The 144,179-nt window shown below is 38.8% G+C and overlaps 1 pseudogene; it reads left to right on the top strand.

Annotated features, from left to right (window-relative positions):
* The first annotated feature begins 52,379 nt into the window (after positions 1-52,379).
* LOC132650913 (zinc finger protein 431-like) lies at positions 52,380-119,194 on the top strand (annotated as a pseudogene).
* Positions 119,195-144,179: the final 24,985 nt, after the last annotated feature.

The following is a 144,179-nucleotide window of genomic DNA, read 5'->3' as shown; positions in this document are numbered from 1 at the left end:
GATTGCTATTGTGAAAGTAGTTAGAACATTTGATTTCCTCTAGTAAGGTGAGCTGAAGCAGATACTGACATGAATTTTGTTGCCTGCTCACTTTCCCCAGTCAAGGTGGCTTTACTAGGCCACAGAGGAAGGGGGTCCAGACTGTCCTGATGAAATCTTATAGGGTAAAGTCAGATAGTAGTGGAAGAGAGCCTTTCCTATTAGTGGACTAGGGGATGAACACAATGGTGGAAAAGATGAAGGGAGGGTGGGACAGGGAGTAGATGGGGAAGGGGACTAAAATTGGGATACAAAATAAATAAACTGTAATATATAATAATAATAATAATGAAAAAAATCATCAAAAAGAACAGGTGATTTGAAAACTGCCATAGCTGTTTTCCACAAAGCTCACTTAAAATATTCAGTTTTAAAATATTCAGTGCATTTTTTTAAGAAGAAGAACTTATGATATCAGTTTCCAGTGTCTGACACTCAGAAGCCCATTGTCCTTTTACCTATCTTGACTCATTTGCAGCTACAATAATAAATATGTAAAAAAGTAAGTTTTTTACAGCCAAGTACAGATGATCATTTTCTACCTCACTCTTTCATATTAATAAGATTCTCAAGCCTTAATCTCACAATTTGTGTTTTGCTGCTAGTACACTATTGTACCAGCCATTCCACAATTATATTTTTCAGTAAAACACAATGTGGGGTCAGAAATACCAAAATAATCCAAGAAGTTGCAAAAGTCCATCAAAGCAAGATCTTTATTTGAATAAGGAGGGAGAAACTGATTAGTCGGGGACAATAGCACAGATGTGGGCACTGACTGATTCTCTGAACATTTGTCATAGTATAAATATTTAAGCAGATGACAAAATGTTTCTGTGTTCAGGCTGCTGGTGATTATTCAGGCCCTCATAACAGATTCAAGAGCTGAACTATGACCTAAAGTGAAATTGTATACCATTTTTTATAGGATGGAACCACAAGTCAATGGAGAGCAGAGCAGGTCTTAGCATTTTCTAATCATACTTAGACGGGATTTTTGCCAAGAAAGTAAGCACTGGTGACTCAGGCTTATCCAGGACACCTGGGTTCAGGGTTCTCAACTCAGCTTTTGCAGTCACATCTCCTTCTGGAATTCTGGCCCCCAAATCAGAATGTTACAGGAACAAAAGAGGGAGAAATCTGCTCATAGTCAATTGAAGTCATGACAAGAAACACATTTATGACTTTTGTGCCTCAGTTTAGATGATCAGCAACTTTGCTCATTACATTCCTTCCTGATTAACAGACAAACATGAAACACCTAAAGAAGCAGGATAGGAGAAGGTTCCTGGGCCTGTGTATATGAACTCAGTTTTGAACCTGGCAGCAGAAGTGCTGAGATGTCTGGACTCAGGCAAATGTCTCCTAACAACAACAAAATGATACTTCATCTCTGTACTTTTTCGAATTTGCTGTAATACTGTTTATCATAAATAATATTGATATAATTTTATGGTATTATTATATATTATTGTTATTATAATATAATATAATGCAAATCAAATTTATATATCTAAATTATGGAAAATCCATTCATGAAAACACTGCCATGAGTTTTTTTTAATTTCACTTTCATTCATTTTAATTTAATTAATTTATTTATTACAATTTATTCACTTTGTATCCCTTCTGCAGCTCCCTCCCTCATGTACTCCCAGTTCTATTCACCCTCTCACTTCTCTCCCTATGCCCTTTTCCTAGTCCCCTGATAGGGCAGGACCTCCTTGCCTTCTAGCTTATCCTAGCTTATCAGGTCTCATCAAGGCTGGCTGTATCATCTTCCTCTGTGGCCTGGCACATCCCCCAGGGTTAGGTGAACAAAGAGCTGACCACTGAGTTCATGTCAGAGACAGCCTCTGATCTCCTTACTTGGGAATCCACTTGGAAACTGAGCAGCCTGTGGGCTTCCTTTGAACAAGGGGTTTAGGTCCTCTCCTTGCATGATCCTTTGTTGGAGTATGGGTCTCTGCAGATGCCCACATGCCGAGGTGTTTTTGGCTCTGTTGGCCTCCTAGTTGAATTCCTGTGCCTTCCAGTCTATCTCCCTCTTCTTCCATAAGGATTCTAGCACTCTGCCCAAAGTTTGGCTATAAGTCTCAGTATCTCCATCCATACCCTAGTGGGTAGAGACTTTCAGATTCCCCATGTGGATGGCTCCTGTTCATTGTCTCCTACTACTTTGTATGTCTATCCTGTTTACCCTTCTGTATGAGGATTAAGCATCTCCCCTTGGATCCAACTTGTTATTTAGCTTCTTTAGGACTATGGATTTTAGTGTGTTTATCCTATATTATATGGATAATATATACTTTAAGTGAGTATATACCCTGTGGGTCTTTCTACTTCTGGGTTATCTCACTCAGGATGGTCTTTTTGGTTCCCACCACTTGCGTGTAATTTTCATAATTTCCTTGTTTTTAATTGCTGAGAAGTATTCCATTGTGCACATGTACCACACTTTCTGTATCCACTTCTTGGTTGAATGACAACTGGGTTGTTTCCAGATATTGGCTATTACAAATAAAGCTGCTATGAACATAGTTGAGCAAATGTCCTTATTGAATGGTGGGGCATATTTTGAGTATATACCTAGGAGTCATATACCTGGATGTGGAGGTAGCATTCTTTCTATTTTTTTTTTGAGAAAGACCAGATTTATTTCCAAAGGGCTTGTATAAGTTTATATTCCTACCACCAATGAAGGAGGTTACCCTTTCTCCACAACCTCTCCAGCATGCATAATCCCTTGAGTTTTTGATCTTAGCCTTTCTGATGGTTATATGGTGAAATCTCAGGGTTTTTTTAATGTACATTTCTCAAATGACTAATGGGCAAAAGTTGGGAATATCTCCACTGCTCATGGATAAATAAGATTAATATAGTAAAGTCCACATCCTAAGAAAGACAATCAACGTATGTAATGCAACCTCCTTGAAAATTTCAGACAATTCTTCCCAGATGCCAAAGGGACAATTTTCAGGTTCACATAAAAGCACAAACAAACCATGATAGCTAAAACAATTCTGAATAATAGCTGCTTGAGGGATCATGCATACAAAAATCAAATTCAACTATAAAATTATAGTAGTAAGTAAAAGCATGGTATTGGCAGAGTAACAAACCATTTAGCCAGTAATGAGATTGAAGATCCAGGCAGAATTCCACATATTTATGGAGGCATGATTTTTTAAATAAGAATTCCAGAAATAAACAATGGAAAAAGAAAGCATCTTCAGCACATTGTGATGGTCAAACTGGATGTAAGCATGTAAGACATTTAAGTAGATTCCTACCTATAACTCCACACAAAATTCACCAACAAAATAGATTAAAGAGCTCAGTAAAATCAAGAAACAGGGAATCTAATGGATGACAAAGTAAGGAATAGCCTTGAATTCACTTGCTGAGAGAAAAATGACTTACTAAATACAGTAGCATTTCTTCTGATATCGAGAGTTTGTTTTTTATGTTTTCGACTGTGTTGGTGAGGCTTATCACTTGAGATTTTGTTTGACCTCTTCAAATTTTTATTTCTAGGTTTATCTTACTTTTTAATTTTAATAATTCTTTTCCACTATGATGTCTTCAATCGTCTTCAGCATTTTATTTCACTGTTTCTTTGTTTTTTATGGTCTTCATTATGGTTTTATTCATATCATGGGTAATGTCCTTGAACATATTTATATTTCAAAGTCATTGTCTTGTTCTGTGGCTATAGAATTTCTCATGGTCTTCTCTAGTAGTGTTGATGTGATTTGGTGGACTAGTGTTTTCTTGGGTGATAATGATTTCGGTTTAACACTGGTGTCTAGGTAACTGGGTTTTGAAAGATTGTGACTCTAGCTCTTGCTGTCTGGACTCGTCTATTTTTATTTTAATTTCTTCATCTCTGTTTCCCTCTCTGCATCTTAAGAAAGTTGTTGGCTGTGTTTTGTCTTTTAGAGAATTTTTCTGAGGGCATGTCTTGATAAGTCATTAGTGATACTAGACAGAGGATGTTTTTAGGTGTTGTTGATTACACTAAAAATAATGATGGATAAAGATAGACATTACCTCAGAGTATAGGGCTGACATAGGTTTTCCAATCAAACAGACCCAAAAAGCAATATGGAGTAGCAAATTTCATATTTCATAAAATAGGTTTTCAACCAAAACTAATCAAAAGAGATGCGGAAGTACACTTATGCTCATCAAAGGAAAAATCCTCCACAATGGCCACTCAATTATGAACATCTATGACTCAAATGCAAGGGCAGCCTCATTCATAAAAGAAATATTACTAGAGCTTAAATCCCACATTGAATCCCACACATTAATAGTAGGATATTTCAACCCTCTTCCTCCAGAAATACAGATCATCAAGACAGAAACTAAATGGGGAAGTAAAGAAATTAATGCACAATTTGAATCAAATGGTCCTAATAGATATCTACAGAATATTTCTCAGCAATTCATGGAATTTTCTCCAAATTAGAGAAAATTCAGTCACAAAGCAAGCCTCAGCAGATAGAAAGAAATTGAAATAACCCTCTGAATCTTATCAGACCACCATGGATTAAAGCTGGACTTCAAAAAGAGAAACAACAGAAAGCCTAAAAATTCTTGGAAACTGAACTGCTCTACTTATCCACGACGGTCCTATAACCACTCCGAATATAGAAGGAGTCATCAAAAAATCTGCCAACCCACCGCCGAAAAAATACTGAGGTCTACAAGGTTTTAGAGCAGAATTCTACCAGACATTCAAAGAAGCGATAATATGGATACTGTTTAAACTGTTCCTAAATAGATGGAACATTGCCAAATTCATTCTATAGCACCACAGTCACCTTGATACCTAAACCACACAAAGACCCAACAAAGATAGAGAGTTTCAGACCAATTTAATGCATGAACGTTATTGCAAATATACTCAATAAAATATAAACTGAATCCAAGAATACATCATGTACATGATTGTAGTGATGCAGGGATGGTTCATCTTACAAAACTTCATTAATCTAATCCACCATATAAAGAAATTCAAAGGAAAAAAAATCATATGCTCATCTCATTAGATGCAAAATGCTTCAGGCAAAATCCAACATCCTATCATGATGAAAGTCTTAGAGAGATCAGGGACACAGTGTCTATATTTAAACTTAATAAAAGCTATATACAGTAAGCTGATTGCCAGCATCAAACTAAATGGACAAAAACTGAAAGCAATTACAATAAAATAAGGGACAAGAGAAGGGTGTTCACTCTCTAAATATCTCTTCAATGTTGTACTTGAAGTTCTAGCTAGGGCAATAAGACAACTAAGAGAGATCAAGGGCATAAAAATCAACAAGACCAAGTCAAAATATTGCTTTCTGCAGAAGAGTTAGTAGTTTGTGTATACAACCAAAAAAATTCCACAGAAGAACTCTGACAGCTGATACACAGCTTCAGCAAGGTAGCTCGATACAGGATTAATTTAAAAAAAATAGTAGCCCTCCTGAACACAAGTTAGAAATGAGCTGAGAAAGAAATCAGGAAAACTACACCATTCACAATAGCCACAAATACTATAAAGTCTCTTGGTATGACTCTAACCAAAAAAGTAAAAGACCTGTATGTAAAGAACTTTGTGTCTGAAGAAAGAATCAGAAGAAGATATCAGAAAAGGGACAGATCTCCCACGCTCCTGGATCTGTAGGATTAACTTAGTAAGAACAGCTATCTTACCAAAGGCAATCTAAAGATTGAATGCAATCACCATCAAAATACCAACACAGATCTTTACAGACCTTGAAAGAACAATTCTAAACTTCATATGGAAGAACAAAGAACCCAGAATAGCTTAAACAAGCTCATACAATAAAAGAACTTCTGGACTTATCTCCATCCCTGACTTCAAGCTATACTACAGAGCAATATTAATAAAAACTGCATAGTACTGGCATAGAGATAGACAGGTTGATCAATGGAATTGAATCAAAGACCCAGAAATAAACACACATACCTTTGGTGAATTAATTTTTGATGAAGAAGCCAAAACCACTCAATCGAAAAACACAGCATCTTCAACAAATGGTGCTGGTCTAACTGTATCTCTGTATGTACAAAAGTGCAAACAGATCATATTTATCTCCCTGCAAAAGACACAAACCCACGTGGATCAAAGATCTCAATATAACAGAAGATACACTAAACATATTAGAAGAGAAAATTGGGAAAAGCCTGAATTCATTGGCACAGGAGATAACTTTCTGAACAGAACATCAACTGCTCCAGCTCTACAATCAACAATTATAAAATGGAACCTCATGAAACATAAAACTTCTATAAGGAAATGACACTGTCAATAGAACTAAACAGAAACCTACACATTAAGAAAAAGTCTCATCAATCCTAGATCCGACAAAGTGCTACTATCCAAAATATGCAATAAACTCAAGAAATCAAACACCAATAAACAAAATGACCCAATTAAAAATGGGGCACAGAACTAAACAGACAGTTTTAAATCTTTGAATGGCTGAGAATCACTTAAGGATATACTCAACATCTCTTGTCATCAGGGAAATACAAATCAAAAGAACTGTGAGATACCATCTCACACCAGTCTGAATAGCTAAGATCAAAATCTCAGTTATAGCACATGTTGGTGAGGATGAGGACAAATGGGAGCACACCTTCATGGCTGGTGGGAGTGTAAACTTGTGTAACCACTTTGGAAATCAATCTGGTGCTTTCTCAGAAAATTAGGAATTACCTTACCTCAAGACCTCATTACTGGATATATACCAAAAAGAGGCTCCACCGTACAACAAGGACACCTACTTAACTCTGTTTTTAGTAGATTTTAGTGGTAGTCAAACACCTATTTGTACTTGAACTGAGTAATGGATACAGATATTGCGGCACATGTACACAATGGATTACAACTCAGCTGTTAAAAACAAAGGAATCATGAAATTTGCAGGCAAATGAATTAAACTGTAAAAGATCATCCTTAATGAACTATCCCAGACCCAGAAAGACATACATGATATGTACTCATTTATATGTGGAGTGCCATATAATACAGGATAAGCACACTATCAGGCACAGACTCAAAGAAGATAATCAACATAGAGGCTCCAAGGGTGGATGCATAAATCTCACTCAGGGGAAGAGACAGAATAGACAGAAGTAGTGGTGTCAGAGAGAGAGAAAGGGTGGGTAGGAGATGAAGAGAGTTAGGAGAATACAGATCAGCCAAGCAGAGAAAGAGGAAGAGAGGACAGAAGGCCTTTAGGGAAAAGAGAAATCGAGGGTGGGATATATCTTTGACAAGCTGGAGACCTAACTTAGGATAGGCTCCTGGGAGGTTATGAGAGAAATTCCAACAGAGACTGCTAATATCAGAGGCCATAGAGACTGAAGAGTGCACCCTCTAACTAGAGTAGTCTCCTAGGACAGGGAAGTGAACACCAACACTCCCTCAAAAAATTCAACCCCAAATTTACCCTGCCTTCAAGATGTGTATGTGAAAAGATAGAGCACTTAGAGCCAAGACTGAAAGAATAAACAACCAATGTGTGACCCAACCAAATACCCACATTATGGAAGAATGGCATCCTCTGTCACTAGAAATAATACTCCACTAAGGTTCCAGAAAGGAGCCTGTCAGAGATATTCTCTGAGAATCTTTACCCAGCAGCACCTCAAAATAGAACTTGAAATTCACAGCCATACATTTTGCCATGATAGGGAGTCTTATGGAAAGTGGGAGGAAAGAGAGAAGGACCTGGAAGTGACAGGACCTCCACATGAAGACCAATAGAGCCAACCAACCAGGTCACAGAGATGCTTGCTGAGACTTAAGGATCGTCCAAGGACTAGGTAAGGACTGGACATAGCCCCCTACTAAGATGCAGCCGATGGGCAGCTTAGGAATCATTTGAATCCTCTAATAAGGGAATTAGGGTCTGCATTGGACACTTACTCACTAGCTAGCTTTCTCATCTCTTTCCCATATTGGGACTTCCTTGACAGACCACAAGTGAAGATGACTTGCTATTTCCTGATGCAGCTTGATGATCTGGAGTGTATGTGAAAGGGAGTTTTCTTTTACAGAGGAACAGATAAGGGTAAGGTTTTGAGGAAGAGACAGAGGGAGGGTAAGACTGGGAGGGGAAGAGGGATAGGGCTACAACTATGATGTAAAGTGAATAAAAAATAAACTTAAAAACTGAAATAATATAGGAACAAGAGGAGAAATGGTAGATTATTGAATCTCATAGATATTTGGATATTGACACCAAAATTAAGCTTATAATTGCTTGCATTGGTATAGATCATTTGTATATTGATACAAAATTAAGGTTATGCTTTGGTTACAGCATACAAAGTAACAACTCTTTTTTAAAGTATTGTACCTGTGTAAACCTTGAAAATGCAATGTGAAGTTCTAGTCAGGTTGAACGCTACTGTCATAAACTCTTTAGGATATCCAAGAAATACAAACTAATAATCAAATTTGTTATTTTGTTAGGAACTAGTTTAGTTTCACACAGATGTTTGCTAACCAAATGAGTCAGTTCAGAGCTAGAAACAAGTAGTTCAAATATACTAGGTATAACTAGATTGTTTTCAGAAACCTCAGAAATCTGTAAAATTTAAAGATATTTTATTGAGTTGAAAAAATTTTGGCAATGAGACATGTCATCTCCTGGCAGCACACTTTCCACCTCAAAGAATATGATGGGCCTAAAAATTCTCCTTCAGGATATGGCTCCATATGTGGCAAGGTAGCCACTGGGCAAGGAATGCCTTTGTTTATAGTGCAAACTGAATGCTGGACAAACTGGATGTAGGAATGTCAACCACTTTGTAAGGACAAGGAGTTGTGAGTGTGCAAGGAGGTGTGATCATGAGCATGCAAGCAGGTGTAAGCATGCAAGGAGGTGTGATCATGCAAGAAGGTGTGAGCGTGCAAGGAGGTGTGAGCGTGCAAGAAGGTGTGAGTGTGCAAGGAGGTGTGAGTGGACAAGGAGGTGTGAGCACGACAGCAGGTGAGAGCATGAAAGCAGGTATGAGCCTGAGCATGCAAAGAGGTGTAAGCATGCAAGGAGGAGTGAACCTGCAAGGAGGTGTGAGCCTGCAAGCAGGTGTGATCATGAGCGAGCAAGGAGGTGTGAGCATGCAAGGAGGTGTTAGCATTCAAGGAGGTGTGATCATGCAAGGAGGTAAACATGTGAAAGGAGATCAAGCATTGTTAATTTTAAATGCCAGTGATATTGCCCAGTGATGGGCTAGAAGCCTCCTTAAATTTTTCATACAACTCATGTTATGAGGAATATGGACATCATAAGGGCAGCAAGCAGAGATATGATACATAAGAGCACAAAGTGCTCAGGAAAAACAGTTCTCGGGATTATGCTTCTCCAAGACAAATTCATCGTGAGTTTGCTAACAGGGGAGCCATATTCCATGAGTTCTACAGCTGTTTTGCTGTTGCTCCTGCATGGCTATTGACAGGGCCAGGTAGCCAAAATAGTTTGCCTATAGATGCGTAAGGGGGGATGCGGTTAGCTCAGGCCCTAAGAAGGAGAATTCAGGGTATTGCATGGGCTGTACTAGCCTGGAGGACTGGATAACATGGAAAGACTGAAGGATTGCTGGAAGAAAACGGCAGGTAGGTTTGATTTGATATGCTAACTACGAACCTCTGCCATTAGTTCCAGGTTCGAATCCTACTTCTATGGTAACATAAACTTCAGAGAGAGAAGTATGGTCTCCATTGGATAATGATTATCAAGTGAGCCCACAGGGAAGAAAGGTGGCAAAGACAAAGATTCCGTTTTTCTTTTCTTTCTATATATCTTCTTTCTTCTCTTTGAGGGAGGGCAAGTACCGAAACTAGACTCAAATTTTTGCTTTTTTGTTTTGTTTTTCTTACTATATTTTATTTTATTAATTGTTTTTATTTTTCACAATTTATTCATTATATATGCTGATTGAAGGTCACTCCCTCAACTCCTACTGGTCCCACCCTCTCTCCATCTTCCCCCATCCCCTTTCCCTAGACCACTCAAAAGGGGAGTTCCTCTCCTCTGCCATCTACCCATACATTATCAGAACAGTACACAGCTATTAAAAACAGAGAAATAAAATTTCTGCTCTTATTTCTTTTCCATGGGCCACTGTACTCATCTCAGAAGATTTCATAGCATGAAGCTTGCCTGCAACCTTACCATGAACTAAACACTAAGTATAACTCATTTTAAAGAGTCCCACCCCAAGACAATGTGTGATTGACCATTTCACATCCAGAAACATGTGAAATTTGAAATCCTATGAAGTGTGAAACATTTTATCACAGGCATTTCAGAGAATGTGATTTTCTTGCTTCCTAGAGGGCTGTTTCCCACCAGCCAAGGAAGGCATGAGGGGCAGAAGATGAAAACAGAAAACAGAGGCTTATATCCCTGGGGGAGTGCATGCAATGCTCCAGTATAGGTGTAGATAACTGTTTAATACTAGGCAATTCAAGGATGCTCGATTTGCATTAAACAGCACATTCCTAGTATATGAATAAGAAGAACAAGAACACAGAACCAAATTATCCTATATTTGAAGGGAGGGAAGAGTTATCAGGGATCTGTGTCAAAGGCCATCTATCAAATTTGATTGGTGGTGTCAATTGTCTAAAGACACTCTCTAGATGAAGTCAGGCAGAGAAAACTCACCCTTGACATGGTTACACATCTAGGCCAGAAGCAGGGTCATACATGGAAAAGAAAGCCTTCTCCCTCTTTTCTCAAAATTAAGTGTGGGTTGTGATGTTTTTCAGTAGTACCACTGGAACAATAGATATGTGAACACAAAGAAACTTCTACAGGCTACCACTGTTTTCATACTCTCAGAGAACTTCCTGGCTGGTGTTAGTTCACCATTCCCTACATATTCATCCACTGGACTGAACTTTTTTTGTCTAAAGTGAGGCAATTGAAAATATTAAATGTTGATAATCAGGATTATCAATAAGTCTTCCGTAAACACCTTATTATATAATACTGTTGCATGTAATTGATATTCACCATTCATTGTATTCTTGTTAAAAATAAGTTTATTTACTTTAAATTCCAATCGTGGTCCCCCTCCCTTCTCTCCCCCAGTACTACCCTCCATTCCTATTCCCCCTATTCCCTTTCCCCTTTAGAAAACGGAGGTCATTTCCATTGATCTAGTTTTACAGTTCTGTTGGATCTCAGTGGACCAAAGTACACAAAGGCCTTTCCACATTGCTTATACTCACAGAATTCCTCTCCAGTAAAGATACTTTTATGATAATGATGACTCTAGATTTGTGCAAGTCCTCAGCATTTAAACACATTCATAAATTTTTCCTCCATTATGAATCCTTTCATGATGATGAAGATTATACAAATGTGAAATAGTTTCACCATGTCAAAAAAACTCACAGGCTTTCTGTACATTAGGATTTTTTCATGAGCGTGGAGATTATTCTGAAGTCCAAAAGTTTTCACATTGGTTACAGTCAGACATCTTTCCAGTATGTGTTCCTTTATGTATTAGGAGATGTTATGTGCAAACGCTTTACCACATAGTTGAATTCATATGGTTTCCTTCCAGAATGTGTTGTTGTCTTAGGAGATGACCGTTACATGCAAAGGCTTTATCACACTAATTACCCTCACAAGGGTTTTCTCCACTGTGTGTTTTTTCATGTTTTCAGAGACTACTCTGTTGTGCAAGGGCTTTATCATGTTGAGTATATTTATAAGGTTTCTTTCCAGTATGTGTTCTTTTATGCCATATGAGATTACTGTTTTCTGCAAAGGCTTTACCACACTGGTTACATTCATAAGGTTTCTCTCCAGTGTGTGTTCTTTTATGGCTAATGAGATTACTGTTTCGTGCAAAGGCTTTACCACACTGGTTATATTCATAAGGTTTCTCTCCAGTGTGTGTTCTTCTATGGCTTTTGAGATGACTGTTTTCTGCAAAGGCTTTACCACACTGGTTACATTCATAAGGTGCAAAGGCTTTTCCACACTGGTTACATTTGTAAGGCTTCTCTCCTGTGTGTGTTCTTTTATGCCGTATGAGAACAGTGTTATAGGCGAAGGATTTACCACATAGAGTGCATTTGAAGGGTTTCTCTCCAGTATGACTGCTTTCATCCCTGCAAAGATAATTAGAACATATGAAAGATTTCCCAGAGTCATTTCAATACACTAATAAATATAATTATCTATATGAATTAATTTTATAATTCAGTCTAATGGTAAAAAAGAATAAAATTTTAAAGTTTTATCACTTTATTTACATTCATGGTATTCTTCATTATGGGTATTTTTGAATATCCCTGTGATAGTAAGAGCATTTGTTATGTGATTCAAATTTATAGCATAATTTTTCTATGAGAGCTTTACTCAAATATATGAAGAGTATTGTAAGAATTCAGAATTTTAGCACAGCAATCCCATTCAAAATTTTTTGTAGTATATGAATGACATTTCATTAACAAAGTGAGCCAGGACAAGCAGAAGAAGTTCCAAATTCCTAGTATTCATGGGTATTTTCAGCAGTATGAGTTTGCTGATGAATTTTCAGTGAAGTGGCAAAACCAATTAACAGTAACCATTTATCACATTCTGAAAATCTCAAAGTGGGTACTGCTACAAAATCAATTGTTCTTGGAGAAAGACAGGTACACTGCTTCCTTCAATATCCCTATGCTCATGTGTGAACATAGGGATATTAGAAACATTGTGACATATGATATACCAATTTAAATTACAAGAATAATAAAAGATCCCAACATTGAATTGACACAGTTTGATTTTGTTCATCATACACATGTCATATAGGGATTAAGGTTTCTCTACAACAATATTCTTGACTCTCATAAGCTGCTCTTTTCACTAAACTTTACAATGTTACTACATGAAAATGAGTAACACTAGTTGTACTATGAAATATTTGCTTATTAGAAGGTTTTGGACACATACTGGTCACTTACTCAATGTGTATACCTCTTGCAATATCTGAGTAGATAGAGTGAGACTAAACAGATTGGGAGTTCAACTCAGTAGCTGTAATATCCATAATATTCTAATGGTATTTTCTGATACAACATTATTTTATTTTTTTCTATTTTAGGGGAGTGCTTTGAAAACACAAATCAGATACCTGACATTGAAGTACATGGAATTGTGAGATTTTAATGATCATCAGTACACTTAACACAGTGCTGTTTTTACACTGTTGCTTTTCTTTAAAACTTCCAGGACACAGCCATGTGTGCTGGTATATGCATTTAATCCCAGCACTTGTGGACGCAAAAGCAGGCTGATCTGTGTGATTTTGAGGTCAGGCTGGTCTAACAAGCAAGTCTAAGAAAGTCACAGATACCCAGAAAAAAAAAACTATTTCAAAAACAGAAAATAAAAAGCAGCCAACAAACAAACAAACAAACAAAAAAACAGCAAACTTCCAGGACTCATTAAAATTTAAGATTCATATCTGTATCAACATGCACATAAAGTTACCTTTTATTACTTGTAAAAATTTGAAAATGGTCTTCAATATTGTGGTCATCCCAATTGTAGCCTAAAATATAGTACCACAAAATATATATTATTGGAAATATTATGTTATTATTAAGGCAAAACTTAAATCACTATCTTCTGTGACCCTTAGAACCATGCCTGATTTATTCACCTCATTCCTCCTCATTCAAAATTGGAATTACAGAAGAGGATCAATAAAAAGTAAGAGTTTTCTCTTTATTTTAAAAGTGAAAGAAAAATTGCAGTCTTACATATAGCAGTGAGGTTTTCACAGGTCTCTAACATCACATCTTTGTAGAGTTGCTTCTGGGAAGGTTCCAGCAAAGCCCACTCTTCTTGGCTGAATTTCACATGCACATCATCGAAGGTCACTGAATTCTAAAATATGCCATACATTTGTACAAAAGAAAGACTGGCAACAATATAAATTTATACTTCATTGGCAATATAATTATATAATTCTAGTGCTTCTTCCATTTATTTTCTGACACAGAAGTGATAGTGTTAGACAGTTGGGTGCTGTGCATCAGGTGAAGGATGGGAGAAGAAAAAGCCTAAAGGTTAGATTGTAAAGGAAATAAAAGGCTTGCTTTGAAAACCTGTGTTAAAGGTTTTGTATTAAATTGTAAGACATGAATATGAAGTAGCTATTAGTTGGGTTCTTGAGTGATCTATGAATTGTCTTCAGTTACTTGGGTGAGTAGGTCAGGACACTTTCATGAGACAGGTGGAAGGAAAAAACACAGTCATGATATTTTATCTAGCAACAAATGATATGTGGCTATCAGGTGACAGTGAACAGATGGGTGGTGTCAGTCAAAAGACAACATGGCACTGGATATCATGTTTTGACTAGGGATCAGAGATGTGGCATACCAGTATATGAAAATGGGGGCTCATATATTTGTGGAAGGGAAATTGTACTACAGTGAATAGATGGATAAAAATAATATGGGTGGCAAGCAAAAATAATCATAGCTGATAACATCATATTTCTGAGTTCCCAGACAAAAGAAAAGGCATAGAACACATGATTATTCTTTGTTCATTGTTTTGTATATTCTCCTTTCTAAATCATGTATAGTCTATAGTTTAAAAATAAAGATTAAAACTTTTCTATTAAAACATAGTGTGAATGATATCACTAAGTCATTTTAGAATAAAATTGAATAATGAAGTTTAAATATGTCATATCCGAACTTTTTTGAATAGGATATACCTTTTGAATAGTCATGGTAATTAATGTGGACAAAGACAGAGAGAAGAGAGCAAAATAGAAAGAGAGAGACAGAGACACACAGAGAAATTAAGAGATGAGCAGTACTAAGTACACATCAGAGAAATTTATGAACAGTTACTAAGTACAAAAATCATGGACAAGCTGGCTGTATTCTGTTATGCCTTGATTCCGTCACTCAGGAGGCAGAGACAGGTGTATCTTATTGAATTGGATGCCAGCATGATCTATGCAAAGAGTTCCAGGACAGGTAGACCTATATAGTAAGACAGAGCCTCCCCTAAAAGTCAATCAAACAAACATAAAAGATTGAAAGAACTCAGAGGTCTTTACTGAAGCTTCTACAAAAAGTTATACATTCACTCCAGTTGTGCATTCCTTTTCCAGAAATCTGCACTGCCCCAGCATAAACTGTAACTCTAATAACAACTTACTAAAAGGGAATGCATGTTTAAACAGCTAAAAATAGAAAAATGAAAATATTAGCAATGTCAATGCTAATCATAAATAAGCAACATAAGGTAGAAGAGATGGCTCAGCAGTGAGGAGCTCTTGCTACTCTTCCAAATAAGTGGGCTCAATTGTCATTGTTTACCTGTACCCCACTACTATCAGTTCATGAGTTCTGAACACATCTTCAGACTATACTGAAGATCAGGCACACAAGAGGTGCATATTCATGCATACAATCAAAATACTCATATTCAGTAAAAATTAAAAACAGATCCCAGCTGGAAGGGCTGAACACACACTGTGTCTGATCAGCAGGGTAACAGAGACTGCACAGTGACCAATAGTTGGAACTGTGGGCCTCCAAACACAACTGACTGTATTTACCAGGTGAGATGAACCCCAATGATGAGAAAAGCAATTGGGTTCAACCTCAGAGTACTCAGCTAATCCCGTGAAAATTTCCTGGGCTGTTTTAGCAGGAATAAGGTTTTCAAGCAAATAGACCCAAGAAACAAGCATGAGTAACCATTCTAATATTTAATAAAATAGACTTTCAACAACCATTAATTGAAAGAGATGAGGAAGAAGGTAATCCAAGATGGTGGCACCAGGATGAGACTGTCTGAGAAGCAGGGCAGCAATCTTAGTACGGTGCCTAAGAGAATGAACTCTGGACCCTAAAACAACAGTGATTGTGTTTCCCAGATCAGAGGAAACACCACAGTGTGGGAATCAGTCGGGTCTACTCTCAGGTCACCCAGCAAGAACCCGGGTCACACAGGCACTGGGTCACTAGACCAGAGCCACATGCCCGCATGTCCTGATCAACTTCCCAGGCTGAACTGTGCACCCTGGGGTACCAGAGACTGGGAGTCCCAGTCTTGAGAAAACCCCACAGGGAAGGAAGCAAGCGGGTCTGACCTCAGGTCAACCAGTCTATCCCTGGAAAAGGTCCTGTAGACTTGAGGGTGCACAGCAGCCAGCCCTGAGTAGGGCTCCAGCTGCCAGCTCTGTGCACCTGACCCTCTGTCACAAACAGAACTGTGTGCCCCAGGGCATTAGAGGCTGGGTTTCCCTGTCAGAAGAAAACCCCACAAAGAGGGAAACAGCAGGTCCCAGCTTAGAGCACTCAGATGACCCCCACCACTACTACCACCACCACACACAGGAATGTTCTCAAAAAAAGTTCTCAGGTTCCTTCCACTCACCCGCTTGGAGGAACAAATCACAAGCGAGTGCCTATGCACTCTACACACCCCCCAAACAGTACAGACTGGGACTTCCTGTAGGGAGAAAACCCAAAGGTGTGGGAAAATATCTGGCTCTACCTCAGGGCCAGAAACTTTTCTAGCTCCAGAAAAGTTTCTGGTTATCCACAGGCTCCAGACTCTAGTCTCCTGCTGCACACATGAAAGTTGTGCTCACCTGCCACTGATTACCACTTGGGTACTGGGGCAGAGAGCCCCAAACTCAGACCTCCAGAAGCCTGGGTTCCCTAAGATCAACCCCCAAATACTGCTCCAAGGGACAACGAGTTTTCCTTAACTAAACTGACCAAACCACAAGGCACCCAGGTTACAGCAGCAGCTCACTAAATTTACAGCAAGAAACCCACCAGGAGGGCCGCTGTCTCCAGGACTTCTCTGGATGAGAGGATAGTCCCCTTTACTAACAAAGGCCACAATTACTACTCAGGTCTGCATGCCTGAGATGAGCTGTGGCAATTCCTGAAAAACACCTGCCATTCAGTGATCATACCTAAAAAACGGAGGAGAGCGCCTTTGGGAAAAAAATCATCTTCCTGCCAAGGTGATTCAACCCACCACAGGATCCCAGGAAGTACCAGAAACTAACCCGCCACACCTAAGATAGCCTAATGGGTAGAGGCTAGCATAAAATCTCAACCAACAAAAGACAGAGCAATATGGCATCCCTAGAACAAGTTATCCAGGAGCAAGCAGCCCTGGATAACCCAGCGTAAATGAAATTCAGGAAGATGACCTTACATCTGTGCTTATGAACAGGATAATAGAGGAAACAAATAAACTTCGTAAAGACCTAGATGAAGATAAAGTCAAACAGAATATTGCCATCTGCAAAGAAATAGAAGAAGATAAATACAAAGAGATAGTGGCCATCCTTAAAGAAATACAGGAAGTTGCAGCCAAACAATTTGTGGCCTTTAGAGAGGAAATACTTAAATCACTGAAAGAAATTAAAGAAACAGAGGATTGTTCAAACAAACAGCTGAAGGGATTGAAGGAAAATAGTCAGAAAGGTGAAGGAAATCAATAAAATGGCTCAAGTTCTGATGATAGAATTGGAAAAATTAAAGAAAACACAAATGGAGGAGATTGTGGAGAGAAAGAACTTAGGGAAGAAAACAGGAACTACAGAGTTAAGGATAATGAGTAGACTATGAGAGGGAAGAAAGAATCTCAGGTGTGGAAGACACAATGGAAGAAATAGATGTAGCTATCAAAGAAAATGTTAAATCTAAAAAATTCCTGACATAGACCATCCAAGACAACATGAAAAGCAAAACCTAAAAATAATAGGAATAGTGGAAAAAGAAGATTCCCTCCTCCAATGCCCAGAAAATATTTTTAATAAAATCATTGAAGAAAATTTCCCCAACTTAAAAGAGCAGTCTATAAGAATATAAGAGGCCTACAGAACACCCAATAAATTAGACCAGAATAGAAAATCCTCCCACCACATAATAAACAGTAAGTATACAGAACAAAGAAAAAATACTAAAAGCTGCAAAGGAAAAAGGCCAAGTAACATATAATGGCAAACCCATTAGAATCACACCTGATTTATCAACAGAGACTATGAAAGCCAGAAGGGCCTGAACAGATATCATGCAGACCCTAAGAGAACACAGATGACCACCCAGGCTACTATACCCAGCAAAAGTCTGAGTCATCATAGATGGAGCAAACAAGATATTTAATGACAAAAACAAATTTAAACAATACCTACCCACAAATCCAGAGGTACAGAAGCTCCTAGAAGGAAAACTACAACCCAAGAAAGCTAACTACATTCAGGAAAACACAGGAAATAAATAATGTAACTCCAGCAAAACTAAAAGTAACCAAGCACACAAACACACTACCACAAGCAACATCAAAATAAAAGGATCTAACAGCCACTGGTCATTAATTTCCCTCAACATCAATGGACTTAACACTCCAATAAAGACACAGACTAACAGAATGGATATGTAAACAAGACCCAACAATCTGTTGCATACAAGAAACACATCTAAGTCACAAAGATAGACATTGCCTGAGAGTAAAGAGCTGGAAGGAGGGTCCAAGCAAATGGACCCAAGAAACATGCAGGAGTAGCCATTCTAATGTCTAGTAAAATAGACTTTAAGTATATGGAATCCATCAATGTAATCCACCATATAAACAAATTGAAAAAAAAAAAACAACAACAACAGAGGATCATTTTCTTAGATGGTGAAAAAATATTTGACAATATCCAACAGTTACTCTTGTTTAAAGTCTTGGAGAGACTGGGGACAAAGGCACATACCTAAAAATAGTAAAGACAGTGTAAAGAAACCCCATAGCTAACATCAAACTAAATGAAAAGAAAGTTAAATCAATTCCACTGAACAAGACACGGCTACACACTCTCTCTCAATCTCTTCAAAACAGTACTCAAAGTCCTATCTAGGACAATAAGACAACTAAAGGAGATCAGGGGGACACAAATTGTTAAGGAAGAAATCAAATATCACTATTCACAGATGATATGACAGTATACAAAAATGACCCCAAAAATTCTACTGTAGGGAACTCCTACAGTTGAAAAACACTTCAGCAAAGTGGCTGGATATAAAGTTAACTCAGAAAAAAATCAGTAGCACTCCTGTATACAAAAGACAAATGGACTGATAAAGAATTAGGAAAATAACACACTTCACAATAGCCAGGAAAAAAAATATATTTTGATGTTATCCTCAACAAGCCAGTGAAAAACCTATATGAAAAACAAAACAAAACAAAACAAAAAAAAAAACAACTTCAAGTCTGTGAAGAAAGAAACTGAAAAAGATACCAGAAGATAGAAATATCTCTCATGCTCATGGATTAGTAGGATCAACATAGTAAAAATTGCCATCCTATCAAAAACAATGTACAGATTCAATGATATTCCCATCAAAATATCAACACAATTCCTTAAGAAACTTGAAAAAACAATTCTCAGCTTCATATGGAAAAATAAACAAGCCAGAATAGCTAAAACAATCCTGTACAATAGGAGATCTTCAGTAGGTATAACCATCCCTGATCTCAAGCTCTATTATAAATAGTAATAGAAACTGCACAGTACTGGAATAAAAACAGAATGGTGGGTCAATGGAATTGAAGTGAAAACCCATAAATAAACCCATACACCTTTAGACACTTGATTTTTGACAAAGAAGCCAAAACCATGCAATGGAAAAAGGACAGCATCTTCAACAAATGGTGCTGGTCTAACTGGATGTCTACATCTGGAAAAGTGAAAATAGATCCATATTTATCACCCTGCACTAAACTGCAGTCCAAGTTGTTCGAAGACCTCAACATAAAACCAGATACACTAAATCTGTTAGAAGAAAAAGTGGGAAAGATCCTTGATGTCATTGGCATAGAAGGTAATTTCCTCAACAGAACACCAAGAACACTTGCTCTAAGATCAAGAATTAATGAATAGGATCTCGTGAAACAAAAAGCTTCTATGAAGCAAAGAACTCTGTTAATAGAACAAAATGACAGCCTACAGCCAGAAAAAAGATCTTCACCAACCCTACATACAACAGAGAGGGCTAATAAACAAGATATATAAAGAGTTCAAGAAATTAAACTCTAACAATCCAAATAATCCACTTTAAAACTGGGGTACAGAACTAAAGAGAGAATTCTCCACAGAGGAATATCAAATGGTGGACATTAAATGCTCAATATTTGTAGTCATAATGGAAATGCAAATGACATTCCATCTTAAACCCATCATGGCTAAGGTCAAAACCTGAAGTGACAGCAAGCTAGTGAGAATGTGGAGAAAGAGGAATACTCCTCCATTGCTGGTGGGAGTGCAAACTTATACAACCACTTTAGAAATCAATTGTCTGATGCTTTATCAGACAATTGGAAATAGTGTTACTTCAAGACCCAGCTCTACCATTCCTGGGCATATATCAAAAAGATGCTCCATCATTCAACAAAGATATTTGCTCAACTATGTTCATAGCATCTATATTCATAATAGCCAGAATAGGAAAACAAACTACATGTCTCTCAAATGAACCATTGTTTTACAGAAATTGTGGTACATTTACACAGTGGAATGCTACTCCACTTTTTTCTTAAAAAAGAAAAAAGGAAACCATGAAATTTTCAGGCAAGTGATGGAACTAGAAATGATCATCCTAAGTGAGTTATTCCAAAACCAGAAAGACATGCACAGTATACACTCATTTGTAAGTGGATAATGGCCATACTATAGGATAAACATACTACAATCTGCAGACCTAAAGGAGCTAAATAAAAAGGAGGACCCTATGGAGGATGGTCAATTCTTATTCAAATGGGCAAATAGAATCAACACCAGAAGTGACTGAGGAGAGGGAACAGGATGAGAGCCTAACAGACATATCCTCCAAAAGACTCTATCCAGCGGGGGTTCAAAGCAGATGCTAAGACTCACAGCCAAACTTTGGGTAGAGCACAAAGAATCATAGGAAAGAGTAGGGGATAGAAAGTAGAAAGACCCAGAGCTGGCAGAAACTCCATAAGAAGGGCAACAAGGACAACAAATCTGGGCCCATGGGACTTGCAGAGATTGATGCACCCACAAAAGACCATTCATGAAGAGGAACCAGACCCCTGCTCAGATGTAGCAAAATAACCTATGCTTACGTATACAAAATAAAACAAAAAAAATAAAAAAAAGACCCAAGATGCTACATTCCAGGCTCAGCAGCCATTGTTGATGTTGATGCCAGGCATGTTGGACCAAATTTAAGCCCAACACTAGACTGTGGAGTTTTATCTGTAAGTTCATAACCTTTTTGGTCTATATACAAACTTTCAGGACAGCCAAGGATACAAAGAAACTTTTTCTTCAGATTCAAAAACAGAAAAATGAACTTCTCTGGAAGTTTTTGATTCAATCAAATAAGTTTTGACCAAATTCACTATAGGCTTATTGTCATCCCATAAGGAAAATGTAGTCTAACTTCAATGATCCTAAAATTCTGTAATAGCTCATACACTGTTCAAATGTTCACAGTCTCTTCTGACACACAAGAGAATCTCTTGGGTGCCACATCTTGTAACATCACAAGCAATTTACATCATTCCAACATAGATGCACAGAATACCCCTTTCCCATTCTTGTAGAGAGGAATGTGTACATATTGAGGGAAGACTGGACCAAAGAAAGAAGATCATCAAGGAAAACAGCAAATCCTGATGCTGTTTCAAAAGTCTTAGATGGTCCTGTTTCTGAAACATCTCACACATCCCCAAGATTGCTTACTTCCACTCCCTATAGGCAGCACTATATGGTAGGTGTCTCCTAACTTAGGTATCTCAACAACTTGTAGTGTCAAGATGCAACTCAGGCTTCACCCTCACTACTTCATGCAATGAACCTTTATATTATCTTCACTGGGGATCTGACTCTGCCAAACACAGATGGCTGGCACTGTGCTGAACTGAAGCTACAAAGAAAGAATCTATTACTTTAAATTTTGCATTTTTCTTATTTTTAGAACCAGCACAACATGGGTGAGCCTGTCAAGTTAAGTTGGATTCTACATTGGGGTGGACAAATTGGGATGGACCGTGCCACACTTGGACCACTTTTGGAGCAGGTTTTATATGAAGTTCCTTTCTGGCACTAGGAATCACTTTGCCTACCACTTCCATTAACATAAGAATTAGCAGTGGGGAGCATTACTGTATGGACACCATCTCAGGCTTCAAATCCAGAGCTAGGATCTTCTCTTTGATGGTGATAATCTCCTTGAAAATTACTGTCTCTGTTTCAGCATGTGACTGCCATCTGAAACTACCCAGTGATGCTTTTCTCAACAAACAAAAAACTACCTTTATTTCTGCTCCACTTGTCTCTTTCTTTCACTGTGGTCCTGAATGTCTCACTAACAATAACCATTCAACAGATTTAGTATTCCAAGTAATAAATCCAACCCATTATTTTTTTAATTCTGCCTTACTCAGTTGCTCAGGGCATGGGCAGAATAAGTATGATTTTTCAGTCAAAATATCACACAAATGACCTCTAGCTTAATTTTCCATGGAGTCTATTGTCCACTGAAATCCTATGACCTGGACTTCTTCTATCTGCATTACTCTCAACACTCTGATCTACCAGGTCCTACCAGAACAGTTGATGAAGCTCTGTATACAAAAGCTTTCTAAAGCTTTTGCCATCTTAAATCCTGATGTTTTTCCATATTTCTTAAAAAGAGAACATTCCAAGATTCTGTGCAGCAGCTAAATCACTCTTTGCATGTATTTTTTTTTAATTTTTTGCTTTGTTGCTGTGACTAAATCCCCTAACCAAAAGCATCTCAGGTCATGAATGGGTTTACTTGATTAGTTTGGTACTGTCAGATCACAGTCCACCATTTTGGGAGCTTAGCATAGAAAGTCAAGCTTGAAGAAAATTAAGGCAAAAGCGATGGGCAAATGTTTCCTGGGTTGGTCTCTTCCTTGACCTCTGTCTCATGCTCAGGTAGTTGTTATGTGGCCCAGGCCCACTTACTTAGGGATATTGCATCTCTCAGTGGAAGAGCCTTCCTACATCAATCATCCATCAACACAATCTCTCACAGATAGAGCTTCTCTGATGAGGGCATGCCCTTAACTGAGGCTCTCTCCAATGCCTGTAGGCTTTGAAATGTTGGCAACTGAAGCAAATTAGGACACAAAGACAATATATGAGAAAGTTTTAAAAAACCCAAAACAATGTGTTAACTCTATCAATCACTTAAGTAGCAAAAACCGAGACATTGATTATTGCTACAACTTGAAAACACAGATATACAAAGAAACGAGGAGAGGCAAGCCTGTAGGATCAAGAAGAGAAAAGTAAAACTGTTTCTCTAAATCAAGTTTCCAAATAAACAAAAAATCAAGGAATTATAACATAATAAAATTTCAGAAGGCAAAAATATGTGGTCTATCACTTTCAAGAGAATATAGCTAGATTATAACTAATCAAATCATACAGTATACATAGCACCCTTGACAAAAGGAAACACAAAGATAGGCCTATAAATATAACACAGTCTTATAAGCAAATACAACAGGATTATAGTCAAAATCAAAATCAAAGAAGACACTGACCAGCACTCAACTTGAGCATTCTGATTATTTCCTTTGGCAACAATAAAAAGTGCATTGGAGGTAGAGGGATATTGCAATTGAAGAGATTCCATTAAAGCATACAAATGTTTCAACATTAAAAAATAATGTTGATAACTAAAATTATTTCATACGCTTATGAGAAAGAAAATTATATCTGTTAGGATCAGTTGGAAACCATATTGTTTTCTATGGCTGATGATTGGATATATGTCTGCACCAGTGTAAGAAAATATAAACTTTTAAAAACCAAGTTGAAGAAAGCAGACTTTTAAAGAAATAGTGTGTTTGTATTATACACTTAAACACCTCCTATTGCATTAATTGCTTAAATGACCAAAATAATCTTCATGCGGTTTGTTTTACGATCTCTTTCTTGTGTTTTCAGCTATGTTTGTATATTCAGGATATGCTTTGGTATGTGGTGTGAATGTATTCCATAAATCAATCCAGACAAAACAATCAAACTATTGGAGGAAATCAATAAATTCCTTAAATAAAGCCATGAAACAACAAAGTGAGATTTTGCTAGATTTGGGTAAAGTCTGACATCTCTGGATAGCCATTTATTTGCACTCCATGATGGTGAACTGTCACTTCTTAGTGAAGGGCCTAAAAATCTGCCTCCTGATCTCTATGACCCCAGGTCTTATAAAGAGCCTCACATAGCCCTCAGGGCATATTATTAGCCACACCCCTTCCTGTGAAGGAAACAGCTCCAACATGCATCTGGAAATTCATAGAAATGGATCACCCTAATGAGGATCTTAGTTTTGAGCAGTGACTTTCGACTGTACTCAGAGATTTCGGCCCACCACATATATAGGTACACATATACTTAGGTACTCTGTTCTCCTTCTTGCGATAGGACCATGCTACTGCATGGAAAATGAAGCATGGTAGAACTATATGTAAGCCAAGTATCCTTGACCCCATAGAGCCCAGCAAATCAGACATTCATCCTCAAAATCCTTCCCTCTTCCCAAGGTTTATAAATCCCTGACTTCAAATAAACATGCTGGGGTGCATGCATGCTGGCTGGTTGTATGCCACTTGACACCATCAGCCTTCCATCATGGCCCCTGAAAGTCATCATTTATCGCCCTCTAGGCCTGCTCTCTGGCCCACTGGGTCTGAGTCTCACCAGGCCTTTGTCTTGGTTGCAAGGAAACCAGGCATGGACTTCCACCTGTACCACTGAGGTGCTTAGCACAGCAGCTTAACCAAGAATGGTAACATTTTGGTATTGCCATTGGCTCTGGAACACCTGAATTTACACTGGTGATCTCATTCTAAAAGAGCTATCTAGCTGTAAGTGTCCATAGAAAATTCTTTCCAAACCGTAGCCTAGGTGTCACCCTAAAGTGTTCTAGCTGCCCCTGAGAGAAATGGAAGTGCCATTCTCTATGATCTCTATCTGGAAGCTGAGCTCCAGGCCCCTGCTAAATGGAGAACAACTGAATGAAACACATTTTGAAAATAGGGAAATAGAATCAATAAAGACCCAACAATCTGGCCATGGTGGTGTATGCCTGTAATCCCAGCACTTGGGAAGGCAGAGGCAGAGAGATCTCTGTGACTTTGAGGCTGGCCTGTTCTAAAAAGCAAGTACAGGACAGCAAATACTAGACAGAGAATCCCAGCCTCAAAAGAAAAAAAAGAGAAAGAATTTAATTTTTTTTTAAAGCAGAAAGTTAGGAAATCCTGGAAATGAAAATTTTAAATACTACACCAAGGAACTACAGAGGAAAAGTTCACACAAAAAAATAGAGATGAAGGAGAGAAATTTAGGCACTGAATACAAAATATAAGAAATGGAGGACAGTTGTGTTTGCACACTCCTTTAATACTGGCACTCAGGGAAGCAGAAGCAACTGGATTGTTGTGAAGCCAGCCTGGTATACACAGTGATTCCAGGACAACCGAGGGTATAAAAAGCAACTGTGTCTGAAAACCAAACCAAACCAAACAACAACGGAAAAGAACATAAAAAAAAGGAAAAGAAATGGATACATGTGTGAAAAACAATGTAAATCTAAAAATTCCCTTACCCAAAACATCCAGGAACTCTGGGACATTTTGAAAAGAGAAAACCTGCTAATAATCAGATTAGAGGAAGAAGAATGAGATCAAATAAGATATTTTCAACAAAATTATACAAGAAAAAAATTCTTAACCTAAAGAAGAAGATGTCTATGAAGGCACAAGAAGCATAAAAAATACCAAAGAGACTGGACCAGAAAGAGAGTCCTCTTACCACAGAATTATCAAAATACTAAACATGAAGAACAAAGAAAGACTAAGAAAGGCTGCAAATGAAAACAAACAAACAAACCAAACTAACCAACCAATCAGACAAACCAAAACAAACAAAAACCAACCAACAAACAAAAAAATGCAGATCTATTGGAATTGATCCTGTATTGTCAATAAAAATGATAGACGTTGAAGGGCTTAGACAGGGTGCTTCTGACTCGAAAAACCTACAGAAGCCAACACAAATTACTAACTATGCCCAGAAGCTTTCAATTAGCAAATGGAAAACATAAGATGTTCCATGAAAGGGTCAAATTTAAACAATATGTATCTATAAATATAGTTCCACACAAGGTGCTAAAACTACCACCACCACCAAAATACTAGGAATAACAATCACTGTTCATTGATATCTCTTAATAACATCAACTCAAATTCACCAATAAAACGCCACAGGCTCACAAAATTGGATGATAATACAAAATCTATCCTTCTTCTAATTGCAACAATCAGCTTCACATCAAGGATAGAAATTATCTCAAGGTAAAGGGTTGGAAAGAGGTATTTCAAATACATGTACTGAAGTATCAAGCTGGTATAACAATTTTAATGTCAAACAAAACAGACTTCAAACAAAATCTAATCCAAAGACGGCAAAGGACAATACATATTCAAAAAAATCATCCAGCAAGATGATAACATTTCAATACTTAACATTTAGGCCCCAAACATAACAACACCCAAGTTATAAAAGAAACACTTCTGCAGCCTGCATCACATCATAAACTGATAGAAGAAGATTTCAATATATCACTCTCACCATTGGACATGTCTTCCATCCCAAACTAAACAGAGAAATGCTCCATCTAACTAATATCCAAAACTAAATATACCCAAATTATATCTACAGAACTTTCCACCCAAACACAAAAGATTATTCTCTTTTTAGCAACTCATATACTGTTCTCCAAAATTGATGATGAACAGTAGAAGTCTCAAAAGAGAAAAGAAACTTAAAATAACCTCCTGCATCCTATCAGATCATTGTGGATTAAAGCAGCACATCATCCATAACAGAAACAATAGAAAGCTTACAAACCCATGGAAACTGAACAACTCTCTACTGAATAAAAAATGGGCCAAGAATGAAATAAAGAAATTAAAGACTTTCTAGAAGTTAATGAAATGAATAAACAACATATCAAACTCATAGTACACAATGGAAGTGTTGACCAGAAGACAGTTCATAGCACTAAATACATACAGAAAAAAAAATTCAGAGGGGTTTCTTACTAGCAACTTAACAGCACACCTAATATTCTAGAACAAAAATAAGTAAGCATAACCAAAAGGAGTAGACAGTGAGAAACAATTGAACTGCATCTTCACTGGTAGAACTGTAGGAAGATCAGTTTACAATGGATTGTACACAAGGCAAACCAATGTTTTTTCTAGAAATGGTCCAAAAAGAAGGCCTTAGCCTTCTGGAATATGCAGAAGGTCTGGCAAAGGCCATCTGTGAACTAATGAATGTGCAGATCAGCAAGATATAGGCAAGGTAACCTTTGTCATGGGGAAATGCCATAGGGGGGCCTCCCACAGGCCCCAGTATCAAATACAATTCAATCATGTCCTGTCAGCTTTAGAGAAACTCATCCACAAAACACTTAAAAGATTTAATGTCTGTTGCCAAAAGCAACATTTCTCTGTATGTAATCACACATATAAATGCTTCAGTAAATAAAACAAAAAATTCAGAAGAGATCACAAAACTAATACTCTGGCAAACTGCTGTAAATGATCCAAGACCAAAGCTGAAATTACAAATAAATGGCATTGAAATGGAAGGTTTAGTATAAACAGGAAAAATGTAATTATAATTTCACCAAACTCTTGAAATCTGATTGGCCTCTTCAAGAAGTAAACATTCTGCTTCTAGGGATTGGAACTTTATCTCAAATAAAAGAAAGTGTAAGATGGGTCAAGTGTATAAGGACAGACAGACAAACAGAAAAATTAAATCCATATATAGCTAATACATCAATGAATTTAAAAGGATGTAATATTTTGCAGCAATGGAAAACACAGATTAACATTCCTACAGTCTCAGAAACAAACCATAAAATATAGAACACTTCTGAGGAAAATGTTAAAAGGTATCATCAAGAACAGTCACAGAATGTTCAATATACTTAAGCAGGACACACAGTTTTGAAGAGACATTGGGTAAAAGAGAAAAAAAAACTGAATTAAATCAGCTTGTATATTTTAAAGATGTTCTGACCTCAGAATTGAAACCAGGATATGTGTTATACTGGGGAAGAGGTTTTGCATTTGTTTCAACAGGAAAAGAAATGTGATACCATCAAAACTGATTAGATCCTGAATAAGCAGAGGTAACTATTCATCAGACAGTTTAGTCATTCAGTCCAAACTAACTTATAAAGAGTAAAGTTTTCTTCTTAAATAAAAAGGATATTTTTGCTGTTTCATATGAGAAACAGGTAAGAGATTTAAAATGCTTTAAGTAAAATCAAAGGGTACAATCTTGTTGGAATAATTTGCAGTGAAGATAAAATATTTGAACAAAGTTGTGGTAGACCATGCCTTTAATCCTAGCAGAGACATACAGTTCTTTAATAATTAGTTGTTTTCTAAATTTAGGTATTACAATGAATGGGGTGTGGGTGTTTTATACACTTTATCCAGCATTTGGGAGGCATATGTCTTTTATATACTACCTGCAAGGCAGAGGCAGGTGCATAGAATTTACAGTGCTTTCATTTAAAAGCTACTTATAAAAGACAGGCTGAAATTCAAAGTGTCCTTTGTTTTCTAAAAATAAATACACTTGAAGGTATATTTAATTGTAAAGTTTCAAAATACTTCTAACTTTAATTGAGATTATATTTTTTTCCAAAAACCATTTTGCCCTATAAAAGATATAACCTAAATATATATATATATATATATATACAGATATAGATGATATAGATATAGATATAGATATAGATATAGATATAGATATAGATATAACCTAGATATATACCTGAAAAGGAAATATGCCATCCCAGAATTAGGATGGGGCAGGGTTTTTATTTTATCTTTCCAGGAAAATAAAAACATCCAACTCAGGCATATGGAGACCACTGGACAAATGAAAATTCTGAAGAAAAATGACAGCTCACCAAAAGAAAATATCCAAAAAAAGGAGTAAACTGGCCAAGTGGTATCACCCACCTTCATGTTGTCTCTTCTGCCTTCTACAGACATAAGTGCAAATGGTCTTTATGTACTTGGTAAAGGAGAATCCAAAAATCTCTATCTTATATCAGAAAGGCCACCTGGTAAGAAATAGAGTAAAACAGAAAAATAAGTGATGATTCTATTGCCACTAATCATATATTTTCTAGCATGATATGACTTCTATACTTACCACAAACTTCAATGATCAAGAATGTGTACAGTATTTGTGAAAAAATGAAGGGATAAGATAAAAAGCCAAAAACATAAGCCTAAAATATAGCCAAGTTTATATGAAAAGACCTAAGGAAACTCTAATAGAAAAAAATGTGCATTTGATTGTTTAATACAAATTAAATAAACACAAATTTCATGACTCACAGAAGACAAACTCAATATGTCACTTAAACTTGTATATTTATGACCCTGCAGCTACTACTAATCTCCTTTCCAGAGAGTCCTTTTGCTCTGGAAATCTCTTGGAAAATGGAGGTGATCATAAAGATGGGCTATGGCTTGCAGTCCCTCATGTCCTCTTGTGAGTTCAGGCACAGCCCAGCCCTTGCCAACACTCACACACAAAACAATGTTGGAGAATATTTTAATATTTGTTTCCTGCTGCATGGATTATGTCAAAAGATATCAAATCTGCCATATCCACTTACCTAAACCAGGCACACCTGACAAAATTCTGCATCTCAGAAAATCCTTTTGTGCCCTGGAACTGAATTTCCCTAAATCATGCTATTGTACCTGGTGGTAGTTGAAAGATTTAAAAAAAATGTCATCAAGTATTGCTGAATGATGACCTCTTCCACCTCTTTTCTACCAGTTTCAAAACTATTTGTGGAATTTGTTACACAAAACCGTGTATGGAATACAATTTCAGCATTTCTAGAAATGAGACCTTTAGTTTTCCAATGTATCTGCTGCACACTAAAAGCAAGGCCTGTGTGTGCACAGTAGATAGTGATATTATAAGCACCACAACTTTTTACTGCCCAGACTGTAGGATCCCCTTCTCCCTGGATAATCAATAGTGAGGAAAGGTCAGAGGCCAAGGGTTTCTGCCCAGGTCACCACATGGAGAACAACAGAACCACAGTCCATCTTGGTCAAAATAGGTCAGGCTGTGACAGCAGCAGACCTGCTCTGCCTAGCCTAGGAACCATTATGGCTCCACACACACCATGGCATGGCCTATGTTCCCACTCACAGCTCTCTACAGCCACATTAGAGGAAAATCCCAGAACAAACCTGTAAACTAATTCCCACTGGTGATTTTGACTGCTAGGCCTGCCCAGAGTCCCTCATTAGCTTGGACAACAGAGCTGAGTCTCAGGACATTAGTAGCTCCTCTACCACTGGATGAAAAGATCAAATGATGCAGATAGCTGAGACATTCTAGTTTTGCCTTAACCCATATAGGCACATAAAGCCCTCGTGTTGTCATAAAAGAATGAAAATCTCAATTGTTCTATTTTACCAATACAGATCCAGGAGCCAGATACTGGGGAGAAAACATGCTAGTTCAGAGAGGCAGAGAAAGCACCCATCTGATCCTGCTACTAACCTCACATCTAAGAGGAAAAAGCTCCAAAAGCTCACCAGTTCAGATGACAGCTCAGAGGGGCTAGGCCAAAGGAACCTAAGGCCAAAGGCTTTCTAGCTCAAAGCTCAAAAATCCCCAAAGCTACCAAGCTAAAACTCCTTCCACTTTTATACTCTGTCTTAAATACATTTCAGCTGAAAGTTCCACTTAATTTTTAATCCCTGTGAGCTCATTTCTTGCTTTGCCTCTTGACCTAGGGTTAACATTATTTTATATCATGTGCACAGAGAGCTTTTGAATTAAAGGTATGTTCCAGGGCTGATGGAACCATACTGCAATCACCTGTTTACAATAAATTGTAAGTTCTTGGAATTAAGGTTTGTGTTAGGGCTCAACCACACCAAACAAAGCACAGGTTTTCACAGTTCACAATCTGAGGGATCACACTGGGATCAAATATCCTGCAACATCCTCATCTTGGAAATGTTTTAAAATACAATCTTCCACTTTCCCAGGATACCTGCGCATCTTCAAAGATACAGGTCATTTGTGTTGCACATTCCATTACAGAATCAGTGTCCAGTGCAGTCATTTCTACCTCATAGTTGGGAAGTCCTTCAGCCAAACTTAGGTCAAACCCAAACAGTAACAACTATTAAAGAAACAATTGGCCATGAGTTTGAAAGCAAGGAGTAGTTAATAGGGGCTCAATGAAAATGAGAAATAAACCAAAAAGGATGTGGCTGTTCCTAGGTATGTTGGAGTAGAAAGTTTATTATAGATAGAAGAGAGAACATAGTCAGACACAGGGAAATCTGGGACAGTCTAGAGTTGACATGACCCTGAGCTATGTGAGACGAGAGGAGAGAGGGAAGTGGAGAGCCAAAACAAAGGGCCAGGAGGATAAATGATAAATGAAAAAGACTAGACCAGGCAACCAAAATGGTTAGAATACATAAGGAAGGACAGCTTGGAGGAGGCCAGCTCAACTCTTGGGCTAGAGATCTGTCTTTGACACCCATACCTTTTAACAGATAAGGACTGAGGGATGCTGGGAGAACCTAACAGCCACGTCTATTTGATTGTTAATTACCCACGATAACCATTCATCCCAGTATATGAGACATAAGAGTAGAGAGGAATGAGAAGATTGAAATGATTTCATTATAATTTCAAAACTTATTTTTAAAAGTTGAAAATGGCTTTATGGTCCAATATTCTTCAGGGAATTCAAGTATATATTAGAGCACACAAAGTATTACTCACACTGTTTCTCTCAGGTTGTGCATTTTCAAATGGAGGGAGGGAAAAGCATTCCTGTTAGGCACTACCACCCCACTTTGTCCAGATCTTCTGTGTGTTTGAACTAGTGTAAATGTAGAAATTTGCTTTCCAGAAACAAGTTCAGCAACTAATCAATATTCTTGATTCTCTTTGTGTATGACTCCCAGCCCTAAGTGTACACTTTTCACTTTTACTGACCATCTAAAATTGATTACCTGACTCATTGTCATCTTCTCTCCTCTCCCTCTCTTTCTGTGTTGTGAAAACACCAGCTTGAATGTAGGTCAGTGAACTCAATTCTTACACATGTCCCTCTTTATTTATAATCACTCACCTCCAAAAAACAAACAAACAAACAAACAAAACCCAGGGAGGTCAGTGGACACTCATTCGATGATCTCTTTGACTTCGCACTGACCAGTCAGGGCCCAACTGAAAATAGCAGGATTATGTTCTAGGCACTGGACAGTAGAGGTAGCATTCAGTGTTTTAAAAAAATGTAAACTACATAAGGTGTGAAAGACCGATCTACAGGAGATATTGCTTTAAACAAAAACAAAATCAAAGCACTAGAGAAAAAGGAATGAAATTCTTAATGACTGGATATTATCAGATAATATTAACTAATAAGAGACTAGAGCAGTGATGCATCAACAAAATTTAAAAATACCAACAACTGACTTATTTATTTATTTATTTATTTATTTATTTATTATGTATACAGTGTTCTGCATGCATGTACACTTGCATGCCAGAAGAAAGCACCAGATCTTATTTTAGATGTTATGAGCTACCATGTGGTTGGTGGGAATTGAACTCCTGACCTCTGGAAGAATATCCAGTGCTCTTAACCTCAGAGTTGAAAAAGAAAACACATAGGCATACTGACTTTGAAAAACACAGGCCATTCTCTTGTAGATGGAAAGCCATTAATAAGATACTGTTTGATGTTATCCCTGTGTACAATATTAGCAGCTGAGACTGTAATGTGACAGACACAGCTTTAGCCCATAGCCTGTGTCTCAAATTTGAACTGACAGAACTGTGTCAATGAGGATTGTATATATGGGCATAGGACAATCCCTTAATTTGAAATTCAATATTCACTGGATCAAGCTACCTGTCCCAAATTGTCCACCCACCAATCTGGTCTGTTTTCATTCCCACTCATGAATTGATAAATACACATTGGGAAATTACAAATTAAAAAACCTCACCCTGTTACATTTCTATATAATCCTGGTGAGCAAACATGTGTATCCCAGGATCCTAATCTCTAATGAGCCTGGTTAGAAACTACTTATCTGTGGAGTGTTTTACAGATAATCTTTCCTCAGCTAAATTCTAACTGGGACCACTAGTTTCTCAGCAATAGTAAATCCTTTACATCATCAGTTCTACTCTTCTATATCACAGCTTAATATTGGAGTGCTCTCTGACACAGGACATGCCATTTACAACCCCCACAAAATCCAAATGGATCTTTTAGAACTGAGAGAACCTACATGACACCCCCAAACATCTCCATAAACTAGGCCTAAAAAAGGTCACCTAAAGGTCACAGAATAGTGACTCTACCATAACGTCAGCAGGAACTAGGCCACGGGTCACCATTTCCCAAAACAAGGTCATTCATAAGATTCCCTACCCAAGGAACAGCTTGAGAATAACCACAAGGATGGGAAGGTATCTTATCTCAAAGTGGGGCATTTTTCCTGAGCAGCCCACCAACCTTGTAGTAGAACATTCCACGACACAGAAAATGCCTAACATTCCTGAGGCCTAGAGATAGCTTGCTCAATGTTAGTTATGTTAGCTAGCCAATCACTTTGTAAAAAGCCTGCCCTTGCTGAATGTCACCCAATCCTGTTAAACTGGAACTTCCTGGTCCTTCCTAAAATGCCAATCAAAACTCTGCCATGCAGCTGCTCAGGGCTCTCCTTTCTGATCCACTGTGTTCGTGATGATGGAAAGACCCAGCTTAAGCCCAAATAAAACTCTTTGTTCTTGCATATGTGGTACAGCTCCTGATGGTCTTTTGGAACCCTAAGACCTGGAAATAACATGTGGGGTCTCATATTGGATCCTCAAGGCTTCCAAGCACCCCTGGCACATGGAACTCAATGGCCAGTAAGTAAGCACTCTGTCTGTATCTGTTCTGTGTTTCTCTAGTTTCTTTGTTCGGGCCTTGAGGCAAAATGTGTAATCTATGTGGTCAGAAATGTTAGAGCTGATGTTCTGTACAGCTGTGGGCCAGAGGAAGCCTGGAAAGAAGGGGCACATCTGTAAAGGGAGTTAAGCACCGAGTTTTCTGTGATCTCTAGATCTCAGAGAGGATGAATGTGCCCCTATCTGTAAAGGGTGGTAGAGTGCCCAGTTTTCTGTGATCTCTGGATCTTTGGACAAGGACAATGCAGGTAGTTCCTGCATCAGGGATCTGCTGATATCTTACTTTCATTTTTTTTTCCACTGCAAGAGTGGTGGAATCTGCTGTCTGGCTCTGTGTATTTTTCTGCTGCATAAGCAATGGGATCTAGCAGTCTGTGTCTTGTTTAACTGTTTTGACTCTCACTGCCATTTTTTTTTTTGTCTCTGTGACTGACTCAGGACATGGGACAGAATCCTTCAATACCCCTAGATCTGATTCTTTCACATTTCAGGGAGGCTTGAGCCATGCTTCACAGGATCCAATGAGAGTGGCAAGGAGGTGCCAAAGGATGGATACAGTATGTGGAGCCCCAGGCTTGGAACCTCTGCCAATGTTCTCTGGCCTCTGGTCTGGCAGAGCTTAGCCACTACTCTGGTCTCAGGTCTGGCAGAGCTTGGCCACTGCTCTGGCCTTTGATCTGGCAAAGATTTGCTGCTGCTGTGGTCTCTGGTCTGGCAGAGTTTGGCTGGTGCTTTGGCCTTTGGTCTGGTAGAGATCAACAGATATGTTGCTGCTCCATTCACTGCTCTGGCTGAATGCAGGTCACCGTTCCAAACTCTGGTGGATCCTGATTTGGGGGTAGCCCACCAATAATGGAGCAAAATAGAGGGCCCATAGAGAGACAGGCCACTGTTTTGAGTTTTGGTATTTTCTTCTTCTTCCATTCTCTTTGTTTGCACTGTACTCAGTACATTTTTTTCTTGTGCTGTTCTTTTGTGGTTTTGTTTGCTTTTGATGGTCTCAGTGGGCCGGTGACCAAACAGCTATGCTCCATGGTGACTTTGTCTGCCCCATGCTCCCAGTGCTACAAGCTGGGGCACCTCTGGTCAGTAGTAGGATCACACATTTCCACATGGTTGGCTGCAAATGCTAAGTTGCAGAGGGGTCTGTGTACAGAAAATCTTGCTACGCTGGAACTCATTGCCTCCTGCTTCTTCTCTGAGGAAAGTTGATGACCTGAGATTAGCTCTGGCTTTTGACAATGATTGCCAAATATGCTATTAGCTGAAATGTATTGTGGTTATTACTATTATTATTTAGTTAGGGTCCTCTGTAACCCAGCCTGGCCTGAAACTAAAGAGCTATAAGATGACCATGAATTTCTGATCCTTCTGCTCTACCTATTATCAACTGAGCTACATCCATAATCCCTCAAACTTCTTTTTGAGCCATAGGTGACTTCAATTAGGAAGTAGACTGAACCCCAAAGGAGAAGTCTTGGCTCCACTGATCTCCTGGGTCTGTGCCAGTACATCAAGAATACCCATCTGAGCACCTTGGCACATGACTTAATAGCCTGAATGCACTTATGAGATTGTTGCTTGAGAACCAAGCCAACTCTTTTTTAGATGGTGTCTCAGCCTGGCAACTAGAAGAATTTTGTTAGAAAATCTTAGAAAGCACAGGTATGATTATGGATTCCATGGGTGGGGAACCTCTGTTAGTGTGCTCCCCAAAGTGCTAAAGGACATAAACCCGGGTAGGAGGGAGGGATAGATGAGGAATTCACCATGTCTGGGTGTCTACCCCTCCCCACCAGAAAAATCACCAGTTGAAGAAAAAAAATAGCTAGAATGCATTTTGTGTTCAAGGTCTAGAATGAGGCAGCAGGGGGCCTTTGGGCAATGCTTTCACAGAACTGCATCCATTCAAGTGCAATGTTTGTAAATTCCCACTGAGCAAGGAAAGAAGTGAAAGGGAGGGGGAGGGAGGAAGGGAAGGAACATGTTCAAAATCTCCCTGGCAAGAAAACAGAAAGGAAGAAAATCCTGCTTAATGATGTTCTACCTTTTGTCTGTGTGCCCAAGAATTCTTAAATTGTGTTTATGTGTGCATCTTTTCATCATATTTATACACACACACACACACACACACACATATGTATATACTCTAAAAGCTTGCTGAATAATGGTGTTTCAATGTCTTCCTCACATTTCAACTGAATTATTTTTGGGCCACAAATCTAAACTTAATTCTTATTAATATTTAGGGGTTTTGATTGCTTTGAATGTGTGGTTTTATTTTCTGAGTTAACAGTGTGTGCACAGTCCCTTACACCAGGGTCATCATGCTTGGATCTATAGAAAATTAATGAAAAACAACAAAGAGTACTAATAATGTTAGTGACTAAAATGAAAGTTACTGAATGCATTGTACAGTGATCTCAGATGCTCTTTTCAGACAGGACATTTTATGATGATTTTTTTTTATGAGGCACAAAATGCCTGTTAAGCTTAAGGCATGTTTACAACATTTTGTTGAAAACAAGGTTCAAGATGCATCCTGAAGTCATAACATCAAATGATGTATGTACAAAGAGGACATAATCAGCTTTCCAGATATGGTCTCCTAGGGATAAGTATGGTAGGATTCAAAGCCCAGGACATTTTCTGAGGATATGACCTCTCATAAAACCTAATAAAAATATAGATTTTTCCCAGAAAATGAACATGTACATAAAACCAACTACATATAAAACACTTACAGAGTGAATGTCAGGAAAGTGACTGAATTAAAAACTAACACCAACTAAGTGGCACTGTTGCTGTATCTGAATTTTCTATCTTGTTTGGAAGATAGGAAGACTGTTAACCCCTGTATTTAAGGCAGGGCATCTGTATAAAGAAAAGCAATGCTTTGCTTCTCCTGTTCCTTTTTTTCTCCTCCCCTTCCTCCTCCTTCCTTACCTCCTATATGTGAAGCAAATGTTCTACCTCTGAGCTGTATTCCTAGCTTTTGTACAGAACAGGCAGATACAGATAGTCTTTGGATATAATAAAGCCAGTTGCTAAACCTCACTAAAGCTTAAAGGAAGTAACTTTTTATGGGATAAATGAAAGAGAAGACAGAGAAGGCAACAGGCATAGAGGAGGCTATCCTAGTAACAGCAGTAACAGAACAAGATAAAAAGACTTTAGGAGAAGTTTATTACAGATTGCACAATGGCTGGCATTAACAAATAAAATGCTACATGCTTCCATCCTTTAGGTGGGAATTCTGTATTACTATCAGATTATGAAGACTTTGTTAAAGGAATTTAGTGTTTAAAAGGTTATTTGTCCTTCCACAGATAGTTACTGTTAATTAGGTACCCAATACTGTGCTAAGTCCTGAACACACAAAAATGATTGATGTAAACACCACTCTTTCTCTATAAGCTTACAGCCTTGTGGGGTAATCCACCATAAACAAACCCATAGACCATGCATAGAAGTGTATACATCACATAAATTCCACTATGAAACCTAAAGGAAAGCAAGAGGTACCTAACACCCCAGAAAGGATAAAGAACATACATATTCAAAGGCTGAGAGGTGAGAACATTTTAGTTCAGTAGGGTAAATGAAAGAAGGTGAATTTTTTGAAGTATACTAGGGAAGAAGAAAGGAATGATGATGATGATAATAATAACAACAATAAAAGATTAAAGAGGGATGATAGCCATCCCTCTCTGCTGCTGCTGTTATTTTCATCCTTGCACCCTCTCATGTGCCTCTTTGCCCTCTACTGGTGACGGGAGGCAACTTCTCCATCATTTCTCTCTGGAACTGTTGCAGAGCCTGCAGGGCTGGTGGCCCCCAGGGAGAGCCCATGAGGGGGAGGTTTCGGCAGGTGACTCCAGGAAGTGACCATGCTTCCTCAGCATTGTTCCAGGTGGAACTCGGAACCCTGGTTGCCAGGTAACCAGACACCAGCAGCAGCAACATCTGCCTGGACAGAACAGCTGGTCCAGAGGAGCTGTAGAGAGGAGTCTGTTCTTCTGCTTCCAGACCTCCAAAGGCTTAGGTCTCTTGGAAGCCAGCGGTGGTCGCCTGGGCCACTGCTGGAGACATGTGTTGCTCTCACTGTCACGTTTCTTGCCTGTTCCCCACCGGGAGACCAACGTAATCAAGGCCGCCATGTGGTGGGGGAGCTTTCTGGTCCACTCCCACCCCCCATCCACCGAGGTCGAGGCCTGGGCAAGTGTTCCTGTTTGGTCACTGAGGAACACTTTTCAAGCCCGCTTTGGTGTAGGGAAAGGGGTCGTTGGTGCCCCTCGGGGTTTGCACAGTTCAAGCCTCCTTCCTGCCCTGGTTTTTCCTCAGAGCGAAAGGAAGCGAGCCTTCCTTCATGGTATCCCCATTGTTCAGCAATGATGGCGTGAACTTCGTGGAGCAGATGATCCCCTATTTGCCCACTGCTCTTTCTGGCCCTTTATCCAAAGTTTGCGACCACAGGAGTGGTTCTGGACCTGATCCTGAAAAGGCAGTAGAGCGGCTCCACCAGGGATCCAGCCCTCAGACCTCCTCCTGCTGTTTCCTAGGGCCTGTGCCCTCACAGAACCAGGACGACTGAGTAGCAGCAGCCTAGGTGCCGTGTCTGGCCCTTTAAAGTGACATAGCCATACATGGGTGATTGGGGCAGGGGTGGGGCTCTAGCAGGTGCCATTCACCTTCCCCAGGGAGTGTCACACACCACCCTTTCTCAAGCCCTGAGCATCCTTTGGGTAAAGGATTCTGGACCCCATCTGTGGTGTTTGGGATAGATGGAGCCCCCAGCACCCCCAAACCCCTTCCTAGGAAGATTTGAATATCTCCCTCTAGACATCTGGGTGGGTTGGGGACACGGGCCTTAGGGGTGACATCCATGTGGACTGTCACAGGTATAGATCCTTCAGGCCCGAATGTGAGGAGGACCAAAAAACAAGGATGTGAGTGAGCTTGTTTGGAGGGGGAGGTAAATGGGGAGGAGCATTTGGGATGGCCAGGATGGAGGACCAATAATGGCCAGAAGCCTCGCCTTTGGGGTTCTTGCCCTAGGAACTGTCCCCGCTACCTCGCCGGCTGGTGGAGTACAGAGGTCTCCCACCGGGCTCCTGGGTTTTGAGAAGCAGAGGGAGGAACAGGAGAGGAAGGGCCCTGGTGGACACCCATGTCCCCCACCCCTGTAGCCCAGAAGCAAAGCCAGGCTCCCGACCCCAAGTCCCTCTGTCCTGCTCTTGCAAGCAGGGTCATCTTCTCGTTCCTGTCCCAGTGGCTACAGAGATTCCCCCAGGATATCTGTGGGGCTCCGGACCTGACCATCATGAGGCGGCTGCTGGACAATGCCAGGATCCATGTGCTCACTGCAGAGTTGAACCGCCAGGCCGAGGAGATCCTTCTAGCAATGGAGGAGCAGAAGGTCAGGAGGATGAAGCCCGAGGAGGAGGAGGAGGAAGAAGAGGAGGAGGAGGAGGAGGAAGAGCTCAGGGAGGTGTCTGGAGAACCTGCAGCTGGTTCCATTCCTGGGTCTCACTGGGAAAGTGTCTTGAAGCTCTTGCCAGGAGAGCAGAGCTGGACGCCAGTCAGCTTGACCGTCCTGCAGGCAGGAGAGCGGACTACGCCTTCCCTGGCAAGTAGACGCCATCTTGGGAGAGCTCACCCCTTTTTGGGTGCCTTCAGGCAGTCCCCCTATCCCGGCTGATGGCTCACCCTCTTCTGTGCTCAGATCCTTGGGTCCTTGACTGCAGACCTGCACATGCAGGAGTCCTTGGGGACACAGGAGACACTGAGACCGGCTTCAGGGGCAAAAGCTATGCCCCAAGAGGATGCTGAACTCCTGGATCCCATGGCTGCGGGTCCCCCAATCTTGCCAAAAGCTGGACCAGTGCAACCTCTGGCTTTAGCATCAGAGGACGTGCAGTCCCCTTGTGGAGTTGGTGAGTGAGCTACTGTTTCTCTCCACTGTGGTGCACTTGGGGTCACCCGATCCTGTGTCCTCGCTGCCCAAGGTAGACATATAGTTGGTATAATCACTGGCTGAGCTGCCCCCGGAGCCTGCTCCCCTTAGATTGCCTTAATTTCGTATATTTTTTAATTGCTGTTTTTCACTGTTGTGTTATTGTAATTAGTTTCATATTATTATTGAAAAGGTGTTGCTTACTCATTTTAAGTGATGTATTCAGAGATGGAGCCTCCGCATCTGTCCACAGTGGGTGGAGCCATTCCTGGGTTGTGGTCTTGGCTAAGCCAAGGGTTATGGAGCCTGTTTTTGTCGAGAGTTTCCTGCAAGTTGGACATGTGCATACATCTATAGAAGATACTGCCAGGTGTGTAGTTGGTGCCCAGGGTGACTACTGGGATAGACTGAGCCCCATTGAGACATCCCAACAGAGCCAGCACTTGACAAGAGACTTTTGGGGCCACAGATGGGCTTAGGGCTAGGCGCTGAGGACCAGGACCAGGAACAGTACCAGGACCCAGTTGTGGGCACTATCCCTGAGGAGGAAAAACCCTATGATTTGAGATATAGAGTACATTTTGGGGGATCATTTAAATACATGATATTTCTACATAGCCATGCCTGATTTAAAACTCAATATTTGGAGCCAGGCATGGTGGCACACACCTGCAATCTCAGCACTCAGGGAAGAAGAGACATGAATTTGAGGCCAGCCATGTCTACAAAGTGAGTCTAAGACAGCCAAGGTGACACAAGGAAATTCTTTCTAAAAAACAGACAAACAAATGAACAAACAAACAAACCCAAAAGAGAACTCACTCTGTGGACCAAGCTGACCACAATCTCAGAAAGATTAGCTTGCCATGGACTCCCAGGTCTAGGATGACAGGGATGCACTTCTGAGCCAAGCTAAGATATTTTTAATGACCTATTCTTGAATTAAGGAATGAAAGGATAAAATAAGATGTACAAAGAACCATTTTCTTTTAATGAATATTAATAAGACTTCAAATTCTACATTATTTACAATTGCAAACTGTTTCTGATGTCAATAAGTGGATTTTCTCCTTTGCTTTAATTTCATCCATTGAAAAAAATGTTTGAGTATGTATCTGCCAGTGAGAGGACAACTTTTTGCTGTTTACTATCTGTTTACATCCGTATATGAGTTCCCAACATGAAACCTAAAGAGTCTTTTGACCAGTGAACAAACTGGCCCTTATTTAGGTTTAAATATGATTGATGTATGTGCTAGTGTGTGAGTTTGTATATACAACAACCCAAGAACAAAAATATTAAAAAAAAATTCTATAGCAGTAATATTAGCTACCCAGATATTGAGCTCAAATCATCAGGCTTAGAAACAAGCAATTTTTCCCACTAGATAATTCTCTGACATTCACTTGTAGATCTGAGAAAGTGTTATGAAATTTTTTACTCCTAAGAATGAACTAACACATTCCAAAACACAACACCATCATATTATTTTAATTTGAAAATAGCATTTATTATTCAAATTATTTCATGTTCTTCAATCCTTATGTGACAATAAGTTTATAATCTAGATAGAAGACAATATTTTACTGATGTAATATTTCAATTAAGTTTATTTCAGTATGAACTCAGTGAACTCAGTTGGGAATGTTTGTGTTAAGCAAAACTGTCAACATAACTTTGAACATCATATAGCAATGACCAAAATAAACCACACAAAGCTGTCACCAAGTCTTCACACATCTCTCATGGCCTAAGAACCCATAGTCACATTACACACACACAACATGCTTTTGTGAAATAAATATCATGTTGTTACATTATTTAGCACCTCTAGATAATCCTCTCAGAAGACAGTACTTCAACATTATGTCATATAGTAACTAATGGGAACATGAAGAAGAATGGAACTTCAAACAATAAATACATACATATAGATATAGACACATACAGTCTTACATACATACATACACACTATTAAGCATTTTAACATTAATGTTGGTAAAAATAGAACACATTGGGAGAACATCTTCCATCCTTAGACTTGTACTCAGAATGCTGACATGAGAATCAAGACTTCAAATGTAGCTTTGCCTAATTACTGACACCCAAATCACGCTTGAAAACAAACATCCTAAAGGAATTTCTGAAAATGAAAAACAAAAGCACCATGCTTTCTCAGAGACACTTCATTGAAAAGCATGATCATACCCTACCTGATATAAATAAATAATGGAGATTCTATTCTATACTTTGCAGCAGAAAAATACCTATCACCAAGTGGAAATGGATTAGATCAACAGAAGCCACAGAAAGAATATCACAATGACCTAATAAACTTCTGTGATTGGATTTGATACACATAGAGCAAACTTCAATACCTACTCCAATGTTTCAAAATACAGAACACAACCACGGTTGGTGACCTTCTCCATTATATTATAAGTGAACATGCTAAAGAATTTACTTCCTCCAAGGCTATGCATGTTTCTCCTGTATTATATGTCTAATACCCACTTATGAGTGAGTATATACCCTGTGTGTCTTTATCCTCCTGGGATACCTCATTCAGGATGATCTTTTCTAGATCCCAGTTTCATGATTTCCTTATTTTTAAATGCTAAGTAGTATTCCCTTGTGTAAATGTACCATAATTTCTGTATCCATTCCTCAGCTGAGGGTCATCTGGGTTGTGTCCAGCTTCTGGCTATTACAAATAAAGCAGATACAAACATTGTTGAGCAAATACCCTTGTTATATACTTGATCATATTTTGGACATATATATACCTAGGAGTGGTATAGCTGGATCTTGAGGTAGCCCTATTCCTATTTTCTGAGAAAGTGCCAGATTGATTTGCAAAGTTGTTGTTCAAGTTTACATTCCCAACAGCAGTGGAGGAGTGTTCCCCTTTCTGCAAATCCTCTCCAGCATGTGTTGTCACTTGAGTTTTTGATCTTATCCATTCTGTTGGGTGTAATGTGAAAGCTCAGGGTCATTTTGATTTGCATTTTCCTCTGATGATTAAGAAAGACTTTTGAGTGAACAGGACTTCCACAAGGAGAGCAACACATGAAAAAAACTGGGCACAGGGTCTTTTCTGAAACTGATGTTTTTCTGCATGGCAAATAAAATATTTTCAACTAGAAGGAAGGTGTGGAACATGGCAATGTGGCACATTATATTTAGAGTCTATCAAATAAGAATGACTTGATGAACTTTTTCAGAGAAAGCTTCTCATATTCAAAGACAAGAACCATCCCTTGCTTAAAGCATTTTTCTTAAGGCACCTACACTCACCCAGTACCCAGGAGATTCTTGCTTCCATAAATTCTGAATTGACAATTTTAATTGCTCACATCCTGCTTTGCTGTGTAGAAATTGTAAGCCAAACCTAGCACGTATTTCTGTTAAGACTAATCCAGAAGAAATTGCTGTAATGACCAATTCTGAGCCCAGCTATTCAATCTGGAATGTAGTGTATGCAGTGGCATATACTATCTGTAAAATGCTGTTGAAGAAACCTGAAATAGGATCTAAACAAGACAAAAATCAAAGGTAGATTTCTACCATGGCAGGTAAGCCTCACTCAGAAGCAAGGGAAGCGCTAGGATCTTACATTATTGATAAGTTATTTACTGTGGTCAAGCCCATAAAACATTTTCATCTTATAATTAAAAGTATAATTTAAAATGGAAAAGGAAACTATTACAAAGTATGCATATATGTCTATAATTATCTTACATGATTTTGAGACTGAAAGCACCAATTTGAAGACATTAAATTTGAATATATTTCAAAAAGTGTTTTCCCAATGTGAGATAAAATTCTGTAAGTTGTAAGTGTAATCATTGCAAAAATATAGCAAGTTCAGTAACAATTTTTTTTTATAATTCATGGAATATGTCCAACACCATAAGATATAAACAAGGGGATCATATCCAAAGTAGCCATTTCACCAAAATTACAATCTATATTTATGACACAAGACCATAAGAAGATCCCTTTGTGGACAATAAATACCCTGTCCTAGAGTCAACAGTAACTGAAAAGTAATTTGCTTTCAATTTTTAATTTAGTATTATTTAGTATTAATAAAGTAAGATGAAGGTGAAACCAAAACTGCTTCCATTATGAAATTTTAAAATACAGACAGTGCTCTTGAGCCTGGGACATATCTCTTTTTTTTTTTTGACACATATCATTCATTTATTATCACATTTGTCCTTGACACATACTTATTGAAACTTTTTTTTATCAGTTACATTTTATTAACTCTGTATCCCAGCCATGTTCCAATCCCTCATTCCCTCCCAGTCCCTCCCTCCCTCCCAGCCCCTCCCTCTTTCCCTCCCTCCCTCATCTCCACCGTGCCCCTTTCCAAGTCCACTGATAGGGGGGACCTCCTCCCCATTCATCTGATCCTGTTTTATCAGGTATCTTCAGGACTGGCTGCAAAGTCCTCCTCTGTGGCCTAACAGGACTGCTCCTCCCTTGGGGGTGGGGAGGCCAAAGAGCCAGTCATTGAGTTCCTGTTAGAAATAGTCCTTGTTTCCCTCACTTTGGGAAACCAATTGGTTACTGAGCTACCACAGGCTACATCTGAGCGGAGGTTCTAGGTTACATCCATACATGGTCCTTGGTTGAATGTCAGTATCAGAAAAGACCCTGTGCCCAGATATATTTGGTCCTTGTGGACCTCCTATCCTTTCCCCATCAGACTAACTCCCCTTCTTTCTTAGGATTCCCTGTACTCTGCCGAAGGTTTGGTCATGAGTCTGTATCAAAGGTTCTTCTACTTCATGGTAGGTGCATGTGTTCTGGGTGCTACCTAGTGAGTTTTTGGCTCTTCAGAAATTATGATTTTGTCAGACATGGGAAAAGAATAATGCTGTATTGTTTTTTGAGTGTGTGAAAGTGGTGCATGTAGGGGAGGGAGAGTTGTTTTAGAAAACCTTCCACATGTTCCTCAGAATATGAATTTTCACCAGAGATGAAATTGAGTAATAGGAATAACATCATCATTTGCTATTTAAACTACACTAAATAATATGATAGTCTTTTAAGAGGCCATGACTGAAGGCATATGCATCCTCAGATATTCCTCAAGAAATGGAGATCAGTGGGAATTTGGTCTCATTTGATACCAATCAGGAGCCAGAACCAAATTCCTGGCCAAATTTTTATCTGTATGTGGGCCATTAAAATGAAAACGAAACAAAACTTGTTCAAAACTACATCTGGACCTGGAACCCTTATTATTTGAGAAGGAATGAAGGGGTCCTGAAGGGGTCCTCAAATGTGTGTGTGTGTGTTTGTCCATTTACACATCCGGGAATGGCTTGTTTGGTCTTTATCCTTTGTATCAAAGTTGCTGCACCTTGCTCCTTTATGTACCTGGGTGGCTACACCTGATCACCCTATGTGTCATCACCCGTGGGATCATACCTGCCACAGCACTGCAGAAAACTCAGAAACACAAAACCAGCCCAAAGCCCAGCCATGTTTTCCTCCAAGAGTGAAGTAGCGTCATGTACAGTATATGCTTTTTGTGTGTGTGAGCAGAGGAGAGGAACTGAAATTGTTGTTCATGTATAATACAGGTCAATTACTTGTTTGTATTAACATTTGGAATAAATTCAGGCTTTTTTTTCTAAATTAAGGGAAAACCTGTGTCCTCCATAGCCTGCAGCAACAACTTTTAGAGCTTGGATGAAGGTGCAGGGGCCCAGGCAAATGCCTTAGCATCCCTCTCCCCTCCACTCCATTGAGCTTAAGTCTGGCAAAAGGTCCCTCCATGCTTAGGGCAAAATAAGGCCTTTATCTTTCAGTGGTTCATCCAACGATGCCACAGGACTAGAGGATGTGGGCTCCTCTAGTATATATAGTATTTAATATATAGGATTAAAATTAACACATATATAAATCTAGCTATTAGGTGCAGGAGCGCTCTGTCTTCATTGACACGTGCGCATCACCAGAGGGAACCAGACGTTCGTACACCACCCTGTTGTCCCTGGGGATCCAACCTGGCACCTGGGAAAGAAATAGGGATTCTGTGTCCCTTTCTGTCCTGGACTCGCTTTCTGGAGCACGCTGGTCTGGAACACACTGAGACCCGCCTGCCCCTGCCTCCCCAGTGCTGGGATCCCAGGTGTATGCCACTGCGCCGCGTTTTGTTGTTGTTGTTGTTTAATCTTTAAAAATATTTATCAGGGTGAGCGCATTTCTGCCTTTTTGAGAGAGCAGCGCTGCTTTGACTGGGAGGGCCGCAATTACAAAAAAGGGGGGTCAAGACCCCAGGATTCCTTTCCCATAGACGAGCTGGGCGGCCTCTGAGCAGGAGACTGCAAACTGCACATTCTGCCTCTATGTGAGCGACTTCCAGTGGGCGGGGCGATGACGTCACGGAGATGCTCCTAGAAAGGTCTTGATTCCTAAGAAGGCGAGGGGCAAAGCTAGGGGTCATTTCCAGAACCTTGGGACCCGGGGAAATGCTGTGTGCCCTGGTCGGTCGGTGACTTCCCAGACCAGGGCCTCTGCAGTGGTGGAAAAGAGCTTCCCGGCGACTTCCGGTCCAGGCTACCCTACCAGCGAGGGAAAACGACCCACGCAGGATTGTGAAGGCACAAACGGTGCCCGCAGCATTCTGGGAATTGTATTTCTGCGCCTGCACCACATTACAGCTTGGCCATAAGCGGAGATGACTACCAACAATCCCAGAATTCTTTGCTCTGCGGCCCGCCATGTTTGTAGTTCTCATTGAGGAGCCATGCTTGTAGTTCTCAAAAGAAGCTTGCTGTGGCCACAATGCACTCTGGGATTGTTTGTAGTTCTCTGACTTTGGTGCGCTCTGTCTTGATCAACGAAAAGGGTAAATGGCTCCTGTGCTTTGCAGGTTTGTGTTTACAGTTCAGAAACGTGCGGGCCGGGAGATAGTGGGGAGGCCGCCGAGCCAATGTCCTAACTGCTGAGTTATCTTCCCAGCTTTTTGTTTATGTCTCAGGAATGCCGCGGAGTGAATATTCTCATAGTTTAAAAACCATTGACAATGGAAAATGCATCACCTACCCAATTTCTCATCTGCACTCATTCAATTTAAGGCCGAACAGTACACACCATGAGCATTTAAAAATTCACACGTATCTATGCGGTGTCCTGTGACAATCCATTGTGTCTGCAGTGCTCCTGTTGTGCAAAATGCCTTCTTTGGGAGTCTGAGGACACCTGCACTCATTGCATAGACCCTTCTGGCCTCAAACTCATAGAGACCTGCTGCCTGAGCTTCCCTCTTTGCTAGCTCTTCAGTCTTGCCATTTACAGTTCAGGGAACATCCACTGACACTTGTGGGGAGACATGGACTAGAGAATGGATTAGCAGGGCTATGGGTCCCTGTGAGTGAGGATGGCAATTTCACCACTCATACTGAGTTCCAGGGCAACAGAATTTCCTAATCTATAGACAGATTTGGGATTCACAGTGTGACTGTCTTAAGCTAGTGGTATACAAATAACATAGAACTCAGGTTCATTCTGGCCTTTTCAGATGTAGTTTGTTTGTATTGAAGGAACTGAGGATGGCAGGGGTGGCTCCATTTTATTTCTCAGACTCTATCTTAAGTTGACTGACCTTGGAATGATTTGGTCACCATCTTTGGGTTCCAAAAAGGTCCACATGGCCCTCCACCCTGCAGGTTTTGTGGATACCACAAAATGTGTAAATAGATAATTATAACCAGGCCTCCACCCCACATGTTGTCATAATGCCACAGAATGTGTTAGTGGATTGCTATCTGTCGGTTTGGCCAGGTGGCTTGGGACAATTAACCAAAAGGTCAGTTAGATTGCTGAACCCCCTACCCAAAACTTATCCTTCTCTGTAAATCTAAGGCTTGGAATCCCGTGCTTGCCGTTTTTCCTTTTAAAAAGTCTGCTTCCCTGAGATTCAGGGCCTCACTTTATAATCTGATATGTTGGGGAAGATTGGCGACCTGAGATTTAGCTTGAATAAAGACCCTCGTGTGATTTTCAATGGACTGGATTCCTAGTAGTCTTTTGGTATCTCTCGAATTGGGCACAACACACCTACCTTGTCCTCATAGAAAACTGGGTGCTCTTCCACCCTTTACAGAGAGGGGTGCATCTGTCCTCTCCAAGATCCAAAGATCACAGAAAACTGGGTATTCTGTCACCTTTTACATATAAGGGCACATCTTTGGTCACTCAGATGGTTAACTGTCTAGGAAAGAAATAGTCTGAGATAATCATTCTGGAAAATTTTGGTAAAGTCTGCCTCTGTAGCAAGAGGTAGGTGAGGTCTGCCCCCACAGCTAGCAAAGAGGTCATTAACAAATTCCACTCCCAGCCTTTTGGATTGAATGCAGGTATTTTATCTTCTGCACTGAGAAGAGACCTTTGCATGTTTAACATTCCTGGTTTCCCTAGTGATCTGTGGGTACAAGGACATTTGTGGTTCAACATTATGTTGTTCATTGAAGAGTGGAATTTTCCTGAAAGTAGGATAATTAGCATCAAACAAGGATGAGCTCCCTAATTGCTTTTCCAATACAATATGGTCAGTCCTGAAACCATATATACACAATCAACAGAAAGGGACTCAGCAAGTTTTATTCAAATATTTGAGCATACTTATTCACCCATACTTAGCATGGAAGAAATCACCTGGGAAGAATAAGAAGGGATAGAGAGAGGAGAAGAAATGGGTAAAGCAATGTAATATATTTTAATTAAAATATATAAAAATACATTTTAAATTAGAACATGGCTATAGAGATAGTTTAGCAGTTAAGAACAATGGATATTGGTACAGAAGATAGAGGTTCCATCTCCAGAAACCACATGGTAGCTAGCCATTTGCTCTAATTCCAGCCAATGTCATCTCCTGCCATCTTCTGACTTCTGTTGTTACTGAACATCGACACAGGCAGAAAAACACCCATGTATATAAAATAAAAATAAAGCTTAAAGTTGTAGTAATCTCTACAGAGATATCGCAGCAGTGAGACAGATAGCAGCAGCCAGAGCTTGTTAAAATGAACTCTTTCTACTTCTGTATGAAAGTAGCTGCAGCATTCCTCTGAACCAGCCATCTCATAGGCAAAAACAGGCTCATTGTGAGGTTAGACTAGCTCAGCAAAGCTGTTCCTCTAAGAATAGTGTCCATGGTGCTGATAGGTGACTTCCTTAATATTTTCTGAATCTGTATTCTCTGTCTTTGTATGTGTGAGAAAATGTCCTTGATACTTCTATCTGTGAAATCATACAACATGATTGACAGGTTGCACTGGCCACATGCAAACAATTTCTAGTGTCCCTTATTTTCATCTAAGAGCTTGTGGTACAAGATGAACATTCCAGAGGCATTTCTGTCCACTTTTATAATTTATATATGTTTCTGCATGACTTTGAGCTAAGATGCATTTCAATATATCTCCTTATACACTACCACCATGTTAAGAAAAGGATTTAACTTAGCATGCTTTAACACAGGCAAACCTATAATTGAACTTTTCCAGATTCCCAAAGTAAAACATCAAAGCTTCCTTTGCTGAAGAAAATCATGCTTTGGAAAAGACTCCCATGCTCTCCTTTACTGCCATAGGAAAAAAAAAATCTTTCTCAGCTCTTCTGTTTTCACTGTTATGATGGTTATTCTAGGCAGCCAAATTGACTATATGTATGGAATTAACTAAAACCCAAACTGTTGGGAAGTGGAAAAACTCTTCAATCTAGATCTAGATTTTTGATGTGATAAAACCCACCTTTAATCTCATCCACAGTCTCTGATGATAACATACATACATATATATACACACACACACAATACATACATATAATATTGGAGATGGCAGCTCTTGTTCTTTGTCTGCTGGCCCTACCTCTGGCTAGCAATCTCATTAAAAAAAACTGGCATTAAAGCTTATTTCTTAAGAATTATGGTATATACTGAAGACCATCTGAGACATCCAGCTACATTGGCTGAACCATTACTGTATTTTTTTTTTTTTGGTTTTTAAGCAAAATCCAAAACATCTGATGTCACCAATAAAGATGCTGGAGTCAGATGCCTGGGTGAAAACTTACTATCTCAGGGAGGCAGAGAAAGCACCAGGCCTACCTTCCTACTCAGCCAAAGGCTCAGAAAACAAAACAAAACAAAAACTACTTCTCCTTCCATGCTGTTTTAAAATCCTCTCAAACTGAATGTCCCTACATTCCACTTCATGTGAATCTCCCCAACTGGTTGTTTGCTTGGCCTCTTGACCTATGGTTGAGTTTATCCAAGCCTGTTTTAACAGAGAACTTGTGGATTAAAGGTGTATGCTTACACTAAACCACACCACAACTAGAGACAGATTTTTCCAGGATACCATCTCAGGGTTCACAGTATAAGTAAATAATCCTGCAACATGGATTCTTCAACTTTCCATTGGTAGACAGGCATTATTGGACCAATTGGAACACTGCCTGTGAGCTATTCTAAAAAACCCACTGTCTACATATGTACATGCATTCCATTTGTTCTGTTCAGCTAGAGAATCTTTACTAATATGTATGTTTTGTTTTGTTTACCTTTCCATTTGGGAAGCTATGGCTGCTAAAAACCCTGCTCCACAAAGTTTGTCATCTGTTAACTGTTTTTCTTTCAGGGTGTTCACAGGTACCAGGTGAAACATAGGTGCAGTTATCTGAGCCCAGTATGAAGCCACAAAACACAAATCTTGTTTCTTGGAATTTCTCTGATAGGGAAGGTCCTCCTCAGGTCTCATCAGGAGTGGCTTTAATGTCTTCCTCTATGCCTGCTCCCCATTCAGGAGGAGGTGATCAAAGAGATAGCCACTGATTCATGTCAGAGACAGTCCCTGCTCCCGTTACTAGGGATCCCACATGGATACTGAGCTACCATGGGCTACATCTGTGCAGAAGTTCTAGGTTATCTCCATGCATGGTCCTTGGTTGGAGAATCAGTCTCAGAAAAGACAGATGGAGTGGGGCATGGATGGAAATGAGGGAAGGATGATGAGACTGGGAGGGATTGAGTGAGGGGGCTACAGCTGGGATACAAAGTGAATAAACTTTAATATAAAAAATTTAAAAATATTCATAACATTAAGAAATGAAATGTATAAGGAACACACAGTCCCAACCAAAATTCTGTTAGCAGCTTTTATAGTTTTTGCCAAGTGTGCATTTTGCATTTATTGCAAAACACAATTCATATTGTTCTCTGAGAAGGCTATATAACTCCTGTGAGAGTCATTTATAAAATTTAATAAATTCCTTTGTAGTACTTGTAAATCACTATAAACTAGACATTCCACCAAAGATGAATATGATTTAGCACAACTTAAGAATCCTGCAATCATTTTGTCAGAATTGTTTGATTGTACTGAATGTGTTCTCTAGATATGTTAATCATCTCACAGGAATGAGGTTCTTGGAGTATGTGATTCCTGCCTTTTATATACACATATATATGTATATTACTGCTAAAATTTTAAACACCGTGGCAATTTAATAGAGAAGTCACCTTGATTTGTATTTTGTTCTTTAATTATAAAATGTATGAATAATTAAAAAAGTTCTCCTTACCTGTTAATTATTCTAGGACCCCTTCCATTTGTGGGACAGATGGGTATCTCCACTGCAGTTGAGTAATGGGCTGTGGAAACCTGATTCTCCAGGAGGAAGAAGCAGAACCACCCTACTGAGTGCTGTGGGGGAGCTCAGGCAGGCCCTGAGAGCTTGAGTTGGGGAACCTAGGGCCCCCTCCCACAGAGGGGAGCAGCAAGTGGCTGAATGGCCAAGGTGGGAGGGCTGGGCGGTCCCGAGGCTGTTCCAAGGCTGGGTGTGCAGGCAGACTTGTAGACTATAGGAGGACAGGCATTAGCGCTGCTGAAATGTGAATCTCTGCAGATCTGGCGAAGACTCGGTCCTGGACTGGAAGCTGGGGTCAGGGACTAATGGGCTGTGTCGCTTCCGCACACTCTAACCCTAAGGGAGACACCCTAACCCTAAGCAAAAGGGGCTCCTGTCACTCAAGACTCTCTGGCCAATCAGGGCCTCCGGCCGGACCTGCCAGTAATGAGATGGGGCGTGTCTTTCCGGAAAGCTTTTCTGCAGGTTCAGCACCGAAGTGTCGACATGGTGAGTGCAGGGAGGAGAAGGTGGCTGATCGTGGGAGCTGGTGTTTGGGTTCTCTTCCAAGACTGGTTGGTCAATGGCGGCCCCTGGGGAGGGACCTTGTGGTCCTGGATGCTCGCTGGACCCAGTGGTGGCAACTGAGTCACTCCAGTGCGGGAGCCGCATCTGCGCAGAGCATTTGCAGCAGGGGTTTGTGGGCAGAATCATCCTTGTGGCGGGATGCCAAACTCGGAGTACATCAGTTTGTCTTCGCTATTCCAGTTTCTCTCATGTCTTCTACAAGGTCTGCTCTTAGCATTTAACCTTTAGGTGTGAGATCCATTCGAGGGTAGTTTTGTGGGGGTTGTAAACGGCATCTCGTGTGTTAAATAGCACTCCAATATTAAGCCGTGATGAGGAAGAGTAGAATTGGTGATGTAAAGGATTTCCAATGCTTGGGAAATAGTAGGTGACAGTAAATAGAATTTAGCCGCGGGGAGGACTCCATCTAAATCACCCCACAGTTAAATAGTATGCTAACCAGGCCTGTTACAGATTAACATGCTAGTGTACACATGTTGACCGGACTTGTCCAGAAATTTGGCTCCAACCCTAGCAAAGGAGAGAAAAAAAAATCTCTGATTTACAACCAGCTACCAGGCCAATCCTCATATCAAAGAACAGGCCTCTACCAAGCTGCTCAAGGTGGTCCTACAGGGTCACTAACAACATTACAGCCTGTGGTGACATAAAGGTGTTAAAGTAACTTTTATTCCCCTGATGTAATTGTCCTCCAGGAGACTAGTGCCTTCATCTGCTAACACAGGCTGCAAGCTTCTAGCCTCCATACAATCTAATCTAGGCCTAGAATGTTTTTATCCTCTGAGATTTAGTGCTGAATAAGCTCACCCTTTCTAGTTCTTTCTGAATTCCTGCTGGCCTGTTCAACTCAGCTGTTCTGGCTCAGACTCCCCTCCAAGGTGACAGAATCAATCTGGCTTTTCATAGTTTATGACTGAATTGCTCCACTTGACCTCATACTAACTTTGGCAATATGTTATAATCTTTTGGATGCTTCTAATTCTGTGGCTCTGTCTGTCTTCACCTGTGTCTAGTTTCTCTCTTCAGATTGTGTCTGTAAAAGGCTCCCAGTAAAACTTTCTGAATTCTGCAAACTTGACTGCATTGCCTCTCAACTCACTGACTCGGCCGAACAGCCTGAGCAGAAATGGCTACATCTGCATGTAGCCATGTAACATCTGCATGCCTCTGTTTCCTGAGGGCTAGGATTAAAGGTTTGTACCACCATGCCCAGACCTAAGCTTTTCTTTACCTGAAGCTTGCTCTATACCTGGCTGGCCTTGACCACAAAGATCTGCTTATCTCTTCTCCTGGGATTAAAGGTGTGTCTGTTTTCAAACCAGATTATATAGACCTAGAAAGTCTTTGGATATGATCTCTTGCCAGAACAGCCATGTTCTAAATTAAAATTCATTTACGTAAAGGTCCAGTTTTCTTTTTGAGAAAAGAATAGTTTTTCCACTGTGGTAAGTCTGTACTGGTTGACAACTCTTTGAAAAGAAAAAAGAAAACAAAACTTGTGTTCATGCTGACCTGAGTAATGAAGGCATTCCATGAAACCTTCATATATGGGGAATGGCATAGTTCTTTCTCAAACCCATTAACATTCTTGGCGTAGCCAGTAACAGACTGGCGCCTAGGCCTTGAGAGCTTTCACTGAGTTCTCCATGTATTGAGAATAAAATGGAGTTTCTTCTCAAAAGTGAGGATCATATTTGGGAGTGTAATACTGTCCATTGTAGTTACAGTGAAGGAATTTGCATGTGTAGCATGGTTTCTGCCATCTGTTCACAACAGGAAGAACAATTTATTATGTACAATTGCTGGGTGAAACAGGGTAGGCAATAGCTAGATCAGAGAATAAAGTTTAAAGCAATCAGCTTCAGGGGTCACCCTATGAAAAAGGACATCATTCCCACATGGTTGGTGATTTTTAAATTTCTACCACGTATTAACTATTGCATGTGAGTGAAACCAGGTTGGCGAGTGTTCAATTTGGTTAGGTTAGAGGAAGCCAGTGAGTATTGAATTCCCAAGTAGGTCTATCCTATGAATTTATTCATAGTCTTCCTAGACAGGGTTATGGCTGTCCAGAAATTTGAGACTCAGCTCTTGGCAGTAGCTTTGTATGTCAGGTTACCAATCTCAGCAGCTAACACTGCAGGTAGAATCAAGGTCAAACAGTATTTGATTAATGCCATTAGCTCTACCACAGAAGGGTGTGCTTTTGTTCAAAGTCAGGATATGTATGTATTTTTTCAATTATATTTATCTTTCTAAAAAAGTCAGTTGTTGGTATTACTTACTAAGTTTTATTTTCTTTATGCATCACTGCTCTAATCTCTTATTTGTTTCTCTTCTCCAACATTTCCCAGTCATGAAGAATTTCATTCCTGGGACTGGAGAGATGGCTCAGTGGTTAAGAGCACTGTCTCCTCTTCTAAAGGACCCAGATTCAATTCCCAGCACCCACGTGGCAGCTCACGTCTGTAATGCCAATTCCAAGGGATATGACACCTTCACAGTAATTCACAGAAAATAAAATTAAATACATGTTTTTCAAAAAATACTTTCATTCCTATTTAAAAAGGCATTTCTCATTAGTTTCTGTTTAGAGCAGTGTCTCCCAAAACTCAGCCTTTCTTCATGCTGTATAGTTAAGACTTGCTTTGAACACCCAATACTGCTTCTGTGGCCCAGTGTCTTGCAACTCATTTCAGGCTGGACCTTAACCTGGTCAATGAAATGGAAAAGAGACCAGTGAATGAGGTTCCTCAATCATCCCTGGCCCTCGTAGGGTGGGCAATTACAAATAAAGAGGAACCTGTGTATGAATTGAGTTCACTGGCCAACTATGAAGCTGGTGTCATCATAGCACAGAAAGGGATGGAGAAAAAGGATGGTGAGAGCTTTCCTGCTTGGACAGAAGTGTCAGTTATTTAATTTTAGATGGTTAGGAAAAGTCCAAACTGGCAATACTTGAAGTTCACAGACTTAAGGCAATCAAGATTTTGGAAGAGGAACTAAACTTAGTTCTAGAAACCAAATTTCTATAGTTACACTGGTTCAACAAACACAGAAGACATGACAAACTAGTGTGGCCGATCCTAACAGGAAGGTTATTTTTCTAAGAATGGCGTGACCCAAGAGAAAAGGATTACATAATACTTGGTGTGCTCTTCTACACATGTCTAGTCCCAGAAAACTATTGGAGCATGAAGCCTGTTTCAACTTTTTACAACAATTTTTGAGAGTATAGTTAAATTATTTCAACCTCCTCATTCTTGCCTACTGTAAAGTCTCAAATGCTGGGACAAACGGCTGAGAAACCTATTTAACAAATCAAAGCAGGCCCAGATGCTGGTTCTCCCAGCATCCCTCTGTTTCTACCTGTCATAGGGTAATGGTTGACATACCCAGCCTTCTAGCCCACTGGCTGAGTTCCCCTTCCCCTGGATGGTCTTCCTTATGTAATACAACCATTTTGGTCACCTGGTCTTTTTCGTCTATTCTTTAATATTCTAGCCTCTTGGTCTGGCTTTCTCCTCTCCTCTCCTCTCTTTCCTCATAAGACTCACAGTCATGTCCCCTCTGGACTCTCCCATATGTCCCTGCATCCAGCTGTTCTGTCACTTTTATGTATAATAAACTTTCTACCGTACCATAACTAGAATCATCCATGTCCTTACCTTTTTTTTTTCATTCTTTTCCCATTTACCACTCCTTACTTTCAAATTCATGGTTACTTTTTGCTATAATTTTTGTTACTGTTTGACTTTGACTTGTTTGGCTTTGGGGTTTCTCAGCTATGAGGTAGAAAGCTGCACTGAACTTTGATTGTGTGTTGGAACGTGCACACAAAAGACCCTGTAACTTGGAAGAGGAACTCTCTCGTTGTGTTTTGGAGACTGGAAAGTTGTACTAAAATACAGATTTCTTATAGTAGGGCTCTGTGTGCCCCTAAGGTGGAAGGGCCCAGCTGGGAAGGCCTCAGCTGTCTGAGTCATTTGATCTGATCCCCCACTAGAGTTACTGCTACTCTCCTGAAGCCCAGCTGGTGGTCAAAGGAAAGGAGGGGGCCTGGGCAGACCTACCAGTCAGCACCACCAGTGGGAGGTAGCTCATAGTTTCTTTCCAGGATTATTTTCTAATGCAGCTGAAGAGATCTGTGAGGGTACCACAAGCCATGCAATGGGGAGTATGGGGGCCACTGCCCCAAAACCAGGAGGAATAGATCTGCTAAGCTCTCAGAGTCTGATATGGTGGTACTGAGACTGGGGGTCAATTGTTGATCTGTTGATCTATGTGGTGACTTGGGGATTGGTTGTTGGTCTCTGCCTCTCCCTTGAGTGTGGATTCGTTGGGGGTGGTGGGTGGGGGGCTGGGAGAATTCCTCTGCAGTCCTGGCAGTTTAAAGCTGTGATGCTTAAAATATCACTATCCAGTGTGCACACACACACACACATTGTTTTTGGTGTGTGGTGGGAAGACAGATTGGAAAACTGATGACCTTGCATTTCACATTCAGTTTTGTGTGGCAAATTTTATAAATAGTTTTGAAGCTGCTAGAAAGGGGGTGATGTGCATTCTTCAGCAATTTTACTTGGAATCTTTTTATCTTTTCACTGCTCTCAACCACAGTGGTATAATTCCAGAAAATTTAATTTCAGGACACAAAAAGGAATTTCTGAGATGCAGAAGTTTTTAAGGTGTGCATGGTGTTGGGTAGGTGGATAAGGCAGATTCCATATCTTGTGGCACAATCCTTGTGGGAGTAAGCAAACATGAAAACACTCACCACATTGGTTTGTGTGTGGCTTTCAGTGGGACTGGTTTTGCTTGAAACCACAAGAAGTCATGAGTGGCTGTAGAATTGTAGTCCACATTTTTGATCACTTTTTATCCACAGAGAGCTCCAGAGCATAGAGCATGTGGTCTCTCCTTTTAGAAGAGCCATCTACCGTAGCTAGTGGGTCAGAAATGTATGTTAGCGGTCAGTTGTAGTTGCTTTTGTAAGAGTTTTGAAGTCTGGGTTTATTTAATTTCTATACACTTATAACCAAAAGTACACATGGTCATGTACACATTTTTCCTGGCAGAGTTTCCTTGGGTCTTTTGAGGAAACTTTGAATATATTTAGGCTTGTGATTTTGGCTTTTTCTCTTCATCTCCTAATTTTGTCACAACTGTTGTACACATTTTTGATAGTTGTAGCTCTGAGATATGTTCTGAGGTCACAGCTGCCCATGTGTGCATTCTTACTTCATTATCATATTTGGAATTCTGTGTCGTTTTTCATGGGATATAGCTTTGGAATCAGCTTTTCACTTAGAAATTCATAGAAATTTTCTTTGGATTCTGTTGCATTCATATTGAAATAGAAAATAGCCAACATCTTTTTTTTTTTAAATACATCATTCCATTGGTGTTGTTTAGTATAGTATAAAAGGGTAAATGATATTATCCTACATAATCATTTGTTTAGCAAACTACAGTTAGTATATAAAATTGAAAGTGATATGAAATAATTTACACAGCCATAGAAAGAAGACTTCAGTATAGAGTTCACTGACACAAAATACATTGTTATGGGATCTTGTATTAACACACAAAATAAACTCATGAATTTGGGATTTCCCATGTAAACGAACTAAAATTAGGTAACATCAAGTTGTGTTGTTATAGTCAATGTAAAACTGCAAGTATTTAGTATATGTAATCTGATGCATTTGCAGATTATACCCACACCCTCTCATTACCAAAAACAACACAATAAACCATGTTCTTCATACATTCTCCTTGTATCCATGTTTATGTGTGCCTACATTGCATGGAGCTCTCATAAAATGATAGAATTACTATGGATTCCAACAGTACTTTTCCATGTACTTTTGATTAGTTTTAAGGAAGTATCCGAATTCTTATGCTTTTATATTCATGGTGGCATAACTTTTAAAATAACCTAATTCCTCATTTGTTGAGGTCACGCAGGGTGCCTCAGAAGGACAGTATAGCAAATTAATTAAGACAATAACAATGGTTAAAGGATTACACACTTATAAAAGACTCTCACAGTCAGTGCTGTATTGGTCATGAAACAGCATATAATTACAGCATAAGCAGTGTCAAATCAACAAACCTCTCTCTCTCTGATTTCAGTCTTGATGCATTCCCATTTGTCAATTGGGTAGGAGAACATCAGTCATCTTGTCTACCTTATAGTTCACAATAGAAAATGAAGGGAAGAAACAGCACAACCTAACTGAAGCAATCACTTTCAAAGAATTTTTGTAACATATTTTTAGTTGGTATGTGGAGAAGGAAAATCAAATATCAGGCTTTTTAGAGCAAAAGTTGTTATAGAAATAAAAAGCAAATGTGCTTTTTATAGTATACTATAAAAATGCAGAAAGTTGGTTTATTTTGATGGTATGAGAGCTTTCTGCCAATGAGTCATGCTGCATGAAGTGAAAATGAGTTAAGAAACATACTGACTTGTTTTGATTTAATTGAAATGATGACAATAAATTACAGTTGAATAAAAATGTAATAGTTTCAGACAAGTAACACTTTTCTTAGTTTTGTTTTGATTAGCTAACCCACCTTAGATAATGACACTTTTATTTTTATTGGTAAAACATGTTTAAACACTTAGCATTTTAAAATATCAGTTTGTATATACTTAATGTATTATATAATTAATGTACAAATAGTGTATAACATTAAATATTTATTTCTATTATTGTGAATATTATTCAAATTTACTTTTTGGTTTTTTTTAAAGATTTTATTTATTTAATTAATGTTCTATCTGCATTTGTACCTGCATTCCAGAAGAGGGCAACATATCAGTATAGATGATTGTGAGCCACCATGTGGAACTCAGGACCTCTGAAGGAACAGAGAATGTTCTTATCTGCTGAGCCACCTTTCTAGCCCCAAACTTTAGTTTTTATTATAGAGAAGAAAGAATACTCTTTTGGAATTATGTGAGCAGGGACCCCTGTAATTCCACATAACAGCAGAAAATTACCTTATTTTACCTGCATGTTATATATTTCACATTGGTGAGAGCAAAGCTTCTGATTTCACAGATCTAGATGAGACTAAAGAATAAGCTTGTTAAACTCCTGAGTGATGCTCTATAACTGTGCATCATGCTTGTGTTTTCCTTATCTTCACTATTTCACTTTGATTGCTTCCCTTATTTGCATTTTTAGGTAGGAAAATTGAATTAATGCTTTTTACTTGAAAAGGATTCTTCCCTCATAGAATATATTCTGACCACTGTTTTCCCTCCCTCTACTTCTCCCACATCCAGCATACCTCTCTTCTTCCCCAGATCTACTCCCTCCCCTCTGCATCTTTTTCAGAAAAGAGCAGTCCTCTAAGATAGGACTGCTGAACAAGATCAAACAAGATACAAAAAAGACAAGGCCAACAGACCTCACACTGAGGATGGACAGGGAACCCAATAGAGGAAAAAGAGTCTATAGAGCAGGTGAGAGTCAGAGCTACACCTGTTCTTAATATTAGGAGTCCCACAAAAATACAGGGCTAACAGCCATGACATCTCAGCAGAGGACCTGTTGCAGACACATGCACACACAATCCTTACCATTTATGTCTCAATGACATTCCTAGCCATCAATGGAGTGAGTTCCATCTCATGGCTTGGGCTGCAAGTTAAACCAAACATTAGCTCACCACCACTCAAGAAAAGTTTGGTGCCACCACACCCCCTTTAGATTGCAAGCAGTAGAGATTTTAGGTGGAGTGGTTTTTATTCTGGGTTCATGTCTAGGTTTCTCTTCGGTAGCCTGTATAGTACTGTCTCACCCAAAGAGACTAGAACATAGGGGTGAAATATTTCAGCCTGCACCTGGTCCACATTTCCACCTTCAGTGCACTGTGCATAAGCTTTCTTGCAGAGTGTGGTCCTGCTGTTATTTTTCAGAGAGCAATGCTGTGTCCCTAACATCAGCCTGGGCTTTTAGGCATCTCCATATGACCTCCTGGGACAACAACCCAGTTGTCTGAGAAAATGCAATGTTGACTGTATTCAATTGTCCTCCAACTAGCAATGGAGGAGTGTTCTCTTCCCCAACACCTTTGTCAGTGTGAGTGAGCTGTCACGTGTCCTGTTAAACTTCACCATTGTGATGTGTAAAATTAAAACTCAAAGTAGTTTCCATTTGCATCTCCTTAAAGACTGAGGATGTTGAAGAGTGTTTCTCAGCCATTTGAGATTCTCGTGTTGAGAATTCTCTGTTGAGATCTGTTCTCTTTTTTATTTTATTTATTTTTATTTTTTAATGATAGTTACAGTTTATTAATTTTGTATCCCAGCTGTAGCCTGCTCTCTCATTCTCTCCCAATGCCACTCTCACTTCCTCATCTCCTCCCTGCCCCTTTCCAAGTCCACTGATAGGGGAGGTCCTCCTCCTCTTCCATCTGACCTTAGCTTTTTGGGTATCTTCAGGACTGGCTGGAATGTCCGCCTCTGTGGCCTAGCAAGGCTGCTCCTCCCTTGCGTGGGGAGGTCAAAGAGTCAGCCATTGAGGTCATGTCAGAAATATTCCCTGTTCCCCTTACTAAGGTAGCCACTTGGATACTAAGGTACCATGGACTCCATCTGAGCAGGAATTCTAGGTTATATCCATGAATGGTCCTTGGTTGGAGATACAGTCTCATAAAAGGAACCTGTGCCCAGAAAAGACACCTGTGCCCAGATATATTTGGAACTTATGGAGCTCCTGTCCTCTCCAGGTGATACTAACTCTCTCTTCATATGATTCCTTACCCTCAGAGGACTGGACCCACAGTGCAAGTGATACTCAGCATAGAACTCACTGCCTGGGGAGATATTTTTGTAATAAATAAAATAAAATTTCTTAAGCATAACAATAAAAGCTCTGATCTAAGAAGGTATGTGAGAATGGCAGCGATGTCTGATTTAATGTCTGTGCACACACAGACACACAGATAATAATAGAGGTACCCTCATCCACCCACTGAAAAATCTTATAAAAATACAGTTATTTAAGAAATCTCCCTTAAACAAATCCTTGAAGTCTAAGGTCTTGCTAGCCATGCTTGCACAAACCTTTAATCCAGGTTGGCCTGGGTGACAATGAGAGTCCAGCACAGACAGGCCTACACAATGAAACCCAGTATTAAAAAAACGATATTAAAACATAATCTGAGACAGATTTGTTGGCATATATATATATATATATATATATATATATATATATGTGTGTGTGTGTGTGTGTGTAGGTGTGTGTATACATATATGTATTAGCTGTATACATACACAGAGAAATTTATTCTGTCAGTTCTTTTCATGCAGAGAGCCTTCACTAGTACAGCTTTCTGTTTTCTTCATCTTCCCATTGAGAAAGAAGATTTACCTGATGATAGTACTCCAAAGTGTCATATTTTCTTGCCTTTTACCCCCTGGGTTGTCTCTTATCTTCAGGGAGAAAAGTGGCTGCAGTTTACCTGACCCCAGCGTGAAGTCACAGAACAAAAATCTCTTTGCATCTTCTAAAATCTCTCTTTAATTCTTAATACTCTTGGTACCCTTCCACCAGTGGGACAGACTGTTCACCCTGGTACACGGTGAATAATGGTTGTGCAATATTCACCTTGATTCCAGGAGGAAGAGGGAAATTGCATCCTGAGTGATGGAAGACAGAGGTTAGGCTAGAGGAGGACAGGCACGAATGATGATGAAATGCAAATCTGCATATCTGAAGAAGGTTTGGTCCTGACAATGAAGCCTGGACCAAGAATCACTAACCCTTGTCCTTTCAGTACAGTGTAACCCTAAGGGAGGTGCTCATGTCACTCAAGATTCACTGGCCAATCAGGATCTTCCATCCCTCCAGTTAGAGGAAGAGGCGGGTTCTTCCTGAGGCCATGCTCCATGTTTGCTCGGTAGCTGAGCAGGCTTGAATAGTTGGTGTGCCTGAGCACCACTGCTGTGTACTTTGAGAGGATATCTGGCGAGTTTCTAATTTTGCAATATGGGGAGTGTGTGGCCAATGCCCCCAACCTGGTGAAGCAGGAGGCTGAACAGCAGGAACTGTTGTGTAGGAAATTTCATGAGGCAGAGTGGGAACCAGTAGCCAGAATCAGCCGCTGGAGAGGTCCCTTTTCCTAGCCCCTGAACAGAGCAGGGCATCTGAATATCTTGACTATATTGGCTTTGGGTTGGGAGCAGAGAAAAGTGACTTCCGGAACAGAAGATTAAAATGAAAGCTTTATTTTCTGAGCTCAGGGAGCCAGCCAGTTCAGGAACTGAACGGTGCCCCAGGCTAAGCGTTATTGTATATTTATAGGGTTAAATCCACAAGGAGAGGGCCTCTTGGTAAGTGCCTGGTTCATTAATCAAATTTTAACATTGTGGGTTAAGCAGGGGTGTTTCTGTTGGAGGCTGTGCTGATGCAGCCCACTGGGCTCAAGACCTCTAACTGTTTTCCAAGATATTCGGTCTGGAATCCAAGGCCCTTATTTATATCCCTTGAAATTTGGTCCAAAATTCAAGGTGATAAAGGAACAAAGAAGTGTGTCCTCTGTCCGTAATAAGGCAGCACTTTGTAAGCAATATATTTTAGCAGTTTAGCCACCTCGGTTAAGGTTAAAAAAAAATTACCAGTTAACTGATAATTAAGAAAATGTTTCAAGAGGTTGGGTGGGAGATGTGCTGCAAGTTTGGGAATGTGAAGTTAGTTTAATCTTGCTAGTAAAATGGAAGAGCTTCTTGGAGAGGGCTGGGGCTCTGGAGGCTGCCTCCTTACACACTATGGGGTTGTTCACAAAGTATTTGCAGGAGGGACTTAAATATAGAAATGTTGTTGTTTCTCAACTTTCATTCTCAACCCATTTTTCATTTGTATACAGAAGGGCTAATGATTGTTTTTAGTTAATTGTGTTCCCAACCACTTTGTGGGAAGTGTATATCAACCATAAGAATTCTCTGGTACAATTTCTTGGTTCACTTATGTATACTAGTATATCATTTGTGAATAGTGATACTTTGACTTCTTGCTTTCCAAGTGTTTTAACATGAAGGGCTGTTGGATTTTGTCAAAGGCTTTTTCTCCGCCAATGAATTGATCATGTGATTTTGTTCTTTCAGTTTGTTTATATGGTAGAATACATTGATGGATTTTCAGATGCAGAACCATCCCTGTATCCCTCAGATCATGCTTATTTGTTCATAGCGTGTATCTTTGATGTGTTCTTTTATTTGGTTTGCGAGCATTTTATTAGGAATATTTGTGTCAATATTCATAAGTGAGATTGGTCTGAAATTATCTTTCTTTGTTGAGTCTTTGTGTGGTTTGGGTATCAGGGTGACTTTGCTATCAGAATGAGTTTGTCAATGTTCCTTCTGTTTGTATTTTGTGGAATACTTTGATGAGCATCGGTATTAACACTTGTTTGAAAATCAGGTATGTTTCTGTGCTAAAATCATCTGGCCCAGTGCCTGTGCTTGTGTGTGTGTGTGTGTGTGTGTGTGTGTGTGTGTGTGTGTGTGTTTGACAGACTTTTAATGACTGCTTCCATTTTCTAAGGTGTTATTGGCTCTATTGTTTCATTTTAATTAATTTTGTTGTTTTTGTTTTTGAAGAAAAATTTTGTCTCTGTTGTCTTGTGTGTCCTGTAAGAATGTATATAAATCAGGCAGGCCTTAGACTTAGAGTTCCACCTGAATCTGGATCTAGAGTGATGACATTAGATGTGGGCCCACATTCCTGTCTTTGTAGTGTTGTTTTGTTTTTTATATTATTTGCTGATGGGACTGAAATGTAGGTATTTGTACATATCGATCCTGTTCTTGAATTTATCTTTATCCACATCTTGAATTTTGAGATTTTGCAGAGAATATTATATTTCTCATTTGGCCACTTCAGGCTCCTTAACCCATGCTTCTAGGGCTTCTCATCTAGGGCCACTCCCATAAATTTCCAGAAGCCTCCCATGACCCAGAAACTCACACACCCTGATTTCTATTTTCTTTCCTTGTTCCCTCCTGACTCTACTCTCCCCATAACTGATACCCATCCCCATTACCATACCCACTCCCTCTTTCACCCTTTTCCTTCCCTCCATTTAATTCAGATACCTATCTTATTTTGTCTTCAGAGTGAGTTTCCTACATCCTCCCTTTGCTCTCCTTGACTCACTGGGTCTGTGGATTGTTCCATGATTACCCTGTATTTTATGATTAATTTCCACTTATAAGTGAGTAGATACCATGTACGTCTTTCTGGGTCTGAATAATCTCACCCAGAAAAGCTTTCCCAGTTCCATCATTCATTCTCTTGCTGATTGCATGAAGTCTTTGTTAATAATAGCTAATTGGTATTCCATTCTGTAGCTGTATCTCATTATCTTTATCCATTCTTCAGCAGAAGGATGTCTAGGTTGTTTCCAGTTTCTCTTTATTACAAATAAATCTGCTTTGAATATAGTTGAGCAAGTGTCCTTGTGGTGTGGTACAGCATCTTTGAATATATTCTCCACAGTAGTATAGCTATTGAAGTATACAGGTATTGACATAGGTCTATTCTAAATTTTTTGAGAAATATCCAGATGGATTTCCAAAGTGTTTGTTCAAGTTTTCATTCTCACCAGCACTTGAAGTGTGTTCTCCTTACTCCACATTCCTTGCCCACCATGTGCTGTTGAGTTCATGGTCTAAGCCATTTTGACAAGTGTGAGATTGAAATGCAGAGTCCTTTTAATTTGCATTGCCTTGATGTCTAAGGACACTGAACATTTAATTGTTTTCAGCTGTTAGCACTTTCTTTGCTGAGAGTTCTCTGTTTAGCTCTGTATGCCAGTATTCAATTGGGTTATTTGGTTTGTTGCTGTCTACTTTGTTGAATTCTTTAATTTGGACATTATCCTTCAGGCAGGTGTAGGATTGGTGAAGGTCCTCTCCCAGTCTGTGTGCTGCCATTTGTCTTATTGATAGTGTTGTTTGCCTACCAGATGCTTTTCACTTTCATGTGTCCCTGTTGTTAATTGTTAATCTTGGTGTCTGAGCTGTTTGTGTACGATTCACAGAGGTGTCTCTGTACCAATGCTATATCAAGGTTATTCCCCACTCTTTCTTCTACTGTATTTAGTGTATCAAGTTTTATGTTACAGTCTTTGATCCAATTGGATTTGAGCTTTGTGCAGGGTGATAAATATGTCTGCATTTGCATTCTTCTACATGCAGATATAAAGTTAGAGAAACACCAATTGTTCCAGAAGCCTTCTTCTTTCCATTGTATCTTTTTTGGCTTCTTTGTCAAATATCAAATTCATGTAGGAATGTGTGTTTATTTCTCTGTCTTTAATTTGATTCCATTGATCAACCTGTCAGTTTCTATGCCAATACCATGCAGTTTTTATTACCATTGCTTTGTATTATAGCTTGAAATTATGGAGTTTGATATCCTAAAAAGTTCTTTTATAATACAGAATTGTTTTAGCTATATTGCATTTCTTTTTTCCTATGAAGTTGATGGTTGCTCTTTCAAAGTCTATAAATAATTCTGTTAAAATTTTGTTAGGAATTGCTTTGAATCTATAGATTGTATTTGGTAATATGGCAACTTTTTACAATGTATGATCCATGAGTTTGGAAGATCTTACCATCTTTTGATACCGTCTTCAATTTCTTTCTTCAGGGATTTGAAGTTCTAGTGATACAGGCCTTCACTTGCTTGGTTGGAGATATACCAAAATATTTAATATTGTTTGGGGCTATTGTTCAGGATGTTGTTTTCCTAATTTCATTCTATTCCCATTTAATTTTTGTATATAGAAAGGTTATTGATTTTTTTTTTAGTAAATTTTGTTCTGAGCTGCTTTGTGGAAAGTTTTTCTCAACTGTAGGAGTTCTCTTGTAGAATTTATAGATTTACTTATGTATACTAATATATCATCATTATATAGTGATACTTTTACTTCTTCCTTTCCAATCTCTATCTCATTGATCATGTTCCATTGTCTTATTGTTCTGTCAAGGAATTTGGTGGAATTGCTTTGCTGCCTTTATTATGTTTAGGTTTGAACCCTGTGTCCCTGATCACTATAAATCTTTTAACATGAATGGGATGTTGGATTTTCTTCAAGGCCTTTTCACCATCTAATGAGATGATCATGTGTTTTTTCACTATCAATTTGTTTATAAGGTGGAATAAATTGATGGATTTTCATATGTTAAACAATCCCTGCATTGTTGTGCCCAATTCGAGAGACCCCAAAAGACCACTAGGAGTCAAGTCGGTTGCAAATCACATGAGGATCTTTATTCAAGCTTAAGTTCAGGCCACCAGTCTCCCCTGATGCAGCAGGTTAGAAAGTGAGGCCCCGAGTCTCAGGGAGGCAAAGTTTTTAAAGGGAAGAACAGTGAGCAGGGAATTCCAAGCCTTGCAGTGACAGGCAAGGGAAATTTTTGGGTGGGTAGGGTTCAGCGATCGAGATGTTCTTTAGGCAAATTGTTCCAAGCCATCTGGACAAACTGACAGATATCTGACCAATGCCTGCTGGGTAGAGTGGAGGACCTATTATCACATTCTTTGGCACTTATGACACCTGACACTGAGGATCCATCATTAACACTTTGTGTGACGTTTATGACAACCTGCAGGTTAGAGGGCTATGTGGCCCTTCTCAGAACCAAAAGGTGGGGGTGAAGTCACTCCAAGGTCAGTCAACTTAAGATAGAGTCTGAGAAACAAAATGGAGCCACCCCTGCCATCTTCAGTTTCTTCAGCATCACTGAGATGAAGGCTACTTCTTCTTGGTGGGTGACATTATTGATGTGCTTTTGGATTCAGTTTGTGAATATTATATTGAGTATTTTTACATCATTTTCACAAGGGAGATTGGTCTGAAATTATTTTTCTGTTGTGTCTTTATGTTATATAGTTATCAGGGTGACTGTGATCCAATAGAATGATTTTAGCAATGTTCCTTCTGCTTGTATTTTGTGGAATAGTTTAAGGAGTATATGTATTAGTTTTTCTTTGAAAGTGTGGTAGAATTCTGTGTCAAAACCCTCTGGTTCAGAGCTTTTTATTTTGTTTGGGATACTTTTAATGACTGCTTCTTTTTTCTTAGGGTATATAGGCCTTGTTTTGTTTTATTTAATTTTATTTTGTGGTGTTTGCTTGTTTGTTTTTGAAGTCAAAGTTTCTTTTAGTAGTCCTGTCTGTTCTGTAAGTAGGTATGTAGACCAGGCAGGCCTCAATGTATAAATCTACTTTAAAGTGTCTCTAGAGTGCTGGGATTAGTTGTGGTCTCACATATATAAGGTCCCTGGCCTTCTTTTTCATTGTCGTGTTATTACGTGATAGGCCTGGAATGTAGGTATCGTACATGTCAAACATATGCTCTTGTATTGATCTTCTTTATGATATTAATATTGCTTGAACTTTTTGAATTGTATGATTGCAGTACTTTTTATGCTTGTTCTGAAATTTTTTGAATGAATAAGACTATTTTGCGCGCACACACACACACACACACATATGAATAAATACCTCATGTGTGCCTGTTCCTCACAGTAATCAGAAGATGGCCTCAGAACTCATGAACTTGGAATAAAGATAGTTGTGAGCTCCTGTGGGAGGGCTATATCAAGGTAAGCCTTTAGGAGGCCCATAGGGAATAGTGAGTGAAGCTTCAGGAACTTAATGCACATAATTGTTGATCTACTAGGGACTCCTGGCTCACTAGTGAAATCTCAGAGGGATCCAAGGCTAGGATGGTGCTGCTTTTCCCTTCTTTATGGAAATCTCCTAAGTTGTGGAGTGGACCTTGCCACCCCACAACTCTCATATTTTCTTACAGTTGTACCAAACTGATTATTAATGTTAATTGAAGCTAGCGTGGAATGGTGTGATTGGGCTTTCAGTCATTTAAAGGCAGTTATACTAGATAATAAAGTTAGACCTGCAGCTTTCATTCTTGTCTCTAGAGTTTGATTACCAGGTTTCTTTGTGCACTCTGTCACCTATAACCCACCTACAGCATGGTTTCTGATCCCCACCTATGTAAGTACTGGCAATCAGGCCCAAATATTTGCAAGACCAACAAGACCTGTTCACTGCTGAGCCATCTCTCATGCCCTATGTTGCTTATTCTATTTATTTATTTATTTATTATTTAAATTTTGATTTTTTATATTAATTACAGTTTATTCACTTTGTATCCCAGCTGTAGCCCCCTCCTTCATTCTCTCCCAATACCACCCTCACTCCCTCCTCTTCTCCCATTCCCTTCTCCAAGTCCACTGATAGGGAAGTGAATTTCTATCTGACCCTAGCTTATCAGGTCTCATCAGGACTGGCTGCATTGTCCTCCTCTGTGACCTGGCAAGGCTGCTCCCCCTGAGGTTGGTGTGGTTAAAGAGCCCAACACTGACTTCATCTCAGAGACAGTCCCTATTCGTCTTGGATATTACGGAACCCACTTGGATACTGAGCTGTCATGGGCTATATCTGGGTAGAGGTTCTAGGTTATATCCATGAATGGTCCTTGGTTGGAGTATTCAGTCTCAGAAAAGACCCCTATGCCCAGATATTTTGGATCTGTTGCTCTTCTTGTGGAGCACGTGTCCTCTCCAGGTTCTACTATCTCCCCCCTCTTTCATAGGATTCCCTGCACTCTGCCCAAAATTTGGTTAAGAGTCTTTCAGAGGCCCTCTGTGATAGGCTATGATCCTGTTTCCTGTTTTCTCCTTCTTCCAATGTCCATCTCATTTTTCTTTCTGAGTGAGAATTGATCATCTTACCCAGGGTCCTCCTTTTTACTTAGCTTTAGTTATACAGGTTGTAGTATGTTTATCCTATATTTTATTTCTAGTATCCACTTATGAATGAGCATATACTGTATGTGTCATTCTGCTTCTGGGATACTTCATTCAGGATGATCTTTACTAGATCCCACAATTCGCCTGCAAATTTCAAATTTCCTTGTTTTTAATTGCCGAGTAGTATTCCATTGTGTAAATGTGCCATAATTTCTGTATCATTCTTCCATTAGGGGACATCTGAGTTGTTTCCAGGGTCTGGCTATTACAAATGAAGCTGCTATGAACATGGTTGAACAAATTTCCTTGGTGTGTACTTGAGCATATTTTGGTTACATGCCTAGGAGTGGTATAGCTGGATCTTGAGTTAGCGCTATTTCTAATTGTCTGAGAAAGTGCAGATTGATTTCCAAAGTGGTAGTACACGTTTACATTCCCACCAGCAATACAGGAAGGTTTGCCTTTCTCTGCATCCTCTCCAGCATGTGTTGTCAGTATTGTCACCTGAGTTTTTATCTTACCTATTCTGATGGGTGTAAGGTGAAATCTCAGGGTCATTTAGATTTGCATCTTTCTGATGACTATGGCTGTTAAGCATTTCTTTAAGTGTTTCTCTGCCATTCTATATTACTTTACAGAGAATTCTCTCTTTAGCTATATACCCCATTTTTTTATTTTATTTTTTTTATCAGTTACATTTTATTAACTCTGTATCCCAGCCGTGTCCCGATCCCTCATTCCCTCCCAGTCCCTCCCTCCCTCCCTCCCTCATCTCCACCGTGCCCCTTTCCAAGTCCACTGATGGGGGGACCTCCTCCCCATTCATCTGATCCTGTTTTATCAGGTATCTTCAGGACTGGCTGCAAAGCCCTCCTCTGTGGCCTAACAGGACTGCTCCTCCCTTCGGGGGTGGGGAGACCAAAGAGCCAGTCATCGAGTTCCTGTTAGAAATAGTCCCTGTTCCCCTCACTTTGGGAAACCAATTGGTTACTGAGCTACCACAGGCTACATCTGAGTGGAGGTTCTAGGTTATATCCATACATGGTCCTTGGTTGAATGTCAGTCTCAGAAAAGACCCTGTGCCCAGATATATTTGGTCCTTGTGGAGCTCCTATCCTTTCCCCATCAGACTAACTCCCCTTCTTTCTTATGATTCCCTGTACTCTGCCAAAGGTTTGGTCATGAGTCTTTGCTTTGAAAACACTGCTAGTTAGAGTCTTTCAGATGCGCTCAGTAGACTCCTGTCATACGTTCAATGCACATCCCATCTGTCTTTCTAAATGAGGATTGATCATCTTACCCCATGTCCGCTCAATTGATTATCTTTTTTAGGTGTATAGATTTCATTATGTTTATCATATCTTATAGGTCTATATAAGTGAGTATATCCCATGTTTGTCTTTCTCCTTCTGGGATATTTCACTCAGAATGATCTTTTCTAGATCCCACCATTTGCCTGCAAATTTCATGATTTCCTCCTTTTTGATTGCTGAGTAGTATTCCATTGTATAAAAATACCACAATTTCTGTACCCATTCCACCGTTGATGGACATCTGGGTTGTTTCCAGGTTCTGGCTATTACAAATAGAGCTGCTATAAACATGGTTGAGCAAGTGTCCTTTTTGTGTACTTGAACAAACTTTGGGTATATACCTAGCAGTGGTATAGCTGGGTCTGGAGGAAGCACTATTCCTATTTGTCTTAGAAAGTGCCAGATAGCTTTCCAGAGTGGTTGTACCAGTTTACATTCCCACCAGCAGTGGAGCAGGGTTCCCCTTTCTCCACAACCTCTCCAGCATGTGTTATCGCTTGAGTTTTTCATCTTGGCCATTCTGATGGGTGTAAGGTGTTATCTCAGGGTCGTTTTGATTTGCATTTCCCTGATGGCTAATGAGGATGAGCATTTCTTTAAGTGTTTTTCTGCCATTCGATATTCCTCTGTCGAGAATTCTCTGTTTAGCTCTGTTCCCCATCCAGATATAGAGGTGGTGAAGATCCTTTCCCAGTCTGAAGGCTGTCATTTTGTTCTGAATACTGTGTTCTTTGCTTTACAGAACATTTTCAGTTTCATAAGAGCCCATTTATTGATTGTTGATCTTAGAGCCTGTGCTGTTGGTGTTCTGTTCAGGAAGTACTCTCCTGTGCCAATGAGTTCTAGGCTCTTCCCCACTTTTTCTTCTAATCAATTTAGTGTGTCTGTTTTTATGTTGAATCGTTGATCCACTTGGGCTTTAGTTTTGTGCAGGGTGATAAATATGGATTTATTTGCATTTTTCTACATGTAGACATCCAGTTAGACTGCCACCATTTGTTGAAGATGTTGTCCTCTTTCCATTGTATTATTTTGGCTTCTTTATCAAAAATCAAGTATCTGTAGGTGTGTAGATTTATTTATGCATCTTCCATTTGGTTCCATTGATCCACCATTCTATGTCAGTACCATGCAGTTTTTATTACTATTGCTCTGTCGTACAGCTGGAGAATCAGGTGTCTTATTGCTCTAGCTAGGACTTCAAGAAAACAGAGGATACAGATAACTTCACAACGAAAAAAAAAGAAAACAAGCAACGAATCACAGTAACACCACCAACTCCACAAGAAAAGGAACTAACATTTATTTATTTATTTCTAATAATTTAACTCAACTTCGTATGCATTGGTGTAAGGGTGTCAGATTGATTGAATTGGTGTTTCAGAGAGCTATGAGCTGTCATGTGGGTGCTAGTTATTGAACCTGGGTCCTCTGAAAGAACACACAGTGTTCCTAACCACTAAGCCATAGCTCCAGCCCCTTATGTTGCCTCTCTGTGATCAACATTTACATTGCTCATATTTTCATCTGTCTCTTTGTAATTGTTCAAACATATGTTTCATTTTAGAAATATTGAATGAATGTTACAGTTTAAAATGAGGCATTTCAGGTTTCTAGACATGTATACAAAACTGGAGAGAATGTATAAATCTTTGTAAAAACTTGAGAAAGAGCTCTATCTTTTTTTGTTTGATTGATTAAATTTTGCAGAATTTTCATTCTTATTATATACCCCTGACTGTCCTGGAACTTATTGCTTAGACCAGTCTAGCATGCAATTCTATGTGATACACCTGTGACACTCTCTTGAGTGTTTCAGGAATAAAAGGCATGAGAAAATACACCCAGCTTACCTTTTGTTATTATAGTTAGGACTTGTTTATACCATGTCTCTGATGTAGGCTCATTACTGTTTATCATCACTTTATTCTCTCGCTTTCTTCATGTCTGTTTATTGGCATTTCTCCTGCAAGTCTACATCCTAATTAAGGGATGAAGAAATTAGAGAGGTAAATCTCACTTTTCAGTTTCCTTCTAAAAGGAGTTGGTGAATATATCAGCACTTGCGTGTCAGAAAATAAGTGGGAAAAAACAGAGTTATGTGACTATGTTGTAAATGAAGTATACATTTCCAGTGTTGTCAGTTTAATGCTTTCTATTGTGCACTTGTGTCACTATTTTAGACTGCTTTGACATACAATCATGTGCATGTGAACTTTACTCAAGAAGAGTGGGCTCTGCTGGATTCTTCCCAGAGGAATCTCTACAAAGATGTGATGCTGGAGACCTACAGGAACCTCACTGCTATAGGTATGGCAGTGAATTTTCTTTGCTTATTAAAATATGGGGGAAACTCCTTATTCATTATTGATGCACTTCTATAATTTCTCTTGACGATGAGGAAGAATGAGGTAAATGTTTCTTTGATTGACCATAGATCATGACCTAAATTTTGCCTTATTTTCAATAATAAATAATACATTTTCTGGTACTTTCTTAGGCTACAATTGGGAAGATCAGAATATTGAAGACCATTGTCAAAGTTCTAGAAGATACGCAAGGTAATTTTCATGTGTAAACTGATTTGGATATGGTTTTGAGAAAATTTTAATATGTCCTAGAAGTTTGAAAGAAAAAGAACAGTGTAAATGAACTGCTTTAAATGTATATATTGATGATTATTATCTTGTTGCCAAACTAAGTACATTCATGTTAGGTATTTGATGTGTGTTTTCAAGGCACCCCTCTAAGAAAGAACATAAGGAAACTATACCTTACCCAAGATCCATTTAAATCATACCCGCATTAGAGCTACGCAGTAGAACTGCAGTTTGTTTAGTCTCTTACAACTCAGTTATTGCAAAAGGTATTCAGAAAATAGGTGATGAAAGTATGTCCAAAACATACTCAGCAAATAGTCCATACTAAAGCTAGGGTTACTCATATACTTGTAGTAATATTGCTAAGTTTTTTGATTAGGGCAATTTTATAGAGTCAAGAATGTTGTGAAAAACCATAATCCCTATAGCACATGTGTATGATGAACAGAAATCAAATGTGTGAATGCAACATGAAACCATGTCATTTATTATTCTTCTTTTAATAGGTATATCATAGATAACATTAAATACAAATCATGTTAGCATGTGGCTATTGAAAGAAGCAATGTACCTCCTAGAACAACTAAAAGATATAATAGTCCCCATTTTGAGTAGATTTTTAAACAGTTATACCTGTTATGCTTTATATGAGACATTCATACCTGCCAGCAGTACAAATAATGACACAGAGGTATTTCAATAAAGCTTAGGCAATTTAGTTGGGCAGATCACAAACCCTCTATCTCCCTTATCAAAAAAAAAAACCTAGCATGGTGTCCTGCTACAAGGCCAACTCTACCTCTTTGTTTCAGTTCATGTCTATGTTAACCTCAGTGTCTTGCTGTGAATCGCCTGTTTTTTGCTCTCTTCTTTCTAGCAAACCTCTCTCAGAAGTTCTGCCCCCCATTTTGTGCCCTGCTATCAGTTGTTAGCTCTGTAATATTTCCAATAGACAAGTAAAAACGGTGAAATATTTGCAAAATATATGACAGATGATGGGCCATAGAAAGAACAGTACTAAGATCTGACCAGAACTTAGCTCTCTGTACTGGCTCAGGAATCGTCATTCACATATACTGACACACTTACACACAATATACCCCAACATCAATTAATTGGTTATTCAACCTCATTAGGAATACTTAGAAACTCGTACTGCAGAAAATACAAGTTTTAAGAATGTGGAAATTCTTCTCTTTGTCCCAGTTATCTTTGCAAATTTAGCACAGCACATAGTATGGGTAAATTATGAAGCCAGTCAGTGTGTTTTAGCTCTGAGATCTTGTAGTTTTTTATAAATATGTGCTGAACCATCTTCTAGAAGATAAATCTAATATAAATGTAAGCCAGGCAGCAAATATTTTTACAGGTATTTGCAAATATGCAAAACAACCCATAGTAAAGGAGAACACCGTGAATGTAAAAAGTGATGAAACCTCAATTCCTCCATACCTTTACACCAAATTGAAAAATTAATTGACATGGAGAAAAAGATTGATCAGTGTAATAAGTGTGGTAAAGCTTTCTTATATGGCAATTATTTTTGCAGGTATGAAAACAGTCATAGTGGAGAGAAACCCTCTGAAGATATTCAATGTGCTGAAGCCTTTGCACATCACCATACATATAAAAGAATGCATACTGGTGAGGAGCTCTATGAATTTAACCAATATGGTAAACACTGTGCATATAATAGTGATCTTAAAATGTATGAAAGAATTCATGTTGGACAGAAATCCCACAAATGTAATCAATGTGATGAAGCCTTTGCAAACAAGAGTTGGATCCTAAAACATAAAAGAACCCATACTGGAGAGAAATCTCATGAATGTACTCATTGTGGTAAAGCCTTTGCACGGTACAGTACTCTGCTGATACATAAAAGAACTCACACTGGAGAGAAACCTTATGAATGTAACCATTGTGGTAAAGCCTATGCAAATAATTGTACTCTATTACTACATTAAAGAACACATACTGGAGAGAAACCTTATGAATGTCACGAATGTGGTAAAGCCTTTGCAAATAACAGTGCCCTCCTAATACATAAAAGGACACACCCTGGTGAGAAACCTTATGAATGTAACCAATGTGGTAAAGCCTTTGCACATAAGGGTAGTCTCCTAACACATAAAAGAACACACACTGGAAAGAAACCTTATGAATGTAACCAATGTGGTAAAGCCTTTGCACAGAACAGTCATCTGGTAGTACATAAAAGAATTCACACTAGAGAGAAATCTTATGAATGTATTTAAATGTATGCATTTCAGAGTAGTCTCTGAAAACAAAAGAACACACCCTGGAGAAACACTCTGTCTGTACGGCCTCAGGGACATGTGGTTAAAGTCAGGTTAACTGTTATCTCTCGTCAGTGTCCTAGGACACAAAATGAGGGCCTGAAACCATCCAGGTTTCAGAAAGAGGCTGGTAGGCATGAAGGCACAGGCTTGTAATTCCAGGACAGGAAGCTGAGGGAGGATGTGAGCTCCAGATCACACTGGGCTTCATGTTTGTTTCCAACTTCTTGTCCCACCAAAAGCCAGAGAACTGGCCTGAAGATGGCTCAGTGGTTAAGACACCTGCTGCTCTTGCAGAGGACTGGGATGGACTCCCAGCACCTTTATCAGGTGGCTCACAATCACCTTTAGCTCTTGGGTATCTCTTACCCTCTTCTGTTCTTTGCCAGGCATGCATACCCCCACACCCAAAGATAAATAAAATAAATCTACTCAAAAATTCAGAAGGACAGACTGAAAGATAGATAGAGCAGTGGACACACCATGTGCTCACCCTGCACTGGGTACTACTGAATCTGCCTAAGATCCCACACTGTGCCAGCCAGGATGCTGTGCCCAGTGACCTGTTGCAGCTCCTGCTAAGCCTATAGCCGAGTACATCCTCTTTTGCTACTTGCTCTGTTCATCATTGAGCACTAATTTACCTGCTTCCTTTCCTTCTTTCCTCCTTTCTTTTTTTCTTCCTTTCTTTCTTTCTTTCTTTCTTTCTTTCTTTCCTTCCTTCCTTCCTTCCTTCCTTCCTTCCTTCCTTCCTTTCTGAGACAGGATCTCAAATAGCTTGGCTGCCCTCAAGCTCAGTCTGTAACTGAGGGTGACCACAAGCATGTATTGTCACTTGAGTTTTTTATCTTAGCCACTCTGATGGGTATAAGGGAAAATCTCAGGGTCACTTTGGTTTGCATCTTCCTGATGACTAGGGCTGTTGAGCATTTCTTTAAGTGTTTCTCTGCCATTCTATATTCTCCTACAAATAATTTTCTGTTTATCCCATTTTTAAAATAGGATTACCTTTGACTTTAAAACTTTGTTTTGAACAATTTTTGAACCATGTGTGTTTGGAAGAAATAACAGATTTTCAAACCATGTGTCTGTGTATATATGGGTGTACTAGATATATGATATAGATGATAGACAAATGATTGCTGTAAGATAGAAGGTAGAAAACTGTAACAATATGTGTGCAACAATAGGAGGAATACTTGTATAAAATATAGTGCTAGGATAGGGTCAAACAGAAGGTGAGAAGGACCTTCCCATCTGTGGAGTAGGGGAGAGGCATAGGGGGAGAAGATGGAAGGAGGGTGGGATTGGAAAGAGATGAGAGAGGGGATCACAGCCATGATACAATTTGAATAAATTGTACTAAATGATAATAATAAAAAGAATATTTAAAAAATTGTAATGTAAAAAAAGCATCGTGAAATTTATATTCTTCTCCAAAGATTATCAGTTCCTAAAACTTTTAACCTATTAAAAGTCCACGTGAAAAAAGGCAGAATGCAAAATCATTAAGGCTGTGAACCTTAGAGTCTAACACATGCGAAAAATACAGCATATTTTAAAGATGAATGTGCTTTACTCGGGTACAGTCAGAAAGCTTCATGCACAGAGAAATCAGAAAGCTTTGAAGAGTGGAGAGGACTATACCTGTTTATTAATATATAGTAAATTTTATATATTAATCCTAGAGACACAAAGAATTTTGACTGAAGAGATACTCTGTCAATTTCATAATAAAATATGTATATATTGAATACTTAATAATCATGGAAAAATCATATAAAGTTAGAATGCCTGTCTTTAAAATGATTGTATTTTGATGATACTAATAATTTTTGACTCTTCCAAAGTGTGTAATTGCATTAATACATATACTTAAACAGTCAAGCCTAGATACAACCAGATGGTTAGAGGCCAGCCTAAGAACACAGGAAACAAAAACCATAACATCATGGTGTACCAGAATCTCTGAAATTCCACGGATGTTCTATTGCAGAAGGAACACAGGAAAATTATATGAAATCTGTAATGATGCACTGATTCAAGGCACATAAAAAGGAAAGGAAAAAATGGAGGCCATGTTGGCCACCCAGGAATCCATATTGAGATAAAGGAAATGGTGCAAGACAAGAAAATGAAATTAGAATCAATAAAGAAAATACAAACAGAATACCCTGAAGTTGAAGAACTTAGTGAAGAAATCAGGAACTAAGAAGGTAAGCATCACCAACAGAATACAAGAGATAGAGAAGAGAATCTCAGATGCTGAAGATACAATTACAGAAATCGACACATCTCTCAAAGAAACATAATATCAGAAAAATTCTTTTCAAAAACACCCAGGTAATCAAGAACACCATGAAAGGAAGAAATTTAAGAATAATACAAATAGATGAAAAAGAAAATTCCAGGCTCCAAAGCCCAGAAAATATTTTCAAGAAAATTATAGGAAAAAAAATCTCCAACTTTAAGAAAGAGATGTCCTTAAACATAAAAGAGGCCTACAGAACACAAAACTGACTAGACCAGAAAAGAAATTCCTCTTGCCATATAATAATCAAAACACTAAATCTAAAGAACAAAGACAGACTTATAAGTGGCAAGGGGAAAATGCCAAGAAACATATAAATGCAGATCTATCAGAATCAAACCAGACTTTTCAAAACAGAGACACTACCAACCTTATTTGCTTAGGTCACAGTCACCCTGATACCTAAATCACACAAAAACCCTAAAAAGAAAGAGTACTTTAGATCAATCTTGCTTAAGAACATTGATGAAAGAATATTCAACAAAATACAAATGGAATTCAAGAACATATGAAAGATATCATCCATCATGACCAAGTAGGGATCATCACATGCATGCAGGGGTGGTTCAATATACAGAAATCCATCAATGTAATCAACCATACAAACAAACAAACTGAAAGAAAAAAAAATAAGTAAAAACACTATCATCTCCATAGATTCTGAAAATGCATTTGACAAAATCCAACACCCCTTTATGTTTAAAGTTTTGGAGAGATCAGTGATACTAGGCACAAAAGATAGTAAAAGCAATATACAGCAAGCCTATAGCCAACATCCAAACTAAATGGAATCCCACTGAAATCAGGGACAACGCAAGCCTGCCCATTCTTCCACTATCTCTTCAACATAGTACTTGTAGTCCTAGTTAGAGCAATAAGACAACTAAAGTAAATCAAGGCAATGCAAATCAGAAAGGAACAAGTTAAACTATCACTATTCCCAGATGATATGATGGTATGCACTAGAAACCCTAAAATTCTACCAGAGAACTTTTTCAACTGATAAACACTTTGAGGCAAGTGGCTGTATATAAAATTAACTCAAAAAATCTGAAGGCTTCCTGTATACAAGAGACAAACTGGCTGATAAAAAAATTTTGGAAATACCACCCTTCACAATAGCCATAAATAACATAGAGTACCTTGGTAAAACTCTAACCACACAAGTGAAAGATCTCTATGAAAAATCTTCAAGTCTCTGATAAAGAAAGAAATTAAAGAAGAAATCAGAAGGTTGGAAACATCTCCCATGCTAATATCAGTAAGATTAACAGTGAAACTGGCCATCCTGTTAAAAGCAATCTACAGATTCAATGCAATTCCAATCAAATACCAAGAGAGTTCTTTAAAGACCTTGAAAGAAAAATTATCAGTTTCATATGAAAGAACAACAACAACAAAACAGAATATCTAAAACCACCCTGTACCATAAAATATCTTCTGGAGGTATCTCCATCCCTGATGTGAAGCTGTATTATAGAACAACAGTAATAAAAATAGCTTAGTACTGGCATAGAAACAGACTAAAGGCTCAATGGAATCAAATTAAAGACCCAGAAATGAACCCACACACCTACAGATACTTGATTTTTTTGACCATCAAGCCTAAACCATACAATGAAAAAAAAAAAAAGACACCATCTTCAACAAATGGTGTTGGTCTAACGAGATGTCTACAGGTAGAAAATGCAAATAAACCCGTATATCACCCTACACAAAAGTAAAGTTCAAGTAGATCGAAGACCTACAATAACCCTCAATACCAGTTCTCTCTACATCCTATGAGAGAACCTCAACTGTTATTGAGCCTAATCTTAGGGGTTTCTATATAGTCACAACTGTTCTGATAAAAATAGTGTCTGTTGTGCTCAGAGAATAGTACTAAATAATAAGTATTGATAGTTTATCTGAGGCCAAAGTACATGCTCCCTAAACCAACAATGCTAGGCATAAACTTTATAGATTTCCATGTGAAACATTTATTATGTGGCCCCGCAGTTCCACTTCTGTGAATTAAAGCTTATACAGTAATTGTGATCCATATATGCTTTTAAGCACTTATAGAAATTAACTCAATCTTTGCAATAAGTCTAGGAGGTAAATATTGCTAGCCACTATTACTCTGTTTTATAAATGCATTAACAGAACAAATATGCTAACCTGTCTAAGTTCAGAAGTATTCAGAGGCAAAACTAGAAATCAAGTTTAGACCACATGGATTCAACCCACACTTTCAACCTCCCTAGACATAAACTTTATATATTTTAAATGATAATCAGACACTTCCATAAACCTTAATGCTATTGTGTAACATATATTATATCAAAAGTATCAAATATTCAATTAGTACAGGGTGCATAAAGGGAAAGATACTATGACCTTGTTTCATAAAAAGTAAAGTAACAATACACATCAATGTACATGCAAATAAATACAAAACATATCTGTGAATGAACATATATAAGAATGCATATAAAAACTCAGGATCTTCTTAGAGTCAGCAAGTATAATGTATACCACTTTATCTCCACTAAGCTAGCCATGGCAATAAAAGAACAACAAGGCAGGAATTCTAGGAAAAGCAGAGTGTGTAATCTTGACTCCTTAGAAGGAGAGTAAGGCCCCAGGTTGAGGCTTACTTATCAACCATTATCAACTACTCATACAATTTCTTTGAGTCCTTTAACAATGTCTTCAATAGTTTCAAACCTCATCACCACAAGTACAGAGTGATTTTATCATTTGATTTCATTAGAATTATATATGTAACAATGTTTCTCAGTTTTTTGGATACGATCAAGTACAGAATTATACATTTAAATAGTTACTACAATGAATCTATGTACTAAAAGAATAAAAGATTTCTTTGTTTTGGCCTTTGAATTAAATACTTTGATGACCAACTATTCTGTTTAATCATTACAAGATATATATATATATATATATATATATATATATATATATATATAAGGCTGGCCATTATTAATCTGCAAATAACCTGAGCATCAATGAGCTTACCGTTTATACTCAGCATGCTTCTCTATGGGAGGAGAGAAACACTTCTTCCTGGCTAGGGTGTGGGACAGAAAGAGGCAACTTTCAGATTTCCTGGTGGGTACATGAACATTTCTTGTTGTTGTAAAATGGTCAAGAAACATCTCATGAACTGGAAAATATTCCTACTATCCAACCAAACAGTTCAACTCTACTTTTTCTATCTGGTCCACAGATAGAAAACCACCAGTACTTAAGAAATGTGAAAAATATTCCTGTAACATCGCTGTACTGGTGGTGGTGGGAGCATGCTAGGGGAAAGGGTGGATTAAACAGGAAACAATATATATATATATATATATATATATATATATATATTACAGGCTTGAATATATATATACATATATATATATGAGAAAACCTTGATGATAAAAACCTTGATGTTACCTGTCATTAATGGAATATTCAAGCCTGTAATTCAAGGGAGTAAAAGTGAAAGGATAGGTCAATTTTCCAAAGTTTCAAAATTGCAACTTATCTATACTATCTATAATATAAGGGCTATCTATAATCAGCCTTTAATCTAGGTGCATCTAGACTCAATTTTTTAAAATCTTTATCAACTAACTTAATGCGTATAGAATAATCATTATTTTTTCAGATTAAAATCAAAAGAAGAAATATTACATCAATTAAAATGTAAATTCATTATTTTATAAAGATTACTTTTCCCTTAAAAATAGAAACTATGATGCTTGTTTAGCTGAACTATGATCTGTTCATGAAAGCTGTGAGAATGTTTCCAGATAACATCAAGGTTTTCTCAAAGTTGGGACAATGGGTGGCAAACAGGTACAAAACAAAAGATGACCCATCCTATTCCACTGTTTATAAATCCCTTCTTGTGATAATTTTGTTATAGCCCAGTTTGTGCTGTTAAGAGTAGAGAAAGGGATCTGGAGCTACAGCCCAGTGACAACACTCTTGCCTGATATACAGAGGCCCTGGGTCCAATCCCAAGTACTTCCACAAAACAAAGAGTAGGGAATGAAATATCTCCTCAGACATATTTCCACCATCAGTCATCCAAAAATCAAACTGATCTTTGGCCAGAATATGAAATACAGGAAAGGAACCTTAGAGAAACCTGACAATAATGGAATTATCTGCTGGCCCTTTTGTAGTGTGTAGATACTGTCAGACATGTTGAAACATGACTTATATCATGTAGTAGCAGACAATAAAATAAGTAAGATAATATCCCTTTAAGAGACCACATCCTGGAAAGGAGTAAGCAATACCTAACAAACTGTGAAACTGACTTAAAAGTTATTCTCTTGGGGATGGAGGGATGGCTCAGAGGTTAAAAGCACTGGCTTCTCTTCCAGGTGGACCCAGGTTCAACTCCCAGCACCTACATGGCAGCTTGCAACTGTCTGTGACTCCTAGATCTAACACCATCACACAGACATACATACAGGCAAAACACCAGTGCACATGAAAATAAAAATAAATTTAAAAAAAAGTTATTCTCTGGCTTCATCACATATACATTTTCACCATTTAGAAAATCTTACTTCAGTGTTCCAGCCTTGCTTCAGCACTTCTCAGAAAATAAAGAGAAGGTTATTTGGTTCAGGGAGACCTGGGCCAAAATAGTAAAGAAATGTATTATTCTAAGAGAGCACTGAATAAATAGAACTGAAGCCCTGAGGTCAAGCCAACCTTTCCCAAGCAGGGGATTTCCTTACACTGTCAAATTTAGAGGACTGGAGTTTCCTGTTATTAAACCAGGAAATGCCTGTACTGGTCCTTAGAAACAAATTTACTGTGACAAGCTCTAAAGAGATAGACAGCACACTTAAGATTTTGCAAAAACATACTCTTTCAATAAGACAGAAAAGAATTATACATATAATATATACCAGGAATATACACCAGGAATGCCTAACAGACCACACAGTTGAATTGAAAGTAAGTAGAAAAGCAGAGTGAGCAGAGCTCAATGGCACAGCACACCCTTATTAAGGCAACAGAGCCATCTCAGAACCAAAGGAAAGAATGGAAGAAGGTAAGGAATGGAAAGCAGTTAAGGAAAGATTTTAACCACAAAAACATAAGAATTTAAGGGCTGAGCAGAATGGGTCAGTCAAAATCCAAGTCTACACAGAGATACAGTCAAATGTGAGTGAAAAGGTGATACAACTTGCTAAGAGAGAAAAAAAGAAGACTAGGCCACCAGTCTGCAATGAAAGGCATTAACCCCTTTTCCAGTAAAACCACTTGTAGCTGAGAAGGAATAGCAAGGCTCTAAAACTCTTTAGCAGCCATTCCCTAGACTTCAACACTAAAACACACTGTTTTACTTCCTGAAAGCTAATTCTGGTGGACATGATACCTATTTCTCTTAATTCTACTTACAGAATACAAAGCAAAATATTCTATTTTTTTTGAAATACTGAATATTAGATTAAGTTCTGTGCTTTTCTTTCCAAAGGTAGAATGTACACCTTATGAAACTAAAACCTGTTTACTTATGTCACTTTATTCACTGTTTTTCTATGGTTCAACAGTTTTCTTGGTTTGTTTCTCTGTTGCTGTGATAATCACTGATCAAAGCAACTTTGGAAAGGCTTTTTCAGGCATACAGTCCATCAGGGGAAGCCAGGGCAGGAACTCAAAGAAGAGACTGAGGCAGAAACTATGGAGGAGCAACACTCACTGGCTTGCTCATTTACCTTTTTTATATAGCCCAGGACCACCTACAGGAATGGTACCATCCACCTGTAGGAATGGTACCATCAACCTGCAGGAATGGTACATCCATAATGGACTGGGCCCTCCTACATCAATTAGCAATTAAAATTTTCTGTACCCACCAACCACCATGCCAATCTGATGGAAGCAATTCTTTAGTAAAGGTTCCTTCCTCTCAGGTGAGTCAACCTGACAACCAGAGTTAGCCATTCTAACAGTCTTTGGCTATAGAAAAAAAAACAGGGCTGGGAATATAGCTCAGTGGGGTAGGGGAGTAAGGAGGGAGGAAAGGGAGGGAGTAGAAAGAAAGAAGAAATACATGTTTTCTAGGTACAAAATTCCTAGTGCAGGGGAAAAAGGAAGGGAAGAAGGGAGGTAAAGAACAAAGGAAAAAGAATAAGGCAAAAAAAAAAGATTCCTAATACTCCCCAACATCCAGGACTGAGAATTGAACCTAGGGCCTCACTAGACTGGTGTTTCACTACTGAGCTATGGCCACAGCCATTTTTCTATTCTTCCTTTTTGTTTTGAGATTAAGTTGCCCAGTCAGGCCTTGAACTCATTCTGTAACTCACAAAAGCCTTGAACTTGCTATCTTCAGGCATCTGCCACCCAAAAAGCTGGTATTATAGACATGTATGACCAGGCTGAACAAAGAAATTGTTTTTATGAAAAAAAAAAAAGATTCAACAAAGAAAACCACAGTAATAGAGGGCAGAAAGAGAATTATGGTGCCAAAAATGACAGTACACCAGGGACCACCAGAAACTTGAAGAGATGAATATTCTACCCTAGAAGCCCTCAAAGGAGGTTACTTCCTGACACCTAAATTTCAGATCCATGCACCAAAATTATTCAAGAATAACCACCTGTTGTTGTAAGCCCCCAAATTTGTGATACTTTATTTTAGCAGCCCCTATGCTGGAAAATTAACTTGTAACTATTATGTAATACATCATTAAGAAACAGAATTAAGCCATGTGGTAATGGCCAAAACATTTAATTCCAGAATTTGGAAGTCAGACGCCAGGAGATCTGAGTTCCAGGACAACGAGGACTAACAGAGAAACCCTATCTTAAAACTCTGAAATATATAAGCAGTGAAAATAAAAAAACTGAGAGAGGAAGATAAAACATTTTTTTTAAATAAAGATTAGAAGCCAGGCATATTGGCACAAGCCTATAATTCTTTTGATTGCTTGCTTGCTTGGTTTGGGTTTTTCTGTGTAGGTTTCCTGGCTGTCCTGAAATTACAGCTATAGACCAGGCTGGCTGTTAATGCAGAGATTCAAATGCCTCTACTTCACTTCCCAAACTCTAGGATTAAAGTCCTGAACCACCACCACCCAGCCGATCCCCAGTCTCAGCTAAACAAAAGCTGGGAATATACACCATTACCTCCTTAAACACTTCTGAAACATTGTATTCATCATTCCATTTATATTCAACTAATCCAGTCATAGTCACATGATTATACCTGTTAAAAATTAAGGAGAGCTGGAGATGGGTCAGTGATTAGGAGTACTGACTGCTCACCAGGTGGTGCACACCTCTAATCCCAGCACTTGGGAGGCAGAGGCAGGCTGATCGCTGTGAGTCTGAGGCCAGCCTGGTCTACAGAGTTCCAGAACAGCCAGGGCTACACACAGAGAAACCCTGTTTTGACAACTCCTACCCCCCCAACAAAAAGAAGAAAACATAAAAGAAATCTAAAACATTTGTTTAAATTTGGAAACAATCTTTCTATTCTGCACAGCCATATAATTAGACAAAAATTAGGGCTCATATCACCCACAAGAAAAATAATATAGATTGGGGAGAGTTGAATGTCTTTTCCAAATTCACCAAATCTATTTGGTGCTCCTCTTCTTCCATCCCCTAAGCAATGGTGTATCCCAAAGCCTGGGCCCCGGTCATTTATTCCTATCTCTGTGACAACATTTTGAGGACATCTACACAAATGTAATAGCTCTATCTGCCCTAATGATTTCCAGATCTTCATGCTTATTCTCTATTTGCCCTATCTTTTCACACTTGACTTGGATAGTGATGTTTACAATTTGGGGCATGAGGTGGCTGTTACCATCTTAATGAAAGCATCTATAATTACCCACAAAAGAGTCAGGGGAGCATCACTAGATCCTCAAGTGAAATTACAACCATTTCTCTGCACCCTGCATGTAATTCTGCTCAGTTATGCACTCTTTTCTTGCTGCCTGACAAAAAAAAAAAAAACAAAAAACAAAAAAAAAACTGGCTATTGATAACTGCTAAATAATTCTCTAATCGTCACCTGTCTTTACTCCTGGCTCATGTATTTGAACACCCAAATAACAGTTCCATCTTGATTAAAAACAATCATATTTAACATGTCCAAAATTAAACTCAGTTATTTCTTCTCTTTCTTGAATTTATACACCAATTACCCAGGTTAGAATCTTTGTTACTCACAACCACTTTTCCTACTTCATCCCTCATAGTAATTTAGCATGAAGCTTTACTAATTTCACCTTTCTAACTCTAGCATCCACACCATTATTTCCACAGCAAATACTCCTGAGTTTCCTCACACAGGTCCTTCTGTGTGCAGCTCACTGCCACTTGAGTCACAGTTTTGTTAATTCTTGGTTCTTAAGAACTATCATTTCCAAAGCCAGAGAAACAGCTCAGCAGGTACTTGCAGCCATGCCTGATGACCTCAGTTTAATCTCCAGAATGTGCTTTGTAGGAGAGAACACACTCCAGGAGGTTGTCCTCTCACCTTTAGACGTATACCACAATGTACACACACACACACAAACACAAATTCAGTCTCAAAATACAGTATTTTACTTATGGAAGAACATATTTTTGCTTATGTCACCTGCAATATACGGCTTAATACTTGTGAACCATTTTGAATACTTTTTCTAATATACTGAAGCCAACTGATTTTTAAAATATACAGGACTTCAAGTGAATATTAATGTAAATTAATATAGTTTAATAAAATCTATATAAAGAATTTTGCCAGCAAATAATTTTTGCCTGTGCCATTTCTTAAGACTTAGGACCTTGCACATGTTAGATAAGAGTTCTGTTACTAAAATACATCCCTAGCTAGATGGGTTATTTCTAAAACAGTAGAACAAAAAATAAACAAAAAGGAATATAAAAAAGTAAGTCATCACTAAAATTTACTTTGACAAATCTCAATAAAACTAAAACAAAGTAACAGAGTAAGAAAAGTAAAGGTAAAAGAAACTTTGTCTTTTAGAGACAAATTACACTTCCTAATTATTCCACCATCATCCAAATATAAAGTAAAATGAGGGTTTTTTTTGGGGGGGGAGATAATGTATGTGGGTATATAAATGTAGAGAACAGAGGTGGATATAGTGTCTTCTTCCATTACTGTCCACCTTATGCCCTCACAGAACTTGAAGCACACTGATGCGGCTAAACTCTGTGGCCAGGAAGCTCCAGGAGTCTCTGCCTCCCCAGCCCTTGGGTTACCGATGCTGTGCATCACTAAGCCTCGCTATTTTTATATGGGTGCTAGGGATTAGGCCCTCATTACACAACAACCACTTACTTTACCAAATAAGCCATCTCACCATGCCCCCAAAATATAGTTTTAAATAATGAATTATCAAGCTGTCATAAAAATCAGTGATTTTAAAGCTATGTTCTTGTAAATATTAACGTTAGCATAAAACACAAAACTGAAAGCAGTAAGTATTTAATAGTAATAAAGTCAATGAGGCTGATCCTCAGAAATATGATTCTATCAACAAAAAGCATGTTTTTCCAAAATTGTATAGACAAAGAACTTCCTTATCTCATCAATGTCGAGGAAAAATCAAGTTACTTAAAGTACATTTTATCTTCTTTACGGTTTCTGGACTCTGTTTTTCAAGAAAACCTTTTTTTGTGTGTGTGTGTGTAGCCTTGGCTGTCCTAGACTGGCTTTGTAGGCCAGGCTGGCCTTGAGCTCTCAGAGATCTGCCTCTCTGAGTGCTGGGATTAATGGTGGGTTTCTGGAGTTTTTATGTTGATAAAGTTGTAGATTTACCAACAGTTAAAGGAATAAGAGACACCATGGATCCCTTTACCACATTATCTTCACCAGACAAGCTGCATCCTTACAGTACAGTATCACTGTTAGGATGCTGGTATAATATAGGAAGCCACCATTCTTATTCAGATTTTCCCATTTTATGTGTGTGAACACACAAGCCCACCTTTAATTTCAGTGTTTGGAAAGCAGATACTAAGTGGGTCACTATGAGTGTCAGTGTCATCTATATAGATAATTCCAGCACATCCAGGGCCACATAGTAAGAGCTTTTCTCAGAAAAAGGAAAGAGAAAGAAAAAAAAGGAAGAAAAAGAATAAAAGAAAAGAAAGGAAAAAGAAAAATGTAACTGAAAATATGTAACAGCAAGATGGTTCCACAGAAAAAGGCACTTGCTGTCAGGCCTCATGACTTTAGTTTAATTGCAGGAACCCACATGAAGCCTGTGGCAGCACCCGACTCTCTGCACTTCCTTTCCGGGAGGACTGGCCCCAGAGTCACTCTTACTCAGGATGCAGGGCACAAGTGTATCCCTAGGACCTCTGCAAAATGCGCTCCCGCCTCCCCACCCAGGCGGCGGAGTCTGGTGTACCAGCAGCCTCTACAGAAGCTCTTGGCAGGATGGTGGCAGACTCTCCCCACCTGCCCTGCCCGCCAGCCCCTGGCTGCACAGCCACGGCCTCGCCCCGCGACCGCCGTCCTGCGGGTCCCTCACATACGCCTACAGCCAGCCAGGCTCGGCCGCTCCGGGGCCGACACCCGTGGACCTGCAGGTCCTCCACCTCGGGACCCAACCCTCTCTCCTCCACACCTCCCAGCCACGAGGCCAGGCCCAGCACCACCTAGCCCACTGGATGGCTGCAGGGGGCAGAGGCAGAGCCCAGAGGCGGAGGCGGGGGAGGAGTCCGCGGGTGGGGGGGAGCCCTGAGGACGGAGGCTGAGCCCGGGGGAGGAGGGAAGTGGAGTCAGGGGAAGCAGAGGCGGAGCCTAGGGGGGGGCAGAGGCGGAGCCCGGGAGATGGAGGTAGAAACTGGAGCTGGGCGGTGGCATAGACCTGGGGCGGAGGGAGGAGCCCGGGGCGGAGGCGGAGCCCGGTGGGCAGAGGCGGAGCCTGGGAGGGCTGAGGCGGAGCCCGGGGAATGGAGACGGAGCCCGGAGAGGAAGGAGGCAGAGGCTGAACCTGGGGGCGGAGCCTGAGGCAGAGGCGGAGCCCGGGACGGGGCGGGGCAGAGCTCTGGGGTGGAGGGAGGAGCCCGGGGCGGGGTGTGGAGCCCAGGGTTGAGGCGGAGCCTGGGGGAGAGGCAGAGCCCGAGGGCGAAGGAGGAGCCCAGGGGCGGGGGCGGAGCTTAGGGGCGGTTGGTGGAGCTCAGGGGTGGAGGGGGATCCCGTGGGCGGAGGCGGAGCCTGGGTGGGCAGAGGCGGATCCCGGGGTTGGAGGCAGATCCCGTGGCGGAGGCGGAGCCCGGGTGCGGAGGCGGAGCCCGGGGGCGGAGGCGGAGCCCGGGGGCGGAGGCGGAGCCCGGGGGCGGAGGCGGAGCCCAGGCGGCGCCCGCCCCACAGCCTTACCTGGCTTCTCCCTGTCTCTGCCTACCAGGATGAAGTACTCCACTAGCCAAGCCACGACCACCGCCACCGCCCCCGGGATGCGGGCTCCCCTCGCCGCCCTCACCACCGCCGCCCACCAGGCCCGGGACAAGCTCGGCGTTTTCCCTTCAGCGTCTGTAGCCATAGCAATAGCGCTTCTGTCGCTCTTGACAATGGAGTCGCGCACTGCACCTGCGCTGCTCCTCGCGCCAGCTCCTCCCACGCCCCAACCGAGTAGGTTCCGCTTTCTGGGTCCTGGTGCTCTGAGGCCTGACATTTCTGAAATCTTACTATTAATTTGACAGGACAAAAGGATCTTTGAGATAAGTTTACATCAAAGCATTTCTATCCTGTTTTCAAACCCCTTGTCTTAGTTACTTTTCTATCACTGTGCTAAGATATCTTGACCATGGCTGCTTATAAAAGGAACAGTTGTTGGGTACCTAGAGTTTCAAAGGGTAAGTACATGAACATCATGGAAGGGACCATGGTGGCAGACAGGTATGGCAGGCAGAGCACCAGAGAGAACAGTGGCTGTGAACCTACATTCTGATCAACAAGTATGAGGCAAAGAGCTAACTGAGAATTGTGTGGGGTTTAAAAACCTCAAAGCCCACCCACAGTGACACACCTCTTCAACAAAATCACACTTCCTAATTTTTCCAAAACAGTTCCACCAACGGGGGACCATATTTTCAAACATATGAGATTATAGGGGTGATTTTCATTCAAACAAATACACTCCTCAATAGCTTCCTATGTAGCCATGAATTGAGATAAAAAATGTCAATGTCCCAAAGCATCCCAGGCACTCAGATTCTTGTGCAGTTTTGTTGTTGCTGCTGCTGTTTTGTTTTTGAGACAGTTTCAAACAGTCCAGATTGACCTTCATTCTTGACCATCCTGATGCTCCATTTACAGGCATGTTTCACCACAATTGATTTATGATCTTGTTTGTTTGTTTGCTTGCTTTGTTTTGCTTTTCAAGATAGGGTTTCCCTGTGTAGCTTTGGCTCTGTAGACCAGGATGGCCTTGAACTCACAGAGATCCGGTGTGTCTGACCTTTTTTTTTTTTGAGGGAGGTATTTTTACCTTTTGCGTAGATGAGTGATAAGAGCATTTAGGTTGCATGTATATAAGCATACCATATGAGTGCCTTATATTCCAGGAGGTCATATGGCATCAAATTCCCTAAAACAGGAGCTACAGAAGATTGTCAGTCACCATGTACATGCTAGGAACTCTGGGAAAAAAGGAGAGAATATTTTGTTTTAAGATTTATTATTGATTATGTATACAATGTTGTGTTTGCATAACAGAAGAGGGCACCAGATTTCGTTATAGACGGTTGTGAGCCACCATGTGATTCCTGGGAATTGAACTCATGACCTCTGGAAAAGCAGCCAGTGCTCTTAACCTCTAAGCCATCTCTCCAGCCCCACAGAAAGTATTTTCATCACTAATCCATGTCTTCAGCCCCTCTGGCTTCCATTATTATTATTATTATTATTATTATTATTATTATTATTATTATTATCTTCCCTATTATATTCCAAACAAATTCACCTTCTTTCATTTCTCCTACTGAACTAAAATGTTCTCAACTCTGGGCCCTTGAATACATGTTTTCTTTATCCCTTCTAGGGTGTTATGTCACCCTTCCTTTTCTTTAGGTTCATAGTGGATTTTATAGTGATGTGAATGTTTCTATGAATGGTCTATGTTGGATTACCCCACAAGACTGTAAGCTTATAGAGAAAGAATGGTATTTGCATGAATCATTTTTCTGTGTTCAGGACTTAGCACAGTATTGGGTACCTAATTCACAAACAATAACTATCTGTGGAAGGACAAATAATCTTTTAAACAGTAAATGCCTTTAAGAAAGTCTTCATAATCTGATAGTAATAAAGAATTCCTACCTAGAGCATGGGAACATGTAACATTTTATTTGTTAATGCCAGCCATTTTATCACCTGTAATAAATTTCTTCTGAAGTCTTTTTATCTTGTTCTGTTACTGCTGTTACTATGACAGTCTCCTCCATGCCTGTTGCCTTCTCTGTGTTCTCTTTCATTTATCCCATAGCAAATTACTTCCTTTAAGCCTTAGTGAGGTTTAGCATCTGGCTTTATCATATGCAAAAACTATCTGTATCTACCTATTTTGTACAGAAGCTAGGAATACAGCTCAGAACATTTGTTCCACAAATACGAGCTAAAAAAGGAGGAGGAGGAAGAAAAGGATAGGAAAACCAAAGCATTGCTTTTCTTTATGCAGATGCTCTGCCTTAAATATAGGTGTTAACAGTCTTCCTGTCTCTGCCTTCCAAACAAGATAGAAATTACAGATACAGCAACAGTGCTACTTATTTGGTGTTAGTTTTTAACCTGGTCCCTCTCCTGACATCCACTGTGTACCTGCTATATACATAGTTGGTTTTATGTACATGTTCATTTTCTGGGAAGAATCTATGTTTTCATTAGGTTTTATGAGAGGTCATATCCTCAGAAAATGTCCTGGGCTTTGCATCCTACCATACTTATCCCTAGGAAACCAAATCTGGAAAGCTGATTATGTCCTCTTTGTACATCATTTGATGTTATGACTTAATGATATATCTTGAACCTTGTTTTCAAGAGAATGCTGTAAACAAGCCCTAAGCTTAACAGGCATTTTATGCGTCAGTACACAGGCTCAGACCCAGGAGCTCAGTGGAGCCAAGCCTTCCCTATTTGAGTTTGGTTCACTTTCTTGTTGAAGCCACCTATGGCTCAAAAAAAAGAAGTTTGTGGGATTGGGAGTGTAGCTCAGGTGATAAGAGGTGGAGCAGAAGTATCAGAAATTCAAGCTGTTTAGTTTAAGGCCAGGCTGGGCTACAGGGGACCCTAACCAAGAAATAATAATACTATTAACTACAATACATTTCAGCTAAAAGCATTATTGGGCGGTCATTGTTCCAAGCCAAAGCTAACCTCAGGTCACCAACTTTCTTCATAGAGGAAGCAAGGAGGCAACAAGGTCCAGCCCAGCAGGATTTTCTGCACACAGACCCCTCTCCAAATGATCCTTCCTAGCCAAACTTGTGGAAATATGTGTTCCCACTGGTGACCAGAGGTGCCTCAGCTTGTAGTGCTGGGAGCATGGGGAAGGCAAAGTCACCATGGAGCACAGCTATTTGATCACCGGCCTACTGAGACCATAACAAGCAAACAAAACCACAAAATAACAACAAAGAAAAAAATGTACTGGGCATAATGCACTCAAAGAGAATGGAAAAAGAAAATACCAAAACTCAGAACAGTAGCCTGTCTCTCTATGGGTCCTCTATCCTGTTCCATTAGTGGTGACCTACCCCCAAATCAGGCTCCACCCAACTACACCCGAGTTTGGAATGGTGACCTGCATTCAGCCAGACCAGAGAATGGAGCAGCAACATATCTGTTGATCTCGTCTACCAGACCAGAGGCCAACGCAGCATCCAAACTCTGCCAGACCAGAGACCACAGCAGCAGCAAATCTCTGCGAGATCAGAGGTCAGAGCAGGGGACACTCTCTGTCAGACCCGAGGCCAGAGTAGTGGATAAGATCTGCCAGACCAGAGACCAGAGAACATTGGCAGAGGTGCCAAGCTTGGGGCTCCACATACTGTATCAATCCCTTGCCACCTCCTTGCCACTCTCACTGGAACCTATGAAGCATGGCTCAAGCCTCCCTGAAATGGGAAAGAATCAGGTCTAGGGGCATAGAAGGATTTTGTCCCATGTCCTCAGTCAGTCCCAGAGACAAAAATAAAATGGCAGTGAGAGTCAAAACAGTTAAACAAGACACAGACTAGATCCCATTGCTTGTGAAGCAGAAAAATACACAGAGCCAGACAGCAGATACTACCACTCCTGCAGTGGAAAAATGAAAGTAGGATATCAGTGAATCCCTGATGCAGGAGATACCTGTATTGTCCTTGTCCAAAGATCCAGAGCTCACAGAAAACTGGGTACTCTATCACCCTTTACTGATAGGGGAACATTCATCCTCTCTGAGGTCCAGAGATCACAGAAAACTCGCTACTCAATTAACTTTACAAATGTTCCCCTTTGAGGGGGGTCTGGAAAGTCTTCCAGGCCCCTTCTGCCCCACAGCTGTCCAAAGTATCAGCTCTAACCTTTCTGACCACACAGATTACACATTTTGCCTCTAGTCCTGAAAAAAAAAAAAAAAAAAAACTACAGAAACACAGAGACAGACACAGACAGATACTGACAGAGTGCTCACTTACTGGCTGTTGTTCAGCTCCATGTGCCCCGCATGCTTGTGAGACGTGGGGATCCAATATGAGAACCCATATGTTATGACCAGATCTTAGGGTCACCAAAGATCATCAGGAGCTGGACGACATATGCAAGAGAGAAGAGCTTTATTTGGGCTTAATCTGGGTCTCTCCGTCATCACCCAACACAGTGGATCAGAGAGAAGAGCCCTGAGAAGCTGCATGGTAGGGTTTTGATTGAAGTCTGAAGAAGGACCAGAACGTTCCAGTTTAACAGTTACAGGATTGGGTGACATTCAGTAAGAGCAAGCTTTTTAAAAAGTGATTGGCTAGCTAATATAACTAACATTGAGCGAGGTGTCTATAGGCCTCAGGAATGTTATTAAATGTTCTACTACAAGGTTGGTGGGCTGTGCAGGACAAATGCCCCATCTTGAGATAAGATACCTTCACATTCTTGGAGTTATCTTCAGGCTGTTCCTTGGATAGGGAATCTTAAGACCTTGTTTCTGGAATTGGTGACCCATGACCTAGTTCCTGCTGACCTTGGGGTAGAGTCAGTAGTCTGGTGATCTTTGGGTGACCTTTTTTAGGCCTAGTTTCTGGTGACCTTTAGGGGTGTCAGGTCTGTTTCTCTCATTTCTAAAAAATCCATTTGGATTTTGTGGGGGTTGTCAATTGTATGTCATGTGTCAGAGAGCACTCCAGTATTAAACTGTGATATAGAAAAGTAGAACTGATGATGTGAAGGATTTCCTATTGCTGAGAAACTAGTGGCACCAGTTAGAATTTAGCTGAGGGAAGACTGCCTGTAAAACACTCCACAGATAACCAGTCTGCTAACCGGGCCTGTTAGAGATTAGCATCCTGGGATACACATGTTTGTTCACCAGGATAATCTAGAAATGTGGCAGGGTGAGGTTTTTTTAATTTGTAATTTCCCAATGTGTATTTATCAATTCATGAGTGGGAATGAAAACAGACCAGATTGGTGGGTGTACAATTTGAGTCAGGTAGCTTGAACCAGTGAATATTGAATTTCAAATTAAGGGACTGTCTTATGGTCCTATGCCCATATATACAATCCTCATTGACACAGTTTTGTTAGTTCAAATTTGAGACAAAGGCTATTGGACAAAGTTGTGTCTGTCAGGTTACAGGTCTCAACATCCAACAGTATCTTATTAATGGCTTTCCCTCTACAAGAGAATGGTCTGTGTTTGCAAAGTCAGTATACCTATGTGTTTTCTTTTTCAACTCTGAGGTTAAGAGCACTGGATGCTCTTCCAGAGGTCAGGAGTTCAATTCCCACCAACCACATGGTGGCTCACAACATATAATGAGATCTGGTGCTCTCTTCTGGTGTGAGAGCACATTCAGGCAGAACACTGTATACATAATAAATAAATAAGTCAGTTGTTGGTATTATTAAATTTTATTTTGTTGATGCATCACTGCTCTAGTCTCTTATTAGTTAATATTCTCTGATAATTCCCAGTCATTAAGAATTTCATTCCTTTTTCTCTAGTGCTTTGATTTTTGTTTTGTTTAAAGCAATGTCTCCTGTAGATCAGTCTTTCACATGTTATGTAGTTTACACTTTATTTAAAAACTGAATGTTTCCTCTACTGCTCAGTGCTTAGAACATAATCCTGCAACTCTTTTCAGGTGGGCCTTGACTGCTCAGTGTGAAGTAAAAGAGATCAGTGAATGAGTGTCCACTGACCTCCCTGGGTTCTGTTTGTTTGTTTGTTTGTTTGTTTGTTTGTTTGGAGGTGGGTGATTACAAATAAAGAGGGACCTGTGTAAGAATTGAGATCACTGACCTACTTTGAAGCTGGTGTTGTCACAACACAGAAAGGAAGGGGGAGGAAGGAAGATGGCAATGATAACTGGTAATCAATTTTAGATGGTCAGTAAATGTGAAAAGTGTATACTTAGGGCTGGGAGTCACACACAAAGAGAATCAAGAATATGGATTAGTTGCTGAACTTGTTTCTGGAAAGCAAATTTTTACAGTTACAGTAGTTCAAGCACAAAGAATATCTGGACAAAGTGGGGTGGTAGTACCTAACAGGAATGCTTTCCCCTCACCACATTTGAAAATGCACAACCTGAGAGAAAAGGTGTGAGTAATACTTTGTGTGCTCTAATATATACTTGAATTCACTGAAGAATATTGGACCATTTTCAACTTTTAAAAATAATTTTTGATATTATAATGAAATCATTTCAACCTTCTCATTCCTCTCTACTCTTATGTCTCAAATGCTGGGATGAATTGTTAAGGTGGCTACTTAACAATCAAAGCAGACATGGCTGTCAGGTTCTCCCTGCATCCTTTAGTCCTTACCTGTTACAAGGTATGGGTGTCAAACACAGTTCTCTAGCCCAGGAGTTGAGCTGCCCTCCTCCCAGCTGTCCTTCCTTATGTATTCTAACTGTTTTGTTTACCTGGTCTTTTTCATTTATCATTTACCCTCCTGGCCCTTTGTTCTGGCTCTCTACTTCCCTCTGTCCTCTCTTCTCATATAGCTCAGGGTCATGTCAACTCTAGACTGTCCCACATTTCCCTGTGTCTATGTTCTCTCTTCTATCTATAATAAACTTTCTACTCCAACATACCTAGGAACAGCCACATCCTTTTTGTTTCATATCTCATTTTTGATGAGCTTAACTACCCCTTGCTTTCAAATTCATGGCCATTTGTTTCATTAATGGTTGTTACTGTTTGGCTTTGACTGAAGTTTGGCTGAAGGACTTCCCAACTATGAGGTAGAGATGAATGCACTGGACACTGAGTGTGTAACATAAATAAATTACCTGTATCATGGAAAATGAACAGGTGCCCTGGGAGAGTAGAAGATTGTATTTTAAATCATTTCCAAGATGAGGGTGTTGCAGGATATTTGATCCCAGTGTGATCCCTTAAATTGTGAACTGTAAAAGCCTGTGCTTTGTTTGGTATGGGTGAGCCCTAACACAAACCTTAATTCCAAGAACTTTCTGTTTATTCTAAACAGGTGATTATGGTATGGTTCTGTCAGCCCTGGAACATACCTTTAATTCAAAAGCTTTCTGTGCACAGGAGTAAATAATGTTAACCCTAGGTCAAGAGGCAAAGCAAGAAGCCAGCTGACAAGGATTAAAGAGTAAGTGGAACTTTCAGCTGAAATGTATTTAAGACAGAGTGTAAAAGTGGAAGGAGTTTTAGCATGGTAGATTTTGGGCTTTTTGAGCTTTGAGCTAGAAAGCCTTTGGCCTTGGGTTCCTTTGGCCTATCCCTCCCCCTGAGCTGTCATCTGAACTGGTGAGTTTTGGGGGCTTTTTACTCTTGGAGTTGAGGTGAGTAGGATGGTCATATGTGTGCTTTCTCTGCTTCTCTGCACTAGAAGGTTTTAAAATAGAATAATTGGGATTTTCATTCTTTTATAACAACGCTAGGGGTCTGTGTGCTCATAGGGTTTAGGGCAAAGCTAGAATGCCTCTGCTATCAGCATCATTTGATCTTTGATCCACTGGTAGAGGAGCTACTACTGTCCTGAGACTCAGCTGTATTGTTCAAGCTAATGAGGGACTCTGGGTAGGCCTAGCAGTCAGGAGCAATAGTGGGAGGTAGTTTATGGGTTTGTTCTGGGATTTTCCTCTGATGTAGCTCTAAAGAGCTGTGAATGAGACCAGAGGCCAAGTCATGCTGAGTGTGGGGCCATTGTCTCCAGGCCAGGAAGAGCAGGCTGCTGAGCTATCACAGCCTGTTCTGCTTTGAAAGAGATGGACTGTGGTTCAGGCAGTTGTTCCGTTTGTCTCCATGTGATGATCTTGTCAGAGACCCGTGGCCTCTGACCCTTCCTGAAAGTTGATTGTCTAGAGAAGTGAGGATTTTGTGGCCTGGGCAGTAAAAATTTGTGGTGCTTATAATATCAGGCATTGGTTTTGCAGTGGACAGATTGGAAAACTGAAGGTCTCATTTCTAGAAATGATGAATGTTGTATTCCACATACACCTTTGTGTAACAAATTTTACAAATCATTTGAAACTGGAAGAAAAGAGGTAGTGGTGGTCATCTTTCAGCAATACTTGATTCCTTTTTTTTTTTTAATCTTTCAACTACCACTAGTCACAATGTTGTGATTTAGGGAAATTCAATTCCAGGGTCCAAAAGGAATTTATGAGATGTAGAATTTTGTCAGGTGTACCTGGTTTTAAATAAGCGGATAGGGCAGATTCCACATCTTGTGACATAATTCATGCAGCAGGAAACAGATACTAAATTATTCTCCAACATTTTTTTGTGTGTGAGTGTCCAAAAGGGCTGGGCTGTGCCTGAATCCACAAGGGGACATGAGGGACTGCAAGCCATAGCCCATCTTTATGATCACCTCCATTTTCCAAGAGACTTCCAGAGCAGAAGGACTCTCTGTAAATGAGGTTATTAGTAGCTGGAGGGTCAGAAATATAACAGTTTAGGTGTCACTTTGTGTTTGTCTTATAACAGTTGTGAAATTTGTGTTTATTTAATTTGTATTAATTAGAAAATCAAAGGTATCTCTGGTCCAGTGGACATTTTTCATGTTAGAGTTTCCTTACGTCTTTTAATGTAAAAGATTATATTTTAGGATTATGTTTTTGGCTTTTTCTCCCACCCTCTCATTCTTTCACAAACACTGTACACATTCTTGATTATTGAAGTTTGTGGTAAGTACAGAAGTCACATCATGCCAGAAGATTATGAGATTCATGACATAGAATCATCCCTTATTTTTCTGTTTTCCTCTGTTTCTTATCAGGTGGCTTTTCTGATATGAGATAGAGATTTTGGATTGTTCTTTAGCAATCACATAAAGACAGTTTGCACTATGTCTGTAGAAGACAGAAGAGACAACATGAAGGTGAGTGATACGAGTTGGCCAGTTTACTCCTTCTCTTTTGACATTTTCTTTCGGTGATCTGTCATTTTCTTCAGAAATTTCATGTGTCCAGTGGTCTCCATATTCTTTAGTTGGATGATTTTATTCTTCTGAAAAGATTAAATCAAAACCCTGCCCCATCCCTAAATCAGGGGTGAGGGTTGTGCCTTTTTAGACATGTTATATCTTTTATAGGGCAAAATAGTTTTTGGAAATAGAAAAAGTTTAATATCTCAATTAAAGTTAAAAAATCTTTGAAAGTTTACAAATATACTTTAAAGTGTATTTATTTCTAGATAATAAAGGGCATTCATTTTGATTTTCAGCCTGCCTTTTACAAGCAGCTTTTAAGTAAAATCACTGTAAATCCTATGTGTCTGCCTCTGCCTCTCAGGCCTTATGGAAAAGGCATGTGCCTCCCAAATGCTGGGATTAAGGCTGTGATCCACAACACCCTGTCATTGTAACTCCTGAATTTAGAAAACTACCAATTAATAGATAACTGCTTGTCTCTGCTGGGATTAAATGCATGGTCTATCACCATGCTGCTCAAATATGTTATATTCACTCCAAATTATTCCAACTCAAACAAGTTTATACCTTTCAATTTACTTAAAACATTTTAAACCTCTTACCTGTTTTTAATATGAAACAACAAAAGTATTCTTTTTTATTTAAGAAAAAAAAAACTTTAGTCTTTATTAAGTTAGTTTGGACTGAATGACCACACTGTCTGATGAACAGTTACCTCTGCTTAGTCAGGAGATCTCTACTATTCAAATCTAATCATTATCAATTTTGATAGGATCTACCTTTTTTTTCCTGTGGAAACATTCAGTTTTACCAGTGAAGACACCGTTCAATAGTTTTTCAGTGTCTACTCCTTTTGGTTATGCTTACTTTCTTTGTTCTAGACTATTTATGTGCAGTGTTAAGTTGCTAGTAAGAGATCTCTCTGATTTTTTTTTTTCAGAATGTAAAAAATAGTGCTATGGCCTGTCTTCTGGTCAACACTTCCATTGTGTACTGTGAGTTTTGATATGTTGTGTATTCATTTCATTGACTTCTAGAAAGTCTTTAATTTCTTTATATCAGTCTTGATCCATTTTTTTTTATTCAGTAGAGAGTTGTTCAATTCCCATGAGTTTGTAAGCTTTCTACTGTTTTTATTATCGATGATGTGCTGCTTTAAACCATAGTGGTCTGATAGGATGCAGGAGGTTATTTCTAGTTTCTTATATCTTTTGATACTTCCACTGTTCAAGTATTTCATCAATTTTGGAGAACAGTATATGAGTTTCTGAGAAGAGGGAATAATCTTTTTGTTTGGGTGGAATGTTCTGTAAACATTATTTGGGTATATTTAGTTTTTTATGTTAGTTAGCTGGAATATTTCTCTGTTCAGTTTGGCCTGGAGGACCTGTCTTTGGTGTGAGTGGTGTATTGAAGTATTCCCCTATCTGTTTATCAGGGCCAGGATGTGATGCAAGCTGCAGAAGTTTTTCTTTTATAAATTGGGTGCTCTTATGTTTGGGGCATAGATGTTAAGTACTGAAATGTTATCTTGCTGGATATCTTTGAATATGTATTGTACTTTGCCATCTTTTGATTAGTTTTTGTTTGAAGTCTGTTTTGTTAGATATTAAAATTGCTATACCAGCTTGATACTTCAGTCCATTAATTTGGAATATCTTTTTCCAATCTTTTACCTTGAGATACTGTCTATGATTGATGTGAAGCTGTTTTGTTGTATTTAGAAGAAGGATAGATTCTGTTTTATCATCCATTTTGTGAACCTGTGTCTTCTTATTGTTGAATTTTGGTTAAAGGTATTAAGAGATATCAACAAACAGTGATTGTAAATCCTGGTATTTTGGTAGTGGTGTTGGTTGATTTAGCACCCTGTGTTGGGCTACATTTATAGATACATATGTTTAAATTTGACCTTATCATGAAGCATCTTATTTTCTCCATTTGCTGATTGAAAGTCTCTCGGCATGCTTAATAATTTGTATTGGCTTCTGTAGTTTATTAAGAGTCAGAAGCACACTGTCTGAACCCTTCATCTTCCAGCATTTTTACTGAGAATACAAGATTAATTTCAAAGATCTGCCTTTATTTTTTTCTTGGTTGTTTTTTGTTTGTCTATTTGATTGGTTGGTTAGTGTGGTCTGTTTTATTTTATTTTATTTTTTTCTGTTGAAGCTTTTTCCTATTCTTTCCTTGTGCTGTATGTATAGAGTTTTGATTATTCTTTGGTAAGCGGAATTTCTTTTCTGGTCCAGTCTCTTTGGTGTTTGTATGCTTCTTTTGCCTTGATAGACATTTAGGTTAAGAAAATTTTCTGGTATGATTTTGTTGAAAATATCATGTGGACCTTTGATCTCATCCTTTTTCTACTAATCTGATCATTAGCATGTTTTGTCTTTTCATAATGTCCCAGAGTTCCTGGATGTTTTGTGGTAGGGAACTTTTAGATTTAACATTTTCTTTGACACATGTAGCTATTTCATCTTTCTTTCTGTTTTTTTTTTTTTTTACTATTGTTTTATTTTCTTTTAAGACAGGTTTGCTTTTTATAGGCTTTGCCTATGCTAAGCTCCAAAAATGATGGACTGTGATCTGACAGTACCAAACTAAATGAATAAACCCATTCATGAGCTGACATGCTTTTGGTTAGGGGATTTAGTCCCAGCAACAAAGTGGCAAATTGGAACAAAAAAATTATATGCAAAGACTGATTTCACTGCTGGACAGAACCTTGGAATGTTTTCTTTTTATGGAAAACATCATGATTTAAGATGTCAAAAGCAATAGAAAACTGTATACAGAGCTTCATCAGCTGTTCTTGTAAGACCTGGAAAATCAGAGTGTTGAGAATAATGCAGACAGAGGAAGTCCATATCATAGGACAACAGACTCCATGGAAAATTAAGCTAGAGGTCATTTGTGTAATATTTAAGCCACAAATCATACTTACTCTGTGCATGCCTTGAGAAATTGAGTAAGGCAGAATTAAAAAATAATGGGTTGGATTTCTTACTTGGAATACTAAATCTGTTGAATGGTTATTTTTAGTGAGACATTTAGGACCACGGTGAAAGAAAAAGACAAGTGGAGCAGAAATAAATGTAAAGTTTTTGGTTTGTTGAGAAAAACATCACTAGGTAGGTTCAGATGGCAGTCACATGCTGAAACAGAGACAGTAATTTTCAAGGAGATTATCAACATCAAAGAAAAGGTCATAGCTCTGGATTTGAAGCCTAATATGGTGTCCGTACAATAATACTCCTCACTGTTAATTCTTCTGTTAATGGAAAGAGTAGGCAGAGTGATTCCTAGTGTCAGGAAGGAACTTCATATAAAACCTGCTCCAAAAGTGGTCCAAGTGTGGTTTGGTCCATCCCAATTTGTCCACGCCAATGTAGAATACAACTTGACAGGCTCACCCATGTTGTGCTGGTTCTAAAAACAAAAAAAATATGCAAAATTTAAAGTAATAGATTCTTTCTTTGTAGCTTCAATTCAGCACAGTGCCAGCCATCTGTGTTTGGCAGAGTCAGATCCCCAGTGAAGATAGTATAAAGGTTCATTGCATGAAGTGGTGAGGGTGAAGCCTGAGTTGCATCTTGACACTACAAGTTGTTGAGATACCTAAGTTAGGAGACACCTCCCATAGAGTGCTGCCTATAAGTAGTGGAAGTAACCAAACTGAGAGATGTATGAGATGTTGCAGGGATAGGACCATCTAAGCCTTTTGAAACAGCAACAGGATTTGTTGTTTTCCTTGCTGAACTTCTTTTCTTGGTCCAGTCTTCCCTTGCTATATATGCATTCTCAATACTAGAATGGGAAGGGGTATTCTGTGCATCTATGTTGGAATGATGTAACTTGCTTCTGATGTTACAAGATGTGGCACCCAAGAGATTATCTTGTGTGTTGGAAGAGACTGTGAACATTTATTTGAACAGTGTATGAGCTATTGCAGAATTTTAAGATCATTGAAGTTAGACTACATTTTCATCATGGGATGACAGTAAGCGTATAGTGAACTTGGTCAGAACTTATTTGATTGAATCAAAAAAGCTCCCAGAGAAGATCATGTTTCTGTTTTTAACACTGAAGAAAGTTTCTTTGTAGCCTTGGCTGTCCTGAAAGTTGGTATGTAGACCAAAAAGGTTTTGAACTTACAGATTTAACTCCAGTCTAGTGTTGGGCTTAAATTTAGTCCAACATGCCTGGCATCAACATCAATACCAACATTGGCTGCTGAGTCTGGACTGTAGCATTTTGTTTTTTTTTATTTTGTTTTGTTTTGTATATGTAAGCATAGGTTGTTGTGCTGATCTTCATCTATATCCTGCATTTGAAATTTGGAAGAGAGTATATTTAATTTCTTAGGATGGCATGTATTCATGACAATAACAGTGTCTGAGCTTTCTGAGTTATTGAATTGCAGGTGTGTGACATTCTTTCTACCTGCTGTATTTGTTTTTTTAGACTTTATTTATTTTATTCACACTTAATTTGTTTTAATATAAATTTGTTTTTCTATAATTTTATTCTCTGACATGAACTCGGCTCTTTGAACACCTCCTCCTGGGGGGTGTAGCCTTGTGAGGCCACAAAGGAATATGGTGCAGCCATCCTTAATGAGACCTGAAAAGCTAGGGTCAGACAGAAGGGGACGACTATCAGGAGACTATGGAAAGGGTATAGGGGGAGAAGAAGGAGAGTGGGTGGGACTAGGAGGAGACGATGGAGAGGGCTACAGTGGGTATACAAAGTAAATAAATTGTGATAAATAAATAAATAAAATTTAAAAATAATTTATCCACTTAACATCCCAATTTTACCCCCCTCCCTTGTCTCTTCCTGGTTTCACCCCTCTGTTCCTCTTTCACCCTTATCCCATTTCTAATTTCTCAGATAAGGGGAGCCCTCATCTCCTACCATCTGACTCCAGCCTATCAAGGCTCACTAGGACTGTTTACATCCTCTTCCTTTATGGTATAGCAATGCCTCCTCTACCAGGGGAAAGTGATCAAAGAGCAGGCAACAGAGTCCATGTCAGAGCCAGCTCCTACTCTTCTTACTATGGATCCCCCATGAGACTGAGCTGTCTATCAGCTACATCTGAGCAGGGTAATGGTTCCTTTTCATGAATGGTCTTTGGTGGGTGCATCAATCGCTGCAAGTCCCCATGGGCCCAGATTTGTTGTCCTTGTTGGTCTTATGTAAGTCCTTCTAGCTCTGCATCTTTCTACTTGTGTCCACACTCTTTCCTATGATTCCCTGTGCTCTACCCAAAGTTTAACTGTGAGTCTTAGCATCTGCTTCGAACACCTACTGGGTAGAGTATTTCGGACAATATGTATGTTAGGCTCTCATCCTATTCCCTCTCCTCAGTCATTTCTGGTGTTGATTCTATTTGCCCTTTTGAATAAGAATTGACCATCCTCCATAGGGTCCTCCTTTTTATTTACCTCCTTTAGGTCTGCAGATTGTAGTATGTTTATCCTATATTATGGCTATTATCCACTTACAAATGAGTAAATACCATGCATGTCTTTCTGGTTTTGCAATAACTCACATAGGATGATCATTTCTAGTTCCATCCACTTGCCTGAAAATTTCATGGTTTCCTTTTTGTTTTTAAATACCCAAGTAGCATTCCATTGTGTAAATGTACCACAATTTCTGTAAAACAATTGTTTGTTTGAGAGACATGTAGTTTGTTTCCCTATTCTGACTATTATGAATATAGATGCTATGAACATAGTTGATCAAATATCTTTGTTGCATGGTAGAGCATCTTTTTGATATATGCCCAGGAATGGTATAGCAGGGTCTTGAAGTAACACTACTTCCAATTGTCTGAGAAAGCATCAGATTGATTTCTAAAGTGGTTGTATAAATTTGCACACCCACCAACAATGGAGGAGTGTTCCCCTTCACATTCTCACTAGCACGTGCTGTCACTTCAGGTTTTGATCTTAGCCATGATGGGTTCAAGATGGAATGTCAGAGTAGTTTTGATTTGCATTTCCATGATAACTATTGATATTTAGCAATTATTTAAATGTTTTTCCACCATTTGATATTCCTCTGTAGAGAATTCTCTGTTTAGTTCTGTACCCCAGTTTGAAAGTGCATTATTTGGTTTGTTGGAGTTTAATTTATAGAGCTCTTTATATATTTTTTTTATTTATAGAGCTATTTATAGAGCTCTCTGTTGTTTGTAGGGTTGGCGAAGGTCTTTCTCAGGCTGTAGGCTGTTATTTTGTTCTATTCACAAAGTTCTTTGCTTCATAAAATCTTTTCATTTCATGAGATCCTATTTATTAATTATTGATTTTAGAGCCAGTGCTCTTGGTATTCTGTTTAGGGAGTTATCTTCTATGCCAATGAGATCAAGGCTCTTTCCCACTTTTTCATCTAACAGATTTAGCGTATCTGGTTTTATGCTGGAAGTCTTTGATCAACTTGAACTTTAGTTTACTGCAGGGTGATAAATACGGATCTATTTTTATTTTTCCACATGTGGACTTCCAGTTAGACCAGCACCATTTGTTGAAGATGCTGTCGTTTTTCCATTGAATGGTTTTGGATTCTTTGACAAAAATCAAATGTCCACAGGTGTGTGGTTTTTTTATGGGCCTTCACTTTAATTCCATTTATCCACCAGTCTGTTTTTATTTCAGTACCATGCAGTTTTTATTACTATTGATTTAGAGTAGAGCTTGAGAGCAGGGGTGGGGATACCTCCTGAAGATCTGCTATTGTACAGGATTATTTTAGCTATTCTGGAATTTTTATTTTTCCATATAAAGCTGAGAATTGTTTTTTCAAGGTCCAGGGAGAATTGTGTTGATATTTTGATGGGAATATCATTGAATCTGTAGATTGTTTTTTGGTAAGATGGCAATTTTTACTATGTTGATCCTACTGATCCATGAGCATGAGAGATATTTCTATCTTCTGGTATCTTTTTCAATTTCTTTCTTCAGAGTCTTGAAGTTGTTGTTTTGTTTTGTTTTGTTTTGTTTCATATAGGTTTTTCACTGGCTTGTTGAGGATAACGCCAAGATACGTCAGTTTTTTTTTTTTTCCTGCCTATTGTGAAGAGTGTTGTTTTCCTAATTCTTCTCAGTCCATTTGTCTTTTGCATACAGGTGTGCAACTAATTTTTTTTTAGTTAACTTTATATCCAACCACTTTCAACTGTAGGAGCTCCCTACAGTAGAATTTTTGGGGTCACTTTTGTTACCTGTCATATCATCTGTGAAGAGCAATACTTTGACTTATTCCTTATCAAATTGTATTCCCTTGATCTCCTTTAGTTGTCTTATTGCCCTAGATAGGACATTGAGTACTGTATTGAAGAGATTTGGAGAGAGTGTGTGGCCTTGTCTTGTCCCCAAGTTCAGTGGAATTGATTTAACTTTTTTTCAATTTAGTTTGATGTTAGCTATTAGATTGCTGTACATTGTCTTTACTATTTTTAGATCTGTGCCTTTGTCCCCATTCTCTCTAAGACTTTAAACAAGAATAACTGTTGGATATTATCAAATGCTTTTTTGGCTTATAAGAAAATGATCCTGTACTTTTTTTTAAATTTGTTTATATGATGGATTAAGATTCCATATACTGAACCATTCCTGCATGCCTGGGATGAAGCCTACTTGGTCATGTTGGATGATATTTTTGGTATGTTCTTGGATTTGGTTTGCGATTATTTTATTGAGTATTTTTGCATCATTGTTCATAAAAGAGATTAGTCTGAAGATCTCTTTCTATTTTGGGGTCTTTGAGGATTTATCAAGGTGACTGTTCTCTTACAAAAGGAGTTTGGTCATGTTGTGTCCATTTCTATTTTGTGGAATAATTTGAAGAATATCAGTTTTCACTCTTCATTGAAGGTCTTGTAGAATTCTGCTCTGAAATCATCTCGCACTTGGCTTTTTTTTTGGTTGGAAGGATTTTGATGGCTGCTTCTATTTTTTTAGGCAGTATAAGACTATTTAATATCTTTACCCGATTTTGATTCAACTTTGGTAAGTGGAATCTAACAAAAGAATTTTATATTTCATTTAGATTTTTCAAATTTTGTGGCATATAGGCTTTTGACATAAGAGCTAATAGTTCTTTGGATTTTCTCAGTGTCTGTTATCTCTCTCTCCTCCTGTCAGACTTTGTTGATTTGGATAGTGTCTTTCTGCGATTTACTTAGTTTGGCTAAGAGTTTGTCTATGTATTTGATTTTCTCTTGGTTTCGTTGATTCTTTGAATTATTCTCTTTGTTTCTAATTTATTGATTTCAGCCCTGAGTTTGGTTATTCCTAGTGGTCTACTCCTGTTGGGTGTGTTTGCTTCTTTTTTTAAGGGCTTTCAGGTGTGCCATTAAGTTGCTTGTATGGGATGTCTCCAATAGCTTATGAAGGCCTTTAGTGCTTTTAAAACTCCTCTTAGGACTGCTTTCATTGCATCCCATGAGTTTGAGTATGATGTGCATTCATTTTCATTGAACTGTAGGAAGTTCTTTTTTTATTTCTCCCCTGACCTAGATTTCATTGAGTAGGGAGTTGTTCAGTTCCCACGTGTGTGTAGGCTTTTTATTATTTCTGTTATTGTTGAGGTCCATCTTTAGTCCATCATGGTCTGATAGGATACAAGACATTATTTCAATCTTGTTGTATCTTTTGAGGCCTGGTTTGTGACCAATTGTATGGTCAGTATTAGAGAAGGGTCCATGAGGTGCTGAAAGAAGATATATTCTTTTCTGTTTGGGTTAAAAAATTCTCTAGATATCTATTAGGTCCATTTGATTCATGACATCCATTAGTGTCATTATCTCTCAGTTTAAGTTCTGTTCCATTGCTCTGTCCCTTGATGATAGTGACATATTGACATCTCCCACTATTAATGAATGGTGATTAATATATTATTTAAGCTTTATTAACATTTCTTTTACAAATGTGGGTGTCCTTGTATTTAAGGCATTGATGCTCAGAATACAGATGACATCTTGGTGGAAATTTCCTTTAATGAGTATGAAGTATCCTTCCTCATTTCTTTTTATTTATTTATTTATTTATTTATTTATTTATTATTTTTTAATTTAGGAGCAATAACTGATATCAGTCAATATTTTCAAAGTTTGAACATATATGTAACAGCATAGTTTTTTTAAAAAAATCTTTCAACATTTTACTGTTTTCTTTTTTCTTATTTAATTTTTATTAATAACAGTTTATTCAATTTATATCCCCCTGTAACTTCCTCCTTCCTCCCCTCCCAATCCGACCCTAGGTCTTCCCCACCCCTGTCCCTCTCCTAGTCCACTGATAAGGGAGGTCCTCCTCCCTTTCACTCTGATCCTAATCTATCTGTTCTTATCAGGAGTGGCTGCATTGTCTTCTTCTGTGGCATGGCAAGGCTGCTCCCCCCCTCGGGGGGAGGTGATCAAAGAGCAGACCAATAAGTTCCTGTCAGAGACAGTCCCTGTCCCCATTACTATGAAGCCCACTTGAATACTGAACTGCCATAGTCTACCTCTGTGCAGGGATTTCAGGCCATCTCCATGAGTGGTCCTTGGCTGGAGCACCAGTTTCAAAAAGACCCCTGTGTCCAGAATTTTTGGAACTGTTTCTGTCCTTGTGGAGCTCCTGTCCTTTCCAGGTCTTACTATCTCCCACTTCTTCCATATGATTCCCTGCACTTTGCCCAAAGTTTGGCTATGAGTCTCAGAATCTGCCTCGATACCCTGCAGGGTAGTGCCTTTCAAAGGCCCTCTGTGGTAGGCTCCTGTCCTGTCCCTGTTCTCTCTCTCATCTGATGTCCATCCTCTTTGCCTTTCTGCATGGGGTTTGAGGATCTTAGCCAGCATATTCCTTCCTGATTAACTTCCTTAAGTGTACAGATTTTAGTATTTTTATCCTATATTTTATATCCAATATCCACTTATAAGTGAGTATACACCCTGTGAGTCTTTCTGCTTCTGGGATACCTCACTCAGGATGATCTTTTCCACTTACCACTATTTACGTGCAAATTTCATGTTTTCCTTGTTTTTCATTGCTGAGTAATATTCCATCATATAGATATACCACAATTTCTGTATCCATTCCTCAACTGAGGGCCAACTGTGCTGTTTCTGGCTTCTGCTATTACAAATAAAGCTATTACAAACTTAGTTGAGCAGATGTCCTTGTTGTATGCTTGAGCGCCTTTTGGATATATGCTTAGGAGTGGTATAGCTGGATCTTGAGGAGGCGCTATTCCTAATTGTCTGAGAAAGTGTCAGGTTGATTTGTAAAGTGGTTGTATAAGTTTACATTCCCACCAGCAATGAAGGAGGGTTCCCCTTTCTCCAAATCCTATCCAGCATGAGTTGTCACTTGAGTTATTTTTCTCAGTCATTTTGATGGGTGTAAGGTGAAATCTCAGGGTGCTTTTGATTTGCATTTCCCTGATGACTAAGAATGCTGAACAATTCTTTAAGGGTTTCTCTGCCATTCTATATTCCTCTATTGAGAATTCTCTGTTTAGCTCTGTACCCCATTTTTTTAATTTGGGTTACTTGATTTGTTGGTGTTTAACTTCTTGAAATCTTTATAAATACTGGATATTAACCTTCTGTCAGATATAAGGTTGATGAAGATCCTTTCCCAATCTTCAGGCAGTCATTTTGCTGTGATAACAGTTTCCTTTGACTTATAGAAGTTTTTCAGTTTCATGAGGTCCCATTTATTAATTGTTGTTCTTAGAGCCTGTGCTGTTGATACAGGAAGTTGTCTCTTGTGCCAATGAGTTCAAGGCTCTTCCTCATTTTTTCTTCTAAAGGGGTTAGTATGTCTGATTTTATACTGAGGTCTTTGATCCACCAGAACTTTAGTTTTATGCAAAGTGATAAATATGGAACTATTTGCATTTTCCTACATGTAGACATCTAGTTAGACCTGCACCATTTGTTGAAGATGCTATCTTTTTTCCATTGTATGGTTTTGGCATCTTTGTCAAAAATAAAGTGTCCATAGTGTGTGGGTATATTTCTGGGACTTCTATCTGATTCCGTTGATCCACTAATTGGTTTCTATGCAAGTACCATGCAGTTTTTATTACTGTTGCTCTACAGAAAAGTGTAAGATTAGTGATGGAGATACCTCCAGAAGATCTTTTATTATGGAGGATTGTTTTAGCAATTCTGGGTTTCTTGTTATTCCATATGAAGTTGAGAATTTTTCTTTCAAGGTATGTAAAGAATTGTTTTGGTAATGTGATGGGAATTGCATTAAATCTGTAGATTGCTTTTGGTAAGAGGACCATTTTTACTATGTTAATCCTTCCAAGCCATGAGCACATGAGTACTTTCTATCTTCTGATATCTTTTTGTAATTCTTTCTTTAGAGACTTGAATTTTTTTCATACAAGTTTGTGCCTTCCTTGTTTTGGGTCCCACCAAGGTACTTTATGTCCTTTGCGACTATTGTGAAGGGTGTTGTTTACCTAATTTCTTTCTCAGCCCTTTTGTCTTTTGTATACAGGAGGGCTACTTATTTTTTTTACTTGATTTTGTATACAGCCACTTTGCTAAAAGTGTTTGTCAGCTTTAGGAGTTCCCAGGTAGAATTTTTGGGGTCACTCAGGTATACTGGGCAGCCTTGTCTTGTTTCTGATTTCGGTGGGATTGATTTAAGTTTCTCTCCATTTAGCTTGATGTTGGCTATAGGTTTGCTGTATATTGCTTTTACTATATTTAGGTATGTGCCTTGTATCCCTGATATCTCCAATACTTTAAACATGAATGGATTCTGGATTTTGTCAAATGCATTTTCAGCTTCTAAGGAGATTATCATGTAGTTTTTTTTCTTTCAGTTTGTTAATATGGTGGATCACATTGATGGATTTCTGTATATTGAAGCACCCCTGCATGCCTGGAATGAAGCCTACATGGTCATAGTGAATGATATCTTCGATGTGATCTTGTATTCAGTTTGCAAAGTATTTTGTTGAGTATTTTTGCATCAATGTTCATATGGGAGATTGCCCTGAAACAGGCTTTCTTCGTTGGGTCTTTGTGAGGTTTAGGTACCAAGGTGACTGTGGCTTCAATGAATAAGTTTGGTAGTGTTCCTTATGTTTCTATTTTGTGGAATAGATTGAAGAGAACTGGAGTTAGCTCTTCTTTGATGGTCTGGTAGAATTCTGCACTGAAACCACCTGGCCCTGGGCTTTTCGTGAATCTGAGAATTTTGATGAATGTTTCTATTTCCTTAGGAGATATATGACTATTTAATTGATTTACCTGGTCTTGATTCAGCTTTGGTAAGTAGAATTGATCAAGAAAATTGTCCATTTTATTTAGATTTTCAAATTTTGTGGCATATAGACTTTTGAAGTAAGTCCTAATTGTTTGGATTTCCTCAGTGTCTATTGTTTTCTCCCCCTTTACTTTTCTGATTTTGTTAATTTGGATAGTGTCTCTCTGCCTTTTAATTAGTTTGGCTAAGGGTTTGTCTATCTTCCTCATTTTCTCAAAGAACAAGCTCTTGGTTTCATTGCTTCTTTTAATTGTTTTATTTGTTTCTAATTGATTGATTTCAGCCCTGAGTTTGATTATTTCCAGTCATCTATTCCTTTTTTGTGTGTCTGCTTCTTTTTTTCCCCTGGGGCTTTTAGGTAAGCCATTAAGTTTCTTGAATGAGATGTTTCAAATTTCTTCTTGAAGGCACTCAGTGCTATGAACTTTCCTTTTAGCACTGCTTTCATCATGTCCCATAAGTTTGGGTATCTGGTGTCTTCATTTGCATTGAATTCTAGGAAGACTTTCTTTCTTTATTTCTTCCCTGACCCATGTGTCATTTAGTAGTGAGTTGTTCAGTTTCCATATTTGTGTAGGCTTTTTTATGTTTCTGTTGTTGTTAAGGTCCAGCTTTATTCCATGGTGATCAAATAGGATACAAGGGATTATTTCAATCTTCTTGTATCTGTTGAGGCTTGCTTTGTAATCAACTATATGGTCTATTTTGGAGAAGGTTCCATGAGGTGCTGAGAAGAAGGTAAATTCTTTTGTGTTTGAGTGTAAGGTTCTGTAGATGTCTGTCAGGTCCATTTGATTCATGACCCCTGGATTTCTTGGATGGTCTGTGTTAGAGATATTGTTTCTTTTTTTCTCTGTTTTGTCAACCTGTTCTTTGTTGAGAGTGGGGTGTTGAAGTCTCCCACTATTAATGTATGGTGATCTATGTGTGGTTTAAGTTTTATTAATGTTTCTTTTATAAACATGGGTGCCTTTGTATTTGGGCCATGGATGTTCAGGATTGTGATATCTTCCAGGTGGAATTTTTCTCTTGATATGTATGAAGTATCCTTCCCCATCTCTTTTTTTATTAATTTTGATTGAAAGTCTATTTTATCAGATATTAGAATGGCTACTCCTGCTTGATTCTTGGTTCCATTTTCTTGGAAAAATGTCTTCCAGAACTTTACCCTCAGGTAATATCTTGTGACTTAAGTGTGTTTCTTATATGCAGCAGATTGTTGGGTCTTATTTAGGCATCCATTCTGTTAGTCTGCATCTTTTTTATTGGAGAATTGGGTCCACTGAGAGAGATTAATGACCAGTGGCTGTTAGATCCTTTGGTTTTGATATTGACTGTGATAGTAAGTTTGTGTGCTTGGCTACTTTTTGTTTTGCTGTAGTGAGATTAATTATTTCCTGTGTTTTCTTGAAAGTAGTTGGTTTCTTGGGTTGTATTTTTCTATCTAGTGTCTTCTGTAACACTGGATTTGTGTGTAGGTACTGTTGAAATTTGCTTTTGTCGTTGAAAATCTTGTTTTTTCAATCTATGAATACTGAGAGTCTATGAGGGTATAGTAGCCTGGGCTAAAATCTATGTTCTCTTAGGGTCTGGATGATATCTGTCCAGGCCCTTTTAGCTTTCATAGTCTCTGTTGAGAAGTCAGGTGTGATTCTGATTGGTTTGCCATTATATGTTACTTGGCCTTTTTCCCTTGCAGCTTTTAGTATTTTTCTTTGTTCTGTATACTTACTGTTTTTATTATTATGTGGTGGGAGGATTTTCTTTTCTGGTCTATTTTATTGGGTGTTCTGTAGGCCTCTTGTGTTCTTATAGACCTCTCCCTTAAGTTGGGGATTTTTTCTTTTATGATTTTGCTGAAAATATTTTCTGGGCCTTGTAGGAGGGAATCTTTTTCCTCTATTCCTATTATTCTTAGGTTTTGCCTTTTCATGTTTTCTTGGATTTCTTGGATGGTCTGTGTCAAGCATATTTTAGATTTAACATTTTTTGATGGATACATCGATTCCTTCTATTGTGTCTTTCACAGTTGAGATTCTTTCTTCCATCTTATAGTTATAACCATCTCAATAGGTTGTCCTTACCTCTGTAGTTCCTGTTTTCTTCCCTAAATTCTTTCTCTCCAGAATATCCTTCATTTGTGTTTTCTTTCATTTTTCCAATTCTATCTTCAGATCTTGAGCTGTTTTGTTGAAGTACTTCACCTGTCTGACTGTATTTTCCTTCAATTCCTTCAGCTGTTTGTTTGAACAATCCTCTGTTTCTTTAATTTCTTTCAGTGATTTAAGTATTTCTTCTGTAAAGGCCACAAATTGTTTGGCTGGAACTTCCTGTATTTCTTTATGGAAGGCCATAATCTGTTTGTCTTTATCTTGTTCCATTTCTTTGCAAATCTTGATAGACTGACTATCTTCCTCTAGTTCTTTACATAGTTTATTTGTTTCCTCTATTATTCTCTTCTTAAGCATAGATGTAAGGTTATCTTCTTGAATTTCACTTACGCTAGTGTTTCCAGGGCTACTTGCCCAGGATAACTGGGTTCTGGAGATGCCATTTTGCTGTGGCTTTTGTTCTTTGAAATTTTACACTCTACCCATTTGGGTATCTTAGGTGTTGAGTGTTAGTTTCTGGTGCTTCCTGGAATCTTGTGGTGTGGATAATCCCCTTGGCAGGAAGGTAATTTTTCCCAAAGGAGGCCTCCTCAGCTTTTGGGGTACAGTCACTGAATGGCAGGTTTTTCAGGAATTGCCATAGACGTACAGACCTGAATGGTAATTGTGGTCTGTATTAGTCAAGGGTGCTCCCCTCTCACCCAGAGAAGTTCTGGAGACAGCTGCCCTGCTTCTAGGTTTCTTGCTATAAATTTAGTGACTGTAAATTTAGCCTGGGTACCCCATGGTTTGGTCAGTTTACTTAGGGATAACTGGTTGCCCCTTGGAGCAGTATCTGGGGGTTAATCTCAGGGAACCTAGGCTTCTGTAGGTCTAAGTTTGGACCTCTGTATCCCAGTACCCAAGAGGTGAGCGCCACTCTCATGTGTGCAGCAGGAGGCTTGAGTCTGGAGCCTGTGGATAACCAGAAACTTTTCTGGAGCTAGGTGTCCTTTGGGTTTTCTCCCAACAGGAAGACCCAGTCTGTATTTTTGGGGGGAGTGGGCGTGTAGAGTGCATAGGCACTCACTTGTGAGTTGTTGCTCCAAGCTGGTTACTGGACAGGAACCTGAGAACTTTTCCCAAGAACATTCCCGTATGTGGTGGTGGTAGTGGGGGAGGGGTCAGCTGAGTGCTCTAAGCTGGGATCTGCTGTTTCCCTCCCTGTGGGTTTTCTCCCAACAGGGAAACCCAGCCTCTAGTGCCCTGGGGCACACATTTCTGTCTGTGATGAAGAGTCGGGTGCAAGGGGCTGGTGGCTGGAACCCCACTCAGGGCTGGCTACTGTGTGCCCACAGGTCTGCAGGACCTTTTCCATGGATAGACTGGGTGACATTCAGTCAGTCCCACTTGCTTCCTTCCCTGTGGGTGTTCTTGAAACTGGGACTCTCAGTCTCTGGTGCCCTGGGGTGCACAGTTCAGCCTGGGAAAGTGATCAGGACATGCTTCTTGGGTCTATTTGCTTGAAAACCTTACTCCTGCCACAACAGCCCAGAAAAATTTCCAGGGATTAGTTGTGTACTCTAAGGTTGAACCCAATTGTTTTTCTCATCATTGGGTTTTTATCACCTGGTAAACACAGTCAATGGTGTTTGGGGGCAAACAGTTTCAAATATTTGTCACTATGCAGTCTCTGCTACCCCACTGATCAGTCACAGTATGCAATCAGCCCTGCCATCTGGGATCTTTTTAATTTTTACTGAATATAAGCATTTTGATTCTATGTATGAATATGAACCTCTTGTGTGCCTGATCATCACAGTAGTCCAAAGATATGTTCAGAACTCATGAACTTATAGCACTTGATAATAGTGGGTCCCAGTTAAACACTGACATTTCAGACCAATTATTTGCAAGAGCAGCAAGAGCTCCTCACTGCTGAGCCATCTCTCCTGCCTTATGTTGCTTACTTATGATTATGATTTACATTGCTAATATATTCACCTTTCTATTTTTAGCTGTTTAAACATGCATTCCCTTTTAGTAAGATCTTATTAAAATTACAGTTTAAGCTAGGGAAGTGCAGAATTCTAGAAAATGAATGCACAACTGGAGTGAATGTATAATTCCTTGTAGAAGCTTCAGTAAAGACCTCTGAGTTCTTTCAGTCTTTTGTGTTTGTTTGATTGACTTTTAGGGGAGGGCGTGTCTTACTATATAAGTCTGTCTGTAATAGAACTCTTTGCATAGATCATGCTGGCATCCAATTCAATAAGGTACACCTGCCTCTGCCTCCTGAGTGATAGAATTAAAAGTATAACGGAATACACCCAGCTTGTCCATCATTTTTTGTAGTTAGTAACTATTCATAAATTTCTCTGATGTGTACTTAGTACTGTTCATCTGTTAATTTCTCTCTGTGTGTCTCTGTCTCCCTCATTCTATTTGGCTCTCTTCTCTCTGTTTGTCTTTGTCCACATTAATTGACATGACTATTCCAAAGCTATATCCTATTCAAAAAGTTCAGATATGACACGGTCAAACTTCATTATTCAGTTTTCTTCTAAAATAACTTAGTGATAACATTAGCACTTATGTTTTAATAGAAAAGTTTTAATATTTATTTTTAAAGTATAGACTATACATGATTTAAAAAGGAGAATATAGAAAACAATGATCAAAAAATAATCATGTGTTCTATACCTTTTCTTTTGTCTGGGAACTCAGAAATATGATGTTATCAGCTATGATTATTGTTGCTTGCCACTCACATTATTTTTATCCATCTATTCACTGTAGTACAATTTCCCTTCCACAAATATATGAGCCCCCACTTTCATGTACTGGTATGCCAAATCTCTGATCCGTGGTCAAAACATGATATCCAGTGCCATGTTGTCCTTTGACTGACAACACCCATCTCTTCACAATCCCCTGATAGCCACATCCCATTTGTTGCTAGATAAAATATCATGACTGTGTTTTTTCCTTCCACGTGTCTCATGACAGTGTCCTGACCTACTCACCCAAGTAATTGAAGACAATTCATAGATCACTCAAGAACCCAAATAATGGCTGCTTCACATTCATGTCTTAAAAACTAATACAACGCCTTTAACACACGTTTTCAAAGCAAGCCTTTTGTTTCCTTTACAATCTAACCTTTAAGCTTTTTCTTCTCCTATCCTTCACCTGATGCACAGCACACAACTGTCTAACACTAGCACTTCTGTGTCAGAAAATGAATGGAAGGAGCATTAGAATTATATGATTATATTGCCAATGAAGTATAAATTTATATTGTTGCCAATCTTTCTTTTGTACAAATGTATGGTATATTTTAGAATTCAGTGACCTTTGATGATGTGCATGTGAAATTCAGCCAAGAAGAGTGGGCTTTGCTGGAGACTTCCCAGAAGCAACTCTACAAAGATGTGATGCTAGAGACCTGTAAAAACCTCACTGCTATAGGTAAGACTGCAAATTTTCTTTCACTTTTAAAACAAGGAGACAACTCTTTATTATTAATCCTCTTCTATAATTCTAATCGAGAATGAGGTGGAATGAGGTGAATAAATCAGGCATGGTTCTAAGGGTCACAGAAGATAGTGATTTAAGTTTTCCCTTAATAATAATATGCTATTTGCAATAATATACATTTTCTGGTACTATATTTTAGGCTACAATTGGGATGACCATAATATTGAAGAACACTTTCAAAGTCCTACAAGTAATAAAAGGTAACTTTATGTGCACGCTGATACAGATATGAATCTTAAGAAAATTTAGTGTGTCCTAGAAGTTTGTTTTTTGGTTTGTTGTTTGTTTCTTGGCTGCTTTTTTATTTTCTATTTTTGAAATAGTTTTTTTTTCTGTGTAGCTGTGGCTTAACTTAGAATTGCTTTTTAGACCAGCCTGACCTCAAAATCACACAAATCTGCCTGCTTTTGCCTCCACAAGTGCTGGGATTGAAGGCATGTACCAGCACACATGGCTGTGTCCTGGAAGTTTTAAAGAAAAGCAACAGTGTAAAAACAGCACTGCTTTAAGTGTACTTATGATCATTAAAATCTCATAATTCCATGTACTTCAATGTCAGGTATCTGATTTGTGTTTACAAGGCATTCCCCTAAGATAGAAGAAAATAAAATAATATTGTAACAAAAATACCATTTGAATCATATGGACATTACAGCTACTGACTTGAACTGCCAATCTGTTTAGTCTCATTCTATCTACTCAGATATTGTAAGAGGTATACACACTGAATTGGTGATCAGTATGTGTCCAAAACCTTCTAATAAGCAAAAAAATTCATAGTAGAACCAGTGTTACTCATTTTTGTGCAGTAACATTGAAAAGTTTAGTGAAAGGAGCAGCTTATGAGAATCAAGAATATTGTCGTGGAGAAACCTTAATCCCTATATGACATGTCTATGATGAACAAAAAAACAAACTGTGTTAATTCAATGTGGGAATCTTTATTATTTTTGTAAATTAAACTGGTATATCATATGTTTCTAAGACACATGAGCATAGGGATATTGAAAGAAACAGTGTCCCTGTCTTTCTCCAAGAACAATTGATTTGGTAGTAGTCCCCACTGTGAGTAATTTTTCTGAATGTGATAAATGGTTACTGTTAATTTGTTTTGCAACTTCACTGAGAATTCATCAGCAAACTCATATTGCTGAAAATACCTATGAATACTAGGATTTTGGAAATTCTGCTTGTCTTAGCTCACTTTGTAAATGAAGTAGCATGCATACAGTACAAAAATTTGTGAATGGGATTGCTGTGGTAAAACTCTGAATACTTACAATACTCTTCATATATAGGAGAAAATCTCTTATTGAAAAATGATGCTATAAAAGTGATCCACATAACAAATTCTCTTACCACCACAGGGATCTTCAAAAATACCCATAATGAAGGGGAATACCATGAATGTAAATAAAGTGATAAAACTTTAAAATGTTATTCTTTACCATTAGATCAAATTATGAAATTAACTCAATGACTGGCTCTTTGGTCTCCCCACCCCCGAAGGGAGGAGCAGTCCTGTTAGGCCACAGAGGAGGGCTTTGCAGCCAGTCCTGAAGATACCTGATAAAACAGGATCAGATGAATGGGGAGGAGGTCACCCCTATCAGTGGACTTGGAAAGGGGCACGGTGGAGATGAGGGAGGGAGGGAGGGACTGGGAGGGAATGAGGGATCGGGACACGGCTGAGATACAGAGTTAATAAAATGTAACTGATAAAAAAATAAAAAAATAAAAAAAAGAAACTCATGAAAAAAAAGAAATTAATTCATATAGATAAATATATTTATTAGTGTAATGAAATGACTGGGGTAAATCTTTCACATGTGCCAATTTTCTTTGCAGGCATGAAAGCAGTCATACTGGAGAGAAACCCTTTAAATGCACTCTATGTGGTAAAGCCTTCCCCTATATCACTGTTCTCCTATGGCATAAAAGACCACATACTGGAGAGAAACCTTATGAATGTAACCAGTGTGGTAAAGCCTTTGCAGAAAAAAGTCATCTCTTAAGCCATAAAAGAACACACACTGGAGAGAAACCTTATGAATGTAATGAGTGTGACAAAGCCTTTGCAGAAAACAGTCATCTCATAAGCCATAAAAGAACACACACTGGAGAGAAACCTTATGAATGTAATGAGTGTGGCAAAGCCTTTGCAGAAAACAGTACTCTCTTAAGCCATAAAAGAACACACACTGGAGAGAAACCTTATGAATGTAACGAGTGTGGTAAAGCCTTTGCAGAAAACAGTCATCTCTTAAGCCATAAAAGAACACACACTGGAGAGAAACCTTATGAATGTAACCAGTGTGGTAAAGCCTTTGCAGGAAACAGTACTCTCTTAAGCCATAAAAGAACACACACTAGAGAGAAACCTTATGAATGTAATGAGTGTGGCAAAGCCTTTGCAGAAAACAGTCATCTCATAAGCCATAAAAGAACACACACTGGAGAGAAACCTTATGAATGTAACCAGTGTGGTAAAGCCTTTGCACAAAACAGTCATCTCTTAAGCCATAAAAGAACACACACTGGAGAGAAACCTTATGAATGTAACCAGTGTGGTAAAGCCTTTGCAGGAAACAGTACTCTCTTAAGCCATAAAAGAACACACACTGGAGAGAAACCTTATGAATGTAATGAGTGTGGCAAAGCCTTTGCAGGAAACAGTACTCTCTTAAGCCATAAAAGAACACACACTGGAGAGAAACCTTATGAATGTAACCAGTGTGGTAAAGCCTTTGCACAAAACAGTACTCTGTTAAGCCATAAAAGAACACACACTGTAGAGAAACCTTATGAATGTAACCAGTGTGGTAAAGCCTTTGCACAAAACAGTAATCTCATAAGACATAAAAGAACACATACTGGAAAGAAACCTTATGAATATACCCAACGTGATAAAGCCTTTGCACAACAGAGTAGTCTCCGAAAACAGGAAAAGACACACAGTGAAGAGAAGTCTGGTGAGGGTAATTAGTGTGATAAAGCCTTTGCATGTAACAATCATCTCCTAAGACAACAACACATTCTGGAGGGAAACTATATGAATATAACTATGTGGCAAAGCCTTTGCACATAACATCTCCTAATACATAAAATAACACATACTGAAAAAACGTCTGACTGTAACTAATGTGAAAAACCTTTTGGACTTCAGAATAATCTCCACACTCATGAAAGAAATCCTAATGGACCGAAAGCCTGTGAGTGCTTTTAACATGGTGAAACCATTCCACATTTGTATAATCTTCATCATCATGAAAGGATTCATAATGGAGGAAAACCTTATGAATGTATTAAAATGGTGAGGCCTTGCACAAATCTAGAGTCATCATCATCATAAAAGTATCCTTACTGGAGAGGAATTCTGTGACTATAAGCAATGTGGAAATGCCTTTGTGTACTTTGGTCCACTGAGATCCAACAGAACTGTCAAACTAGCTCAATGGAAATGACCTCCCTTTTCTAAAGGGGAAAGGGAATAGGGTTGGAATAGGAATGGAGGGTAGTACTGGGGCAGAGAAGGGAGGGGGACTACGATTGGAATTTAAAGTAAATAAACTTATTTTTAAAAAGAATACAATGAATGCTGAATCTCAATTACATGAAAAAGCATTATAAAATGTGTTTAGGGAAGACTTATTGATAAAACTGATTCTCAACATTTACTATTTTCAATTGCCTCACTTTTGACAAGAAAAGTTTAGTCCAATGTGTGAATATGTAGGGAATGGTGAACTAACACTAGCTAGGAAGTTCTCTGAGAGTAACACAACAGTGGTAGCCTGTAGAAGTTTCTTTGTGTACACATACCTATTGTTCCAGGGGTTCTATTGAAAACCATCACAACCCAGACTGAATTTTGAGATGTGAAGGAGGAGGCTTTCTCTTCCATGTATGACCCTGCTGCTGGCCTAGTTGTGTAACCATGGCAAGGATGAGTTTTCTGTGCCTGACTTCAACGGGGGAGTGTCTTTAGACATAGATGCAACTAGCCAAATTTGATAGATGGCCTTTGACACAGATCCCTGATAACTCTTCTCTCCCTTCAAATATAGGATAATTAGGTTCTGTGTTCTTGTTCATATGATAAGAATGTGCTGTTTAATGAAAATCAAACATCCTTGAAGTGCCTAGTTTTAAACAATTATCTACACCTATCCTTGGAGCATCCCAGTCACTACCCAAGGTGTAGATAGCCTCTGTTTTCTGGAATTAAAGTTGAACTTACTTTCTGAGGTGGTTCCCAGTGTGTCTGATCACTGTTATGCTTGTGGGTCTTCCAAGCTTTATACCTCATCTTCTGGCCCTCCTTCCTTCCTGGGCTGGTGGGAAACAGCCTCCAAGCAGGCTTTTCTCTGAAATGCTTGTGATAAAATGTTTCACACATCATAGCATTTCAAATTTTACATGTTTCTGGATATGACATGCTAAAACACTGTCTTGGGGGTGGAACTCTTTAAAATGAGTTATACCTGGTGTTGATTTCACAGTAAGCTTGCAGGCAAGCTTCATGGTATGAATTCTTCTGAGGTGAGCACAGTGGCCTATGGAGAAGAAATAAGAGCAGAAATTTTATTTCCCTGTTTTTCGTAGCTGAAAAGTGTTCCAATAAAGTATGGGAGGATTGCAGATCAGGGGAACTCCCATTTTGAATGGACTAGGGACAGGGAATGTGGGTAACACAGAGGGAGGATGGGACCAGTAAGAGTTGAGGGAGTGACCTTCAATCAGCATATATAATAAATAAATTGTGAAAAATAAAAACAATTAGCAAAATAAAAAAATAGTAAGTAAAACAAAACAAAAGAGCAAAAATTTGAGGTTAGTTTGGGTAACTGCCCTCCCTCAAAGAGAATAAGGAAGGTCTATAGATAGAAAAGAAAAACAGAATCTTTGTCTTTGTCACCTTTCTTCCCTGTGGGCTCACTTGAAGATTACTATCCAATGGAGACCATGCTTCTCTCTCTGAAATTTATGTTACCATAGAAGTAGGATTCAAACCTGGAACTAATGGCAGAGGTTCCTAGTTAACATATCAAATCAAATCTACCTGCCATTTTCTCCCAGCAATCTTTAACTCCTTCCATATTATCTAGTCCTCCAGGCTAGTACAGCCCATGCAATATCCTGATTCTCCTTCCCATGGCCTGAGCTAACCTCACTCCCCCCTCAACCATATATAGGCAAACTATTTTGGCTACCTGATCCTGTCAAAAGCCATGCAGGAGCAACAGCAGAACAGCTGTAGAATTCATGGAATGTAGCTCCCCTGTTAGCATAGTCATGATGACTTTGTCTTGGCATAGCATAATCCCAAGAACTGCTTTTCCTGAGGACTTTGTGCTCTTATGTATCATATCCCTTCTTGTTGCCCTTATGATGTCCACACACCTTATAACATGACTTGTATGAAAACTCTAAGAAGGCTTCTATCTCATCACTGGGCAATATCACTGGCATTTAAAATTAACAATGCTTGATCTCTTTTCACATGTTTACTGGAGCAGATTAATGAATTAACCACTGTCCTTGAAAGGATCCATAGATATAGATTGTTAGCAATGACCATTATACTTAGAAACAATTTGGAAAAATAGATCTTTTAACAAGGTCAGGGAAAATGTTTTTGCTAATGGTTCTGATGTAAAAAACCTTAGAGAACAATTTAAAGTTAAGAAAAGTACACTATTAATAGTAAAGCCGTGGATGTGTTAAGGTTGATGAGCTGAAACAATAGCCCAAGGTAGCATTGGCTGTCTGGACTCCATCAAACTGCATCTAAAACTGAGACAGCAGTTGATTCCCCTATATTGGTTTTTCCCCTCAGCTTCTTGATGTGATTTAATAAAAATGATTAGTGAGTAGATGCACACCCCTTTAAGATTTAAAGTACAGTTGCCAATACCATGCCATTTTTTATTACTGTTGCCCTATAGTACTACTTGAGATCTTGGATGAAGATACCTCCAGAAAATATTTATTGTGCAGGCATTTTTTTAAAATCAATTCTGGTTTTTTTGTTTTTCCATATGAAACTGAGAATTGTTCTTTCAAGGTTTGTAATGAGTTGTGCTGGTATTTTGATTGGAATTGCATTGAGTCTTTAGATTTCTTTTGGTAGAGTGGCCATTTTTACTATGTTAATCCTCCAATCCTGGAGTATGGGAGATCTTCTGATATCTTCTTTTTTTTCATACAAGTCATTCTCTTGCTTGATTAGAGTCACACCAAGGTACTTTATGTTATTTGTGGCTTTTTTAAAGGGGTTTTGTTTCCCTGATTTCTTTCTGATCCCATTTGTCTTTTGTATAAAGGAAGGCTTCAGAATTTTTAAATTTAATTCTGTATCCAGTCATTTTGCTGAAGTTGTTTATCAGCTGTAGGAGTTCCCTGGTTGAATTTTTTAGTGTTATATCACATCATCTGCAACACAAGCTGGACCGGATGTGGAGAAAAGGGAACCCTTCTCCATTGCTGGTGGGAATATAAACTTGTACAACCACTTTGGGAATCAATCTGGTGCTTTATCAGAAAATTATGAATAGTGCTACTAGAATATTCAGTTATACCAACTCTGGGCATATATTAAGAAGATTATCAACCATACAACAAGGACATTTGCTCAACTCTATTCATAACAGCTTTATTGACAATAGCCAGAATCTGGAAACAACTTAGATGTCCCCAAACCGAGGAATAGACACAGAAATTGTGGCACATTTATACAATGCAATAGTATTCAGCAATTAAAAACAAGGAAATTAGCAGGCAAATGGATGCAACTAGAAAAGACCACCCTCTCTGAGTGAGGTATCCAGAAGCAGAAAGACACTTATGGTATATACTCACTTATATGTGCATATTAGTCATATAATATAGGATTAAAATACTAAAATCTATAGTCGTAAAGGATATAAACAACAGGAAGAACCCTAGGGAAGATGCTTAATCCTCATTTAGAAGGGAAAACGGGATAGACATCAGTAATGAGAGGAGACATGGAACAGGGCAGGAACCTACCACAGAGGGCCTCTCAAAGAATCTACCTAGCAGGGTATTGAAGCAGATGGTTAGACTCATAGCCAAACTTTGGGCAGAGAGCATGGAATAATATGGAAGATTCAGGAGATAGAAAGACATGGATGGGAGAGGCCTTCCACAAGGAGGCCAATTGAGCCAAAAACTATGGGATCTGGGAGTCCTTTTCCAACCAAGGATCATGCATGAAGAACACCTAGAACCCCTGCTCAGATGTAGCTCATAAGTATCTCAGTTTCCATGTGAGTTCCCTATTAAGGGTAACAGCATCTGTCTCTGACATGAATTCAGTGGCAGGCTACTTGATCAACTACTCCTGGAAGGTGCAGCCTTGCCAGGCCACAGAGGAAGAAGGTGCAGCCATTCTTGGTAAGACTTGAGAAGATAGTAGGAGAGGAAGACTTCCCCTATCATTGGACTAGGAGAGGGGTATAGGGGTAGAAGAGGGAGGTAGTTTGTAACTGGTGGAAGATGAAGGAGGGGCTTACAGCTAGAAAACAAAGTGAATAAACTGTAATAATAAAAAAGAAAAAAAATGAGGTGTTTTTTTTTTCCTGAGATGGCTGGACTCAGGCAACTGTCTCTTAAAAACAACTAGAAAGAATAGTATTTCATCTCTACTCATTTTCCTTTTTTCCTGTAATACTATATATAATAAATACCCTTGGTAAAATTCAGTGGTTTGTCATATATTCCTAGTATTATAATATTGTAAAATATTTTACAAATCAAATTTTGATGTTAAGTGTGTAAAAATAGTTTATGAAAAAGTGGCTTTAATTTTCAAAGGAGCAAAGAATGATTACTCAAAACTCTGGAGGGTGAAAATGGAAGGAAAATCGATGGAAGAATAAATAATATATAAATAAATTAATATCTCTTACACAGTAATTGTAACATTTAGGTTATTGAGATTTAAAAAAACATACACAGAATATTTCTCAAGTAAACAATGTAAGCTATTATTAATAGCTGTTATGCATGCACCCTGAGGTATTTCTTTATATTATTCCTCTTGTCACTGAAATGTGTTCTTTGACAAGTCATGCCACTACACCCTGATGTTCAGGCTCTAATACTGACTATTCAATTCTTATTTCAGAGCACTGACTGCTTTTAGCCCAATTAGGACTGAAGTCAAACAATGTTTGATTTCTGTTTCTAGCTCAGGTCATAACTTTTGATGATACATTTTGAGTTCATCCACAATTTCAAAGTAAAATGATTGCCTTTCTTGAAATGTTAAATGTTTTCTCTTGCTCTTGCACACACACACACACACACACACACACATGATACATGTAACAGCAGTTATTGGCAACACAAGACTTGAAATTGAAAGAGCCAAAAGAGGGCTATATGAGAGATTTTGTAGGGAAGACAGAAACAAGAAATAATGTGATTATGTTAAAAAGAGATTTCAATTATAAAGAAAGATGGAAAGTCTTAGAGTAACTCCCCATTCACTAATGAAAATAAAAGATAACAATTTTTAGGATATATAAGGATTATAGTAAGGGCTGTTGTTGGAGCACATAGCTAAAAGAACCATCTCATCATGTCAACTTGAAGCATGCAGCTTCTCAAATCCATTGGACATCCAAAGGAAGTAATGCTCATAACACCCTCAGAAATTATAGTTCAATTTTTGTAGCATTTATAACAGATCATTGTAGCATTTCCCTTGGAACTTCACCAACAATAAACTGTCCAAACTTTCAAAAAAAATCTCAAAAAACCAATGTACATGTTTCCATGAATATAAAAAAAATGAATAATATTATATTTTGCACTCATGTGATTCAGGACAATCAAGTCCATTCTATCTTAGCACATGGTAAGCTGTGCTTCAGTAAACATGAGTGTAGATGTATGCTGAACCAGCCCAAGTCACCTGTTTCTTATGGATATCGGTGCAACTCTTCATTCAGTGTGTACAGTACATACTCTTTTAAATTGACTCAAGAATTTTAGGTATTTATGTGAACTGTATAAAATAAAGTTCTCCTAAACTTTTTTGGTCCACTTTCTTCTACTGTCTCCTTCCATCATTTACACAGAGATGCTGTCCAACCTGGATGATAAAGAGTGTTCAGTAGATGCAGCAGAAGAATGGATATTGTTGTCTAGTCCATTCTGTTAGTTCCTGTCTTTCTATTGGAGAATTGAACATCCAAGTTGAGAGATTTCAATGAGCAATGTTTATTATTTCCCTTTATTTTGTAGTTATGGTGTGGGGTTTTTGCTTCCTAATTTGATGCTTGAGATTATTCATTCTTTCTCTCTTGAGAGATCAGGAGTTATTCTAAAGAGCCTGAATTTATATGCAACCTAGTATTATCAACTTGAAACTTTTAATATCCCTTCTTTGTTTAATATAATTTCTTTACATTTAATGCTTTAATTTTATGTGCTGAACACAATTTCTTTTCTGGTACACTTTAATTGTTGTTCTATATACTTTTTATAGGCTACCCCTTCTTCATTAGGTTAAGGATACATTCTTCTATTATTTGGCTGAAAATATTTTCTAGGATTTTGATGTGAGTTTTTTCTTCTTTTTCTGTTTCTATTATTCATAAATTACTTTTTCGCACTTTTCAGATTTTCTGGTTCTTTTGTGCATGGCTATTTAACATTTCTTTTGACACAATTGTTGTTCTTCTTTTACTTCTTCTTCATCATCATCTTCTCATCCTTCTCCTCTTACTGCTTCTCTTTTCTTTCTCCAACTCCTCCTTCTTTATTCTTTTTCTTCATCCTCCTCCTTCTCCTTTTTTTTTTCTTTTAAAAATAGTCACTTTACTTACATATTCATCCGGATTAAAGTTTTCCCTTCCTTTAATCCTGGAAACTCTTTCCTATCTCCTCTTCTATCCTGTCTAAATTCTCCCTCATATTAAAAAGGGAGGGCTATAATGTATAATAAGAAAATAAAATAGCAAAAAGATAAAAGTAAGCACATCTGAGTAGGAAAAGAAAAAGAAAAAGAGCCCAAGTTGGGAAATGATGCAGACTTGTTCATACATGCAGGAATCTCATAGAATATTAAACTTGAAGCAATGGTATACACACAGAGGACATGTAGCTTTAAGAATAGAAAAAAAATCTTCAGCAAATTAAAATAAGAACTATGATAAAAAAAAAATTTAAATGCATGCCAGAATTCTAGGACATGGTAATCCAAACTTGCCAGTGAGGGAAATTTTTGGCCATCTACCTATTGGAATGTACTCTTAAAAATACAATTAAGAGTAGTCCCTTGGATAAAATGAGTGTCCCTTGGAGAAAACTACATTTTCATTTGCAAGCACTTATCAATTAGAGATAGGGCTAGGGACAGAACACTAAAGGCCTAGTGCATGCTGCCTCAGTCTCTCACAGTTTATCTATTCTTCAGTCCTCTTAATTTATAGTGCTTTGTTCTTTGATATCCTCTTTCTTTTCTGGCTCTTACACTCTTCTGGCTGAATTACTTAAGAGCCTGATGGGCATATTCTGAGGTCTCTCACTGACTGTCTATTTTCTCTATGGGTCTCTGATTTTGTCTCCATCAGATGCAGGATGACATTTTTTTGATGATGGCTGAACAAGATACTGGTCTATGAGTATAGCAGAATGGTGTCAACGGTCATTTTATTACTTTTAGTAGAATGCAGTATTTTCTTTTCCCCCAGAACCATGGGCTGTGAAATTTCTATTTCTTGATCAATAAACCAGTGTCAGGTGTGGATTACATCATGTGAAGTGGGCCTTAAGTCAAACTATAGATTGGTTTTTACTCCTACAACTCTTGCACTAATATGTCTTACACGTAGAAAATTGTTATAGTTCAAAAGTTTGGTAGCTGGGTTAGTGTTTATGTTTATCCTCTTGTAGTTGCAGAGTACTTCCCATATCAAAGTTGATAGAATGTAAGTGTGAAGATTCTATGTAGGCACAAGCTCTATTTATCTATGTTTCATGTAACTGTAAGTGTTGTCTCCAGCAATAGGGCATTGCAGTCAATTGTGGAAAGCTCCCTATAGTCTTGGCAAAAGCCTGTATTATTTTGGCATTACAATCACACTACTTTGGCCAATACCTCAGTTAAATATAAACCATTACCAGTACTGGATGCTTAATTTAGTGACAAGAGATTTCCAGTTAGTACTTTGTTGTTGTGTGGTGATTTCATTTATATTGGCTTCTTATATGTATATATTTTAGAAAGTTTCTATTGCATTAGGTTTCCACTGTGCCAAACAAATTACCCTTAATTTTACCTTTCTTTTCTCATGTTACCTTTTCATTGCCCTCTTCCTTTCCCAACCCCCCTCAATTCTATCTTTTTAGCCCACCTTCCACTTGTACCAAGTATTTTATTTCCTTTTTCTATGGAGAAATCTCTGCCTCCCCTAAGCTCCAGTTCTTAATCTGTATGTATCCCCTACAGTATTATGTTCAGTTGCTTGCTTATCATACATCTTGCAACTAATATATATGTAAAACAAATACATACCTTATTTCTCTTTTGGGGTCTAGGTTCTCTCACTCTCAGTTACCTGAAAATGTGCATTTACCTTCATGTTTCATGATTTGATTTTTTAAATATGTGAGTAATAGTTGATTACGTAAATGCACTAGTACTATAACAAAAAATAGAAATACACACTGGAAAGCTAGAAATACACACTGGAAAAACAGATAAAATCTTCATAAATGGTACTGACCAAACTAGATGTATATATGTAGAAACATAAAAATAGGAGCTTATTTTCACATAAAGTCACCTCAAATGGATTAAAACCTCACCAAAGTTCATATACAGTTAAAGCCATGAAGTTAGCACAGCTATTTGACAAAGATCCAGAACAGCTGAGCTGCATGTTACAATATGCATCTCATGCTATCTTTCAGGCTTGGTCTTGATCTCCACTTGCTACATGCTTAGAGGGCTTTCAGTACTTGTACAACCTGGGGAGAAATGGAAAAAATTTTAATGAATCATTTATGTCTTCACTCTGTTGTACTGCTTCTAAGCTTCCCCACAAAAATCCTGAGCATACTGCCCCTCTCATTTTTAGGGGAAATATCAATTATCTGGCCCTACATGAATGTCTTTATGGATGGATATCAATAATCTGGCCCTGCATGAATGTGGAAGTTGTAACTCACATAAAAATGGCAGATAACTCCTTATGAGACTTCAGCTCCAAGATAGTCTTGCAAAATCTACCCCTGTGCTTCCTCAAGAAGAAAATAATCAGAACATACTCTTAAAAAGGCAAACAAAGTTTAGAGAGAGTTGATAGTATTTGAGATTAAATACCTAGTACTGCTGTATTCTCAGGTGATTACTTGGCATATAAGATTAGGAGCTACATATGGTATGCCCCTCAATGACTTTATGGAGCTGTAAATGAATGGCTGGAGACATCTTCACCTGAAACTAGGATCTCTTATGAAGGACAAAGAATGTTTTGTAAAAATGATTTTAAAAGTGAGGTATTATGACCTCCTTTTCCTAGAAATATCAGCTTTCACAGTATCACTGTGGTGTTGTATGACCAAAATAATGAAAGAATATTTAGATTTAGCACATAAATAAATTCTACAAAGAAATGAGGTATAGACATTGCATTATGCCAGGAACTGAATAGTAACTGTTGCTGCTTTAGCCTAAATTGTTTTTCTTGAGGCTGTCCGTTAAAATTTGATAATATACTTCTTGGGACCAAGCAATATGTCCAAGCCTGCTTAAAGATTTTCTATCTATTGCCATTGAATCTGAGAATGCTTCCAACCTGAGAATGGGCTTCCAGGCTGTGGCAAATATGCCTCCAGATTCTCAAAAATGTCAGATTAGGGGTTGATGAGGAAAAATGATAGCAAAAGATAAGGTTTATCAGTGATGACTAAATGTATGACCAAGAGACAGTTAAAACACTTGTTTGAGAACAAAAAAAAAAGATATGATCTATGTTTTAGAACAATCTGAAGCTATCTTTTATTATTAAGTTCTGTCTAAATAAAGAAGCACTCTGACTGCCAGTCAGAAAAGACTCTCAGTTTCTTTGGACAACCATGTCTGACTCATTTCTGCCCTACCTTATCCTTTCCTCCTCTCTGGATACTATCAATTGCTGGGGCTGGTCCCCAGTCTTTCGCCACACTCTTTCTTTTCTTTCACACTAGGGTGAATACTCACAACTGAAGATCTAGAGCTATATGCTTCAGAGTAGATAGGACATGTGAAATCTGTTTTCTGGATTTGAGTTACCTAACTCAACATCGTCATTTATATTTCTATCTACTTATGTGTGTACCATTTCACTTATCTATATCAGCTGAAGGATATTTAGGTGTTCTCTTTTTGTACCTATTGTGAACAGAATAGCAATGAGTATAGTTGAGAAAATATTTTTGAAGGAGGATGTTGAGTCCATTGTGCATATGTCAAGGAAAGTTATAAGTGGTTCATATGGTAGATTTATTTTCATCATTTTGAGAATTCTGCACACTGATTTCCGCTGTGGATGTACAATTTTGATATAGATATACACTTTATATAAACTTACTAAAAGTAGGGATAAATAATTTCATTTGAAGACACTAAGGTATTTTATTGTAGTCTGGTTATTGGACTTAATGATGGGTGAGTCAGGGTGCTTGAGAAAGATCCCCAAAACTATAGCTGTGCTGAAAGATAAGCACAGAGCCATGCAGGCCAGGGCCGAGCACAGAGGATCCTCAAAGACAGGAAGGTCACTGCCATGGGCAGGTACTGCTTTCTCTCTAGGTTTGGGTACTCTTGAATTCAGCAAGGGATACATTCCTGCTAATCTGTGGGGATAAAGTAAATCAACATCTCATCTCCTACAAGTCACTCCATGTTCAGTCCATGAAGAAAGATTTCCAATAATATTGTATACATGCTATCACATTCTCTTTTATTATAGTGCCAAGAAGGACACTAAACATACATTATTTGTCATTTGAGGTATTGGTTGCTGAAGTTTTTTTTTTTTTCTAGCTAGATCTATGATTAAAGATGGTGAGTATTTTTTGTGTATTTCTCAGTAAATTGTGTCTTATTTATGCTTCATTCTGTCACCCATGTTTATCATTAATTTTTACAATATATTCACCTTGTATCCCAATTGTAGCCCCCTCCCTCATCTACTCTATGTCCCACTATTCCTCCCCCCTCTTCCCCTATCCTTCTCCTGTAGTCCTCTGATAGGGAAGGTCCTATCAGTCCCTAGCCTATCAGTTTCCATTAAGACTCCCTGTATCCTCTTCATCTGTGGGCTTACTAGTTGTCCCCACCAGTGAGAAGTGATCAGGAAGAAGGCAACTGAGTTCAGAGACCGTCTCTTCTCCCCTTACTAGGATTCCCATATGGAGACTGATCTGTCTATGGGCTACATCTGAGCAGGGGGTCTAAGTACTCTCATGCTCTTTGGTTGATGCATCAGTCTCTGCAGGGCCCCAGGACTCAGATTTTTTTTTTTGCTTTGTTGATCTTCTTGTGTAACTCCTGACACCTTTAGGTCCTTCTATCTCCTACTTTTTCAATAAGACATTTTGTGCTCTATACAAAATTTTTCTGTGGGTCTCTCCATCTGCTTCAATCACCTGTTGAGTGGAGTCACTTAGTGTTCATCCGTGGAAGGCTTCTATTCTGTTCTCTCTCTTCTATGGGTTCTGGTGTCTATCCTGTTTTCTTTTCTGAATGAGAATTAAGCATCTTCCCTATGTTCCTCTTTGTACTTTAGCTTTTAAAAGTCTGTAGATTTTAGCATGTCCAATCTATATTGTATGGTTAATGTCCACTTGTAAGTGAATATATACCATACATGTATTTCTGCTTCTGGGATACATCACTCAGGGTGATCTTTTTTGGTTCCATTCATTTGTCTTCAAATTTCATGATTTTCTTGTTTTTAATACCTGAGTAGTATTTCCTTGTGTAAATGTACCACAATTTCTGTATCCATTCCCCCATTGAGGAACATCTAGTTTGATTCCAGATTCTGGCTATTATGAATAAAGCTGTTATTGTCATATTTAAGCACATGCCCTTGTTGTATGGTTGAGCATCTTTCTGATATATGCCTAGGAGTTGTTTAGCTGAGTCTTGGGGTAGCAGTATTCCCAGTTTTCTGAGAAAGTGCCAGACTGATTTCTGAAGCAGCTGTACAAGTTTGGATTCTCACCAGCAATGGAGCAGGGTTCTCCTTTCTGCACATCTACTCCAGCATGTATTGTCCCTTGAGTTTTTGATCTTAGCCATTTTGATGGGTGTGAGGTGGAATCTCAGAGTCCTTTCTCAGATTTTTAAGGACGTTGAGCATTTTTAAAGTGTTTCTACACCGTTCAATATTCCTCTGTTGAGAATTTCTCTTTACCTCTGTACCCAATTTTTAATTGGATTATTTGATTTCTTGGGTTATTTATATATTCTGGATATTAGCCTTCTGTCAGATGTAGAGTTGGTGAAGATCCTTTCCCAGTCTGTAAGCCATCATTTTGTTCTGCTGACAGTGTCCTTTGCTTTAGAGAAGCTTTTAAGCTTCATGAAATCCCATTTATTGATTGTTGATCTTAGAGCCTGTGCTTGAACTTGTCTTCTGTTCCAATGTGATCAAGCCTCTTCCTCACTTTTTTTAATAACAGATTAAGATTGTTAGTTTTATGTTGATGTATTTGATCCACAAAGACTTTACTTTTGTGCAGGGTGATAAGTATGGATCTATTTCTATCTTTCTATATGTGGACATCCAGTTAGACAAGCACCATTGGTTGAAGATGTTCTTTTTTCCATTGAGTGGTTTTGGCTTCTTTGTCAAAAATCGGGTGTTGTAGGTATGTGGGTTTATTTCTGGGTGTTTGATTCAATTCCACTGATCCACCAGTATGTTTCTATGAAAGTACCTCATCGTTTTTACTGTTTCTCTGTAGCACAGCTTGAGATCCAGGATGGAGATACCTCCAGAAGTTTTTTGTTGTACTGGATTCTTTTAACTATTCTGGCTTTTTTGTGTTTTATGTGATGTTGACAATTGTTCTTTCAAGGTCTGTAAACAATTGTGTTGGTATTTTGATGGGAATTGCATTGAATCTCTACATTTCCTTTGATAGGATGGCCATTTTGCTGTTATTCCTACTGATCCATGAGTATGGGGGATCATTCCATTTTATGATATCTTCTTCAATTTCTTTCTTCAAAGACTTGAAGTTTTTTTATACAGATTTCTCACTTGCTTGGTTAGAGTCACACCAGTGCACTTTATGTTATTTGTGGCTATTGCAAGGTTGTTGTTGTTTTTTTTCCTAATTTCTTTCTCAGCCCTCTTGTCTTTTATATACAAGAGGGTTTCAGATATTTTTTAGTAACTTTAAAATGTATCCAGCCACTTTGCTGAAGGTGTTTATCAGCTGTAGTAATTATCTGGTAGAATTTTTAGGGTCACTCATGTATACTTATCATATCATCTGTGAATAGTGATACTTTGACTTCTTCCTTTCTGCTTTGTATCCCCTTCATTTCCTTTAGTTGTTTTACTCCTCTAGCTAGAACTTCCAGTACTATGTTGAAGAGAACGGAGAGAGTGAGCAAACTTGACTTGTCTCTGATTTCAGTGGGACTGATTTAAATTGCTTTTCATTTAGTTTGATGTTTTCTATAGGCTTGTTGTATATTATCTTTACTGTGTTTAGGTATGTACCTTTTATCTCTGATATCTCCAAGACTTTAACTATCAAGTCTTGGTTATGGTTATAAAGTCATAAATCCAACTGAGCTTGGATATATGAAATTGTTTCAGCATCTATTGAGATGATCATGTGTTTTTTTTTCTTTTTCAGTTTGTTTATAGATTTCTGTATATTGTACCTCCCCTGCATGCCTAGGATTGAAGCCTACTTTGTCATGGTAGATGAGATCTTTGATGTTTTCTTGGATTCATTCTGCGAGTATTTTATTGAGTGTTTTTGTTTCAATATTCATAAGAGAGAATGGTATGAAATTATCTTTCTTGGTGTATCCCTGACATTAGTTAGCTTTTGTGAGGTTTAGGTATCAAGGTGAAAGTGGCCTCATCGAATGAGTTTGGTAATGCTCCTTCTTCTTCTGTTTCGTGAAATAGTTTGAAGAGTATTGACATTACCTCTTCTTTGAAGGTCTGGTAGAATTCTGTGCTGAAACCATCAGGCTCTGGGCTTTGTTTGGCAGGAAGAATTTGATGACTGCTTATATTTCATTAGGGTATATAGGTCTATTAATTTAGTTACCTGATCCAGATTCAACTTTGATAAGTGTAATCTTGCAAGAAAATATTCCATTTCATTTAGATTTTCAAATTTTGTGGCATATAGACTTTTAAGGTAAAACCTAATGATTCTTCGAATTTCCTCAGTGTCTGTAATTATACCACCTTTTATTTTCTGATTTTGCTGATTTGTATAGTGTCTCCCTGTGTTTTAGTTAGTTATGCTAAAGGTTTGTCTATCTTTGTCATTTTCTCCAAGAACCAGCTCTTGCTTTTGTTTATTCTTTGAATTGTTTTCTTTCTTTCTAATTTATTGATTTCTGCCTTAAGTTTGATTATTTCTAGCCATATACTCCTCTTGTATATGTCTGCTTCATTTTGACTAGGTCTTTCATTTGTGTTGTTATGGTGATTTGAGATGCCTCAGAATTCTTTATGAAGGCACTTAGTTCTATGAACTTTCCTCTTAGAATTACTTTCATTATGTCTCATTAGTTTGGGTAAGTTGTGCCTTCTTTTTGGTAAATTCTAGAAAGTCTATTAGTTTATTTCTTCCATAATCCAGCTGTCATTGAGTAGAGTTCAGTTTTCATTTTTATGTAGGCTGATTACTATTTTTTTTGTTATTATTGAGGTCTAGTTTTATACCATGTTGTTCTATTATGATACAAGAGATTATATTGGTATAATATTCTTTTATTTGGAATGTATACAATTTAACCTTGTTTATTCAAATGCTGATTTCTCTCCTCCATTGTCTGGTTTCAATCCAGATACTGCATTGTGATACTTTTATAAGCATCACCTGTGTCAAGTTTGCATAAACATGCCACCATTTGTTCTCTATATTGTCAATTAAAACAACCAGCCAAATAATGAGCAATAGAGAGGATAGGGTGAGACATCCTGGTCCAGAGTAGGAGGAAGAGGAAGGAGGCAGGAGAGGAGAAGAGGAGAATCTGAAGGAGAGGTCTTGGCACCACATGTAGAAATGAACTGGAACTAAGATATCACTAAAAGCCATATGATGGGTGAATCTGAATGGTAGGAAACTCTGTGGGCTTAGAGGTTTAGGATGGAGTAACTGTTGGCCAGCATTGTGCTCTAGGTTAATTAAATGAATCCTAGTCTCTGTGTGGTGATTTGGCTATACAGCTGTTTAGGAATAACCACTGCTTAACTAAAAGATTAATCAACAGTAAATATTAATAATCTACAACAAATGGCACTCAACTAATCTAAGTATCCACACCCTTTAAATCCTACTTTAATTTAATTTGGTGGGGAAGAGGAATAAGCTCTCAGCGATACAACCCAAACTTTAAACCTAAAAAGTCCCAGATAAATTACTGGCTCTTTAAAAGAGACTCTTAAACATGCCTCAGAACAAAAGACAGCCTACTTTCGGCAGAACTGAGACTGAACAAAACTGGCTGCCACTACATTCTAACAGGATGAGAGAAACATTAAAACAGACTTCTCAGAGCTTGGCTGATAATCTCTTCTATGGTTTTAAGACAGAAATAAAGGAAAGTTTAGAAATTATGACTATGGTTACATTCATAGTCCTCAATTTAACTTTTATAATTGACTTAGCCTTTTATGTCTTCTCAAAGGCAAAGCCTTTAGAAGAGATAGTGGAACAACACAAAGAACAAGTAGAACAATATGAAGAAAAAATGAAGTTTGGAAACAGGACATAAAACGAGATACAAAAACTTACAGAATATGATAAACAACAGGAAAAGAGGGCAGAGGCTTTAGAAAAGATACTGGAAAACACAAAGAACAACTAGAACAATATAAATAAAAATAAAAGTTAGAAGCGAGGCATAAAACAAGACATTCAAGAGATTATTGAACAAAACAAACAACAGAGAGATAGGTGTGAAATATGGGTACTGACCTTAAAAGAAGAGTTTAGAATACTAAGTAAAGAAAATACTCAGGCAGACGCAAAACATAATAATAAAGAAAGCCCAACAAAGGTGGTTAGAAAACAGATGTTAGCTTATTTAGTCAGTGTACAACAGAGACCAGCAGAAGATGATCACTCACAGGATTACCATGAGGTTGAATGGTACCCCGTGGAAGTGCTACACCTGAGGTGGATATTCAATTCCAAAGAGTTGAAACTTTATCTAAAGTGATACAAAGTGTTAGATGCCTTAAGTGTACAGGACCAGAAGGTCAAATAAGAAAACTAAGACTATATGTGGCTGAGATAGCCATAAGCTTAGGAGAAGAGATATGTTACAACAATGGAAGACCCAGATTAACATCCCCCCAAGTTCTGAGACAAGCCAAAAAAACAGGTAATACTACTGAAAAAGAAGCTAAATTTTTTTTAAATGTCATCAAAAACAGTTTCAGACTGTCCAGGCTGTCCATAAACAAAATACAACAGAGGCATTCTTTTCAACTGCCTGTTGGGAAGCCACTGCTAATAAAACCCCCAGAACCTTATCAAGGTAGTTGGCTGACCAACCTATTTGGATTGAACAATGGTCTATGAGTAAAGAAAAATTACTGGCACTAGAACAGTTAGTCCTGGAACAGCTGGAGGCTCAGCATATAGAGGAGTCCAACAGCCCTTGGAATTCTCCTGTATTTGTCATAAAAAAGAAATCTGGCCAATGGAGGATGTTAACAGATCTCAGAGCCGTTAACAAAATTATTCAGCCAATGAGATCGTTACAATCCAGAAACCCATTGCCTTCCTTGTTACCTAAAATGCCTGTTATAGTGATTGATTTAAAGGATTGCTTTTTCACAATTCCTTTACATGAACATGATAGGGAAAGGTTTGCTTTCTCAGGACCCACTTTGAATAGAAGCTGTCCAATAAAGAGATATCACTCGGGTCTTACCACAGGGGATGTTGAACAGTCCTACTTTGTGCCAATATTTTGTACAACAACCGTTGGCGGTAATTCGTAAGCAGTTTCCTCAATCCATAATTTATCAGTATATAGATGCTATCTTATTAGCTGATTCAGATACAAAAACATTAGAAAATATTTTTGATGATATAAACAGAACTTTGCCTTGTTGGGGTTTAGAGATTGCTTCTGAAAGATTACAAAGAAGAGATTCTATTACCTAGGATACAAAATAGGTCTACAGAAAACTTGACCACAAAAAAGTACAAATTAGAAGAACCCAATTAAAAACTCTTAATGATTTTCAAAAATTGCTGTGAGATATTAACTGGCTATAGCCTACCTTCGGTTTAGCTACTCAAGAGATAAGTAACTTATTTCAAACCTTACAGGACGATAAGGATTTTAGAAGTCCAAGAAAGTTATCAACTGAAGATGAAAATGAATTGGCTCTGGTAGAAAGGAAATTACAGATGCATATATAGACCATATTGATCCAAAGAGGGCCTGTATTTTTGTTATCTTGCTTTTCACTCATTAGAATGGATATTTTTGGCACACAAACAAAATAAAAACTTAAAAACTGAATCCTTATGATTCAGTTCAAAAATCAAAATTATATACAATTCTCTTGGTGTTATCAAATTTTCAAGAATCTCTTAATATAGTCACTGACTCACAATCTGCAGAAAGAGTTTTCCTGCACATAGAAACTGCTGAGCTAATTCAGGATAATTTGGATTTAACGTCACTGTTTCTTCAATTAAAACGAGTAATCAGAAATAGAAATAATACACTGTATATAACATAGATCAGATCTGATATGGGTCCACAAGGCCCTCTCGCACAAGACAATGATGAAATTGATCAACTATTGATAGGAAGCATGTTAGAGGCCTCAGAATTTCATGAAAACACCATGTTAACAGCAAAGGTTTCAAAAGAGAGTTTTCTATCACTTGGCAACAAGCCAAAGAAATTGTGTGAAAATGTCCCACTTGTTCATTATATAACTAAACTTCACTAACTGCAGGAAGTAACCCTATCTTTATTTAAAGAAATGAAATTTGGTAAATCATGTGTTTTATTTTATAGAGTTTGGTAAGCTGAAATATGTGCACCATACTATAGACACATGTTCAGGGTTCTAATGAGCAAAAGCCATAAGTTCTGAGAAGGCTGATTCAGTTATTATGTATTTATTAGAGGTGATGGAAGTTATGGTTATTCCTACACAATTAAGACTGATAATACTACATTATATGTCTCTAATAAAATGGAAAGATTTTTTTTTACATATTTTAAGATAAAACATGTTACAGGTATACCTCACAATTCTGCCAGTCAAGCAGTCATTGAAAAATCGAATCATACTTTAAGGGACATGCTTAACAGAGAAGGTTATTACCCACCCCCAGAGATAGATTACATAATGATTTATTGACCTTTAATATATTAAATGTTAATTAACAGCAATCAGCAGCTGCACAGAGACACTGGGTTATAGAAAAAACTACTGAATTATTTCAGTCTATATATTTTAAAGATACCCTAACTTCACAATGGACAGTAGGGAATGTGTTACACTGGGGAAGAGGTTTTGCATATGTTCATACAGGAGAAGATAAATTATAGGTTCCTTCAAAACTAATAAAAATCAGATATCACAGAGGATGACGACCTGAAGACCTTGGCCACACACAAGAAGAGAGAAATCAAGAAGACCAAACAGAACAGGTAATATAATTTGATAATCCCTTCACATGGGAACATCTCTAAAACTGACTGAGACATAAAAAAAAAGTCTCTAACCAGAACTTCAGCAGTACATGGCCAATAAATCCTTGGCTATAATATCCTCAAAATTTGATTATGCCATTCTTTTAATTGACATTGATGAAATTGGTTCACAGTTTAATTTTAATCTGAACATCTCATATATTTATAATTTTATTACTGTGTAATGCTTGTGAGAAATTATATGTTTTCAGAACAAAAGGAGTGAATACTGGAGATGCTGGACCAAACCTGACAGAATCCTCCTTCCAGCATGCTGAGACATTGACACATCTGTTTCAGTATCTTGCATGTTCCAGAATTCTGCTTGTTCCTGCCTCAACTCCTTCAATTACTGTTTCTCATCACGACCTGTTCCCAAGAGAGCTTTGAAGAAAGCTGCAAATCTTAATTGGTCCCACATTTTAGACTGTTCTAAACAGGACTTTTATTAACTCTTATTATGTTCATTTAAAGACTGGATCACAAATATTGCTTGCTTAATTAAACATTTTTTCCAATTTTCTTTGGGCCCCCAACAGGATTTCTGCATGTCCAAAATGTCATGTAGAAGAAATCAATGAGAATGATGTCCTATTTTGCTTAAGGGGAATTGGGTAGGTTTTTGTTTGTTTGTTTGTTTTCCCCTGTGGCTACAAGTATTTATTGTCATTGGGAGATGTTTATAAATTACTAATGGCCTTATTCAGAGTGAAACTTTTATGCCCAGTTTGGGAACCCCAAAAGACCAGGGATACACTCTGCTGTAAATATATGAGGTTTTTAAAATTTTATATGTGTTCAGACATTGGACACAAACTTCCTGTGGACTCAGGAGAGGAATGTAGCCCTGAGATATAAGAAAGCAAGGTTTTTATGGGGCAAAACTGAAAGCAGGGACTTACATGGTTTGGCATTACATGATTGGGTAAGGAGAATTGACTTTTGAAATGATTGGTCCACTTTAGGCACCAAGACTACAAACTCTTCTGGCCTGGTCCTATGGGCCAGTTTCCTAGCAACTGTATAATTAGTGGGCAGGAAAGAATGCAGTAAGGCTAATTTGTGCCCTCAGGTCATTAAGGCTAATTCTTCCCTGAAGGTGGCTGGACGCGTCTCCAGCTACCTAGCCTTCCTTCACGCTTTTGCTTTAAACTTTAAAACAATACCCATTGATTTTCAAGTCTTTGGGCTTTTAAACCCACTAAGAATTTCTTGTAATGGAGATTAAAAAATGAGATAAAATGAAGGTTCAAATCTTTCTTCCATCTGCTTTTTTTTTTCTATAAACTCTACTGTGTACCTTCCTTGTGAAAGGAACCTACCTGGCAATATGCCAGCAGGCCTGGCTTTGATTTTTTTTTATTTCAATATTATTATTATGGGTTTTTGAGACAGGGTTTCTCTGTGTAACATTGGCTGTCTTGGACTTTCTCTGTAGACCTGGCTGGCCTCAAACTCACAGCCTCCTAAGTGCTAGGATTAAAAGTGTGTGCCAACGTGCTTGGCAGGACTTTTCTATAGCCTGGGTGAAATCACACTGTGTGACTTAGAACACAGAGTTGTGAGTGTGAAGAGCTGGGAGGGGTCACAAGCCCTTGTTTTTGGAGACAGGGTTTCTCTCTGTGGCCTTGTATATCCTGGACTCGCTTTGTAAACCCAGATGACCTGGAACTCACACCTCTTCTTGCCCCAGTGAGGATCACAGGCATGTGACACCACAGCTGGCTTTTTGTTATAATCCTTAAAAATGATTTATAATCTCTGTTTACCTTCCCAAGACCAGGCCTGTTTTGACTGGGAGAGTTGGCACTCACTAAAAGAAAGGGGGCCAGGGACCCCAGGATTCCTTTTTCAGTGAGCAGGGACTGGCTGAGCTCTGGCTGAACAGGAGAATTTATACTGGACACATTTAAACTGGGATTATGTAAATTTATGGCTGGGGCTGTGGGGCAATAAACTAGCTTTACTTACAGATGGTTGTGCTCTTTCCCCCTCTCCTAAGTAGTGTAAAACTCATCTATTTGTTTATTTTTATGTGATGAGTATTTTGCCTACATGAATAGCTGTACCTGTGTACCAGGTGGATGCCTGGTGCCTGAAGAGGCCAGAAGAAGGAGCTGAATCCCCTGGAATTGGAGTTACAGATAGGGTGAGCTACCAGGTGTGAACAGACCTGGTCCTTTGAAAGAACAAGTGTTCTTAACCCCCAAGACATCTCTGTAGCCCTGAACTATAAAAGGCATCCATGATCTGGTCCTCAGTTTTGGGGCATATTGGTTGAAATCCTCTCATGATATTGACCCTAAGTCTAGAAGGTAGTCACTGAAATTTCTGGGTTCCAGTGATGCTCTGCAGCTCCTGTGACCTTGCCCTGGTGCTATGGGGGTCAGTCAAGAAAGTGGCCAATACACTGCAAAACACCAGCATGCTGGGTGTTGGGAGGCTGGCTTCTGTAAATCAGTTAGGAAATCTCTAGCCAGAAAATTCACAGTAGACACTCCTAAGTGATGGGATGGTTGGGTATCCCAAGACACAGTAGAAAGCAGGAGTTGTATCCTTGTTGAATATGACAATTGCCATGGCCTGGGAACATAGATTCGGGTCACACCAAATTCCACGTTCCAATGTGGAGGCAGTCCTGTCAAGTATTTCTACTAGCAGAACAGCAATAAATGTTCTTCAGTTAGATCATAGAAACACAGGTTATGGCAAAGCATAGAAAACTCAGATATGGGCCTCCAATGCCATCAGGTGAAATTCTTAACATCAGGTTTGGCAGAAGCTTGTGTTGTAGTTAGCACGATCATACAAGTATTCATCAATCCTAGGACACTAGGTCCAAGAAAAAAATGGCTGGCAAGGAATGGCCAACAGGGTCTAAAGATGGCCCAAGACAAATTGTTATCAGGCTCTGGACACACCAATGTCGCCACATCACTCCATTTCTGGTCTGTCAGTCAGACTGTGTAGACACGGCTCCTCTGTGGAAATTCTCATTCCCATGATTAGGTGGAGAGTCAGGTTCAGGGTGTGCAACTCTGTCAACACAGAGGAGACACTTCCATCAAACTCCACAGACAACAAATTGAATCCAAGAGCAGGTGAAGAAGACAGACAGGAGACTGATACCAGCAACCACCTCAGTGTTCCTGAATTAGAGTAATATTCACACACACACACACACACACACACAGACACACAGACACACAGAGCAATATTCTCTCTGTGTTTATGTCTCTATTTATCTGTCTGTCTCTCTTTCTCTCACTCTCAAACATACACCTTCCAAATGAATCATGAACAGAGTCTCAGAGTAGCTAGTTGGGAGACACAGATGACTGTGCTGTGGTGGCCAATGAAGAATAAAGAGCAGAGGAAGCATCAGATGAACAAGAGATGGCTTAGAATACTGGGATTTCCCTTGACAACGGGGCAAGGCCTAGTACTTCAGGAAAAGACCCAAAACCACAGCAATGAAAACAGAGAAGCACAGAGCTATGCCAAAGCCATGATCAGAGGATCCTAAAAGGTGTGGCAGATAACTTATTTGGGGAAGTGGGTTTAGCTCAGGAGCACAAACTTTCATATTTCATAGAGAAGAAATTGTCAGGTTCCAGTTTTCCAGAAATGCCTAGCGTGGTCAATATAATGATTGACGTTTCTATCATTATTAATAAAAAGAGGGAAGAAAAACATGAGTAATACATGTGGGTACAGAGATACAGATATTTGCTCACACAGAAATACCATAAAAGCATGAACACAGAAGCCATAATGCATACAAAGAAACTGTATATATATACATATATATATATTAAATGCTATTGTTGTGCTAAAGGTGTGTGTGTATACACACACACACACACATACACACACATATAAACCATTGTCAACCCACAAATATGCCCTTGAGTTTTTCTGTTGTCATCTGTTGCTGTTCATGTGACCCACCCATTAGTCTGGTTTGTTGCCCCAATTAGACTCCCTTGGAGAAAACTAAATTTTTAATTAATTATTATTTAATGATTTAGTGAGTGTTCTTTTAAGGAGTAGGAGAACTGTATTGATGATCCATGGTGTAGTTATTTTCAGGGGGGGATTTATTATATGCACAGAATTCTATACACCTGCATGTCAGAAGAGGGCACCAGATCTCACTATAGATGGTCGTGAGCCCTTGTGTGGGTGCTGGGAATTGGACTCAGGACTTCTGGAAGAGCAGCAAGTGCTCTTAAGCTCTGTACTGTCTCTCCACCCCCCTTATTTATGTTTTTTTTAAATTTTTATTTATTCACTTTACATCCCTGTCATAGACCCGTCCCTCCTCTCCTCCCGGTCCTACCATCCCTCTTTCCCCTATCACCCCTCACCTGGCTCCTTAGAGAAGAGGATCACACCCCCTCACTTGTGCCCACCAACCAATGCCAACATATCAAGTACTATCAGGACTAAGTGCATCCTCTTCCCCTCTGGCCTGGGAAGGCATCCAAGACATGGGAAAATGAGTAAAGCTAGCTGTTGGGTCAGGATGCATTCATATGTGTGTTGGTCCTGCTGTGTTTACAAGGCCTTGTTACCCTTGTGTCCTTCATCCCCTCTGACGCTTACACTCTGCACACAGAGTACCTTGAGCTCTTAGGGGTAAGAGTTTGCTTGAGACATCTCATTTAGGGTGGAATGTTCCAAGGCCTCTCACTGTCTGTGTATTGACTGGATGTGTGTCTCTGGATTTGTTCCCATCTGCTGCAGGAGGAAGTTTCCGATGATGGCTGAGCAAGGCACCAATCTGTGAGTATGGCTGTGCTACTTTAGCACAACTGTAGCATTTAGATTTTCTCTCAAAATACCTGGCCTGTGTAGACTCAGGATCCTGGTCACCCAAGAAGTATTGGATCAGGTTCCTTCTCATGAAGTGGGCCTCCTGAAACTCAACCAGGTATTATTTGGTCATTTCCATGACGTTTGTGCCACAAGCGCACCAACAAATCTTTTAGTCAGGTCATCGTTGGAGAGTGAAGGGCGTATGGCTGGGTTGGTGTGTACTTTTCTCTTCCGGTGGCAAGTACAGTATGTTCCAGTATCATGAACTGTAGGTGGTGAAGGTTCTAGATAGGCGCCAACTGGGATTCTCTATGTCCAATGTCTTGAGGAGGTGTTGTCCTCAGCAACAGAGTCTTACCATCAGGTTGAGGAGAGCACGAGAGGATGGACACAGGTTCGGTGGCCCCATGCCCTGCTTTGATCTAGTACAGAGTCTTCCTACGTTCTGACCCCACAGGACTCGGGGAGGAAGCCGGCTCTCGAGACACTCCTTTATGTGTTCTTATTAAATTGAAATAAATACATAATATTAAATTAAGCACATCATCTATATGAAGCGAGTTAGTAAGTGACACATGAGCACCACCAGAGAGCACTGGATCCCTTGACAGATGGGTCGAGCACCACCGTGTCACTGGGGATGGAACCCAGCACATCGGTAAAAGAGGGATTCTTTGTGTAAGAGCCCTGGCTGTTGGGATGACAAAGGTTGGCTTTTTTTTTTTTCTTAACTTTTATTAAATACACTTTATTCACTTTGTTTCCCCCATAAACCCCTCCCTCTTTTCCTCCCATCCTACCCTCCCTCCTCCTTCTTCACGAATGCCTTTTCCCCAAGTCCACTGATAGGGAAGGTCCCCCTCTCCTTCCTTCTGATCTTAGTCGTCCATCCATCCATCCATCCATCCATCCATCCTTTCATTCATTCATTGTACAGCATTCTGTCTGTGCATGAGAAGAGGGCAACGGATCTCATTACAGATGGCTGTGAACCACCATGTGGTTGCTGGGAGTTGAACTCAGGACCTCTAGAAGAGAAGCCAGCATTGTTAACCTCTAAGTCATCTCTGCAGCCTCTGGTTTTGTTTTTTGTTTTTTTTTTTTTTTTTTTAATCTTTAAAAAAGATTTATTATCCGTGTGAGCGCGTTTCTGCCTTCC

Source organism: Meriones unguiculatus (genome assembly GCF_030254825.1).
Source record: "Meriones unguiculatus strain TT.TT164.6M chromosome 13 unlocalized genomic scaffold, Bangor_MerUng_6.1 Chr13_unordered_Scaffold_34, whole genome shotgun sequence".
Taxonomy (NCBI): Eukaryota; Metazoa; Chordata; class Mammalia; order Rodentia; family Muridae; genus Meriones; species Meriones unguiculatus.
This window is presented reverse-complemented; position numbering and strand designations above follow the sequence as displayed.